Source organism: Leucopleurus acutus (assembly GCF_964270905.1).
Source record: "Leucopleurus acutus genome assembly, chromosome: 2".
NCBI classification, from domain to species: Eukaryota; Metazoa; Chordata; class Mammalia; order Artiodactyla; family Delphinidae; genus Leucopleurus; species Leucopleurus acutus.
In genome coordinates this window covers 155313821-155444815 of record NC_139143.1, presented here as the reverse complement: position 1 = coordinate 155444815, position 130995 = coordinate 155313821, and the positions used below count along the sequence as shown (strand labels likewise).

The following is a 130995-nucleotide window of genomic DNA, read 5'->3' as shown; positions in this document are numbered from 1 at the left end:
ACACATTCTTGGTCCCTCCTACCTGCCTCTGGACTGACTGTTTAAGGCTTAGCTCTCCTGTTAGTTTAGACCTTTCCAGGTTATGAGGAGGACCTGTTTAGGAGCTCAAAGAAGAAAAGGGTGAAAAGGGAGAAAGATGCAGAGAGACAAAAGAGAATGGGATGAAAATGGAGGCTTGAAGATATGATCAGAGGGAGCATACTATCCTCCAAGTGGGCTGGGGACTTGTCAGGGCTCGGGGTAAAGGCAGAGATGACAGAGCTCCTGGCAGCTGCAGAAACAGTGCCTGGGAGTATAAGGGGTGGTGCTGGCTGGGATGAGTCCACCAAGGAGATGAGACCATGTGAATGGGCAAGTGTAAGAGCCTGCATTTAGGATGGGGTGGTGAACTTGCGCACTGGACTGACTGGAAGCTCAGTGGCAGCTTAGGTGAGAAATGCTTGGATCTTGCACTGGATGCAGGCTCACTCTGTGCATGGTGCCAGGCACATACTGGATGTTCAGTGATACCTGTTGAATGAATGGAGGAATGAATGTAAACCCACGAAGAGATGTGACTTATAATTTAAAAAGTGGTTAATTAGGTAGTAATAGGTAATTTAAAGTATTATTCCATTTAATTCTTAGCAACACTGTAAACAATGCATTATTAACAGATCATAAGTGAACTATGGTAGGAACCTACGTCAGTCTGACTGCAGGGGCTTCCAGGAAGTCTTTTCTGATTCCCCACTCCCCTCTCTCACAGACCTTACGCTTCTAGGAGAACAGGTTATGCTGCCCAGCAGCAGGGCCAGTGTACATGTTTCCTATTGCTGCTGTGACAAACTTAACGGCTTAAAACAACACAAATGTGTTATCTTACAGTTCTGGAGGTCACAAGTCCGAAATCAATTTCATTGGGTTAAGTTAAAAGTTAAGGTGTTGGCAGGCCTCTTCTGGAGTCTCTTCTGGAGACTCTAGGGGGCAATCCATTTATTTGCCTTTTCTAGCTTCTGGAGGCCGTTTGCATTCCTTGGCTCATGGCCCCTTCCTCCATCTTCAAAGCTAGCAGCATAGTATTTCTCCTCTCTGACCTCTGCTTCCATTCTTACATCTTTCTCTAATTCTGTCTCCTCTTAGGAGGATTACTTTGTGATCAGATATCCTTGTGCTTACATTGGGCCCACTGGGATAATCCAGGATCATCTCCCCATCTCAAGATCCCTAATTTAACCATATCTTCCAAGTCCTTTTTGCCATATAAGGTAAAATATTCTCAGATTCTGGGGATTAGGACTTGAACATCTTTGGAGGAAGGACCACTATTCAGCCTTCCACAAGCAGAGATGGAGGGTGGGCAGGAGGATGCATCCACACCCAGAAGGAGCCTCTATGCTTTGTCTAGCCTCCTTTGGCCTGGAGTGAGAGGTGGTGCCAAGGGGAGCTAGCCAGGCCCAGGCCCCATGTCTGGAGAATGGCAAATGCCTCCTGCATCTTCACTGCCAAGGAGAGCTGAGAGTGAAGGTCAGACTTGGGAGAAGTTCTCAGTTTGGGGAACTTTTCAGGACTGAGACGTCCCTGGTGAACATGGTGGAGGGTTCTAACAGGCTCTATCTTCAACACTGCCTCCTCTCCACGACCATTCTGTGCTCCCCCTCAAGGCAGAAGATAATTACCAGCTAACTAGCCTGGGCTCTCTCTAGAAAGGGTAGATTAGTTGTCTCTCTTTTAAATTATTATCTTTTTATTCCTTAATAGTTAAACCATTCTCCTCAGAGCGGGGTGAACTCTCATCATCTGTTGATACTAAGTCTTTTTTTGTTTGATCTTTTTTTAATCCCTGATCCCTATTGTCATTCCTCTCCCTGACCCAGGCATACACGTTAATGTGTTCAGTATGTGTTTGGATATATATGTATCTTTGAAAATATAAATAATTATGTACTTATGTGTTTTAATATATATAAATAGTAAGCCAGCCTTTATAATGAATTGCCCCATATTACAGTAATTTAACACAATAAAGATTTATTTTTCACTTACACAGGAGCACAGGTTATTCTTGGTTGTACGGCTCTCCTTCACTGCCCATTTCAGGTCCCAGGCTTCTTCCATTTTCAGGTGGTGATAGCCTGATCCTGCATCATAAAGTTCCCTGTCAACTTTTCACCAAAGTGTTTTACCATCCATTAATGACCATTTTATTAATTGGTTATTTCACTAGCAATTACAAAATGATGATTTCCTAATGCTATTATTTTTTCTTTTATTAGTTCTAATTTTGTACAGAAAAACATTTTCATATCCTCCAGGACCATCTGGTTACCCTGAAATAAAGTTCAGACCAGAATGGCAAGATAAATGCTTAAATCTCTTCCCTTATTTATCCCTTTCAAAGTAGTAAGTTGATGTCCTAGCAACTTGGTGTTTAATGATTTTGTTTTGTTTCACTTTCTCTTTAAATTATTGTTGTGGGGCTTCCCTGGTGGCGCAGTGGTTGAGAGTCCGCCTGCCGATGCAGGGGACACGGGTTCGTGCCCCAGTCCAGGAAGATCCCACATGCTGCGGAGCGGCTGGGCCCGTGAGCCATGGCCGCTGAGCCTGCGCGTCCGGAGCCTGTGCTCCGCAACAGGAGAGGCCACAACGGTGAGAGGCCCGCGTACGGAAAATAAATAAATAAATAATTGTTGTGAACTTATAGCTTTTATTTATTTAATGTCTTTTAATCATTTGTAGTTATTTTTGTTTTATATTATAAAAAATCTTGAGTGTAAACAATAGTAGAGAACATAGTATAATGAATTTCCATGCATCCATCACCCAGCTTCAGTAATTATCAACTCTGGCCAATCTTGGTTTATTTATTCCCTCAGCTACTCTCCCCCTAACCAAGATTATTTTGAAGCAAAACTAGATATGATTCCAGTTCATTTGTAATGTTTTAGTTTGTACCTCTAAAAGATAAGGAATTTTATTACCATTATGGCACCTAAAATTAGTAATTCCTCAATATAATAAAATATAACTATTCAATTTTCTGATAATTTTTTTTAATTTAGTATCAGGATTATGCTGGCCTCTTAAAAGAAGTTAGAATTGTTTCCTCCTTCTTTGTCTTCTGAAAGCATCTGTGTAAGATTGGTAGCATTGTTCAGTATTTGATAGAATTCATCGGTGAAATAATACGGGCTTGGAGTTTTCCTTGTGGGGGAGGTTTTTGATAACAAATTCAATTTCTGTGATACATATAGAGCTATTCCAACTTTTAATTTCAGTTTGAGTTAGTTTTGGTAAGTTGTGTTTTTCAAAGAATTTGTTTCAATTAAGTTGTTGAATTTATTGGCATGAATTTGTTCATAATACTGCCTTACTATTCTTTTTTTTTTTTTTTTTGTACATGGATCATCAAAAAATATGGAACGCTTCACAAATTTGTGTGTCATCCTTGTGCAGGGGCCATGCTAATCTTCTCTGTATCGTTCCAATTTTAGTATATGTGCTGCCGAAGCGAGCACCTTGCTATTCTTTTAAAAAGTATTCATTGTAAAATAAAGCACAAGTGTAGAAAACACACAAAACCAATGTAAGGCTTAATGAATTATTCTAAGGCAAACACTCCTATAACCACTGCCATGTTAAGAACTAGAACCCACCCAGAAGTCCTGTCCATGTGCCCCATCCCAATTATAATCCCCTTCCTCTGCTGATAAGCAACCATTTCCTGATTACAGTATTCACTTCTTTGTATTTTATTTTATATCTTTATCATCCAAATGGACATCCTTAGATACTATAGTCTTGTCCACTTGAAAACATTTGACGTCTTTTTATTTTATTTTATTGGAGTGTAGTTGATTTACAATGTTGTGTTAGTTTCAGGTGTACAGCAAAGTGATTCACTTATACATATACATATATTTATTCTTTTTCAGATTCTCTTCTCATATAGCTGATCACAGAATACTGAGTAGAGTTCCCTGTGCTATACAGTGGGTCTTTGTTGGTCTTCTTAGACAACCAACATAGTATGTATATGTTAATCCCAAGCTCCTGATTTACCCCTCCCCCACACGTCTCCCCTTTGGTAACCGTAAGTTTGTTTTCAATATCTGTAAGTCTGTTTCTGTTTTATAAATAAGCTCACTTGTGTCATTTTTTTAAAAATTAGATTCTAAACGAGTGATATCATATGATATTTGTCTTTCTCTGTCTGACTTACTTCACTTAGTACATTTGATGTCTTTTTAAGTCTTTTAATTTAAAGTCCCCCCTTCATCCCTTTCTTAATTCCTTACAATTTATTTGTTGAACAACCTGGGCCATTTGAAGTATAGAGTTTATCACAGTCTGGATTTTGCTGATTACGTACTCATAATGCAGTTCTGAATGGTCCTGTGTTCTCAATATTTCCTGCAAATTGGCAGCTGGATCCAGAGGCTGAATCAGACTCAGATTTGATCACTTCGGCAAGACTCTAAGAAGCATATACAGTCTCTATACTTACAATTTTTTTCAGGTGTTGATGTTTATTGCCGGTGGCCATTTATTCGTTGAGGATGCCATTAATTCTACAATTTTATTTATTCATTGAAATACTTTCATAAAGAGAAACATCCTCTTACCTACTATTTGGTTTCTGAGGGTACGGTTCACATAGGAAAGGCAGAATAAATGTTTGATTCTTTTTTCACCAGTTTTGAAGATAATGAATTGAATCCCTATCATCCTCCAAAGTTGACCACTTTAAAAAATACCACTATGAAAAAAATATATATCATTATGAACCTATGGATTTATATATATTTGATGGGTTTCAATCATCAATTAGAATTGTTGTCATTATTGAACTGCCAAGTGCCCCAACTTTGGCCAGTGGAGTCTCATTATACTGGATCCTTGGTTCTTTTGACGTGACTCTAGTAATCTTTTTTTTTTTCTTTGGCTGCGTTGGGTCTTCTTTGCTGCGCGTGGGCTTTTGGGCTTTCTCTAGTTGCGGTGAGCAGGGGCTACTCCTTGTTGCGGTGCATGGGCTTCTCATTGCGGTGGCTTCTCTTGTTGCAGAGCATGGGCTCCAGGCAAGCGGGCTTCAGTAGTTGTAGCACGTGGGCTCAGTAGTTGTGGCTTGTGGGCTCTAGAGAGCAGGTTCAGTAGTTGTGGTGCACGGGCTTAGTTGCTCCACGGCATGTGGGATCTTCCTAGACCAGGGCTCGAACCTGTGTCCCCTGCATTGGCAGGCAGATTCTTAACCACTGTGCCACCAAGGAGGTCCCGACTCTAGTAATCTTTGATAGCTTTCCTTCTGTTTGGTTTGACAAAATATTCCTGGGTCATCTTCTATACTTCTTGCCCTAGACTGCAATCAACCATTTCTCTAAGAAGCCTTCAGTTTTTTAAGTAAGAAATTATATTTCAAGACCACCGCCAGGCCTTTTCAGTGGACAGAAGAACTACAGATTCAGTGGATAGACTATATATATAGTACACACACATACACACACTAAAACAATTCAGGAGTACATAGTGATACTTTCAATTCAAATTAAAGACTCAAGAACTTTTACTTAATCTCTTCTCTGGCTCCTTTCTTCCATACTGAGAATCTTAGTTTTTAAGGACACAGGAGATGATAGAATATTCCATAATTACTCATTTCTTTTATCTCATACACAAAGCACTCTCAGAATAACAATATTAATACTACCACCAATATGATTACTGAAAACATTTAAAAAGTATTTTGCAAATGCAGTTGCCATTCTCCACCTCATTAAACAACTTTGTAGTGAATCTACACTGTCAGGGCATATAGTCATGATATGCTATACTCTTTTTTCTTCTTAGCCCCTATGTAGTTTTAGTTCTACAAGTAATCTTATAATATTCACCTCCAGTCCTTAAGTCACTCTACTCATTTTGGTTATCTGAAGTTAGTTTTCTACTAGATTCCCCAGGAAAAGCCCTTGGGAACAGTATTCTCTGAGATCTTACATGTTGATAAGTTTGTGTCCTTTATACTTATTAAGTCTTTTGCTAGGTTCACACTTTACTTTCTTGAGTCTCTTAAATATGTTACTTCATTCATAAAGTATTTGAAAAGTCTAATGATAATCTAATCTTCCCTTCTAAGTCATGTGTTGTGTATTTTTTTAGATGGCCAAAGTATTTTTTTCTTTAAAGTTCAGTCATTTTATTAGAATGTCTTGGTGCTGGTCATTTAGGGACTATATTCTCAGCTTTGAAGTATGATCTTTGAATGTGTAGCTTCAAATTTTTCTTTATTTCAGGAAAATTTTCTTCAATAGTTTTTAGTGTTTGTTCTGTTCCCTTTTTTTTTTTTCTTCTTCAGGGACTCTATCTATCTCTCTATCTATCTATCTAACTGTCTATCTATCTATATTTTAGTATTCTTTGCCTATTTTCAGTATTGGTCATTGTGTTTCAAATCCTTTTTACCTTTCTTCATTTCTTTTTGATTTAAAATTTTTTATTTTCCATTTTATTTAAGGCATTATCTATTGTGTTTATTTGCTGTTGTGTACTTTCTCGTTTGGTCTTCATTTCTAAAATGATTTTTTTCTTTCATTTCTCTTTCCTGAGACCTGTCACCTCATTTCTGAGTTTTTCTTTTTTTTTATTATATGAAACATATATTGTTATTTATCAACATTTTTAAAAGGACATGACATAGGGCAAGTATTGTTTTCCAAACTTATTTGAGCACACAGTTATACTAATATATCACAAATAAATGGTTCTATAGGAGGAATAAATGAGAGCTCATGTGCAAGAACTAAGGAAACGTATTAAAGAGAGACGTATTTTCAAGAGTGTGACCATCAGTAGCTTCAACTAATCATGTCTTAAACTTGACCAGTTGATTGGAATCCCCTGGCTTAGATAATAACTGATTTTTTTCTTGAGTCCAGTATGGGGAGCCCCTGAGCAGATACCAACGTATCTTAGGAATATACAGTTTGGTGCTGAAAACAAGATACACATACATTTGAAAACAAATAAATATATCATCTGAATGGGATGGGGACTAAGTTTGGAAAGAATTTCTCAGGGAGACCTGATTTGTGCATTTGGCTAGTAACAATTGGCCAAGAGGGTAGGGACATCATAGGATATATAAAATGGCCTTGGAAGCAAGGAATGGTGGGATTAAAAAAAAGCATACTGGCTTGCTTAAAGTGGGGGCACCAAAGTAAAGACATTCTAAGATTGAAGGAAGATCAAATTTTAGATTTGATAGGAAAGGCACTAGGACCACTGTCAATTTTTTAGTATGCTGGGTGAGGCAAGAGATTCAGGTCAAAAGATTTCAACGAGGACTTTCCTGGCAGCACAGTGGTCAAGAATCCACCTGCCAATGCAGGGCACACAGACTCGAGCCCTGGCCTGGGAAGATCCCACATGCTGCGAAGCAACTAAGCCTGTGTGCTACAACTACTGAGCCTGTGCTCTAGAGCCCGCGAGCCATAACTACTGAGCCCACGTGCCACAACTACTGAAGCCCACGTGCCTAGAGCCTGTGCTCCACAACAAGAGAAGCCGCAATGAGAAGCCTGCACACCACAACTAAGACCCAATGCAGCCAATAATAAATAAATAAATTTATTTTTTTAAAAAAAGAAGATTTGAATGTTATTTGCCTGAGATAGTACTGAGTTTTTCTTTTCTTGTTTTTTTAACATCTTTTTTTTTAATTAATTAATTAATTTATTTATGGCTGAGTTGGGTCTTTGTTGCTGCGTGCAGGCTTTCTCTAGCTGCGGCAAGCGGGGGCCACTCTTCATTGCAGTGCACAGGCTTCTCATTGTGGTGGCTTCTCCTGATGTGGAGCACGGGCTCTAGGCACGCGGGCTTCAGCAGTTGTGGCACATGGGCTCAGCAGTTGTGGGTCGCAGGCTCTAGAGCACAGGCTCAGTAGTTGTGGCGCATAGGTTTAGTTGTTCTGCGGCATGTGGGATCTTCCCAGACCAGGGCTCAAACCGGTGTCCCCTGCATTGGCAGGCAGACTCCCAACCACTGCACCACCAGGAAAGCCCTTTTTTTTTTTTTTTTTTCGCGGTAGTTGTGTCCCCTGCGTTGGCAGGCGGATTCTTAACCACTGCGCCACCAGGGAAGCCCTATAATGTTTGTTTTAACATGTCATATGCATGTTAAAGAAACTAAGAGAAGAAAAAAAATTTTTTAAGCCAGACTTTTATAATAACCAACAGTATTAGTTTCCTATGGCCACTGTAACAAATTACCAAATTTAATGATGTAAAACACCACAAATTTGTTACCAAACTTAGTGGTGTAAAACAGCACAAGCTTATTACCTTACAGTTTTGGAGGTCAGAGGTCTGAAATGGGTCTCATTAGGCTAATGTCAAGGTGCCAGAAGGGTTGCATTCTTTTCTAGAGGCTCTAGGGCAGAATCTGTTTCCTTGCATTTTCCAGCTTCTAGAGGCCATCTGCTCTCTGACACTGACTCTTCTGCCTCCTTCCTCCACTTATAAGGACATCTGTGACTACATTGGGTCACATAATCCAGGATAATCTCTCCATCTCAAGGTCAGCTGATCAGCAACCTTAATTCCATCTTCAATCTTAATTCTCCTTTGTAACCTATCATATTCATAGATTCTGGAGTTTAGGTCAGGGATGTCTTTAATGGGTCATTATTCCACCTACAATACTGACATATTTATTATTTTTGGTGATCTCCCTTCCTGTGGATTATTTGGTGTCATTTTCCTTTAGTCTGAAGAACTTTCCTTAGCATTTCTTGTAGTACAGATCTGGTGGTGATGATTTTCTGTTTTTATTGATCTGAAATTGTCTTTATTTTGTTTTTTTTAATTAAAATAAACTTTATTGAGATATAACTTGCATATAAGAAAATGAACCCATTTTAAGTTACAGTTTGATGAGTCTTGAAAATGTATACACTGATGTAATCATCATTACAATCAATACATAGAACATTTTCATCACCTCAAAAATTTATCTCATGACCCTTTGCAGCCAGTCTCTACTGCCCTGGCCCCAAGCAACCATAGATCTGCTTTGTATTAATGAAGAGTAGTATTTCGTTTTAGAATTTCATGTAAGTAGGATAATACAACATGTACTTTTTTTATGTGTGGCTTTTTTTGTTCAGCATCACGTTTTTGAGGTTCATACATATTTTATGGATCAGAAGTTTGTTACTGGGACTTCCCTGGTGGCACAGTGGTTAAGACCCCACACTCTCAATGCAGGGGGCCCAAGTTCGATCCCTGGTACGGGAACTAGATCCCACATGCATGCCGCAACTAAGAGTTTGCATGCCACAACTAAGGAGCTGGCGAGCTGCAACTAAGGAGCCTGTGAGCCGCAACTAAGGAGCCCGCCTGCCGCAACTAAGACCCGACGCAGCCAAATAAATAAATAAAGATTAAAAAAAAAAACTTAAAAAAAAAGTTTGTTACTTGTAATTGCTGAGTAGTATTCCACTGTATGAATATACCACAATTTGTTAATCCATTCACTTATTGATGTACATTTGTGTTGTTTTCAGTTTGGGGCTCTTATGAATTAAGATTCTGTGAACATTCATGTACAGGCTATTTTGTAAACATTTGTTTCTCAAATAAAAGCTCTCTTGGATAAATATAGGAGAGGAATGGATGGGTCATGTGGTAAGTATAATTTTACAAGAAACTACCAACACTTTTCTGAAAATGCTTATACCATTTTACACTCCAACCAGCAATGTATATGAGTGCCAGTTGCTCTACATCCTCACCAACACTTAACATATTGTCTTTTTAATTTTAGCTATTTTAGTAGCTACGTAGTGGTATTTCGTTTGCATACATTTCCTTTATGTCTTTGAAACTTAATAACAGCTGAATTAAATTAACATCTGAGTCATCTTGGGGATTTTGTTGACTGACTTATAACATTTCCTGTTTCTTCACTTGCCCACTATTTTTGTTAGATACTGGACATTAAGAATGATATGTCCCAGGATTCTAGATTCTGTTATGTTCCTTTGAAGAATGGTTTTTGTTCTTGCAGGAAGCTAGCTTGGCTAGACTTCAACTCCAAATCCTCTCTCCAGCAGGCAAAAGCTGATATCCTCACCCAGTTCTTTCACCTTCTAGCTGTTGCTTTTTTTTGTGTGTGGTACGCAGGCCTCTCACTGCTGTGGCCTCTCCCGTTGCGAAGCACAGGCTCCAGACGCGCAGGCTCAGCGGCCATGGCTCACGGGCCCAGCCGTTCCGCGGCATGTGGGATCTTCCCGGACCGGGGCACGAACCCGCATCCCCTGCATCGGCAGGCAGACTCTCAACCACTGCGCCACCAGGGAAGCCCGCTTTTTTTTTTTTTTTTTAAACTGGGCTGCCTGGTGTTAACCCTATGCATGTGTAGGTTAGCAGTCAAACAAGGATTGGGGGGGATTATTTTATGCAAATATTGGGGATCCCCCGCCCTGCTATTCTCTGCTTTCCAGGATTTCTCCTCTAACTCTGGCTGTTCTGCCAGCCCCAAACTCTAATCTCTAACACCTCAAGGCAGTAAAGCTGTGTCTTTTCCCCACCAGAGCTGCTTGTAGGTTGGGGAATGCTCTCAACAAAATGCCACAGATTCACAAATCTCACCAGTTGCAGTTGTTTTCCAAGGTTACTTACCTCCAGTTTTGCTTACTTTTGGTCACTCTCCAGTGCCTTCAAATAATTAAAAAAATTTTTTCCCCAAATTTTGTAATTGTTATTCATGAAAGGTTAGTCTGACTGAACTTCTCTGCCATCACTGGAAACCAGAACCAGAAATACTTCATTTGGCTGTGGCAAAGCAAAAATCTACGTTTTCCAAGTGCCTGAAACCTTCTTTACCTGTTCAGGGAGCCTCTTCTCCTTTACGAACCTTTGACTCCACATTGGGCCCCCCTGGGCCCCCCTGAGCTACTACAACACCCCCTTTTTCACAAGTAGTGGCACTCCCTGTTTTTCAATGGGCACAAGGCCATCTGGAATAAAGACTATATTTCCCAGCTTCTGCATTTATATGTGGCTGAGGTAATGTAATATAGGTTTTTCAGGTCGGGTTCTTCGGAGTCAGAAGCTGAGAAGGAATCTGGGGTGCTACTCATTACAAATGAACAGCTATGAGAAGAAGGGTGCAGAAACAGGACTGGGCAGAGAAAGAAGTCAAACTGTGAAGCTGCAGGCAACTCAGTGGGGAGCTCTGTATCACTGCCTGTCAGAGTGTACCTTGTTGGGCCCAAATTGTTGGGCCTTTATAGTCCCACTCTCTCAGTCACCTGATGCAAGCTACTATGGGATAGTATGACCCCAAGTAAAGTGGGTCTGTGCAGCATGAAGGAGCCAGCTGCCAGAGGCGTTTGATAATAACCACATTCTCTACAAATGAGCACTGCATTAGGGTTCTCCAAAGAAACAGAACCAATAGAATATCTATATCTAGATATATATATATCCATATACCTATCTCTATATCTACATCTATCTCTCTATCTATATCTATCTATCACATATATATATATATATATATATATATATATAGAGAGAGAGAGAGAGAGAGAGAGAGAGAGAGAGGGAGAGAGAGAGAGAGAGATTATAAGGAATTGGCTCACACTATATGGAGGCTGACAAGTCCCAAGATCGGCAGGGTGAATTGGCAAGCTGGAGACCCAGGGGAGCCAATGATGTAGTTCCAATCTGAAGGCTGGCAGGCTCAAGATCCAGGAAGATCTGATGTTTCAGTTTAAGTCTGAAGGCAGGAAAAAACAGGTGTCCCAGTTTGAAGGCAGTCAGGCAGAATGAATTCTCTCTTAGTCAGGGGAGGGTCAGCCTTTTGGGTCTAGTCAGCCTTTCAACTGATTGGATGAGGCCCTCCCACATTAGGGAGGGCAATCTGCTTTATTCAATCAACTGATTCAAATGTTAATCACCTCCAAAACACCCTCACAGATACACTCAGAATGTTTGATCAAATATCGGGGCACCATGTGGTCTAGTCAAGTTGACACATAAAATTAGCCATCACAGACAGCAAGTCATTTCTTACATCATCCCTGTGTCTACCTTGATGGGCAACATCCAGAAAGTTTTCTTAAAGCGTGGAAAGTCCAATTCTTTGTCCTTTCCTCTTTCCCGCTGGTTTAAATGCAGGCAGAATATCTGGAAATTTAGCAGGCAATTTTGACTGTGAGGTGGAATTCACATGCTGAAGATGGGGAAGAAAAAAGAAGCTGACAACTTTGTAAAACCCACACTACCAGCCTTGAATTGCCTGTCTCTGGCCTTTTCTGCGAAGGAGAAATAAACTTAGCTTTTGTAAGGTACTGTTATTTTGGATTTTCTACAACTTACAGCCAAACCTAATTGTAATTAATATATCTCCTTTCTCCCTGAAGGACTAGAGTTTATTTATAAATTCATAAATAAGGTAGGTTATAATACTCATGAAGATAGAGACTATATCTTTTTTTTTTTTTTTTTTTTGTGTTACGCGGGCCTCTCACTGCTGTGGCCTCTCCCGTTGCGGAGCACAGGCTCCGGACGCGCGGGCCCAGCGGCCATGGCTCACGGGCCCAGCCGCCCCACGGCACGTGGGATCCTCCCGGACCGGGGCACGAACCCGTGTCCCCTGCATCGGCAGGCGGACTCTCAACCACTGCGCCACCAGGGAAGCCCGAGACTATATCTTATTCAACACTCTTTCCCCAGTGCCTCACATCAGAGTGCCTGGCACATGATAATGGTAGTAACCACATCTGGCACTTTTATATGTATCATGCATTGTCCTAAGTGTTTTATATACATAACATGTAATTTTGAGTTATAGGTATGAGGTGGCTATTATTACTCCATTACTATGTTCATTTAGGTTCAGAGAAGTTAAGGAACATAATATATGCCAAGGTTATAAAGGTAATAAGTGGACAGCTGAGATTTGAACCCAGGCAGTCAATTTTTTTTTTTTTTTTTGCGCCCACGCCATGTGGCATGTGGCATGAGAGATCTTAGTTCCCCGACCAAGGATTGAATCCACACCCCCTGCATTGGGAGCGCAGAGACTTAACCACTGGATCGGCAGGGAAGTCCCCAGGCAATCTAGTTCTTAACTACTACTCCATCCCGCTTCTCATAGATGCCTGTTTAGTGAGTAGGTATTCAATAAATACTTGTGAAATGAATGGAAATCCCCAGGCTTCCACACCTGCGGCCTGAAGGGAGCTGAAGCCGTATGTGGGCCTAAAGTGTGTGCAGGCCCAATCATTTCTAGTATCTGGGGTTGCCTAGAGGGGTCTCAGCAGCTGGGCTGCCCCTGGTCTGTGGTGGCACATGTCACTGAGTGAAAGAGGTGCACTGGTCTCTCTCTGAGCTTCAATTTCTTCAATTATAAAATAAGGATAGGGCTTCCCTGGTGGTGCAGTGGTTAAGAATCTGCCTGCCAACGCTGGGGATGCGGGTTCGAGCCCTGGTCCAGGAAGATCCCACATGCCACAGAGCAAATAAGCTTCTGTGCCACAACTACTAAGCCTGCGCTCTAGAGCCCCTGAGCCACAACTACTGAAGCCTGTGTGCCTAGAGCTGGTCCTCCGCAACAAGAGAAGCCACTGCAATGAGAAGCCCGTGCACCGCAACAAAGAGTAGCCCCCGCTCGCCCCAACTAAAGTAGCCCCCAACTAAAGACCGTGTGCAGCAACGAAGATCCAATGCAGCCAAAAATAATAAATAAATAAAATAAGGATAACAATACCTACCAACAGGGTTTTTGTAAGAATTAAATAATATGTAGGAAGTGCTTGGGAAAGTGCCAAGCATATGGTAAATGCTGACTAAAAGTCAGCTACGAGTATTATTATGATTTTAATGTAATTGTGGTTATTAGTTCATCTTTTTGTTTTTAAAAATGGCTTTATTGGGAAATAATTCATATACCATACAATTCACTTGTTTAAAGTGTACAAGTCAATGGTTTTTAGTACATTCACAGAGTTGGGCAACCATCATCACAATCAATCTCAGAGCATCTTCATCACCTGCACATGAAACCCAGTACTCATAAGCAGTCCTACTCTTCCCTGCCTCCCTCCTATCCCCAGGCAACCACTAATCTACTTTCTGTCTCTATAGATTTGCCTATTCTGATTATTTCATGTAAAGGGAAATCATAAAATGTGTGCCTTTGTGTCTGGCTTCTTTCACTTAGTGTAATGTTTTCAAGGTTCGTCCATGTTGTAATGTGCATCAGTACTTCATTTCTTTTTACTGCTGAATACTATTCCATTGTATTTTATTTATCCACTCATCAGTGGATGGACATTTGGCATAAGTTCAGCTTTTTTTTTTTGCGGTACGCGGGCCTCTCACTGTTGTGGCCTCTCCCGTTGCGGAGCACAGGCTCCGGACGCGCAGGCTCAGTGGCCATGGCTCACGGGCCCAGCCGCTCCGTGGCATGTGGGATCTTCCCAGACTTGGGCACGAACCCGTGTCCCCTGCATCGGCAGGCGGACTCTCAACCACTGCGCCACCAGGGAAGCCCATAAGTTCAGCTTTAATCCTCACAATAGTCCTGTGAAGCTGGCTGCCCAGGAATTACCATTATTTCCATCTTATAGGTGAGGAAGTTGAGGCCCAGAAAGAGAAAATGATGTGTTCAAGGTCACACACCAATTTAGAGGCAGTCTTCTGACCACTGGTCAGTTTCCAGTGGCCCACAGATGCAATGATGAAGTACAGGCTTGTGGCTTGTGTATGTATATGGATGTACCAGGCTTTTGAGAGGGGAAGAGAAATCATGGTCCAGCAGTGCTGGCCTGGCTCCAGTCCACAGCTCAGCTCAGCTGGCTCCAGTCTGCCAGCTCAGGGTCCACCAGCTCAGCTCCTGGGAGGCAGGAGCCTCCATCAGGCTTCCTTTCTGTGTCTAGGGCAGATAGGAAGCCCTTTAAGAATCCAGATTTTGGGACTTCCCTGGTAGTGCAGTGGTTAAGATTCTGCCTTTCTAATGCAGGGGGCCCAGGTTCGATCCCTGCTCTGTGAACTAGATCCCACATGCATGCTGCAACTAAGAGTTTGCATGCCACAACTAAGGAGCCCGCCTGCCACAACTAAGGAGCCCACCTCCAGCAACTAAGACCTGGTGCAACCAAATAAATAAATTAATAATAATAATAATTAAGGAAAAAAAAGAATCCAGATTTCACTTGGCTGTCTCATTGCCAGATTTTACCTCCTGGGGCCCCTACTGGAGGTCAGCCACACAAGTAAGAGAATGGGGATAGAATATGGAGGAGGCAAAGTAGGCTGAGACCCTTAGCTCAATAGGAAGGCTTTCCCCAGTGTGACCTTTCCCTACTCTTCAGTCTCCTGCTCTCACCAAGGCCATGCATCCCAGCTTTCAGTTTCATACACCTGTGCTCTAATACACACTACTCCTCTCTGAGATTCTGCTCTCTGCCAGCTGTATTAATTATTCCTCCATTTATTTTTTACAACCTAGCTCAAACGTCATTTAAAAGTAATAATAATAGGAACTTCTGCTACTGGGAATATGGGAGTAGATGTATTTTTCCCTATTCCTCCCACTAAGTACAACTAAAAATCTTGGACTTTATATATAAAACAAAAATAAGAAGACTCTGAAAGATAGAGAGAGGAGAGACTGGCTAGGAACTTTGGGATTCCCAGGAATTCCTGAGGAATGACATGGTGGTGAGTTCCCTGAGTTTTCTTAGAGCTGAAGAAACTGGCAACCAGAAATGCTAACGAGTACAGACCAAAAGAGCCCCATAAAAGCCTGTTTTCTCTAGCCAAAGGACCAAGAAAAAGAGGCAGCTCAGCAAGGAGAAAATCGTCCAGACAAGAAGTGCTCTGGCCTAGCTAAACAACACAGAAAAAAACGGTAGCCCTACCTTACCCATGTCAGCAAAGGCCACGTGTGCAGTCTAGATTTCCTGCTTTGGGGGGTACCCCAACATCCCCACTTGGGAGGTGTCAGAAAAGGTCAAGTAGGGTGCTGCACTCACATTTCTGCCCAGCAGTAAGGAGAATTCCCCGCCTCAGGTATCAATGGAAGCTGTGTAAGGAACCTGGACTTCTACGTATACCTGGCAGTAACTTGGCACTGCCCTCACTTCTCCTGCCTGAACAGTGTCCAAAAAAAAAAAAAAAAGCCAGCTAAAACAGAAGGTTTAAATAAGATCTAGAGTCTCATAACATTCAGGAAAATATCCAGGTTACAAAAAACAAAAAAGACACTTGCCATATTTTCTATTTTTTGAGAGAAAAGGAAATCCAACAGATGCCAATACCACAATAACAGAGATATTAGAATTATCTGGCCAAGATTTTAAAGCAGCCGTCATAAAAATTCTGTGAGCCATTACAAACATGCTTGAAATAAATGCAAAAGAATTGAAAGTCTCAGCATGGAAACAGAAAGTCCAGTGAAGACATCGAAGGTATAAAGAACCAGTTCTAAGTTTGGGACTAAAAATACAGTAACTTTTGATTTAAAAAACTCAATGGATGGTTTCAATGGAAGAATGGACAGAGCGGACATAGGAAAGTATCTGTGAACACAAAGATACAACAACAGAAATTCTCCAGTCTGAACAGGGAGAGAAAAAAAAGGCTCAAGGACTGGTGGGACTACAGCAAAAGATACGACATTCATGACAGAGTCCAAGAAGGACAGGAGAAAGAGGAAGGGGGTGAAAAGGTACTGGGAGAAACAATAGCTGAAAATCTCCAAAATTTGTCAAGAAACATAAACCTACAAATTCAAGAAACTGAGCAAACTCCAAACAGGACAAAACCAAAGAAATCCACATCAAGACACATCATAAACTTCTGACAATGACAAAGAAAACATCTTAAAAGCAGCCAGACCAAAAAAAGAAAAAAACAAAAAAACACAAAAAAAAACCTTACCTATAGGTGAAAAATAATTAGAATGACAACAGATTTCTCATCAGAACCATGGAGGTCGGAAGGAAGTAGCACAATATTTTTCAAGTGCTATCAATCCAGAATCCTATACCCAGTAAAAACGTCATTCAGGAATGAAGGGGACATCAAGACATTCTCAGATAATGGAAAACTAAGAAAATTTATCACCAGCAGACATACCTAAACAAATAACTAAAGGAAGTTCTCTAAGCAGAAAGAAAACAATATAAAAGAAGGAACCCTAGGACATCAGGAAAGGAGAAAGAATACAGTAAGAAAAAATATGGGTAAACACAATAGGATTTCATTCTCCTCTTAAGTTTCCTAAATTACGATAATTGAAGCAAAAATTACAACACTTTCTGATATTGTCCTAAGTGTTTGTAGAGGAAATATTTAAGGCAATTATAATAAATGGGGGAGAGTCAAAGGAGGTAAGGACAGTTAAAGATTCTATACTTGAACTAGTAAAATGATGACACCAGTAGACTGGGACAAATTATGGATAAAATGTAATACCTAGAGCAACTACTAAGAAAAAGCTATACGAAGACATACATTCAAAAGCACTATAGGACTTCCCGGGTGGCAGAGTGGTTAAGAATCCACCTGCCAATGCGGGGGACACGAATTTGATCCCCGGTCTGGGAAGATCCCACATGCTGCGGAGCAACTAAGCCCGTGCACCACAACTACTGAGCCTGCGCTCTAGAGCCCGCGTGCCACAACTACTGAAGCCCACGCACCTAGAGCCTGTGCTCCGTAACAAGAGAAGCCACCTCGATGAGAAGCCTGTGCACCGCAACAAAGAGTAGCCCCCACTTGCCACAACTAGACAAAGCCTGCATGCAGCAATGAAGACCCAACACAGCCAAAAATAAAAATAAATACATTTATACAAAAGCACTATAAATAAATCAAAATGAAATACTAAAAATGTTCCCATAGGGAGCAAGTAATACAGGCAAAAGGAAACAGAGAAATGAAAAACAGAGAACAGAGAGCAAAACAAAACAAAATGGCAGACTTAAGCATTAAGCCCTAACGTAGCCAGTTACCGTTGAAGACCTCAGTATCCTTCTCACAGCAATTAAAAGGACAACTCGACACACAACCAGCAAAAATAGAGACATCTACAATAACACCACCAGCTAACAAATCTAATGAATATTACATAACACTCCACCAAACAACAGCAGAATACACATTCTTTTTGAGTGCTCACTGAACATATACCAAGATAGAGCATATCCTCAATAATAAAACAAATCTCAACAACAACCAAAGAGAGTCATATAGAGTGTGTTCTCTAGCCACAACGGAATCACTACACATCAATAACAGAAAGATAACAAGAAAATTTCTTAATACTTGGAACTAAAGAATACACTTCTAAATAATCCATTGGTCAAAGAGGAAGTTTCAAGGGAAAAAATACATTGAACTGGATGAAAATGAAAATACAACAAAATTTGTGGGACACAGCTACAGCAGTGTGGAGAGGAAAATTTGTAGCATATGTTAAAAAAGAAGAAAAATGTCAAATCAATAATGTAATCTCCTACCTCAAGAATCTACAAAAAGAAGAGCAAAATAAACCCAAAGCAAGCAAAAGGAAGGAAAAAATGAAGACAAGAGCAGAAATCAATGAAATTGAAAACTGATTAACAGGTCTCAGTTGATCACTGACTGAATGATGATATAGAGAAGTTAATGCCACTGAAAGAAAAGTTTAATGTTACTACTCACAGTTCCCCTACAAAGGGGAGGCATAGCACACTATGCAAGACCATGGGGGAAGCACCAGTGTTGGTCAGGAGGCAGAAAGGAGTGAGGGGCACAATCTTTATTGGGGTTTCCACAGAAAAGACACAGCAGGGCAGGAAAACCGTTTAGGATTGGCTAATTTGAATAATTCTAGTGGGCTTTGGTCTGTCCCTGGTCATCTGCTACTTGGCCCTGGGTGATTTAGGGCAGGGAAAATATTGGCTTGGAGTATGAGGGTTAAATAAAGGAAGTGGTTGGCATATAGACTTGGGATTGGTTGAACAGTCTGTAATATGATTTTCACATGCCTGCAAAAGCTAGGTTGCAAGGGAGATGTAAACAACTTTAATCATTAGTTTGTCCCTGTGATTAATGGGTGCCAAATAGACAAATGTAAAATCTAAGAAAACACAGTAAGAACAAAAGCAGTAGAGAAAATCAGTGAAACAAAGAGCTGATTCTTTGAAAAGATCAATCTGATAAATCTCTCGTAAGACTGCCAAGAAAAAAGAGAGAAGACACAAAATACTAATATTATGGATGAAATAAGGAATATCACTACAGATGCTCAGACATCAAAAAAAAAAATAGTAGGGGAACACTATAAGCTCTACACACATAAATTTAACAACTGGAACAAAATGGACCAATTCCTCAAAAAAAATACAAACTACCACAACTTATCCAATATGAAATAGATAATTTGAATAGTTCTATAACTATTAAGGAAATTGAATTCCTACTTTTAAAAATCCCATAAAAGAAATCTCCAGGCATAGATGATTTCACTAGAGAATTCCACCAAACATCTAAAGAAAAATTAATACCAATTCTACACAATAGCTTCTAGAAAATAGAAGAGAAGGAAACACTTCCTAATTCATTTTATGAAGTTAGTATTACCCTGATACCAAAACCAGACAAAACAGTACAAAAAAAGAAACTATAGATTAATATCCCTCATGAATTTAGATTCAAAAATTCTTAACAAAATATTAACAGATAGAATTCAACAATCTATAAAAAGAATCATATACTATAACCACCCAGGGTTTATTTCAGGGATGCAAAGCCAGTTCAATTTTCAAAAAGCAATTAATGTAATCCACCATATTAGCAGGCTAAAGAAGCAAAGTCACATGATCTTATCAACTGATACAGAAAAAGCTTTTGACAAAATTCAACAGCTATTCATGATAAAAACTTCCCAGAAAAATAGGAATAGAGGGGAATTCCTCAATTTGTTAATGAACATCAACAAAAAACCTACTGCTAACGCTATATATAATGGTGAAAGACAATATTTTCCCCCTATGATTGGGAACAAGACAGGGTGTCTTCTTTTGTCACTCTTATTCAACATAGTGCGGGAAGTTCTAGCCAGCGCAACAAGGCAAGAAAAGTAAATAAAAGGCATACATGTGGCTTCCCTGGTGGCGCAGTGGTTGAGAGTCCGCCTGCCGATGCAGGGGACACGGGTTTGTGCCCCGGTCTAGGAAGATCCCACATGCCGCAGAGCGGCTGGGCCCGGGAGCCATGGCCGCTGAGCCTGCGCGTCCGGAGCCTGTGCCCCGCAACGGGAGAGGCCGCGGCGGTGAGAGGCCCACGTACTGCAAAAAAAAAAACACAAAAAAAACCACATGTACTATACAGGATTTGTATACTGAAAACTACCCAATGCTGGTGAATGAAATAAAACAAAATCTAAATAAATGGAGAGACATACTGTGTTCAAGGATTGGCAGATTCAACATAGTAAACATGTCAATTCTTTCCAAATTGATAAACAGGTTTAATGAAATTCCTATCAAAATCACAGCAAGAGTTTTTTGTAAACATAGATAAGATTATTCTCAAATTTATACAGAGAGGCAAAGGAACTAGAATAGCTAAAACAAATTTGAAAAAGAAAGTAAAGTGGGAGGGATCAGTCTACCCAATTTCAAGACAAATACCTACAGTTATCAAGACTGTGTAGGGGCTGGGCTTCCCTGGTGGCGCAGTGGTTAAGAATCCGCCTGCCAATGCAGGGGACACAGGTTCGAGCCCTGGTCCAGGAAGATTCCACATGCTGTGAAGCAACTAAGCCTGTGTGCCACGACTACTGAGCCTGTGCCTAGAGCCCGTGAGCCACAACTACTGAGCCCGTGTGCCATAACCACTGAAGCCCGTGTGCCTAGAGCCCGTGCTCCACAACAAGAGAAGCCACTGCAATGAGAAGCCCACGCACCACAACGAAGAGTAGTCCCCGCTCACCACAACTAGAGAAAGCCCACATGCAGCAAGGAAGACCCAACACAGCCATAAATAAATACATAAAGAAAATAAATTTATATAAAAAAAAACACTGTGTAGTACTGGTGGAGGAATAGACACATAGATCAATGAAACAGAACAGAGATCCCAGAAATGTACTCACAAATATGCCCAATTGATTTTTGACAGAGGTACAAGAGCAATTCAATGAAGGAGAGATAGCCTTTTCAACAAATGGTTGTTGAAATAAATGTCTGGGGCCAAATGAAGCCACTCCTGCTCGTGGTGATACAGAAATTTAGATAACCTTCATGTCCCCATAGATGCTCCACTTCAACAGAAACACACTATATCATCAGTCAATCCCCAAATGTCAAGCCAGCTCTGGGCTCTATACTTATTTCCTGTTCCTTCTCACCCCAAATGGGGTTGACTATGTGGCCCCAGTCAATCAGATATTTTCTATTTTTCTCTTCCTGTTCATTATTCTTTATCCTATAAGCTTCCTGTCTTTTGCTCCATTTAGCAGTTTTCTGAATGGCTATTGTCTGCTTCATGAAGTGTTAAATTAAGTTTGTATCACCTAAATTATCTTCTTTAATCGTTTTTTTACATGGTGCTAGAGCAATTGAACATCGATAGGCAAAACAATGAGTCTCTACCTAAATATAACACATTATACAAAAATTAACTCAAAATGGATCACATATTTGAATGTAAAACATAAAACAAAACTTTTATGAAAAAACATAGGAGAAAATCTTTGGGATCTAGGGTTAGGTCAAGTGTTTTTTTTTTATTTTAAACCATTTTTTTTTGGCCACGCCACGCACCTTGCAGGATCTTAGTTCCCTGACCAGGCATGGAACCCAGGTCCCTGCAGTGAGAGCACGAAGTCCTAACCACTGGACCATCAGGGAATTCCCAGGTCAAGTGTTCTTAGAGTTGACACCAAAATCATGATCCATAAAAAGGAAAAACTGGGGACTTCCCTGGTGGCACAGTGGTCAAGGATCAGCCTGCCAACACAGGGGATACAGGTTCGATCCCTGGTCCAGGAAGATGCCACAGAGCAACTAAGCCCGTGGGCCACAACTACTGAGCCTGCGCACCACAACTACTGAAGCCCGTGCACCCTAGAGCCTGTGTGCCACAACAAGAGAAGCCACCGCAATGAAAAGTCCACATACCAAAACGAAAAGGAGCTCCCACTCACCGCAACTAGAGAATGCCCACGTGCAGCAAAAAAGACACAGCGCGGCCAAAAAAAAAAAAAGTTCAATGTTATTAGCAACTAGAGGAATGTAAGTTAAAATCACAACAATATATCACTTGACACTTATTGGAACAGCTAAAGTAAAAAATAGTGACAACACCAAATTTGTGAGGATGCGGAAAAACTGGATCACTCAAACATTGCTGGTGGGAATGTAAAATGATACAGCCACTCTGGAAAACAATTTGTGAGGTTTTTTTAAAAAAAAAACTAAACATACAGGGCTTCCCTGGTGGCGCAGTGGTTGAGAGCCTGTCGATGCAGGGGACACGGGTTTGTGCCCCGGTCCGGGAAGATCCCACATGCCGCGGAACGGCTGGGCCCGTGAGCCATGGCCGCTGAGCCTGCACGTCCGGAGCCTGCGCTCTGCAACGGGAGAGGCCACACAGTGAGAGGCCAGCATATAACAAAAAAACAAACAAACAAACAAAAAAACTAAACATACAAATACTCTATAACCTAGCAATTGCACTCCTGGGCATTTATCCCAGAGAATAAAGACTTATGTTTACACAAAAATCTGCAAATGAATGCTTGTAGCAGTTCATAATAGCCAACACTGGAAACAACCTAGATGTCCTTCAACCTATGACTAGCTAAATAAACTGAAGTACATCCACACCACAGAATACCATTTAGCAACAATAAGAAACATATTGATATACATATGCTCAACAATCTAGATGAATCTCTGGAGAATCATGCTGAGTGAAAAAAGCCAATTTTAGAAAGTTACTACTATATGATTCCATTTATATAACTTTTTTTTTTTTGCGGTATGCGGGCCTCTCACTGTTGTGGCCTCTCCCGTTGCGGAGCACAGGCTCCGGACCGGATGCACGGGCTCAGCGGCCATGGCTCACCGGCCTAGCCGACCAAGGAAGCCCTAGATAACATTCATTGAAATGACAAAGCTATAGAAATGGAGAATAGATTACTAGTTACCAGGGATTAAGGAAGGGGTAGAAGTGAGAGGGGGAAGGAAATGGGTGTGGCTATGAAAGGGCAACATGAGGGATTCTCAGGAGGTGATGTAAATGTTCAGTATCTTGACTGCATTTTTGTCAATAACCTGGTCTTGATGTCATACTATAGTTCTGCAAAATGTTACCATTAGGGGAAATGGTAAAGGGTACATGGGAGCTCTCTGTATTATTTCTTATAATTGCATGTGAATCTGCAATTATCTTAAAAATCTAATAAATAATTAAAAAATCAGTAATAAATTATCCCCTGCCCCACCCCAGGCAAATAGTAACAGTTATCATCAGAGGCAGATTTACCATAAAGCTAAAGGTAAACTTCAGGGCCGACCTGCACAGAGTGTTCTAATTGGGGAGAAGCCAGATTGCAACAGGAAGACTTTCTGATAAATTGCCTAGAGGCTTCAGAAGAAAGGGACCTAAATTTCCAAGATTCCGTAATTTTAAAAATCTCATTCTAAATAAATATTAATGTGTACCTAATTTTAATGTGTACCTAATTTTAGAAGGTCTCAATAAGTACTCACAAAAGCTTCACGCCCCACAAAATTTGGCTCAGCCCCTCCTTACCATTCAGATCCTGGGTATTCTCACTAGGTGTGTGACCTTAGATTAGTGTCTCTGAGCATTTCTTCATCTGTAAAATAGGGATGATAAATGGAATATCGCCTGCCATATCAGAAAACAAAGGGTGTCACAGTCTCAGCGATTGCAGCCGTGCAGCCAGCACTGAAGGTGGTGAGCCCTGAGGGAACTCAAGAAGGAAACAAAGAATACCTGCCATCTAGCAGCCTTCAGACTGCAGCCACTCCCTAAGGTGAGCCCTGAGGAAACTCAGGATGTGAAAGCACAGGGTACTGGCCCCAGATAGCTAAGGTGCATATCAAAGGAATGATTTCATTGAGCCCAGAATCTTACATCTTCCCATACATAGCAAAGCGTTAAATTCCTTAACATGCGATTTCTGGTTTTCTTTAATTAGTAATCTTTTGATGTTCCACACTACCTGCCCTTTGTTGCAAAACTCCTATATATCCTAGCTCCCCCCTCGCCTCCTCAGAGCAGTTCTCTCAGGGTTACTTGAGGTGCTGCCTCCTGGGCTTGAAGTCCTAAAAATTCCCGCCAAATAAAACAACTCTTTGGTTGTGAATGATTTTTAGTCCACAGGGACAATAACAAACCTACCTTACCGTTGTGAGCATTAAATGAATTATTATAACTAAGAAGCTTAGAAGTGCCTGGCAGTAAATGCTACGTGTATACCCTTACTATTATTAGTGAGCACCTGGGTTGTGCCTGGCATTATACTGAGAATTTTAAGCACATTAATTTAATTCTCAGAATAGCCAAAGTACTAATATAATGTAAATTTTCGGTATGAAGTAATTGACGTTTTGAGAGACTGAGTCTACAGGTAGACTGAGTGTATAGGATTCGGACTGACTCCGAAACCGCACTACCACCAACACGGTTTTCCCTAGGAAGGGAAGGTAGCTTCCTCCAAGACACCCCAGACCTTAAGTTCACGTCCCCTGGGGGCTTTCACTGCCTTAGCCGACCACGTAGTAGGGAGTCCAGGAGGAAAAACTCCCTCCACCCCCGGCGGTGGAGGTGGGAAGGAGAGGGCCGGGCTAAGCGACATCTGACTCCAACCTCGACCTCTCCAGGTTCGGCACGCACACGCGCGCGCACACACACACACACACACACACACACACACACACACACGTGCCGCCTTTCTCAGCCTTCCGCACACGGGGTCAGGTCCTCCGCGGTGCCGTCGGAGGTAAACTGTCACTTCAGCTGCCGTCCGGGCAGCTCACCGGCCTCCCGCAAACGGCAGTGGACCGGAGCCGGAGTCCAGCCCGCGGGTGCAAAAACCCGGCGGCCGCGCTCGCCCCTCCCACTTCGCCCAACGGCTCCCGCCACTGCAGGCCCCGCCCTACCTCTTAAGTCCCTCCTCCTCGCTCGTCCGTTTAGCCTACCCAGCTCCAGAGTCCAGGCCTCTCAGCGACCACAGCACTAGGCCTGCCCCCGTCCTTGGGTCGCGAGCGCCGAAGTCATCGAACGCAGCCAATGGATGGTGCGGTGGCGGCACCGCGGGAGGTTCGATTGACCGGGCCTGGCGGGTCCCGGGAGTCCTGGCGGCTGTTAACGCGCGCTTTGGGAAGAAGAAGGTTGAGGGGGAGTGCTTGGGATTGAGCAGCCTTGCCGCTCTTTCCAGCCTCGCCTGGGATTACCCTCCCAAGGCCGGGTCTTCTACTTGTCCTGCCTGGACCCCTGCTCGGCCTCCCTCAGTCCGGCATCCGCACTCCTCTGGACTCGCCCTCCCCAGGCCTCGAATTTTCACCGCTGTAGCCACTCTCCTGGCCTGTGATTACCCTTTCCACCCCGCAGCTACCCTCTGCCTTCACGTCCACCTGGGAACATAATCTCGACTCCACTGTGCTCAGTCTGGCAGTCTACCTTGCCTCTTTGCCCCATCCCAGACCTCTACTCATTTCTGCTTGGGTATTTCCTTTTTGGCTTTCTCTTCCGCCTCGGCTGCCTCGGCTAACTGGAGACCGACACTTTCACAGATTGGGCCCAAACCTCAGCCCCTGGCTGCAATCCCTCCATCCATGCTCCCTCTTTAATTAGCCCATGCTCTCAGTAATGTAGCAGCCCGCTCTTTACCAGGCTGGTTCCGCGTTCTCAGCTGTTGGGTGCCTTTGACCTTTGGCTGATGGGTACTTGACATTTTATGTTCCTGGGCCCAGAATGGTAAATATGGGCCTAGGGGAGGCTGTGGCTAGCCCTATGGCGGTGTCTAATGGGCTCACTTAACGTCCTCTCCTTACAGAGGAGGAGCTTAGCTCCCAGTCAGCTGGCCAAGAGAAAACCGGAAGGCGGACCCTGTGATGAGGAAGACTGGCGGCCTGAAGCAGTGGTGAGTCCTCTGCCCTCAAGGGGATAGGGAAGGTGGGGGTGCAGGCTGTTGAGGCAGAAAGGAACCCTAGACCTGGTTTCTGGGGTTACATGGAGTGAACCCCGTCACCTCCAGAAGCCTCTTTCAGTAAACTTCAGTGAGTGCTTACTATGTGTCAGGCATTGAACCACATAAATAAAATCTTTGTTCTCAGGGTGCTCATTAGAAGCTAATATGCCTCAATCTTCCTGGTTAGGAAGGGGCATTCCAAAGCAAAGAGCTGATTGGGTTGGGCTTTTGGCTCCCTTGGGAAAAGAAAACGGGGGTTCCCCAACAGCAACTAGCAGCCCGCTCTTTTGCTCTTTGTCACCTGCCCAATGTCACAGAACAGTAGAGTGTACTGGGCCTGCCTTAGAGTCTGAGCTCCCTTGGGCCTAGATTGGAGGGGTAATGCCCCTCCAGTCCCTGCAAATACTCAAGGGCACTATGTTCGACTTTGGACTGGGCTCTGCCTTGGAGGCTTTCTGGGGCTGGCTGTGGGCAGGACCTGTGTAACCAAAATCAGTAGGAAGATGTAGTATGTACTTCAGAGAGCAATCCAAGAAGCAGTGTTTGGCCACAGGAACTTTGGAGGAAGAGATTAGCTAAGGAACTTCTCAAAGGCATTTTTGGGCGGGGTTAGTGAGTGAGTAAAAGCCTGTAGAGAGAGCGGAAGTGGCCTGGTGTTTCTGTTTCAGGTATGCCTTACTTCAAATACCTTGGCAACCTGGTGCAAGTGGGTTCTTGCCTGATGGCTCAGTGGGGCTTACTCTAGTTGTACTGCTGGTGTGCAGGCGGCTCCTCTACCTGTGAGGGAGACACATTGGCTGCCCCTTGCCACTTACCTGGGTCTCAGACTTGAACTTGGGGCAGTACTTGGTGCTGTCTGCTACTGGTTGCTTCAGAAAATGCGTTCAGTGCTGGTGTTCTCACTGCTGTGGTGTGGCTGGTTGAGAGTGGTCTCAGAGGCCTGGGAGTTGGGAGCAGCTGAACTCTTGCCCTCCATTGGTAAACTCAGGGAGGGAAGCAAAGGGTCACTCAGTATTCCTTGGGGCTTTTAGAGTGAAGATTTGCGGGCAGCATGACTCTGTGCTACTGATGGACTTGCCCTTCACAGGCCCACTTCATTTACCTCTTCTAGTGCCCTTCAGATTAGGCAAGTTCTTTAACCTCATTAAGCTCCAGTTTTCTCACTTGTTAAATCAGGATATAAACGTGTATTTTAGGATTACTGTGAAGATGATACACGATAATATTGTACATGTGAAGAGTTTAGCACAGTGCCTGGCACTTAAGCATTTTAAATGTTAGTTGCCATTGTGGTGAACTCTATATCTTCCAGACTTCACCTTCCCCAATTCTCTCTCCTAGACTCCTAAGAAACGGAAATCCAACAGTGAGACCCAGAGCCAGGAGTGTTTTCTGTCTCCTTTTCGGAAACCTTTGACTCGCCTAACGAATCGACCACCGTGTCTGGACAGCAGTCAACATGTAAGCCCTAACTGCAACCTGCCAATGTCTGTGTGTACCCTGTTTTGTCTAGGGAGGCTCCCTCGGTCCTCACACAGTAGCCAGCAGATGCTTTAGTGGGGGCTTTGGGCCTGCCCACAGCTTCTGGGGCCTGGAAAAGGCCTGACCTCTTTCCTTAGAGATTGTGTGCCTGACTTGGAATTCCCCTTGTTTGTATTTACTTGGGCACCAGATCTCAGGTGGCTCAGATTGCTGAGGACAAGAGGGTGCAGGAGAGTGAAGGCTATGGCAGGGTGTTGGAACCTGTCAGAGAACTGTCTCTGACTCTGCTTATGGCTTCTAAGAAGTACCAGAGTCCTACAGCTTTCACGTGTATCCTCTAGTAAAATCAAAGGTAATCATCAAGTGGCAGGTTCTGTGCATTATTTCATGTAACTCTCATTTTTTAAGATGAGGAAGCTGAGTCTCAGAGAAGTTAAGTAATTTGCTCAAAGTTACAGAGTTGTCAGATCTGCCTAGCTCCATCCAAAGCTTTTTCCTCCAAACTTTCTGAGGGACAGAGTGACACTGATCTCCAAAAACCCTTGGCTTGTGATAAGAGTGATAAAAGTGTCTTCTGTTATTCCTAACAAACCCCTTTCAGCCACACCTGAATTTGCTAATGAGATGACTTTGTAAAGCACTTAACTTTGGGGCTGGTTGCCAGGGGAACCAAACCACCAATGGCCAATGTTTAATCGGTCCTACTCTTTACAAACCCAAAAGGTATGGGAGGGTTTGGAGAACTGCCTGCTTGTTGACTTGGTGAGCTGGAAGTTGGGAAGGGGCACACCCGAAACTCCCCTGGGACAGAAGTTTCTGTGCTCACCACCCTTCCAGACCTCCCTCTGTGTGTCTCTTCATCTGGCTATTCATTCATATCTTTTAATATCCTTTGTGATAAATCAGTAATCTAGTAAGTAAACTGAGTTCTGTGAGCCACCTAGCGAATTAATCGAACCCAAGGAGGGGGTTGTGGGAACATTTGATTTATAGCTTGTGGTCAGAAGCACAGGTAACCACCTGGACTTGAGATTTGCATCTGAAGCAGTGGGGAAGGCAGTCACGTGGGACTGAACCCTTTTAGGATCTGATGCTTTCTCCTGGAAGATAGTGTTGGAATTAAGTTGTAGGGCACCTACACGGAGGCGAAGATTTGCTTCATGTATGGAAAACCCACACATCTGGTGTCAGAAGAAGTGTAGTATTGAGAGTAGAGGAGACACAGGATCGTGTTTTTCCTTTACAGGGACATTTTGAAGGAAAAATGGGAGTATGTTGATGGGAGTGTGTAGTGGAGGTTAGTTATTTGTGCATTCAGCAAACACTTAAAAACATTTTTACATAGTATTTGATGAATACAAAAACATATATGTATAATGTATATAAAATATAAAACAAACACCTGTGAACCCACCATCCGGGACTAGAACATCATCAAATTCATAATCCCTTTTCTCATTCCCAGAGGTAGCCACTATCCTGAATTATATTCATCATACCTTGCTTTTTGTGATGGTTTTACCATATGTATATAATTCACTAAGTAATATATTGTTTAATCGTTTTCTTGAGCTTTAAAAAGTGGTGTGTAGTCCTCCGGGACTGTTTTCATTCCGGATTCATTTTGTTGTCCTATAGAACTATATGACATAAGTGCGGATGTGGTGGGTGTATGCAAACAGGGGGCCTAACAGTCTGGAGGCTGGTGGAGACCCGAATCTCAGGGACATGCTGATTAGGTTGAGTTCTGAAGGATGCGAGGAGTTTGCCAGGTGAAGAGAACAGGAAGTTTTCTAGCTAGAGGGAACAGCCTGTTTGAAAGCTGTGGAGGAAGGGTCCCCAAAGACAAAAATGCTTCAGGACTACAAAAGTCAGTGCAGCTCTGGAGATGAAGACTTTAGCCTTAGACACAATCAATTTTAAGTCCTGTAGGATGTCTGGGTTTGCAGATGTGGGTGTGGTACCTAGGAGGGAGTTATGGACTGGAAATAGATTTGGGGTGATTGGCATAGAGTTTGTTTGACACCTACAAAGTGTATTGGAGTGTCCATGTGAATGTACAGTTAGAAGAGCTTAGGGCTGAGCCCTGAGGAACACTGACTTTTAAAGGGATTGGGCAGAGGAAGAAGAGTACACTAGGGCACTGAGCATGAGGTCCCAGAAAGGCAAAATACTGGGAGAGTGGTGTCATGGAAGTCAAAAGCAGAGAATCTTTGAGAGGAAGGAGTGGCCAACTTTGTCTGGTAAGATAGGGTAGAAACATATCCCTTGGAGTTAAGGTCTTGTAGGCCATTGGTGACCTTGGCCAGAATCACTTCAGAAGAGTGGAAGGGGCAGAAGATAGGAGGAGTGAGAGATAAGGAAGGGGAGACAGACTACTCTTTCTAGAAGTTTGAAGGGGAGGAGATAAGTCAAAGGACATTTTGTTTTTGAGATAGGAGAGAGTTAAGCATGTTTTTTTTTTTTTTTAACATCTTTATTGGGATTAAGCATGTTTTAAATGCTGGTGAGAAAGAGCTAGTAGAGAGGGAGAAGTTGAGACAACAGGAGAGATCAGGCAGACCTGATAGAGTGACTCTCTGTGGAAGAGGGAAGCTTTGACCTTGGGGGGGAGGAGGGATGTTCTTCTCCCTCTTCTATCATCGGAAGGAAAGGGTGGTATGAGTTTTCAGTAACTAAAGTGAGAGCATGCTTTCTCCTCTGCCTCTGTCAGAGTCTAGTGAGTACTACCAGACCAGATTCTTGGAGGCTGGCCATTGCAAGTCTTGCAGGCTCTGCGCTCAGATGTTTTTGGCCATGGGTCCTCACCTTCTTCCACAGTAGTTGCACAAGCCTGCACTTCTACCTGCAGAACTTGTGGCTCCTGGGTTTTACTGAAAGTCTTTTTAAATTTGAAGCATAAATTCTTGGCTACTTAGAGCTTCAATACTAGCCTCTTATATTGACAGTCTTGAAAATAATAGTTTCAGAATTAAAAGCAGAATTGACGCCAAGTTAGGAAAGAAATTAGAGTCCATTTCCTTCCTTTTCCTCTCCTTTGACTTAAAGGTTGCTTTTTGTTAGCATGTTCTATATATGAGTTTCTCATCATTGCTATGGTAATTAAACATAGTCAAAAGATTTTATTCAGCTGCAAAGAAATACGCAAATAAAGAATTTGGGCCTTTCTCCAACCCTGGGCTTGTCGTGTTATTTAGTGTGGTGATGAAGTTCAGTTCTCCACGTTCCTTTTCTATCTTCCAGTAGATTGCCAAATATATTCATTACATTTTTCCTATTTAAACTGCATTGAGTTTCTAGAATTTAAATAATGTGTATAGAAGTGAGTCAGAATTAAAAAGGTAAGAATTTCAGGGCAAGACAGGCTTGCTTTTTTCCCTATTAAAATACCTTATTGCTAAAAGGGAGTATTTTTCATTACTTCTTTTTGCACTAATGTATTCCATGAAGACTACCTTTAGGGTTTCTGCTCTTGTTTTCACCTTGCTCTCTTGGGTTCTAGCTCTTATTTTGTTGAGGTTTACAGTCTATCGTAATTCCCCGAGGGCTCAGGTGCATATAGATCAGAACTTTGACGGGAGTTTTCAGTTAGCTCAGGAGCTGGCACTGTTGACTCCCCTGCCTCCTCCTGCCCCAGCCCCGTAACCCAGTGCTGATTCCAGCCCGAAGTGATGGCACAGAGACTTCCTGTCACCCTTGTCCCTTGCTTTTTCTTGGTGATTGGCTTCCCCTCTCTCTCATGTCCTCTTTCTCATGTTTTTCCCTCTCTTGTGCCTTCCCATGGCAGGAAGCTGCTGACTCTGGGCTGATCCACATGGCTATACTCAAACAGGTTGGATTAGGAAGCCATATTGCCCAGTAGTTACAAGTAAGGGCCTGGAATCAGGAAAGTCCTGCAAATGTCATGGCTGTGTGACTTGGGAAACCACTCAGCCTCAATTTGCTCATCTGTAAAATGGGGATGCCAGTAATATATGGACCTCATAGGACTGTTAATGAGGATTAAATGGTAACATGAATGCGAGGGCTTAGCACCGCATCTGGCATACATTGTTAATCATCATTATTGTTGTCACTTTTGCTGTTGTTGTCAACATTATTTTACTAGTACTACCGCTCCTTTTACTCCTGCTACCACTACTCTTTGAAGGGCTGTTTAGTTCCCAAGGAGGCTGATGTGAGAGTTGATATGGGAATTGGATGCAGTAGGCAGAACTGATATGACAAAAAAGGAAATGTGCGCTATGCTTGGAAAGATGTAACCCTGTAGGACAGTGGTTGAATCCAGACATTGGAGATCTGTTAGTACTGGGATCGGGTGAGTTTGTGGTGCTTTCTTCTTAAGGCGCTGCAGCCGAGGGAATAGTTAGGTGTCCTTACTTGGCATGGTCTTTCATGAGCTAAAGGCTCTGAGCCTTGTGGTTGACCAAGGCTAGGTATTTGCTTTGGCACTCTCTTGTCCCTGGGGATTTGTGGAACCTTATGCAAAGCCTCAAAGGTAAAAGCCATTGTACAAAACCTAATCTAATATGGAGCACATCTCCTTCTGTTCTAGATGCATCTGAATGAAACATAATCAAAATACAATGCTCTGAATGTATTACGATGCTTAAACAGGCATTTTAGACTGCATTTGTAAAAATATTATCCCATAACATCTCCAATCAGTCCTGAATCCCTGTTTCTTCTCTTTTTAGGAAGCATTTATTCGAAGCATTTTGTCAAAGCCTTTCAAAATCCCCATTCCAAATTATCAAGGTAAAAATGGAGACTTTTCTATTTCTTAAATTAGTCACGTGTGAATATGCCTGAATAGATTAAAACCTCTGCTTTTGTAAGTACAGCTTACCTTGGAATTAAAGATGCCAGTCCAGTGGTGACTATGTATGGGGTGACCTTCCCAGGGCCTGCGTAAAGTCTGTGTTTGACAGCTTCGGCAAAGGCTACCAAGACTAACTGCCCCTCATCTTCTTGGTGGGGATATGTCAGTGTTCAGGAAGCTCCTGGTGGGCCAGGGTGGCTGATGGACCCAGGCTATATTCAGTCCAAGTGAATTCAGTAGCATTTCCTTTATGAGGTTGACTCTGTCAGAGGCCTAGGTTCTATAGGGTTTCCCCCTGCCTTATGTAGGGCATAGAAGTGTGCTAAAACTGGGGACTGAGAGGGAGGAGGCGAACTCTCAAGACCTCTCAGCCTTGAAAGGCCCCTTTAGGGTTTCAGACCTTTCCAGAATTGATTTGATCTAAGATGAACGAGACCTGGCCCCCAGAAGTTTGTAGTTGAATGGGAGAAGTCATATGGAGAAAACTCTGATCTGAGGCAGACTGGGGTAATGGTCAGGCATAGGTGCCCAAACTGCTTTTGGAGAGGTTTTTGGGAGAGGGGGTCATATGGAAGCTTAGGAAAGTTTATGTGAAGGATAGGCATTTGAGCTGGGCCTGCTGGGGCTCCTCAACTTAGAGGCTTAGGTGACAAATTGTTGGTTTCTAGGTCCTCTGGGCTTTCGGGCATTGGGCCTCAAAAGGGCTGGGGTCCGCCGGGCCCTCCATGACCCTCTGGAAGAAGGTGCCTTGGTTCTGTACGAGCCTCCCTTGCTGAGCGCCCACGACCAGCTGAAGCTTGACAAGTATGTGTACTGGTATTTCTTGAGCACTTCTGGTCCTATAAGTGCACAAACCTGGAGGGCAGAGAGCATTTTGGTGTGATTTCACCTTGGGACCTGCATATGTTTTCAGAGTGCTGTCATGACTACTGTACCATCCAGAGTGAGTAGGTGGGGAAGGAGAGTGCCTGGGGAAGAACACGTGGACATGTCCATTTGGTGGGGTTTCCTCATCCATTCCTACTGGGATCACTCAGGGGCACAGGGAAGGTTAAGGTGATGACATAGGGAACCCATCTCCATCTCCTAACTTTCTCACCCTGGAGAGGAATTTGCTATGGTTTGGTTGCACCAGGCCAAGGACGTCCTCTCTTAGGCAGCTGCCTCTGAATCAACAGGACACAACTTTCTGAGGGTGTGGCCTTGCCCGTGGCTGAGCTCCGTGTTTTCTTTGTTGTGTTTTCTCAGGGAAAAACTCCCTGTCCATGTGGTTGTTGATCCTATTCTCAGTAAGGTCTTGAGGCCTCATCAGAGAGAGGTAAATGGGGGGTGGGGGGGTGAGTTTGGGCTAGGGTAGGGGCTGCACCTGAGGGGCTGTCATCCCTGGGGCAGCAGCAGTGTGGATGCCAAAGTGGGCTGAGTGCTGTTATTCCCCAGGGAGTGAAGTTCCTGTGGGAGTGTGTCACCAGTCGGCGCATCCCTGGTAGCCATGGCTGCATCATGGCTGATGAGATGGGCCTGGGCAAGACGCTGCAATGCATCACATTGATGTGGACGCTTTTGCGCCAGAGTCCAGAGTGCAAGCCAGAAATTGACAAGGCAGTGGTGGTGTCGCCCTCCAGCCTAGTGAAGAACTGGTACAATGAAGTTGGGAAATGGCTTGGAGGGAGGATCCAACCTCTAGCCATCGACGGAGGCTCTAAGGACGAGATAGACCAAAAGCTGGGTAGGAGCCTTAACAAACATGGCCGCACTCCTCCATACAACCTGCTCCTGTCTTAAGTGTATCCTCACTGATGGCCAGGTTTGAGGGCAGGGAGGAGGGGTGACAGAAAGTAGAATTCCTGTGGAAAGAGTTGAAATAGTTATTTCCAGGCTAAATTAAAGAATCGTCAAACTGGCTTTTTCTTTATGATATTCTCAGATTTGTTCCCTTGACACCTTTTTTGTTGTAGAAGGATTTATGAACCAGCGTGGAGCCAGAGTGCCTTCTCCCATCCTCATCATTTCCTATGAGACTTTCCGCCTTCATGTCGGAGTCCTCCGGAGAGGGAGTGTTGGACTGGTCATATGTGATGAGGTACTTGACGCTCAGCTGTCTGGGTGGTAGGAGAAAGTCTGTCGATGTCTTCTCACTGAGAACTGCCATCCAAGGGCTGTGCCAGTTACTGGGGGATGCAGAGGACAGAACATACTGCCTTGGAGGAGGCAAATGGGAGGGAGAGCCCATGGTACCAATTTGCCGAAAGAGGGGTTAAGCAGAGCTTGGAATGCCAAGGAGAGTGAGGTGCTGTGGGCTGATTGGTTTTGTTGCCTCTAGACAGTTTTCCTAGACCAAAGGACTTTGAGGGGTGGGAGGGATTTGGATGGGTGGAGAGACATGGTACAGTGTTTAGGGGAATAGGTTCTAGGGTTAGAGAGATCTTTGTTCAAATCCTGGCTCTGCCACTTATCAGAGTAAGTGGTAAGTTACTTAACCACCCAAGCCTCTTTTTCTGTGTCAATAAAATGGGTGATAATATCTGCCTTATGGGATTATTGTGAGCATTAAATGAAGGAAAGCTTTTATCACAGTGCGTGGTATGTCATAAGACCTTGGTGTATGTCAGCTCTGGGTGTTTTTTTGTTTTTGTTTTTTGTTGTTGCTGTTTTGTTTTTTTTTTAATAATTCACCTTTAAAAATAATTATTTTAAATTCTGTTTTGTTTTTTGGGTGTGCCACATGGCATATGGGATCTAGTTCCCTGACCAGGGATCGAACCCATGCCCACTGTAGTGGAAGCGCAGAGTCTTAACCACTGGACCGCCAGGGAAGTCTCTTATCTGTCTATCTATCTCATGCAGGGCCTTTTATTTATTTATTTATATCATTCATTCATTCATTCATTTATGGCTGCGTAGGATCTGCGTTGCTGTGCGTGGGCTTTCTCTAGCTGTGGTGAGTGGGGGCTACTCTTTGTTGCTGTGTGCAGGCTTCTACTTGCGGTGGCTTCTCTTGTTGAGCACAGGCTCTAGGCGTGCGGGCTTCAGTAGTTGCAGCACACGGGCTCAGTAGTTGTGGCTCGCGGGCTCTAGAGCACAGGCTCAGTAGTTGTGGCTCATGGGCTTAGTTGCTCCGTGACACGTGGGATCTTCCCGGACCAGGGCTCGAACCTGTGTCCCCTGCATCGGCAGGCAGATTCTTAACCACTGTGCCACCAGGGAAGTCCCTTAATTTTTTTTTTTTATGTACGTATGTACTTATTTATTTAATTAATTTATTTTTGGGGGCTGCGTCGGGTCTTGGTTGCAGCACGCAGAATCTTCATTGAGGCATGTGGGATCTTTCGTTGTGGCATGTGGGCTTCTCTCTAATTGTGGCCTGCAGGTTTTCTCTCCTCTAGTTGTGGCATGAAGGTTCCAGAGTGCGTGGGCTATGTAGTTTGCGGCACGCAGGCTCTCTAGTTGAGGTGCGTGAGCTCAGTAGTAGTGGTGTGCGGGCCTATCTGCCCTGCGGCTTTTGGGAACCTAGTTCCCCGACCAAGAATCCAACGCACGTCCCCTGCATTGGAAGGCGGATTCTTTGCCACTGGACCACCAAGGCAGTCCCCTCAGCTTTGGTTTTTATTCTAGGCTGAGAGGACTCGTGAACAGAAGCACGGAGATAGGAAAGTCCAGTGTGGATAGTCCATACACCTTGTGAGTCTGTGTTGACTCTCTGGGACTAAGGAAAATACGTCAGTTGTTACTCTCTGGCCTTTTCCAGCACTGTACATGAAGGGTGGTAGGGATGCAACTACTTGGAAAGGAGTGAGGGTGGCTGGGAGCTTCCCAGTATAAAGAATTTCCCACGTCTTTAGGGGACTTGGCTACCCTGAGCCTGCTGCCATTGTTTACATCTTGGGGAAAGTAAGGTCACTTTGCACACCCCTGGGGCTTTAGTGGAGAGGTGGCTGAAAGACTTGGCCCCATCTGTCAACTGATTGGCAGGCTTGACTGTGCTCTGGGGACTATATAGATTACCCTGTATCTGAGGGTTTGGGGAGAGGACAGAGAAGAAAAGCTTACTTTGGGGTACCATGCTTGCTAGTAGTGAGCTGTTTCCCAGTTGAGCTTTTGTCCTTAAGAAGAGTCTGGCATGTCTGCCAACTTCCAATACCCTGATGGGCCATTCCTTGGTAGGAGTAAGAGATTTGGCAGATTGAGGTGGGGTATGCACGTGGCCACTGTCCAGGACCCTGGCATTTGCTTCATCACCATGGAGGGGGACGGTGCCAGGAGCCTGGTCTAGAGGCCAGGGCATTGGGGAAGGGAAGGGAAGGCAGGCTGTTGAGCCCTTGAGGACTGGGCGGCATCTAGATTTTCTTCTGCTCTATAGTATTTCGTTTCTTCCTCATTCTGTCCTGTTTTCTGAGCTGACTGGCATGAGGGACCAGGCTGCCTCTTGCCACACTGCAGGGTCCTGGCCCTCCCTTCTGCTCTTCTACCTTTTATTTATTTATGTTTTTTTTCTTTTTTTTCTACCTTTTATTTGTCAGCAGTGTGTTAATTGTCAGAGACCTGAGGAAGCCAAAGTCCTGAAAGATAGTCAGCCTACTCTAGAAGTTTGTCCTGTTTGGATCTGGGAAAGAGAAGGTTCTGCCCCAGGCTTTCATGTTCCCAGCTTCCTCCCAGCTGATGCTTTTCTCTGGAACACAGAAATAATAACATAATAATAGCATAATAACTGTACAGAATCTTGATCCACATTGTAATCTGAGTTAGACAGGGCAAGTCAGAACACTTGGGATCAGCGTTGGCTTTGCCACTTGTAAGCATGACAGCAGATGAGACTGCTCTGAGACTATAGAGTAGATAGCACATGGTCTACCTGAAAGGGACATGATACAGATCAAGAAAGAGGATATAGGGAAGCATTTTGTAAGGTGTATGAACAGGGGAGGGATTGACGTCATCATCATCGTCATCATCTCAGTTTTGGAGATGAGGAGACTGAAGCTCAGAGAAGTGCTGGGACTTGAATCCAGGTCTGAGATTTCAAGTCCTGGCTCTTTCTTCTCTCTTAATGCCTTGGTTGTAACCAAAGCTTGGTGTAGGGAGAAGCTTGGCTTGGTTATGGAAGGACTCATCCCTGTATGCCTTATCTGGACCCATGTATGTTCCTTTACAAGTGCTAGAACACAAAGCAAGTCAGACGCTGGGAAATGCAGTAAAAACAAGAATCTACTCATGGGGCTCATGTTTCAGAGAGACAAGTGGTGGTATTTAATCTTGGTGTCATTTTTTGCTTTTAAAAGGATAAGCTGAGAATTCTGCCAGAAGTTTAGCAGCAGCTTATAAATAAGAACTCTGACAACTTTTCATCTGGCCAAACATTTGATTTGCTGAGATGCCAGCATTTGGGTTTTAAATCTGTGGCCGATGGTGGCAGGAGCCGGGTCTGGAGCCAGGAAGGTCCCATGGGAGCTGGGGTTGGCTTTCCCTTTCACAGAGACCCACAGGGGTAGTGCATCAGTTCAGTTCATTAATTGAGTTATTAAGTACCTGTTTTGTGTCAGGCCCTGGGGATCTCATGATTGCCAGCCATCAGGGAGCTTCAGTTTAGAGGGATCCAATTGTTTAGAGGGATCCAATGCATGCCCATTTCCCCAGGGCCTTTTGGGTAATTTCTTCACAAGTTTCAGGTCTTATTTTCCTCTTCAGCTCAGAAGTATCAGCCTCTTGTTTCAGGGCTGTTGCTTGGATCCTCCAGTCACTTTTAAGTTTCTTTGTTTAGGATGTCTTTAAAATTTTTTTTTAAAACAGATATAATTGACATACAATGTTTTCATTTTAGGTATACAACATCCAGTCATTTTTTTTTTTAATTAAAATTCTATGGGTGTCTGTCTAATTCTTCAATAGCAATGTTGCTTATTCATTCATTCTTCAGCAGGCATTCACTGAGCAGTGTTCTGTGTGGGGCTCTGTCCCGTGCACTGTTACAAAGGCAAATCTGACATGGTCTCTGCCTTTAAAAGTTCCTGCCTTGGTGAGGAGATAAAGTACAATCGAATGTGATTAGTGTATATAGCAGTAGATGAGAGGCAGAGTAGTTTAGTGCCCGGACTTCAGAATCTCACACACCTGAGTTCAAATATCAGTTCTGCTACTTGATACCAGCATGATTTTGAATAACTGTGCACCTCTCTGAACCTCATTTTCTCTAAAAGGGTATTGTAATTTCCTCTCATCTGATCGTTATCTGGATTATAGAAGAGAATATAGGTAAAGTGCTTAGTATAGTGCCTGGCACATTAAAAGGATTCAGTGCACAGCTGTTATGTACAGACTGCCATAAGAGCCAGAGGTGAGAGACCCCAACAGCCTGGGGTCATTGAGGAAGGCTTTGCATAGGAGGTGACATTTGAGGAATTTGCCTGTGGAAGAGAATTGTGGGCAGAGGAATGGCATGGGCAAAGAGACCTAAGGAAATCCAGCATTAGGAGTGGTGAGTTATAGTTTCCTGGACTGTGACAAGCTGTGGAGAGTGTCACAGAAGTCAGCTGGGTCCTTTTTGAGAAGTACTAAGCTAACGAGCTTGGGCTTGATCCCACAGATGGGAGAGTCAGTGGAGGGTCTGTGTTTAATTGCACTGTGAAAGGCTGGCTTATTTGTTCATTCTTTCACTGGTGGTTGTGTTTTGCGTGCCCTGCCCAGTGTGGGGCTGAAAGGGACTGGGGGTAGAAAAGGCGCAGGCCTGACCTTGCTCGTGTGATTCTTTGGGAGAGAGGAAAGTTGATAGGGTCCTTTACCATTTTGTTGAAAAAGGCTTAAAAGAGAAGTAACAGGTGTGTATTGGGGTGGGTGATATAGGGATAGGGGAAGAGATGCAAAGAGAGGCAGAGAGAGGCTCTTTCTTTAGATATCTGAGCTGGCTGGATTCTGTGGAAAGAGGAGAGGAGGAGCCTGGACCAAGTCCCCTTAGCATTGATAGCTTGGAGACTGATACAGAAGGCATCTGGCTCAGGAGGTTATAGGATGGTTGGGCTAGTGCAGGGGGAGGATTCCCTGAAAGCACGGGTCTCTAACATGTCTGAATGATCTCTGAAGAGGATAGGCAGGCTGCTATGGCTCTGGAGGTTGGGGCAGGGAAGAAATAGAGAATCCATGCTTTATGGATATAGCATTGGCCTAGAAGCTGAAGGTCTGTCTTGAGCCTGGCATTTCTCCCCAAGAGAGTGGGTAAACTCTCGCTTTTGCTGCCCCCTGCCCCGTTCCCAAGGCCTCAGGACCTGTAATGCTCTTGATTCCTCTTTGCCTGTCTATACAAGATTTTGCTACTATCAGGGAGGCCACATTATGCCCCTGCCTAAGTGAGAATTAATTTCCTTTCAGGGACACAGGCTCAAGAACTCTGAGAATCAGACTTACCAGGCCCTGGACAGCTTGAACACCAGCCGACGGGTCCTCATCTCCGGGACTCCCATCCAGAATGATCTCCTTGAGTATTTCAGCTTGGTACATTTTGTTAATTCGGGAATCCTGGGTAAGAATCTTGGCCTTGTCTGCTATACTGGAGAGGAGCCTTGCCTTAGCCTTGGGATTGTAACGCTAGCTGAGGAGAGAGAGGAGAGACCACTAGTTATATGTGGGTCACTAGGCACTCTTCTAGGAAGACTTCTCATGTCAAGGAGTAGCAAAGCCATTGGGAGACCTTGGCTCTGCTGAGCTACTCATCAAGGCCCACTCTGGTCTTTTTTTTTTTCACTGCAGAGGTCGCAGGGGCTACACAGGGCATTGTCTCTATGAGCTGGGGATGGAACTACTATCCCCAGGCATTTTTGCTCATCACATCCTAGCAGCCTCACAAGAGCTTTCGCCTCAGAGCAGACTCTGTATTGGGCAGTTTTGTTTTTAACCATTTTTTAGTGTGCAACTTAGTGTCATTAAGTACGTTCACATTGTTGTGCAACCATCACCACCAACCATCTCCAGAACTTTTTTCATCTTGCAAAAGTGAAACTCTACCCATTAAGCAGCAGCTCCTCATTTCCCACTCCCCCCAGCCCCTGGCAACCATAGCTTGGGCAGTTCTTGCACATAGATATCTGTGGAAGGGTTTATTAGTGCCCAGTTTTGAACTTTAAAGAATCGTATAGCATATTTTCCTTTGCATCTGGATTCTTTTGTTCGATATTATGTGTATGAGATTCACCCATGTTGTTGCCTATAGCAGTAGTTTTTCACTTTAGTATACTATTCCATTTTATGAATATACCAGAATTTATTAGTTCTACTGTTGACAGAGAATTGAATTGTTTCCAGTTTTTTATTATTTTGAATAATGATCCTGTGAACATTCTTGTACATTTTTTTTTTTTTTTTGCGGTACGCGGGCCTCTCACTGTTGTGGCCTCTCCCGCTGCGGAGCACAGGCTCCGGACGCGCAGGCTCAGCGGCCATGGCTCACGGGCCTAGCTGCTCTGCGGCATGTGGGATCTTCCCAGACCGGGGCATGAACCCGCGTCCCCTGCATCGGCAGGCAGACTCTCAACCACTGCGCCACCAGGGAAGCCCTTGTATGTTTTTTTTACCTGAGCATAGTATGCGTTCCTCTGTCGTAAGAGTGGAATTGCTGGGTCATATGTTATGCGTGTGTTTAACCCTAGTAGATACTCCAGTTTTCCAGAGTGATTGTACCGGCAGTATATGAAAATTCCAGTATCTCTACATCAGGGGCCAGCAAATTTTTTCTTAAAAGGGTAGATAGCCAAAAAAAAAGGCTAGATAGTTATTTTAGGCTCGTAGGCCATACTGTCTCTGTCACAGCTACTCAGCTCTGCTATTGCAGTATGAAAGCAGCCATAAAATGTAAATGAATGAGCATGGATGTGTTCTAATAAAACTATTTATAGAAACAGGTGGCTGGCCCATGGCTATAGTATGCTGGCCTCTGTTTTATAGCATCACCAATATTTATCTTTAGAACACATTTTTAAAAAAATTTAGTCATTCTGGGTGGGTGTTTAGTGATATTTCATTGCATTTATTTAATGTTGAATAAAACTCAAAACACCTTTGGGCCTTCCCTGGTGGTCCAGTGTTTAAGACTCTGCGCTCCTAGTGAGTGCAGGGGACCTGGGTTCGATCCCTGGTCAGGGCACTAGATCCCACACGTGTGCAGCAGCAAAGAGTCCACGTGCCGCAACTAAAGATCCTGCACGTGGCAACGAAGATCCTGCATGTCACAGCTAAGATCCGGCGCAGCCAAATAAATAAATAATATTTTTTTAAAAAAAAGATTGTTTAAAAAAAAAAGTTGAACACCTTTTAATATGTTCATTGGCCATTTGGAGATCCTCTTTTGTGAGGTACCTGACCTTTTAAATTCCTGGCCAAAACAAAACCCTATACTCATTAAATAGTTACTCCCTATCCTCACTTACCCCCAACCCCTATCAACTACCAGTCTGCTTTCTGTCTTTGTGGACTTGCCTATTGTGAATATTTTCTATAAATGGAATCATATAATATGGGACCTTTTGTGTTTGGCTTCTTATACTTAGCATAATGTTTTGAAGGTTCATCCATATTGTAGCAAGTATCAGTACAGATCTTCCTCAACTTATGATGGGGTTCTATGCCGCTAAACCCATTGTAAGTTGAAAATATTTTAAGTCAAAAATGCATTTAAGGGACTTCCCTCGTGTTCCAGTGGTTAAGACTCCACGCTTCTACTGCAGGGGTGCAGGTTTGACCCCTTGTCGGGGAACTAAGATCCTGCATGCCATGTGGCAGGGCATCCCAACCAAAAAAAAAATCATAAAATATAAAGTGGTATGCGGCATATAAAATAATTATACACCTTGAAGGAAAAAAAGCATTTAATGTCAAACATCATAACTTAGCCTAGCCTAACTGAAATGTGCTCAGAACACTTAAATTAGCCTACAGTGGGTAAAAGCATTTCACACAAATCCTATTTTATAATAAAGTGCTGAATATCTCATGTAATTTATTGCATACTGTACTGTACTGTAAGTGAAAAACAGAATAATTGTATGGGCATAGAATGGTTATAAGTATATCGGTTGTTAACCCTCATGATCACGTGGCTGACTGGGAGCTGTGGCTCACTGTTGCTGCCCAATATCAAGAGAGAGTATGGTATTTCATATTGCTAGCCTGGGAAAAGATCAAAATTAAAAATTTGAAGTATAGTTTCTACTGAATGCATATTGCTTCCACACAATCATAAAGTCGAAAATTCATAAGTCAAACCATCATAATAAGTTGAGGACTGTTTTTTGTTTGTTTTTTTTGTTGTTGTTTTGGCCACGCTGCATGGCATGTGGGATTTTAGTTCCCCAACCTGTGCCCTCTGCAGTGGAAGCGTGGAGTCTTAACCACTGGACCACCAGGGAAGTCCCAGTTGAGGACTGTCTTGTACTTCATTGTACATGCTACTTCATCTCTTATAAGCAGTATATAGGTGGGCTATTAAAAAAAATATATCCAGTTTGACAATTGGATTATTTGGTCCATTTACATTTAATGTAATTAGTTATATATTTGGGTTTTGATCTACTTGCTATCTTATTATTTGGCCTTTCAAGTCCTTGCTGCTTTGGTAGCTCTCTGATCCATTCAAACAGAAATTGCCTATAATTTGTTCAGCTTTGTTGTTCTCAATAAAAGGTTGGTCTGTGACAAAGTAGTCTGCTGTTACTAGCAGTGGGAAAGTCATTACTTTTCTATATTCCTTAATGCCTTTTCTCCTGTGCTTAGGAACTGCCCAGGAGTTCAAGAAGCATTTTGAATTGCCAATTTTGAAGGGTCGAGATGCAGCTGCCAGTGAGGAAGATAGGCATCTAGGAGAGGAGCGACTGCGGGAGCTCATCAGCATTGTGAATAGGTAATGGGGTGTGGGCTAGACAGTAGTACCTCCCTTTGGGTCCCCCCACATTAGGTCATCAGAATTGCCTCCTTAGCCATCCAAAGCCAATCCTTTGTGGCCTTGGCCTTGAGGTCTGGGATTCTCCTAAGAGAGTGGGATTGTGCCCTGACAGTAGTCACTGAATAAATGAAGGGGTCTTGCAGGCTGATTCCCTGCTTTCTCCCTGACCTTGGGCCCTGTGGTCTGGTTTGGTGCCGCTTAGCATCCTGCTGTGGAAGCTTTTTTCTGTTGCTAGACTTCCTGAGCAAAATACCCCTTGGAGCATTGTTAGTACTTCAGAAGTTTCCTCTCAGTCAGTCTCACCCCTAAAGCACCAGGCGTCCCTTCCCACGTCCCATAGCTTTCTGTGACAGGTAGTAGATCTGAAGGATGGGTATGGCTCCCAGGCTGACAAGGCTCTCTCCAGGGGGGCCACATAGCTCAAGGGGCAGGTACATTCTGGAGTCCTCTGTTGTAGTTATGTGTACTTGATGATTTGCTTCCTGAAGAGTCTTGCTTTTGCCAACAGGCACCTCCCTCTCAGGTTAAGATGGCAGGAAGGAGAGTCAGTGTGCTCTTTGGAGCTGCTGCTTAGGTGCCTGATCCTGTCCTTCCTGGTCTGCCAGGTAGTATGGGCATACTTTCATTGAACCTTGGGCCGTGTGGCAGCAGGCATTTGAGCAAATGCAAGCAGAAACTCCCATTAGGGCTCAGTGGTTTACAGCTTACTTCCCCTGTCAGAGGACCAGGTTAGTAGACCTCTGCCTTCTCTTGAAAGGCAGCTGACCTTTTGAAGGCAAAGAGAGAGTTGTCCGTCTGAGCTAGACTGTTTGAAAGGGTCTCTGTTCCCGTGACTGAGACCCTGGTATAGATATCTTTGCCATAGGGCTGATGGGTTTCTGACATTTGATACTACAAAAGAAAATCAGTCTTGGTCCTTTGGGTGGTAGCTTTTATTCTGGTATTAGCGTGGCAGTTTTATCAGCCCCTTGTCTTTTTATCTTGTTCTCCCAGGTGCCTGATACGGAGGACATCTGATATCCTTTCTAAATATCTGCCTGTGAAGATCGAGCAGGTGGTTTGTTGTAGGTACTAAACTCAACTGAGGGGTGTGGAGTGAGTGGGTGAAAGCTCAGTCCCTGAGGTATGGCTGGGCTCTCAGTGTGTCCTTAGAGGGCAGAAGTGTGGTCCAGCATTTCCTGCTGACCCAGCTCCTTTTTTTTTTCTTTTTCAGGCTGACACCCCTTCAGACTGAATTATACAAGAGGTTTTTGAGACAGGCCAAGCCAGCAGAAGAGTTGTGTGAGGGCAAGATGAGTGTGTCTTCCCTTTCTTCCATCACTTCACTAAAGAAACTATGTAATCGTGAGTTGGATCCGTGCGCCAGGGTCCTCTGTGAGAGTGAGCAAGGAAGGTAGTTCAACCACCTTCACTAAAACTTGTCCATAGTTCTCATAGAGGCCACATGTAATTCTGTGCCTCCACAAGGCATGAGCTCATGTATTGTGTACTCTAAACCAGACCTTTTGCTTTGGAAAATTTAGCTTATCCTTTGCCTGACCCATGCTTGATGCTTGGAATATATAGGACTGTGCGTGAGAGTGTGTGCACACACACACATGCATATAAAATATTGGACAGGGGGAAAAATAACAAACTTTTCCCTGTCTGGTATAGCTCGCCTCTTGTTGGGAGAACACAGAACACACAAGTGAGCAAAATTGTCCACTCATGATCCCAGGTGGCACTGACTGCACACTGGGATTTGGAAACAAGCAAATCTGGTGCTGAGGAAGGTCTGGGTAGGCTTCTAGAGGGTGTTCTAATGAGCATTGAAGTGGAAACTTTTGAAAGCAATGTAGCTGGCATTTTGGAGTTTTTTTCAGATCCAGCTCTAATCTATGACAAGTGTGTGGAGGAAGAGGATGGCTTTGAAGGTACCTTGGACATATTTCCCCCTGGGTATAGCTCCAAGGCTCTAGAGCCTCAGCTGTCAGGTGAGTCCTTTCCTACCAGTCTTTGGGCTCCTCTGGGAAGAGGGGTGGGAGGTTGTCTCTTTGTGCTAGATCTATTCTGTCTCACGGCAGGATGTCAAGAGTAAGAATCCTGGGCCATTGGGATGGCCCATTGGGTGCTGATGGTTGTTGATCTCCCCAGGTAAGATGCTGGTCCTTGATTACATTCTGGCGGTGACCAGAAGTCGCAGCAGTGACAAAGTAGTGCTGGTGTCCAATTACACTCAGACATTGGACCTCTTTGAGAAACTCTGCCGGGCCCGAAGGTAGGGAAGAGCTGTCAAAGGGGTACCTCTCCTACTGTACCCCTAGGAAAAGTAGGTGTTCTGATTGGTGGATATGGACCAAGATGTGGATGCAGGAGGGACTTTGCAGAAGATGTCTGTTCCCTTATTGCTGCAATGGCCATAACTCCATCTCCAAGCAGAATAGTCCTTTGTCCTTCACATACTCCACAGGACAGTCCTAGCCCTTAGCTCTCTGCCACTCCCTTTGGGAGTTTAGGGTTTCAGGCTGTATATGAACAGCCTTCAAGCATGGTTAGTTCAGTCCCTTCAGTAGCTCTGGCTCCAAGGGGGCTCTGCTTCCTTCATGATTTGATCTTTGGATTCCCCTTCAGGTACTTATATGTTCGCCTGGATGGCACAATGTCCATTAAGAAGCGAGCCAAGGTTGTGGAGCGCTTCAACAATCCGTCCGTAAGTGCACAGCTCCTGTCCCCACACCACTAATGCAATAACATCAGAACTAAGGGTTGACAGAGAATCTACAAAGGGGCTCTGCTTTAGGTCTCTCTTGACTTTTTTTTTCTGGTGGGTGTGGTAGGGTTAGGCTGATTGGTTGGTGATGGCTGTACTGGGAACTGACCTTGTGGGCTGGTAAACTGGCTGGTAGGTAGGCAAACTGGTGGTCCTCACAATTGGTCTGCACATGAGAGAACAGTTGGCTGGGCTGAGCAAGATTCTTAGTTTGGGCTGTAAGTGGTTCTTTTTCTCCTTCTTCTCTTTCCAGAGTCCTGACTTTGTCTTCATGCTGAGCAGCAAAGCTGGGGGCTGTGGCCTCAATCTCATTGGGGCTAACCGACTGGTCATGTTTGACCCTGACTGGAACCCAGCCAATGATGAACAAGCCATGGCCCGGGTCTGGCGTGATGGTCAAAAGAAGACCTGCTATATCTATCGCCTGCTCTCTGTAAGGATGGTGATAATGGTCAGCGTAGGTGTGGGTCGTGGAATAAGACTTTCAGGACCACCTTGGGTTGTTTCTTATTGCCTCTCTTTGGCCCCTCTGCCCGTAACAGTGGCCAGGCTATGGGCTTAGCCTGGAGCTCTTTATTCTTCTTTTCTCTCCCTCTCTCACCACCCTGTTCCTCAGATCCTTCTTACTATGCCCTCTGGATGCCTGTGCAGTAGTTAACAAACTCCCCTGTGGCCTCATCCTTTTCACAGGACACTTGCTTTCTCTTACACCTGATTTCTTCCGTACCGCTTGCCTTGTAGTCTTTTCACACCCAGTGTCCCACGGGGCTAAGAAGTGGTATTGGCATTCTCCAAGTTCTCAGTGATCAGTCAGACCATCCATCCTATAGTACCTCTTTTGAAGCTCATGTTGTCTTGACTACCCTCTTTTCCTTGCTACAGTCATCTACCTTCTGCTGTTCACCTAATTCATCAATAACTTTGGATACCAGTTCAGTCTTCATTTCTTCCCCAAATCCAGCTATCATCCTGGCTGACTTCAAGGACCATGCAATTTTCCAGCACTCTGGCCTTCACGTTTCCTTGACTTCATCTCTAATGACCTCTTTAACTCCCCCTCATTTTTTTTTTTAACTTTATTTTTTATTTATTTATTTTTGGCTGCCTTGGGTCTTTGTTGCTGCATGCGGGCTTTCTCTAGTTGTGGTGAGTGGGGGCTACTCTTCATTGTGTTGAGCGGGCTTATTGCAGTGGCTTCTCTTGTTGCGGAGCACAAGCTCTAGGCGCGTGGGCTTCAGTAGTTGTGGCACGCGGGCTCAGTAGTGGCTCCCGGGCTCTAGAGCGCAGGCTCAGTAATTGTGGTGCACGGGCTTAGTTGCTCTGCAGCATGTGGGATCTTCCCGGACCAAGGCTCGAACCTGTGTCCCCTGCATTGGCAGGCAGATTCCCAACCACTGCACCACCAGGGAAGTCCCTTTTAAATAAATAAAAAATAAAAAAATAATTTATTTTTGGCTGCATTGGGTCTTCGTTGTTGGGTCTTCATTGCTGCTTGCGGGCTTTCTGTAGTTGCTGTGAGTGGGGCCTGCTCTTTGTTGTGGTGCACAGGCTTATTGCGGTGGCTTCTCTTGTTTCAGAGCTTAGCTCTAGGCATGCGGACTCAGTAGTTGTGGCTCGTGAGCTCTAGAGCGCAGGCTCAGTAGCTGTGGAGCACGGGCTTAGTTGGTTCGTGGCATGTGGGATCTTCCCGGACCAGGGCTCAAACCCATGTCCCCTGCATTGGCAGGCGGATTCTTAACCACTGTGCCACCAGGGAAGTCCTCCCCCTCATTTTTTTACTCTCATTATTCCAAAGGCCACAGTATGGAACTTGTAACAGTACCCAAACTACACAGTACCCAGAACTTTAATTAATACCTATCATTCTACTCTCATTTCCTGTCCTTCCAGCTTTCTCATACCTCCTATATCTGTTTCAACCTCATGTCCCTAGTTACCCCCACCCCAGCTCCTCCCAGTCTGGCTTCCCTTTCTATTCAGCCTGATCCTCATCGTGCATCCTTTCAGCCACTCTTCCCCTAATACCTACTCCATGTGGATCCTTATAGCTGTTCTCAGCTTCAGCTTCTGCGCCAGATACAGCTTGCGTTTACAGATTGGCGCTACCACAGATTAATTGTCCATTTTGAGCGGGGCCATATCTCATTTCCTTCACCAGCTACTTCAAGCCTTCACCATTTTCCTCAAGCTTCCTACCTGGCCCTGTCTTTCCTTCTTTCTGGAGAGACTTTGTCTTCTACTTCACAGAGAAAATGTAGGCTACCAAGCTTAAATTCTCTTGCCTAACTTCCTCTCTCTGTCAGTCTTTACACCTGCTCTTCCCTTCCATTCTCAAAGGAAAATCATTTCCTTCCTCTCTGTTCGAGGCTTATCATTCCAGCTCTGCTCTAGACCCTTTTCCTATCCTTTCCTTTCTTAGTTGATCAGTTTATCCTTTATTTCCCTGAAGTCTGTAAACATTGTCAGGTAGCTCTCACCTTAAAAACAAGTTTCTCAACCCTCTGTCCTATTGCAGTGACTACCTTGGGTTACTTTTCATTCACTGTCAGATTTTTCCAAAGCCTACAGATTTACTTCATCTCATCTCCTATTCACTTATCTCACCAGTTATGCCACTGAACCTGCTTTCGATGTATTGGCTTCCTAATTGCTAAAACAAGAGACTCTTGATTTTTCTTCTTTGTATATCTGACACTGTTGGCTACAAATCTTAAAATTCTTTTCTCTTTGGAAACTCCACTCTGGTTTTCCTACCGCTGTGATTATATGCACTCATTATATTGACAAGTCTCTAATTAACTTTTTAGCCCAGATCTCTTACCTGAGTTCTAGACCCATATTTCCATCACCTACTGTATATTTCTACTTAAATGTCTTACGAGTATCCCCTTCTGAATTTTGTCATTTAATGGCTCTGTTATCCACCCAACCCAAATCTGGATATCATCCTACTGGACCATTCTGTTTCCTAACCAGATTCTAATTATACCATTGATTTTACCTTCTCAAAATTTCCTTCATCTAACCTTCCTCTCCATTCCATACTAAAATCATAGTCATCTGACTCCCTAATTCTTTACCTTTGGTCTTATCATAACGCATTCTTCACAACTACTTCTGGAATGAGCTTTCCAAAAATTCTAACTTTGCTTTTCACTTCCAAGACAAGGCCAAGCTCTTTAGCCTGGCATCCAAGTTTCTCCAGTATGGGGCTTTCTCAGTCCCAGCTCTTACATACTGTACTCCTACCATCCTCTAGACAGGCCAGACTCCTCACAGTCCTCTAATAGGCCAGGCTTATTGATTTTGTTCTTATACGTGGAATGCCTTCTCTCTTTCCTTGTAAACCATCTATTCATTTTTCAAGATTCAGCTCAAGGATAATCCTTACTTTCAAGATTTTCAACATTATTCCATTCCACCATCCCTCTTGTGGGTCCCTGGGTATCCTATACAGATTTCTATCATTATACCAATTATATGTCTCTCTCTCCCGCAGTAGTCTATGAGTTTAAGAATAAGGATCATATTGGATTCTTCTTTGTATCCTGGCATTAGCACAGGGCCTGGCATAGATACTCAAAGGACATTTACTTGAGTGAGTGAGATTTGGACTTGGTGTGGCGATCTGCTGCTGCAGACAAACCTCAGCCCACCCTGAAGAAATTTAGCCGAGGCCCTGGAATATCCTCCATTGGCACAGAAAATATACTGGGTGGGCAGACATGCACAAGTCATACTCCCAAAAGATAGACTGGGAAAATGGGCTTAGATCAGGGGTCCCCAACCCTTGGGCCGGGGACTGGAACTGGTCCACGGCCTGTTAGGAACTGGGCCGCACAGCAGGAGGTGAGCAGCAAGTGAGCAAAGCTTCATCTGGGGCTCCCCATTGCTCGTGTTAACCACCTGAGCCACTCCCCAACCCCCCATCCACCCGTCACCAGTCTGTATGAAAATTGTCTTCCACGAAACCACCAGTCCCTAGTGCCAAAAAAGTTGCGGACCGCTGGCTTAGATGAACAGAGTTATTGCTGCAAGACTCTTCTCATTCATCTCCCCTTCTCTTGGGTGGCTATAGTTTCAACCCCTGGGTTTTCCTGCCCCCTATGTTTGGAGGTGACTTAGCCCTGGCTTCCACCCCTACCCACCACCCCCAGGCAGGAACCATTGAGGAGAAGATCTTTCAGCGTCAGAGCCACAAGAAGGCACTGAGCAGCTGTGTGGTGGACGAGGAGCAGGATGTGGAGCGGCACTTCTCTCTAGGCGAGTTGAAGGAGCTGTTTACCCTGGATGAGGCTAGCCCCAGTGACACACATGACAGGTGGGTGGAGTGCCCTGCTGGCCATTACCTCTGAACACCCTACACAGCATGGAGATGGGATCTACAGTAACCACAGCTCTGTCCTCTGTCCGCAGGTTGCGCTGCCACCGCTGTGTCAACAACCACCAAGTCTGGCCACCCCCTGATGGTTCTGACTGCACCTCAGACCTGGCTCAGTGGAACCATAGCACTGATAAGCGGGGGCTCAAGGATGAGGTACTCCAGGCTGCCTGGGATGCTGCTTCCACTGCCATCACCTTCGTCTTCCACCAGCATTCCCATGAGGAGCAGCAGGGCCTCCACTGATAACCAGCTGGTCTGGTGTGTAGCTGTTAGAGGAAGAAGTTGGGGAAAGGGGGCTCCCTGCCCCATAGGGCACTGTTGAATTTTGTTCTCTGAGAGAAAAATCATCAAGAAGGGCTGCATGATGTTTGCCCAAAATTTATTTTATAAGAAAAACTTTTTTGGTTAAAAAAAAGAAAGGAATAAAGGTATGAAAGGGACTGAGGCCTGGGAGCAGCATGGTGAGCCCAGTAGAGGAGAGGCCTGGTAGTGGGCACTCCTACACTTCACTAAAGCCTGGGTAACTGCTTGAGGAGGGAAAGCAGGAACCCTGGGGCAGGGAAGGGGGTGGGGGCTGTCCTCAGTGATTAATGACCACTGTGACCTCCTGGCCCAGGGTACTGAGTAAGGAGCCCAAAGGCTCTAAACCCAGTTGTGGGAATGCCTTTGCTGGGCCCCATCAAGGCGTCCAAGACCTCAGTGCAAGGGCAAAAGGAAGAAAGAGAAAAAAGGTGACAGAAAGAGAAAGATAGAATTGGTGGTTGGGAGTTCTGGGCAGCCCATGCCTCAGCCCCTGCAAGCTGATGGTACTGAGTATGGGCCTGTGAGGCATGGGCCCATCACATGGTGCTGACATAATCTGCGAAGGCTTGGGATGAGTCCCACGAGTCGCTAACCACATGGCAGGTGGCGCGGAGCCGTCGGATGGCTTCCCTGGCTGTGACTGCATCCTGGTCCAGCCAGTTCTGGAAGAGGCGCAGGTGACCAAAGGCCCCACGGCCCCAGCGCTCCAGCCGCTTGGCAAACTCCAGAAGCCCATCTGGCTTGATGCAGTTGGAACTGGTAGGGGTGAGAAGGATTAGACACCCAGGAGTCAACTAATCCCTGGTCTGTGTCCCTGCAGCTCCATCCCTTGTCGTTGCCCTCCCTTCACCTTCCCCACACCCACATGTACCTGATATCCAGCTGACACAGAGAGGAGGATGAATCCTCTGAGAATACATCTGCCAGGGCCAGTAGGCCAGCATTCCCTGGGGAGAAGGGGAGAAATACTCATCACCTCTACCCAAGAACAGGGAACAAGGGTATCCCAACCCAGTTCTGGCTGGGGAGAAGCCCAGACTCCTAAAGCCCCAGCACAACTATATCCCAACCCCCGTCTTCCCAGTGGAGAGGTGTATGCCTTCACCCACTGAATTTCTAGGTCAAAGGACTGGCTCCTTCCCCCTCTCCCTCCTCAGGGCCCTGCCCCCACCCAGGCGGTTCCCCGGCAGCCGGAGGCCCTTCAGTGTGGAGTTGCCCTTCATAGCAGCAACCATCTCAGGCAGAAATTGGGCCGGGCGCTTCTCAAACAGACGGCAGAAGGAGAAGGTAATCTCTGTCAAGAGAAAGTGGAATAAGTTCTGATGGCAGCATGAGAACTGGTGCTGCCCCTCCGGCCCCAGGGCCTTAGCAAGGGGTATATGAGCATTTTACAGAGTCCCAGAAGGAGAAAAAAATTTGTCCAAAACCCCAAGCAAGGCTGCAACTAAGTCAGTATTCAAACCAGAGATTGAGCCTACAGGGGAGGCTCTCTGCACAGACCTCCATACACTTCCTTCTATGCAGGGGTGGGCATTAGCTACAAGTCTATGAGGGGGCTCCTGGCAGCACATTTATCCCTTCCCACCACCATCATTTGTCAGCCACTGGAAAGTAAGAAAAACTTTTAGGTGAAGCACTCTCCAAGTGAGTAATTTCCCATGTTTAGTATAGGAAGAGTTGAGTAGGGGACCCTTTAGAAGGAAGGTGATGCAGGTTCTGTGATCATTTTATAGTTGACATAAGGCCAAGAAAAGAACAGTGGCTTGCTCCTTCAGTGAGACCGTGGCAGATCTGCAGTGAGGACCCACGAATGCCCCAGGCTCTGGATGAACTTACCTTGAAGAGTCAGATTCTGGAGCAAAAACAGCACCTCACTCTGACAGTCAGCCAGATTCATGTCGTGGAAGCTCAGCCTTTTCAGAGCTAGGTTGTACTCTGCATCGGGAAAGTTTATGGACCTTAGTGTTCTCAAAGAACAATGCAAAGTCCCCTTCTATTTTCCCTTTACCATTCTAACTGGGTCCTACCTTTGAGTGTCTGCAACACAAGCCCAAAATCTTGGGGAGAGGCAAAGGTGGCACTATCCAGGGACAGCTGCTGCAGAGAACCTGAGGCCTTCAGTACAGAGCAGAGCAGTGGGGCTGGCTGGGCTCCCCGTGGAAATCCCATCTCCAGCTGTTCCAGGCAGTTTTCTGGATATGGTAGGGAGAGAAGATTACAGCTGGCCATTGCTACTTCTCTCCCATTGCAGGTCCCATCCTGTCCTTAAAGGATTCACTGAAAAATCATTTATTCGTCTACTTGTCCTTGAGTGCCTACTATATGCGAGGCAGTATGCTAATATACGATTTAGTCCTTGTCTTTAACGGTGCTTTTAATCCAAGAACACAACTAATCAGACACAAGTAGAGTATGCAGCATGGTGGCATATGAGACATGCAGGAACTAAGGGGACATACAGCATGGGGACCCAGTCTAGTCTAATGGTCAGGTCTGTTCTTGGTTCAGACCCCTTTCTGGAGACAGATCTGCCATAGTCACTCCCTACGGGGCTAGTGTTGGTCTGGGATCTATCCAACCCATGGTTATCTTTAAGAACGGGCTCTAAAGGCAACAAATTACAGATAAGCCAGGAATGTGTGGTGACTGGCCTGGATTAGAGATCTTTTGCCTTCCCCACACAAATAGACCTGCACACGTCTGTGGAGGTAGACACACGCGCATAGTACTTCACCTGGTATCTCCTCATCCCCAATTATGTGGCTAGGGGGCCCTGCATTCCCTGGTACTGCAGGGTTGTCCCTCTGGCTAGGGTGGTCGACACGAATAGAGAGGACCCGCAACAGGGGCAGGGCTCGCACAATGGCACGTGTCAGCTCCAGGATGGGCAGTGGTGAGAACAGGTCACTGAGATGCAGGGCACGGAGGCGGCATCCAGCCTGGCTTGACAGGGCCCGCAGGCTATCTAGCAGGCGGAAGATATTAGAGCCCAGGCCTATGGCAGGAAAGAGATTGGGTCAGTCATGTGGGAGTATCAGTAGGGGTAATACTCAGATACAACTCCAAATATTTCTGTTGATAACTACCAAATCTGAGCTTTGGCTCAGATTATTTTAAATCATTCTCAGCTATTCATCCATTGTCTTGCTTTTTCCTCAGGTAACCAGCTTACTGATGCCGCCTCTACTGGGCCATGCCCTCAAACATCAGTCAGGGCAGAGTCACAAAACAGAAGATAGGATGTGGTGGGACAGCATGTGGCTGCTAGCTGATTGATGGGCCCAGACAGCAGCAGAGATCTCTGGACTTTTCCTATAGGTCATGGGGAACATCTGAAAACTAAGCAGGAGAGTGACAGTGATCCAATAGGGAATACTTTTAAATTCATTGGGTGGGAATAGGGCCGAAAACGATAACCACATCCCACAGAAGGGAGCAGGATCTAGAAAGGTTAGGGCAGTTGCTTAATGCCACAGAGCAAATAATTCCTTGGAAGCCACACCTTTATCTCTCCTTGGACTGACTCCTTTTAATTCATTCATTAAACTAAACCTTACCCATGGTAAGCACCTGGTAAGCATGTTTTTCTGCTAGGTAGTCATGAGCAGCAGATCTTGTTCCTGCCTATACAGCCTGATAACAAAAGCAGATGATGGGAACTGGGGAAGTAGAGTGCTGTGGAAGTAAAAGGATGGGTACTTAACACCCAATTTAGCTTTTGTCAGTAAAGACTCTCTGGCTGAGTCCTAAAGAACATAAAAGAGAGGCTAAAAGGAGGAGAAGTGACTGGCAGAGTGAACTTGGCATATATCAAGACCTGAAGGAGAAAGAGTGGCAGGTTCCAAGAACTGAGAAATACTCAGTGTGGCTGGTGTGTAAAGTATGAGGGAGGGACGATTCAACTATAGAGGTAAGCAGGGTAAGAACATGAATGGCCCTCTAAGTAAAAACATACAGTGACAAGAAGCCATTGAATTTTTAGATGATTGACAGATTTGCAGTTTTGAAAATGCTTGGGTTGCGGTGTAAAAAATGAGTTGTATGGTGTGTATGGAGTCAGAAGGAACTGCTGGAATGATGAATCCAGATGAGAGGTAATGGTAGTCTGAATTAAGAATGTGGAGATAAATGAATCTGAGAGATTGTACCACCTGGTAGCCAAATATATGTGGCGTAAGAGAATCCAGGCTTCTTTTGAGCAACTGAATCTGTGATGTCACTGAGAACAGAAGGAAGGTCTGTTTAGAAGGAAGAAGATGCATTCAGGTTGGGGAGTGTGGTTTATGAATCCTGTGATATCTAGTTGTCAGATGGATAAACAGGTCTGGAGTTTAGGAGGAGGATCTGGGCTAATGTCATAAAATGGGGGTGTCTTCAGCATAGTTGGTCCTTGAAACGAAGTGCAGGAAGCATGTGTAAACTGGGAGAGTTTTGAGGATCTCTGAACATTAAGAGAGAAGTAATGTCCAGAAAGGGAGGAGAAAAAAACTCAGAAAATTTTGAGGTAGTAGAAATGAGACTATTTCACGAAGAAGACAATACTTAATAGCAGATGATGCTGAGAATTAATTTAAGATGACTGAAAGGTATATATTGGACTTAGCAACAAGGATGACGTTGGTCACCTCGAGGTCCTTGATGCAGTAGACAGGGTGGAAGCAAGGCTGGAGTGGCTGTGAGAGAAGAGGGCACAGATGACTCTTAAGGTTGTCTCTGAAGGGCATGGAAGAATAGGACAGTTAATAAATGGAATAGATGGAGGTGGTGGTGGTAGTTTTTGGTGGATACCTGATTGAGAGAAGAGAGGCAGCATTAAGTGGTTTATAAGCATGAGTTCTGGAGCCAGGTTACCTGGGTTTGAATTCTAGCTCTACAATTTACTAACTTATCCTGGGCAAGTCACTTGACCTCAGAATTGTAAGGATTAAATTAGTTAAAGAATATTTAAAGGGGCTTCCCCAGTGGCGCAGTGGTTAAGAATCCGCCTGCCAATGCAGGGCACACGGGTTCAAGCCCTGGTCTGGGAAGATCCCACATGCCGCGGAGCAACTAAGCCCGTGTGCCGCAACTACTGAGCCTGCGCTCTAGAGCCCTCGAGCCACAACTACTGAAGCCTGCGCGCCTAGAGCCCATGCTCCGCAACAAGAGAAGCCACTGCAATGAGAAGCCCTCACACCGCAACAAAGAGTAGCCCCCACTCGCCGCAACAGAGAAAGCCCGCGTGCAGCAATGAAGACCCAACGCAGCCAAAAATAATAAATAAATAAAATAATTTTTAAAAAAAGAATATTTAAAATATGCCAGATGCATAGTAGGCAGTATATAAAAGTTAGCTCTTATTGAGGTATTTGAAAAATGTGCTTTCCTAAGGAGTTAAGAGGTTATGTATCCAGAGCACAGGCAGAAGAGTTAGCCTTAGATAGGGCAGCCATTTCTCCCATTGTGATGAAGGAAGAAAGGAAGAGTGCAGGTGTAGGAGCTTCTAGGTTGGTTAACATGTTGAAGGAGTTCATGTGTGATGGCTTCTATTTTCTGTGAAGTAGGTGGTCATCTGCTGAGGAAAAGAAGGGTTTGAAGTGGTAGGGTAGGAATGGAACTGATGTTGCAGACAGGGTTCATATGAGGATGATGACCATGGATGTATATAGTAGCACCAATCTGCAGTTGTGTGACTTTCTCTAGCAGTGTTCAGCAACCTAGGCAGATTGCTGGATTTAGCCAGAACTGAAATTTGGCTAGCTGGGCACAACCAGATGGGAAAGAACTGAGGGCTGTTTTGCAGGTTGCTGGTCTGATTTTTTTTTAAAAAAAGGTATCCCACACCTTTTTATATAGCTGCTTTGGTATGACTAGTGAGATCCAACCTCAGTCCTGGTTGGCCCTGTATACACTATATTCTCCCACCTGTCCTTGGTTTGCCTACCATATCTAAGGTAGACTCATTCTTCAGATTCTCATTGTCCCTCAGGAACCCCTGCTTCCAACTAAATCAAGCCTGTAGACCTTGAGTTCATCTTCTCTAGCACCGACAGTCTGCCACTATATCATGTGTGTGCCTTCTGCCTCCCTGTGAGGAGGCAGCTTCCTGATCATACCCCCTATTCCCCTCCACAGGGTTGGGCACACAGCTGGTGCTGCTGGGAGACCCAACCCCTGCCCCTCCAGGGCACTCACCATTATAGGAGAGTGTGAGGCTCTCCAGAGACACCCAGGAGCTCAGCAGGTGGCACAGTGTCAGAGCCGCCTCTGTGGAGAGTGGAACCGTGAAGAGCTCCAAGGTGGAAATGCTGCGGAATCTTTGGGAGGCCTCCAGTGCTGGAAGCCCCAGGCAACTGGGATCTGATCCATCCAGTGCTCCACAAGCCACTTCCCCGATCTCCATCTCTTCCCCATCCTCTTTCTCACCCGCCACAATGAAAACAAAGTCATATAGGTCTTCAGATTCAGCACCAGACCCCTGACGGGTGCGAGCACCCTTCTTCCCTGCAGCTCGCTTAAAACGCTTTAGGGGCTTAGGCTGTGGGGCTGAGCTAGCTGGAGCCCGTTTAGATGAGGATGTGGAAGAAGAAGCAGAGGCAGAGGAGGTGGTGGCTGGAGCAGAGGGTGGGCGTTTGGTGCCAGGAGCCTCATGGGAAGTGGCTGGAGGGAGCGGCTCCCTCTTAGGGTCTGTCCCGCCTGCTGTCAGGCTCTCCTGTGTGCTCCGGCGTGTTACCCGAGCGGCAGGTGCGCCTCTGGCCGTCTGCTTGGCTTCACTTTTCCGCCGGGAGGCCATCAGGGCTGCAGCACATCGCTCAGCAGCATCCCGGCGAGGCCGGCGTGAGCCCAGCAGGAGGGACCCTTCATCTCGGGATGGGGCCCGGCCTCGGGCGGCCTCTCCACAGAGGCGGCAGGGTGGGCCACCGGGGCCTGGCTGCCAGAAGCCAGCACTCATGGTGAGGATAAGAATGAAAAGGGCTGACTCAGGTACAGGCCAGGAGTACAGCGACACCTGGCTGACGGCCCCATGGTGAATAAGCTGATGCAACAGCTGCCGAAGTGACTGCTGAGCAGCCACATCAGAGAAAAGCAGGTGGCGGAACTTGAGGGTGTGCAGGGAACTGGCCAGGGTCTCCAGAACCCTGCGATTGGGCTCAGCCACCAGCTCAGTCGCACCCTGCAGCATGTTGCAGATGGTGAGCTGCCGGACATGGCGGGAGCTATGCAGGAGAGGTGAGAAGCGCTGGTCACAAAGACGCCTGTCAGAAGACACATCAATGGTCCCACGTAGAACATGGGAAAAAAAGGCCTCCATAAACTTGGCTCGCCAACAGGTCACGCTCTGAAAGCAGAGAACATTCCAGACAGCTGTGATACTAAGTGCTACCCATGGAACCCAGTTTCCTTCCTTCCAATAGCTAGCTGTTTACTGAGCCAGGTAACATTCTAAATAATGTATGCAAGTTCATTTAATCCTCACATCTTTGAGGTATATATTACTATTAGATCCATTTTACAGGTAAGAAAACCAAGGCACAAATGTTATTGCCTGTGGTTACACAGTTAAGGGGCAGGATTAGGATCTGAACCCAGGAGGGAATTCCCTGGTGATTCAGTGGTTAGGACTCTGAGCTCTCACTTCTGAGGGCCCAGGTTCAATCCCTGGTCGGGGAACCAAGATCCCACAAGCCACACGGCATAGCCAAAAAAGGATTGGAACCCAGGAAATTTGGTTCCAGAGACTATTACTATAGTGCCTCCTAAGTGAAACATTCAACCCTGTAAGTTCTTCCACACTTGTTTTTAGAACCTGATCCTAACTTTCCATTCTTAACGCTACCACCTTTGTTCAGACCCTTATCACCTAACACCTGGCTAATTCATTAGCTTCCTGATTCCTCTGCTTGTTCCCCTTCCCAAACTTCTGCACAAGTCCACTGGGTTCATCTTTGTATTAAAAAACAAAACTCTGATTACATTATTCTCCTTTAAAGCCCCTAATGTCTCCCCACTGCTTAGGGGATCAGTGCTGCAACACATTTGAAGTTCCTCAGACTGGCAGGGAAAGCTGTCCACAATATAGCCTCTGCCTACCTGAGAAGCTTTATCTGCCACACCTTGTTCATGAATGCTTTGCTCTGGCGAAACTGGTCACCTCACTGACCCAAACGTGCCTTCTTTTTCCTTTCCTACCTCTGCCAGAAATGCTCTCCATTGCCAGATCAAATAGACTTCATGAAGACCTACCAACATTTTGCTCTTTGAGGCTGTTCGTCTCATTGAGTGTCTGCCCCACTTTCTACCCCTCCCCCCTACCTCTCATGTTGGTACTCTGATACTGACTACTCAGGTCGTAGATGTTGGTACATATGTCTCATGGTGTTGAGTCTCTTCCTGTATACACATCTCATCCCAACCAGATTAGAAATTCCTGGAGAGGAGGCAGCAACTAGAAAACTAGTGCCTTAGTTTTCTCCAAGGCAATACTTTGCTTTGATGGGTATGAGATTTCATCAGGCTCTTCTGATACATTTAGAAGAACTGAACACAAGTGATTTTTTTTTTTCCACAAGTAATTTTTAAGCTTTGATATACATCAGAATTTACTGTGGAGCTTTTTCCCAAAATTCATATGCCATGTACCCAGACTTGGTGATTATATTATGTTACATCTGAGGTAAGGTCCATGCATCTTTATTTTTTAAACCTTCCCCAGATGATTCTGATGTATATATCAGAGATTAGGAATTACTGCTACCTACCCCCAAAGGACACATTGAGACAAATATTGATATTTCTCTAAGTATTTCTCTAAGTCCCCATTCTCTCCTAAGGTGCATAGAAAGTCTGATGACTTTCATAAAAGTGCCAGCTCTGCCACTATACTCTGGACCTCTTTAAACCTCTTTCTTCATCTGTAAAATGTGGATAATATCACCTGCTTCACAGGTTTGTTGTGAAGATCAAATGAGACAGTGCAAGTTTAAAGCACCTTGTAAACTGTAAAATACAAAATGTAACTTCTGTTAATGATAATAATTACCCCACATGGGAAATGTGAAATGGACTGGATGGAGGCAGAGCCTGTTAAGCAGGGTGCTTATTCAACCTGAAGGTAGTGGGGCCTGAGGTTCCCAAAGGCTAAAAATAAGATACTTCCTTTGGTATCTACCCTGCCTCTGTGCATTCCCTCATACCAGACTGACCCTCAGTTTATATGAGGTTCTTGGCAGGCAGGAGGTGGGCCCCTATTCTCAGGCAAAAGTGTCATTCCTTTTGCCCTAGCTATTCCCCAAGACCCTGCTGTGGTAATAATTAGGAACGACTTCATGTTTAAGCTAACTGCATGGCAGCAACAAGGGAGAAAGGCCCCTCCAGCAGCAGTGTGGGGGCCTGAGGGCAGCAGAAAAAAATACCTGGCAACCAAATCTCTACTCAGCCTTAAGTGGAAGCTAAGAGGGTATTCCTGAATCCTTTAATCCTGCCTCATTCTAGCACTTTTTTCACACATTTGCTGGCCCACACAGCCTTGAAAAATACTTGCAGGTATCCCTAGCAAGGCTTCAACTTCACAAGTGAAATAGATGGTTACCATGAGATCTGGGCCTAAAATATGGACAAATATGTGAACATGAACCAAGATATTGTGGCTGTTTCCGACTATAAGGCATGTGGAATATGAACTTTAGATAACTAAATACTTGGGTTTTTCAGACATTTTATTGGTTTACAAAGACAATAGGAGAGAATATTTGAAATTGGAACACCCCAGACCTGTGATAACCACAGTGAAAGCAGCATGACATAGTGATTAAGAGCATGCACTCCAGAGCCAGACTGCCTCAATTTGAATGTCCGGTCAGCCATTCATGAACTGTCACCTTAGGTAAGTCACTTTTCCTCTTTCTGCCTCAGTTTCATCATCTGTAAACTGAGGAAGAAAACTATACCTACATGACAGAGTTGTTGTGAAAATTAAATGAGTATGTAAAATTAGTTGACTATTGCAATGGCTTCTTTCTCATGAATTAATGCATAAGCAGATAGCAATTCACTGCATTTTATTCCATCACCACCTTGTAGAAGATTCTATGCTAAAACTTCAAAGCTGAAAAATACCTGAGAGATCTAGTCCAAACCACTCATTTTGTGGACCTGTACACTATAGTTCATACACTATAGTTCAGACAATGCAAAGTGATTTAAATACTTTCTTTTGGGGGAGAGTAGGGGAAATAAGGCACCACCAAAGAGGTGACATGACATTTGCTTACCAACACAATCAGTCCTTGGCCCATCCACAACGGGCTGGCAGCTTAGGTACTGGTAGGGAAGGAAGAAGTGTGTACAAACTAGGGAGAGCTGAATATTTTCTTGTACTAAACTGTTAGAGCCTGCAAATGCTCATAAACTATATATCGTCCACTGTTTTTCTGATAACAGAAATATTGTTTGTGGAACTATAAGGAAGCAAATCAAAAATCATGTGTAAACCAACTTTTTGGAGTGTATATGTATATGTGATGAGCTATAGGTATTTGTGTTTATAACACTGAGACAATTCTGAACAGTTTCAAATGCTGGGCTTTTTTTTTAAACATTACATATCACCACATCATTAAACATTTTTACCACCACGTATTTAAATATTTTTAGAATGACTTTATTAATATTTTGAAAATATGGATGTACTATATTTAATAATTTCTATATTATTGAATACTTAAATTGTTTCTAGCTTTTTATATTAAATTTTGCTGTAATGAACATCTAGAAATAAATCTTCACGAGTATCTCAATTTTATATACCATAAGATATATACTTCTTAAAATTTCTAGTTGAAGAATTTGAATATTTTAAAGACTCTTGACAATTATCACCAGATTGCCCACCAAGAAAGTTGTAACATTTCTGCTCCCACCACCAGCATATTAAAATGCAAGCCCAAAAAAAAAAAAAAAAAAATGCAAGCCCTACCCACCCCTGGAATTATCTTTTAAAACAAAACCAAATTAAAACAATACTTCACTAATTTAAGAGGTATAATTTTACTTTCCCATTTTTTTATTATTAATGAGATTGAACATTTTTTACTTTACTGGAGATTTTTGTATATTTTGAAACTTGTCCAAATCTGTATTCATTTTATTCTACTGTTCGCCTGTCTTATCTTCTGTATCCTTTTATATTGCAAATATTGTTGCAAACATTCTTTTACGTGCCTTTTAAATTGTATTTATAGTGTTGGCATTTTATGTGGCCAGATGTGTCCATATTTTCTTTTTTGGTTCTGCCTATTTACTAGCACTCTGAGATTAGATAACCAGTCACCTTTATTCTTTTTTAAAACTGTTTTGTGCTTTTACTTTTTACAATGTAATCTGTAATCTGTATAGAAATTGAGTATATTGTAAAGTGAGGCTCTAACTTTATTTTTTCCAAATGGTTAACCAGTTACTAGAGAACCACTGATTGAATAATCCTTCATTTCCCCATTGCTTTGTCTCCAGAATATCTATTTTATTCTGCAGATCTCTTAATACACATATACACTAGTACTACACAGTCTGAAATACTATTGCTCCATAAGCAACCAGGTACTCTATCTTGCTCACCACTATATACCTAGAACCTAGCATAGTGCCTGGAACTGAAGAGTCACTCACTAACTGTCTGAATTATGAATGAAGTGAAGGTTACTGTTATGCAAAAGTGGGAAGTGGAAGCAGACACCCTCTGGAATGGATATGATGCTCCAAGTCAGGACTTCTGTGTAGGTGACTATTAGGCCACCAGGCCTGGGGCTTCCTATATATTCTGAAATACTCTGAGACAAGGAAACAGATAACAAATAGACATTCCTTCCCAGGAAGCTTGAGATAATGGTGGAAAAAGCTTTCTCAAAGAGAAAGATATTACAGTCTCCATCACCTGTTAGTCAACCATACTACTTGGGAGACACTGTGACAAAGTGAATCTCATGTTTCTTTAAAGGTTGCAGGAAGCTGTTGCCGTTTCTTAACATTCTTGTGTCCACTTCCCTTCCTCATAAGGCCTAACTCCTATACATAATGCCTGATAATTTCATTGGGCCTCAATGTCATTATGCTGAACTCCAGGGGCTGCATCTACATCTAGAAGTGGAAAAGCTGAAGGATATGGAGCTGAATGTTATTACTGAACCTAGTGTATCCCCACAAAATAAATCTCCAATTTCTGATAAGAGCTTGTTCTCTTGTCATTTGGCCTCATTCACTATATAAAGCCCAGTTCAAATACTACTTCCTAGGAAAGACTTTCTTACTCCCTTTTCCTTCAACCTTCTCGCTACACTCGATCATACCACTTGGCCTACCATACATGATGTATTTGTTTGCAGATTTCCCCACTAAACTGACAGTTCCTCAAGATTAGGGATTGTGTCTGCACCTCTAATATTCAGCATAAGATGTGGTATGTGGTAAGTTTGAGTAAATGTTTATTGAACTCAATCTGTCCTGTCACCGAATTATGGAGCAGTAAAAGGAATTCTGTTTAAATGAGAGCTCCAGTGAGTTATATTTGAACCAAAGAATAATAGAATCTTATTATTCTAAGGGCTAAGAGGACCCCTAAAAGTATCTTGTCCAATATCTCCAACAATGCCAAACTTCTTCTATTCATACAGTACCCTTGTGTCAGGTGGGGTTATCCAGACTCTATTAAACACTTAGTGATGGGAAGCTTATTACCTCTGGAATTAGCTTGTTTCATCACCAATAACCTCAGAGTTTAAAAATTCTACAGTTTAGCAAAAATTTATCCTCCTTTAGCTTCCACCCAGAACAAGTCTGTTAATCCCTCTTTCAAATATTTCAAGACAGTTCATGTTCCCCAAGTCTTCTCTTTTTCAGGAAAAACATCTCCAGTCTTCCAAATGTGACTCACATGATGTGGCTTTGACTTCTTTCTCCATACTCCAGGGATAGCCTGACCACTGCAGAGTCAAGCAGGTCTATCACCCGCCTTGTCTTTCAGTCTACATTATAGTTACATTAGTTCACACAGCTCAGGATATAGTCATTATATGAGTGGCTTTAGCACAATGTAGACTAAACCCTCTTAATCTTTTTTATTCTAGCTGCTGCTGAGCCAGACCCCTCCACCCACTACCCTGAGGTCATGCAATTAGAATTTTTTAGACTCAAGTGGAGAGTTGGTTTATTCTGCTAACTTTCATCTTGTTAGGTTTGACCATTGCTCCAGCCCTGTCAAGATCTGAATCCAGGTTCTGCCATCCATTGTGATCACTACCTTTCCCTGTTTTGTGTCACCTGCAAACATGGTGAACAAGCAAGTCAGTGACAAATGTCAAATGAAAAGAACTTCGTGACAAGCCATCAGAGACCTCTTCCCAAATTCATTCCATGCCTGCCCCTGCACTTTACCAGTACCCAGCTTGTGTTTGTGTGCTATTCCTGCTTTCACTGTGCAAAGTCAGGCCAGAGTTCTACCTGGTGCCTTAACTTACTTCCAAACTGGAAGGCCTTGTCTTCATCAGCTCATCCCATAGTCGGCGCCAAATGGCCTGAGTGGAGAGGCCTGTAGAGAGAAATATCACATTTACTTGGCTGCTCCTTGGTCTCCATGAGTGAAGTACATCAGCCTTTTAATGTCCTTTTCTAGGTTCACAGGAGCAACATGGCAGAGTGGTAAAGAGCACTGGCTCTAACGACAGACTGCCTGGCTTCAAATATCAGCAAACCATAGTCTAGCAGTGTAACCTTGGGCAAGATACTTAATTTTTCTGTACCTCAGTTTCCTTATCTATAAAATGTAGTTGTTAATAGCAATTTCACAGAGTTGTTGAAAATATTAAATGAGTTTCCCCAGGTAAAGTGCCTAAGACAGTGCTTGGAACAGGGTTAGTTAGATGAATGTTAGCTGTTAACAGATGTGTCCAATGAGGGGTTTGGGAGGCAGCTTGATAAATTAGAAAAACTAATTCAAAAGATTCAAAAGGGGCTTCCCTGGTGGCGCAGTACTTGGGCGTCCGCCTGCCGATGCGGGGGACACGGGTTCATGCCCCGGTCTGGGAAGATCCCACGTGCCGCGGAGCGGCTGGGCCCGGGAAGCATGGCCACTGAGCCTGTGTGTCCAGAGCCTGTGCTCCGCAATGGGAGAGGCCGCGGCGGTGAGAGGCCCGCGTACCACAAAAAAAAAAAAAAAAAAAAAAAAAAAGATTCAAAAGATCTGGGTTCGGGACTTCCCTGGTGCTCCAGTGGTAAAGAATCCTCCTTACAATGCAATGGACACGGGTTCGATCCCTGGTCAGAGAACTAAGGTCCCGCATGCTGTGGGGCAACTAAGCCCGCGTGCTACAACTACTGAGCTCGCACGCCTCAACTAGAGGGCCCATGCCACAAACTACAGAGCCCACGCGCTCTGGAACCTGCACGCCACCAACTCTGGAGCTCACATGCCCTGGAGCCTGCATGCCACAACTAAAGAAGAGAAAACCCACACGCCACAACTAGAGAGAAGCCCGGGCGCCGCAGTGAAAGATTCTGCATGCCTCAATGAAGATCCCGCGTGCTGCAACTAAGACTCAATGCAGCCAAAAATAAATAAATAATGAATTTTAAAAAATACATTGTCGTAACTGAAGTTTATTAAAAAAAAAAAAAAGATCTGGGGCTTCCCTGGTGGCGCAGTGGTTAAAAATCCACCTGCCAATGCAGGGGACACAGGGTTCGAGCTCTGGTCCAGGAAGATCCCACATGGTGCAGAGCAATTAAGTCCGTGTGCCACAACTACTGAGTCTATGATCTAGAGCCCACAAGGCACAACTACTGAGCCCGTGAGCTACAACTACTGAAGCCCATGTGCCTAGAGCCCGTGCTCTGTAACAAGAGAAGCCACTGCAATGAGAAGCCCGTGCACTGCAACTATAGAAAGCCCGTGTGCAGCAACGAAGACCCAATGCAGCCAAAAATAAATAAATTAATTTAAAAAAATAACTTAAAAAAAAAAAGATCTGTGTTCAGGAATTCCCTGGCTGTCCAGTGGTTAGGATTTGCTGCTTTCACTGCCGGAGCCTGGGTTCAATCCCTGGTCGGGGAACTAAGATCCTGCAAAAGGTCTGGGTTCTATTTGGCTTTGCTATTAATTGTTGTGTGCCTGTGGTTTCTTTTTTATTAGTATAATAGGGATCACATACTTGTTTTGTGTTTCACAGGACATTGAGAAATCAGATAAGAAAATAGGTGTGAGGGTACTTTTGAAAAGCATGAAGTTCTATGCAGGTATCAGGTGTAATATTTACCTGAAGAACATCATGGTGCCTTGCTTACAATCAGTGACTGAAAAAAAGACAGAAAAACACTCACCTTTCTTGAGGGCAGTTTCCTCAATCCTCTCCAAGTAATATATATTGAGCAGAGGTAAGATGCTTTGAAGTATTGGGCCTGGGAGGGCTACAAAAACCAAACATAAAATTTACTTTTTTCTCCCAGAGTTGCAAGCATTATTTATCCTACTGGAAAGGAAAACAGAAGGGCAGACTTCTCACTTGACGAGTGGAACTTATAGAAGCTAACCTAAGTTTAATTCAAACTCTGGTCCACTTATCTTCAGCCACTTAGTTGGCAGCTGGAATTTCAGGGGCATGCATGTCTTCAAGGGTGAGATAATCCCACAAAGCAAGCTGATAGGCTCATTTAGGAGCTGGCAGTTCACTTCTGCCCAAGCCTAATGGACCATTCCTCATTTAAAAGGTCCTTTTGTGTATGTGTGATTTAAAAAAAAAGTCCTTCATAATCTGGGCCCTACTAACTTCTCCAGCTCCCTGCTTTGCCTCCTACACTTCAGCCATAATAAACTACTTTTTTCAGTTACCTAACTCCCTGCTTTCTGCCTGTGCCTTTGTCATGCTGTTCTCTCCACTGGGAATGTTCTTGCCATTTTCAGCATATCAATTACTCATCTTTCACGTATCACATGCCCTTTATTAAGCCTTTCCTGAAATCCCTTCCCACTCTTCCAAACTGGCCACTTCCATCCTTTGGGCTCCCACTATACCCTGAACTAGCACTTTCCTATGAAGAATAGAAATAATTAGGCTCTATACTCTTAATTCAATATATCTTAAAAACAAAACTTGCTCTTGCTAACTTCCCTAGATCGGAGAGGCATTACAGTATTGTGGCTAAATGGTTTAATCTCTAGATTGGACAAAACTGGGTGAAATCCTGATTGTACCACTTAATTATGAATTCATGGACAAATTAATGTCTTTGAGCCTCAGTTTCCTCAATTTTAAAATTGAGATAATAATAACTACCTCTTAAGATTGTTGTGAAAATTAAAGGAGACCATGCTCATAATCTTTTGAAGACTATGCCTGTCCATAATCTTACTAAATTTTAGCTATTATTATTCTTATCCTGTCAAAAGCATCTCTGTCCTGCCAAGAACAAGTCTTAAGATCATGATACTTGAGAAAATTCTTTCAAAACTTACATTCCAGGATCTCCTTTTATCTTTACTTATGCAATAACTGAGTCTAGATATCCAAGAGCCTAGTACAATTCTTTCTACATAGTAGGTACTCAATGTACCTGCTGAAGAAAAGCATTAATTCCCTATGCTATTATATTAATGTAGTCACTCTACTGCATTCAAAATAAAGTCCAAGTTCCACATCCTGGCATTCAAGGTATAACATACCTATTTTATTCCTCATTATATCCTTTCCTGCTGCCTTTACTCATTTTCCCCTCTTCTCTCTCTACACAAAGAAAAGCTAGTGCACTACTTCCAGGAAGGCTTTCCTGGCTGTTAGCCCACACTGAGACCTTCCTCCAAAATAGCATTGCTTAGCAGGCCTCTTACTTGGCCCTTCTAAGAGACCTAGCTTGATTCTGTGTGACTGTCCACCTGGGCTAGGCCCATAGGAGCTCTTCCTCCTCTGTCCATAATGCTCCCCTGTTTAGCCATCCCCTCTCACAGCCACAGGGATTCTCATCCCGTTATTCACAAACTCCTCTGTACCTTTCTCCATTCTTCTTAAGCCAGGCTCTTCCTTGCTTCTTTCCAGCCCACATCGTCAATGCTTCCCCTTCCCAACTTTGGGCCTCCACCCCCAGTCCTCTGCCCTGGTAGCCAGGTTTAGCATTCTGGAAGGTCCAGGCTGACACTGCCAGATCCACTGTACCTTCTACCACATTCCCCAGGATTTTTCTGAGCCTCCTGCACAGATCCACTGAGACTCTTCTCCCATTGCCCATGAGTCAGCCTGACTCTACTCTTTAAGCTGTTGGTCCAGGGCCTCCACAATCCCCTCCCCCTCACTAGGCCTGAGGACTTCTAACAGTCTTCCCCCAGCAGACAAGGCACTTGGGCCTCTTCAGGATCCGTCCCCACCACCACCACCACCACGGGCCTTCCTCCATCCCTGGACCTCCTTAACCACTCCACAGCTTTGGGGCTCATTCCTGGAGGCCCAACCCCCCAAACGCCAGGGCCTTTTCTCCACATCGGCCTCCTCACGCGTGTAACCCAAACCCCCATCCCAGGACATCAAGCCCCGACTCCTGACCTTACACGGGCCTTCCTCCTCGCAAAAGCACCACCACCACCATTCCTGAGGCCTACTCTAGACACCCCAAGGCCCAGGGCCTCCTCTCCTGCCACCCCCTCCCCCTCCCCGGGCCCTCGGCCTGGCCTGCCATCTCCTCACCCAACTTCAGCCCTGGCCTCCGGGCCCCACCCCCTCACACCAGCAGTCAGTCAGGCCCAAGGCCTCCCTCCGTCCCGTGCGGGCAGGCCTACCCCCAAACCTCTCACTTTCCTCTCTTTCACTCTCACCGTCGGTGCCCAGGTCGCCCACCCGCGCTTTCCTCCTCAGCTGCCAGACTGCGACCAGCGGTACCCACCCCACGGCCCGGCCTCCTCGTGCCCATCCGCCCGCAGGCCTCCCTCCTCCGTTACCCGGCCCACCCCGCCGCCGTATTCCCAGGCCCCCCGGCCGGGCTAGTCGGCTCACCCTCCCAGGCCCTCATCCCAGCGCCCTAGGCCGCCCGCCTGTGCTTCTCAGCCTGGGCGCCCTCAACCCAGGCCGGGCCTGGCGGTCTCGGCCGCTCTCAGGCCCGGGCCTCCTTTCACTCCACTCGGACCCAGGCCTCCTAGCGGCGCCGCGCCCCCTCCCAGTTCGGGATCCCCGGGCCGTCGCCCCGCCTGGGGCCTCCGTGGCCCTTCCCGCCTGTCCGTCATTCGCGCCTCCGTCGATTGCTGATCCTCTCCCGGCCTCCCTTCACCCGCTCTCTGGCCCTTCCTCGCCGCTCCGGCCAATCCGAGCGGCCTCCGGCGCTCCGTGCCCTGCCCGTCAGTCCGTCGCTCAGTCAGTTTGGCATCCGAGGCCCTGGCCGTCTGTTCGCTCCCTACAGCCCCGGGCCGTCAGACAGGCCTCGGCGCCCCGAGCCTTTCGGCCTCTCTGGCAGCCCCATCCCCTCGCTCTCCAGTCCACTGGCTGCCCTCGCTCAGCGGCTTGGCCTCCGGAGTCTCGGCCCCCGCGGTCTGTCAGGCAGACGCCGGAGGCCCCGCGCCATCAGTCTGCTTAGGTGGCCCCGGGCCGGGCCTCCGGGCCTCCTGGCCTCCGTCCGGGCCTCGCAACCTCGGCCCCCGCCCCCAAGCAGAAGGGCCATCCCTGACCGTCCGTTAGACATCCGAGACTCCTCAGCCCGGCCCAGCCTGAGTGTCACTTCGGAGCCCACAGCCCGGCTAGTCAGTCCTGCCTCTGTCGCCCGGCCCGCTTCGCCCCAGACCGGGCCTCCTGGCCTCGCCCCCCGCGCCCCCCGGCCAGGCCGCGGTGCGGGTCCACCTGCCGGTTTGGTCTCCGCCTTTACTGTGCCCAGTCCTGTCAGTCACGGAATTCATGCTCCGACCCAAAGGTCTGGCTTCCAGTGCCCCGGGCTGGGCCTTGCTCCAGGCCTCCCGGCCTCGCCCCCCGCGCCCCCCGGCCGCTGGGCCGTCTCCGCTCGTTGCCAGAGGTAGCCCCTCACCCCGCGACTTACCCCACACCCCGCTTTCCAGAACCCCCATATGGGCGCTCACCGCCCGCCCGCACAGCTCGAACAGGGCGGGGGGAGCGCTGGGGCCCGAGGCCGAGCTCTTCGCTGGCGCCGCCTCCCGGGACGTGGCCTCCATGGTCGTTGCCGCCGCTACCTCACAGAACCAGCAACTCTGGGCGCGCCAGGCCTCGGGCGCCGCCATCTTGGGGAGGTGCGCGAGCCCGAGAGTAGCATTCGCGGGCCGCCATCTTGAAAAGGTCAGCAGTTAGGACGGTTCCATCAGCGATGTGGGGAAGACTGGGAATTGCGCTAAAGGAACATCGAATACTTCTGCATACTTTCCAAGTCTCTTAGAAGCCAATATTTCAAGTAAATTCCAAGGGTCAATATGTTTTGGTCTGGCATGACTAAGGGGATAATTCCTTAGCAAATCCTCCTCTGGTGCAAATACCAGCTACCCCCATTCCCTGCCTCTGAGCAGTAGTACATGCCAATCGGAGCATGTGTTCGCGACCACGACTAGTCTGCCGCACTTCCGGCCAGATCGCCGGATATCCGCTGAGTGACCCTTACAAGTCCTTCTTGATCCTGAAGTGGAATAGGTGCCGCTGTTGCTGCTCGTGTTCAATCCACAACCGCAGTCGGACATGGTGCTGGAGGAAGAGCAAGGGATGCTGACCGGGTCCGGAGATCCCAATGAGGTAAGACCGGGCGAGCGACTCGACCCTCTTCGTAGCCCTGAGGCTCAGGACCTAGCCCGCCAAAACACGCTTCCCCCGTAGGGTTTGCAGGGTCGGGAGAGCTGGTTCCCCCAACCCTTCCCAGGAGTTCGTCGAGTGACCTTGGGCAAGTAGATGACTAGGTTTTCTCTGGGCCTTGGCTTCCCCATTCTATGAATGTGGTGAAGGTTTAACGAGAACGAAAATGCTGTGTGGACTAAACTTTTGTAAAAGCAGTGCCTGTGTTTTTAGTCAGGTGTTCAGAGCCCCTAGTTTGTCGGGTTTGGGAGCAAGCGGACCAACCCAGCCCTCGCCTCAGCTCGGGTCGGGAATCCTTCCATATCTTCTGTGGAGGTTCCGGGCAGCTGGCCTTAACGCTAGTTTCTGTGAAAACGTGTTTTCTTTTTCTTTGGGTGGAGGGAGGGGGAGGTGTCTTTGGGGACAGTGTGGGGATGTGCGGTATAATTCTGTGATAAAAGAGGGAGCTCTTTCCCTGACTGAGAATGCCAATGTAGTAATAATGTATTGGCTGCTTAACGATTCCAAGTGCTTTGTATGTACTAAATCATTTAAGCCACACAATAGTCCTGTGAGGTAAGAATTAGGTACTCTTAATGTTGCCATTTTACAGATGAGGAAACAAGCATAGAGAGGTTAAATATCTTGTCTGAGGACACGCAGCTAGTAAATATTGGAGCCAGGAATTGAACCCAAGCAGCATGGTTCCAGAGCCAAGACTTAGCCACAGTGTTACACAGTTTTACAGAAGCCAGCTAGTTTTTTGTTTCCCATCATATTTCCTGTCTTTTCTTTGTTTTCTGGTCACTTCCCGACAGCTGTGGGTTCAGAATAGTTGGAAACTAGTTTATCCCATAATTTTTTCTAGTCTTATTATGAGAAAGAGGACCAGAAAGAAGTGGAGCCAGCCTCAAGAAGTTCAGCTGGAAGTATACCAGAAAGTTAAGTAGGGCTCACCACAGCAGTAGATGAGGGAAAAGAAAGCAAGCAAGTAGTCAATTTTAAAATAAGAAAACTGAAGTTTGTTATGAAGAACCTGTTCCTCTTGGAGATTGAATCTTTTTATGTAGTGTGACCTTGGTTTTTCTCATTGACATGAAGTTTTACATGAAGTAGTCTATATTCAGACTTGTATTTGGATTTGTTTTCCCAAAACATGCCATGATACTTTTGTCACAAAATTATCAAAGACATAAAATGATCAGTGTAGTAGCATTGCTAATAGGGAAAGGATATAAAGGTCTTGCTTCTAGGATGCTAATTTCCGGTTTCTAACTCACGCAGAATGTGGTTTCAGTTTTCTGGAAAAACTTCATTCAGGATGAATTTTTTTAAAGAGTAAGGTTAAGAAACCTTGTTTAATGGAAAACTAGAATTTTACCTCCTAAGTAACATCTTCATGTTTAGAGGACACCTTTGCTAATTGTAAGAATAAATAGCCTGGGTTACAGTTGAACCTGCCCTACCCCTCACTCCCAGCTTTCATGAGCTTTGGTCCCTTCACTGAAGGTCATGGTAGAGAATGGGGCAGATTGTATTGGAATTTTGTAAACACAGTGAAGGATCTCTGAGCTAGTTCTTTTTTTCTGTATGTATGCCTTTTCTTTCCCTTCCCCCAAATGTGGACACATGCATGCACAGTCAGGCAAATGCCTTACTTTTTGGCAGGTTGAGTTACTGATCAGACTATGCTAAGCCACAGATTCAGGCCTATGCTGTTGCTCCCAAGGGGAATTTTTTTTACACTGCTCCTCTTGGAAGGTTGTGCATCTGAATCAGGAGTAACGCGTAGGGCCTGATGTTTTCAAGCTTGTGAATGGAGTTGTGTAGACCTTTGGTGCACTTATGTTGTTAATCTACTTAGTGTCCTGGGAGCTCAGCAAGCCAAAAAGCAGTGACTGAAACTACCTTTAGTTAAGCTCTGGCTAAAGTAGACTTTAGGTCTGGCTATTTTCATGTTCCCAATTCAAGTTCAGAGCCTAGGAAAAAAAAAAATGTTAGCTTTCTTCCTAACTTGGTTTGGGGTGTGAGGATTAAATTTAGCTATTTCTGGTAATACTGGGACCTACCAGAATTTAGAATAAAATACTTAAGTTATGCAGATTCCATATGAACATCTGACAGCCTGAATCTTTTTTTTTTCCAGAAAAAATTAAAACATTTAATGAGCATAAATATATTACATATACACTACAGATACAGTTAGGTATTACATATAGCATAGTATTTGTAAAATCTATACATTAAAATTGATATGGCAGTTTTAATATGACAGCTTGAATCTATATCAGAAAATGTTTAATTAGTGTTTGTTTTTCCTAAACTGGGAGCCCCTTAAGGGACTGTTGTGATTAATCAAATCATTACAGATATGAAAGTGCTTATAAATGTTAGAATGTTGTGCGCATTTAAGTTTGTTGCTGATGAATGTGAAATTGTGTGTCCTTGTTGAAATATACCCAGGACTTGTTTTAATCAGGTAGGGTAAGGTTACAAGCATGGAGACAACTTTTTTTTTTTAATTTAAACTACTTTATAATTTATTAAAAAATAATTTAAATTGTATAATTGGTAAAGAGTTGAAGTGGCCCTGTCTAGAATATTTATCACCCTTCTTCAAAGCATAACTAAGATGAGACAACTGTTTTTGAAAGAAGAGTTTATTACTTATAGTTCCCAAGAGAAGCGGGTAGGCCATACCACCCAGGGCCACATGGGGAAGTGCTTGGATCAATCAGGAGCAGAAGGAAAAAGGAATGAGTGAGGCAGGTTAGGTGTGCTCTAGCAAGTTTAAGAGTGGATAATTTCGTGGTGGGCTTTGGGCTGGTCCCTGTTTGTTTGACACTTAGCCCTGATGTGATTAGTGCAGGTGCAATAATTGGTTTAGTGTAGGAGAGTTAGAGAAAGGTGGTTGTTGAGAAGGGTTTTGGATTGGTTGGTTTGCGTAGGAAATGCGTGCCCCCAGGCAAGTTGTTTGCTAACTCTAGAAATTAGCCAGTCCTGGGAGGGGCTGTCTCCAGGATTAGCACGTCTCCTAAAACATCAAATCATCATAAAATACGAAAATATAAAAAGATTAATAATGTCTGTCCTCAGTGATTACAACATCAATATGATTGGGAATATATGTATTATAAAATTGCTGCTGACATTAATTTTGTTTTCGTTTTGTAGGAAGAAGAGGAGGAGGAGGAATTAGTGGTAAGAGCTGTCTCAGGTTTGGAACCTTCTCAGTAAAAGAAAGTTTGAGTTTCATGAAACTCTAAGGGCAATTTAAGGAGTCTTGACACCTTAGAGAGAATGGGAGTGGAAAAATCCTTTAATACCTCCTGTACAGTGTTTGGGGGGCGTGTGGGCCTGGGAAGCTGAGTCTTCTCTGGGTTTGAGGCTTCTCCAGTCATGGTGTCAGGGAGCAGAGTAGCATCTTGAAGACCTGGTACTCAATCATATGCTATCTGTGGTTTAATAAAAATTCTAGAAGGAACCTTTCTTAGATTGTCCTTCTCCATGTAACATTACCCTTCTAGCTGGGCAGCTGGGGTGCATAGGCCTGGTTGTCAGACGAAGGGAATTGAAATTCACAGACATTACGTATCCCAAAATGCCGTGTTAACAAGTAAGGCCTCCTATAGATCTACTTCAAGTTTGGCCAGGTTTCCTTTACCACCTTGTTTTTCAGATAGGACTGAGGCTTTCAGTGCATACTGGCAACCCTGGAAGGCAGGAATGTGAAACTTTCCCCTACTACTTAGCATCAGAATTGAATGGGAGACCCCATTCTGCCATTTCTGGCGGCAGTGTGGCTCTGCCAGCTGGCCTTCTGCACGGTAATTCAGAGGCAGCACCTTGGTTTGGTGGTTGTATTAATCAAAGCTTATGGTTTGTGGGTTTCCTAAAACCCCCATTTTGGTTTTCTGTGTGTGTGTATGTTTCTCATTCAGGATCCCCTAACAACAGTGAGAGAGCAATGCGAGCAGCTGGAGAAATGTGTAAAGGCTCGGGAGCAGCTAGAGCTCTGTGATGAGCGTGTATCCTCCAGGTCACAGACAGAGGATTGCACAGAGGAGCTCTTAGACTTCTTGCATGCAAGGGACCACTGTGTAAGTCAGCCTAAGGTCAGGAAGGGGAAAGCTTACAGTGGCCAGGGAAGACTTGGTGCTGACCACCTTTTCATCCTAGAGGCAGGACAGTGCTGAAACTGAGGCTCAGAGGAGAGAAGTGATAGAGTTCTAATTTACACTGCTAAACAGTGGGGAAACTGGATTTTGTATTTTTAAGTACAAAAGTCTACTCTTTAAAATAATTTATATCCTCCAGTGTGTCTTGTACATAATAGTTGGTACAAAAGTTGTTTGTTTTGTTTTGCTCTTTTAAGTAAACTTGTGTTTGACTCCCTTACATATAACAGTCAGGTATTTTCATAAATTACAGGGTAGGCAAAGTTCAATATGATTGTTTATGTTAAAACTGATTGGGTGGCTAATAAGCATATGAAAAGATGCTTAACGCTCTTAGGGAAATGCAAATCAAAACCACAATGAGATACCACTTCATACCTCAAGGATGGCTATAATCAAAAAGATAGGGAGAAATGGGTGAAGGGGGTCAATAAATCAATAAACTCCCCACTAGTTATAGTTTAATAGTTTAAATAACTAGTAAAATAGTTAATGATCTCCACTCAGGCAACTTCCATAATTTATGCTTCAGCAATCCCAATTTAGGTATTTTGTTTTAATTCTATAATATACAATGCAAACACACAAATGTACATGTACACATACTCATACACAGGCTCATATTAAACACATTGTGATAGTTAAGGAAAAAATTATTTTTGTTTGGTTTTTTTTCTGGCTGCACCACGTGGCTTACAGAATCTTAGTTCTCCAACCAGGGATTGAACCTGTGACCCCTGCAGTGGAAGCACGGAGTCCTAACCACTGGACTACCAGGGAATTCCCTGGAAATTTCTTTTTATAAAGACAAAAATCCAACTGAAATCATACTGTCTAGAGATTACCACGTTTTCTGGTATATACTATCAGATTTTTAAACAAAAATGAAATCATAATAAACACATGTACATGTAAAATATTATGAAGAGGCATTATATTCTTTTCCATTGATATATATTCATATTTTATCCATCCTCTGGTTTATATATAATTATTCATACAACTGTTTTTTTTCAACATGATTTTAGTGGAAAGAGGGAACATTTATATACAATTCTCCATATCATGAAGAAAAATGTGTTGGTGATGTGGAAAAACTGGAAACCTCCTATACACTGCTTATGGGAATGTAAATTGGTACAGCCCTATGGAAGAGTCTGGCAGTTCTTCAGAAGGTTAAACGTAGAGTTAACATATGACCCGGCAATTCAACTTGTAGTTACATACCCAAGAGAAATGAAAACATCTCTACACAAACTTATATACAGATAGTCATAGAAGCATTATTCGTAATAGCCACAATTGGAAACAAAACAACTGATAAATGGATATATAAAATGTGATTTATCCATATAAAGGAATATTATTTGGCAATAAAAAGAAATAAGTACTTTACTCAAAAAATTAAACATAGTACCATATGATCCAGCAATTCCGCTTCTTGGTTTACACCCAAAAGAATTGAGACTCTGTTCAGGGACTTGAATAGATATTTGTGCATACATGTTCATATTCATAGCATTCACAATAGCCAAAAGGTGGGTGCAACCCAAGTGTCCATTGGTGGGATGGATAAACAAAATGTGGTATACACATATAATGGAATATTATTGAGCCTTAAAATGGAAGGAAACGACACATGCTATAACATGGGTGAACCTTGAAAACATGCTAAGTGAAATAAACCAAACACAAAAGAACAAATATCATTCCATTTATGTGAGGCATCTAGAGTAGTCAGATTGATTGAGACAGAAAATTGAATAGTAGTTGCCAGGGGTTGGAGGGAGGGGGAAATGGGAATTATTATTTAATGGGTACGGAGTTTCAGTTGGGAAAAATGAAAAAGTTCTGGAAGTTGATGGTTGCAGAACAATGTGAATTACTTAATGCCACAGAAATGGATAGTTTAAAATGGCTAAAATGGTAAATGTTATATTATTATAATACTTTTATGAGGCAACACTAGGTTAAGATCTGGGAATGAGACAAGCATAGTCCCATTCTACACTGAGTTATAAGCCAGCAGAGACAGAAGTAGAACGGTTAGTAAACTGGTAAATCTCTTGGGTGTAACCTCAGGATGGCCTTTACTGACCCTTCTATTTAAAGCTGCTATTCCCTCCCCCTGCTCCTATTTTATTTTCCTCATAGCATTTATCACTATCAAAGTATATATATATTATATTTCTCATTGTTCTCTAAGTTCCACAGGAGACAGAGATATTGTCTTGTTTACCGTTGTGATTCACTCAGCACCTAGAACAGTATCTGGCATATAGTAGATGTTTTATAAATATTTGTTGAATTAATAAGCGCTGTGATATGGGAGGCATAAGTTTCTGTGGGGAAGACAGGAGGGACAGGAGCTTGTTAAGAGACAGCTTGCAGGAAATAACATGTAAGTTTAGATTTTGAAGGAAAATTAAAAGATGAAAAAGTGAGAAAGAGAGTTCTGGTTAGAAGGGAGCTAGGAGTCAGGTAATTGAAGGGAGTTCACTAGGGCTCACGAAGGGTGTGGGGGTGTCAGAAGGCAAGTGGTGGGAGGAGAGGCAGTACTGTTCGAGGTTATGAAGGCCCTTGTAACTCATGACATTAGAGATACGAGTTGATGACATCCTTTTCTTTCCGTCCAGGTGGCCCACAAACTCTTTAACAGCTTGAAGTAAATGTGCAGATTCGTTCACCCCAGCCTTCATCACCCGGGCTTCGGGATATTCCCTTATGGTTTTGAACATGCCATTTGTTTCTTATTTGTGTAACTAAGTTCATGTGAACCTCAAGGATTTTTGGCTTAGGCAGGTAGCTTCTGTGTAATTATCAATGATTCCATCTTAATAAAGTCCAGTGATCAGCAATCTTGCCTTCTGTCCTTTTTTTTTTTTTTTTTTTTTGCGGTACGCGGGCCTCTCACTGTTGTGGCCTCTCCCATTGTGGAGCGCAGGCTCCGGACGCGCAGGCTCAGCGGCCATGGCTTACAGGCCCAGCCGCTCCGCGGCATGTGGGATCTTCCCGGACCGGGGCACGAACCCATGTCCCCTGCATCGGCAGGCGGACTCTCAACCACTGCGCCACCAGGGAAGCCCCCTGTCCTTTTTTTTTAATTTAAAATTTTCAAGCATAAGAATAGACAGAATAATAATTAACCCCCATGTACCCATTACCTAGCAAGTATATCTCTCTTAATGATAAGGACTTATAAAAATTTAACCTTGATGCCATTATCACACTTTAACAGTAATTGCTTAATATCATTAAATACTCAGTTCATATGAATGTTTCTTTTATCTCAGAAGTGTCTTTTGACAGTTTTTGGTCTCAGTGTCCAACAAGATTGCTTTTCTTCCTTCTTTCTCCCCTCCCCTCCGCTCCCATCTCCCCTCCCATCTCCCCTCCCCTCCCCTCCCCTCCCCCTTTTTCTTTTTTATTATTTGAAATCTGTAGATGGTTCATTTCATTTCATTTTTTGGCTGCACCATGAGGCATGTGGGATCTTTGGTCCCATACCAGGGATTGAACCTGTGCCCCCTGCATTGGGAGCACAGAGTCTTAACCACTGGACCACCAGGGAAATCCCCAAGATTGCTTTTCTTTAAAAATATTTTTTTGGGGGGCTTCCCTGGTAGCACAGTGGTTAAGAATCCACCTGCCAATGCAGGGGACACAGGTTCGAGCCCTGGTCCGGGAAGATCCCACGTGCCGTGGAGCAACTAAGCCCGTGCGCCACAACTACTGAGCCTGTGCTCTAGGGCCTGTGTGCCACAGCTACTGAAGCCCGTGTGCCTAGAGCCTGTGCTCCGCAACAAGAGAAGCCACGGCAATGAGAAGCCCACACACCGCAACGAAGAGTAGCCCCCGCTTGCCACAACTAGAGAAAGCCTGCGCACAGCAATGAAGACTGAACGCAGCCAAAATAAATACCCTACCTTGACCCACAAAGGGCTTCATTCTCCAGTAAAAGGAACCAGGGCTTGTTGGAGAAATGGGTGGTTCCAGGGCTGGGATGGGGAAAGTATAAGATGAGCCTGAACATTCGTTCCAGAAAGAAGGAAGTGCTCAAAGAATGATAGGGACATATCAAGAGTATAGCCAAATCTGGGACGATTTGAGCATCAAAATATATAATGAAAGTACTGGATTATAACTCACTGAATAAAACAAATCCATGAGCCATACTAATAAATGAATCAACTGAAAGTTTGGTGAGAAGGGGATACATATTAATTACAAAAGAAGAAAGTACACTGTAGAAGACACGCAGACAGCTTAGATGAAAGCTGGCATCACCAATAATGGGACAAATAATATAGGAAGAACACAGTATCACTGGGATTTCTGCGAGAAATAGATTAGATGAATCCAACCAGATAAATCAAATTGAGGGACATTCTATAAAATTGTTCACTGTACAAAATAATCCTTAACTTGTGTCAAGGGTGTGACAGTCAAGGAAAGACTGCAGAACCATTTCAGATAGGAGACAAGACATGCAACATGTGATTCTAAACTGGATCCTTTTGTTGTTAAGGATTATTGAGACAATTGGTTAAAACTTAAATGGAGTCTGAAAGATGTCAATGCTGTATCAATGTTAAAGTTTGAAATTATTAAAAATAAACCACAATAAGTTCCAAACGTGTAGAACAGAGGCCAGTTTCAGACTTAAAGCAACAGCTAGTGCTGTGAGCCATCCATAAGCTTATGTCTAGTGTTAGGACATGGCATATTTCCCCATAAAAACAGTAAATAGGATGAGGCTCCGAAGTATTACTAATAAGGTATGTTGCCCAAGGGATAGGAAAAATGTTGCCTGTTCCAACTGGGGAGACAGGCTAGGTCAGCACTCTCCAATAGAACAGTGTGCAATGATGGCAAAGTTGTATTCTGTATTGTCCAATATGCTAATGTGGCTAATGAGACTGAGGTACTGAGTTTTAAATTTTATTTAATTATAATTAAATTTGAATTAATTTATATTCAGTAGTCTTGTGTGGCTAGTGGTTATCATATTAGACAGCTGAGGACTAGGAGTTGCAAACAACTACCTGAGTGATAACTGAGGGAAGCAGTCCCAGCAGACATCGGAAAATTGCCTTTTCACTGCAGTCAACTGTTGCTATGTGGAAATGCACAGCCACTGTTGCCAGATCAATTGTTTAATGTGAAATCTCCCAATTTTTAAATGTGGACAACCAACTTTTTGAAAGCATTATGCCAAATAAAACACATCTATGGGCTGGCTTTGGCTCACTAGTTTGCAATCTCTGGTTGCACATGAGAAAGACCTATATGTAAACAGTCATACACAGAAAGTGAGCCATGCCAGAAGTGAGTGCCTTGTGCTTCAGACCTATTGTCCTAACTACAGGGATGGCCAGCATTTTCCAGCCATTTCTGACTTAGAACCCATTTCATGGTGATGTATAATCCTCACAAATGCCTATATACATGGTGCTATTATATTTGTTGTATGTAATCTGATCATTTTCAAACATCTATTAAATTTTCAAACATACAGCAAAGCTGAAATTTTACAGTGAACAGCCCTAAACGCATTACTCAGATTTTAGCAAATATTTAGCAGAGTGTTGCTAGTTTTATCATAAAGAGGAGGGAATTACCAGAGAAAGCTCTGAATTCTCCTTAGAGGATGCTTAAGTCTGTTGCTGAATACTAAGCTGCAAATGAATAGAATGAAACTCCATGTAGCCAGGCAAAGGACTACTGGGTAGCTGTAAACTGAATAATTCCCAAAGCTGTAAGCAGAGGGTTAGGAGATGTTTGAGGTGTTTTTTTTGGTTTTTTCTTTTTTTGTAATTCTATTTATTTTTGGCTGCGTTGCGTTTTCCTTGCTGCACGCGGGCTTTCTCTAGTTGTGGGGAGCAGGGGCTACTCTTTGTTGTGGTGGGCGGGCTTCTCATTGTGGTGGCTTATCTTGTTCCGGACCACGGGCTCTAGGCGCGCGGGCTTCAGTAGTTGTGGCTGGCGGGCTCAGCAGTTGTGGTTTGTGGGCTTAGTTGCTCTGCGGCATGTGGGATCCTTCCAGACCAGGGATCGAACCTGTGACCCCTGCATTGGCAGACAGACTCCTAACCACTGTGCCACAGGGAAGTCCCCGAGATGTTTGAGTTTCACCAGCTAGAATTCCTGTTGAACTTGCACCTCAGCAGTAGGGCTAAAACTAGCCATAGAGAGAGGCTACTCAAGGTAGGCTATAACTAATCTTAAAAAAAGGAACCTTAAAAGGATCAAGCTGATTCACAAACAAACAAACAAACAAAACCCTGACTGCCTGTCAGAACAAACTCCAAGACATTTTAAAGAAGACAACAAAATCCAGCCTTTAACAATGTTAATTTCACAATACCAAGCACTCAGTAAAAAAAACTGCTTGACATGCAAAGAAGCAGGTAAATGTGACCAGGAAAAAAATAGTCAATAAACAGACTCCTGGGCATATAGCTGGAGAAAACTATAATTCATTTATATTTTATTTCTGGCTGCGTTGGGTCTTTGTTGCTGCATGCAGGCTTTCTCTAGTTGTGGCGAGCAGGGCTTCTCTTGTGGAGCACGGGCTCTAGGTGCATGGGCTTCAGTAGTTGTGGCACGTGGGCTCAGTAGTTGTGGCGCATGGGCTTAGTTGCTCCGCGGCACGTGGGATCTTCCCAGACCAGGGCTAGAACCTGTGTGCCCTGCATTGGCAGGCGGATTCTTAACCACTGTGCCACCAGGGAAGTCCCAGAAACTATAATTCAAAAAGATACATGCACCTCAGTGTTCACTGCAGCAATATTTACAATAGCCAAGACATGGAACTAACCTAAATGTCCATGGACAAGTGAATGGATAAAGAAAATGTGGTATATATATATACAATAGAATATTACTCAGCCACAAAAAAGAATGAAATAATGCCATTTGCAGCAACATGGATAGACCTAGAGATTATCATACTAAATGAAGTAAGACAGACAAAGACAAATATCATGTGATATCGCTTATATGTGAAATCTAAAAAAAAAAAAAGAGAGATACAAATGAACTTATTTACGAAACAGAAATAGACCCACAAACATAGAAAACAAACTTATGGTTACCAAAGAGGAGCGGTTACCAAAGAGGGGGAGGGATAAATTAGGAGTTTGGGATTAACATGTACACACCACTATATATAAAATAGATAACCAACAAGGAATGTTGTGTTAGTTTCAGGTGTATAGCACTATGAGTCAGATATATATATATATATATATATATACACACACACACAAATATATATATATTCTTTTTCAGATTCTTTTCCCTTATAGGTTATTACAAAATACTAAGTAAGCACAGGGAACTTACTTAGTATTTTGTAATAACCTATAAGGGAAAAGAATCTGAAAAAGAATATATATATATTTGTGTGTGTGTGTGTGTGTGTGTATATATATATATATATATATATATATATATATATCTGACTCATAGTGCTATACACCTGAAACTAACACAACATTGTAAATCAATTATACTTCAATGAAAAATAAAAAAAGTTAAGTAAACAGACCCAGAACGACAGAGATGATAAAATAGTAGACGAGGACATTGAAATTGCTATGACAAATATGCTCAAGGATTTAATGGCAATCAACATAATGAGAAGTAGAAAATACAAAAATGAATCAAATAGAATTTCTAAAGCTTAAAAATACAGTATCTGAAATAAAAAATTCATTGGGCAAGATTAACAAAAGATTAGTCACTGATAAAGAAGAAAAAATTAGTGTACTGGAATGTTCTTGAAGACAGAACAGAAACTATAAAACAGAACAGAAACTATAAAAACTGAAGAACAGGAGAAAAAAACATTAAAAATAAATGAACAGGGATTTCCCTGGTAGCGCAGTGGTTAAGAATCCGCCTGCCAATGCAAGGGACACAGGTTCGAGCCCTGGCCCAGGAAGATCCCACATGCCGTGGAGCAATTAAGCCCATGCGCCACAAGTACTGAGCCTGCGCTCTAGAGCCCTCGAGCCACAACTACTGAGCCCACATGCCACAACTACTGAAGGCCACGCACCTAGAGCCCGTGCTCCGCAACAAGAGAAGTCACCGCAATGAGAAGCCTGCACACCGCAACGAAGAGTAGCCCCTGCTTGCTCTCCGCAACTAGAGAAAGCCTGTGTGCAGAAACAAAGACCCAATGCAGCCAAAAATTAAAAAAAAAAAAAAAAAGATCCTGCAGGATCCTGCACATCCTGCTGCATGTGCTAAGACCTGGCACAGCCAAATAAATATTAAAACAAACAAATAGAAACCACTACAGCTAACATCATATATAATGGTGAAATACTGAATGTGTTCCCCCTAAGAATGGAAGCAAGGTAAGATGTCTTGTCTACTACTCCTACTTGTGTTCAACAGTGTACTGTAAGTCGTAACCAGTGGAGTAAGACAAAGGAAAAAAAAGGTATACAGATTTGAAAAAAGAAGTAAAAGTGACCTCATAAAAGACACGACTTTGTGCACAGAAAATCTGAAAAGGTTTCAAAGAAAGTTACCAAAACAAAATTGCATTTAACAAGGTTTCAAGATACAAGATCTGTTGACAAAAATCAATTGTATTTTAATATGCTAGCATTTTCCTGAAAAGTTAACAAAGTAAGCCTGCCACTTCGAGGAAAACAATTGACAGTATTTGTTGCCAAAGATAAAATCTGCGTTTTCAATGAAATATTAGGATTTTGAAAAACTTGTATGCGCCCCTGTGAGTTTAAAAGCTGCCTAACGTTTAAAGACTTTTCTGATGAGATCAGTAGTGATATTAACAAATGTGATTTTTAAAAAACATATATTGTATAATGAATGTGAAAACATTTGGAAGATCCTGGACTTCCCTTGTGGCGCAGTGATTGAGAATCCGCCCGCCAATACAGGGGACATGGGTTCGATCCCTGGTCTGGGAAGATCCCACTTGCTGCTGAACAACAAAGCTTGTGCACCATAACTACTGAAACCTGCTCGCCTAGAGCTGGTGCTCTGCAACAAGAGAAGCCACCGCAATGAGAAGCCACAACGAAGAGTAGCCCCTGCTCGCTGCAACTAGAGAAAGCCCACATGCAGCAACGAAGACCCAACGCAGCCAGAAAAAACAAAAAAAGGAAGATCTGCATAACTCAGTGAACCAAGAATTTCCAAATAACCACTGTAAGATCTGACAAAATTATGCATGATAGACCAACAGATCTTAATGTAACAGACTATGAAAAGTTCTTTGATATGGTTTCAGATTCTACACTGCCACTAACCTTGAAGGAAACTATCACTTGTCAAATTTTGATGTAGTATCAAAGAATACTCACAGTTACCTATAAAGGCTATAAAAATACCCCTCTCTTTTCTAACTACATATCTGTGTGAGGCTGGATTTTCTACATATACTTCAACTAGAACAACATATTACAACACATTGAAGAAGAATATCTGAGAATCTAGTTTTATTAAGCCAGACATGAATTTGCAAGAGATTTGTAAAACAATGCCACTCTTCTGACTAAATTTCTTTTAGGAAAATATAATTATTTTTCATAAAGATATTTATGTTAGCATGTAATGGGCTTATTATTTTTTTAATGAATATTTTTTAAAATTTCTGTTTTAATTTCTAAGCTGGTAAATACTGATAGACAAAATAAACATCTCAATAATTCTCAATAATTTTTAAGATTTTAAAGAGGTCCCAAGACCAAAACATTTGAGAATCACTGATGTAGTCCAACCCTCTCTCCCTTGTTCCTCCAATTTCTAGATGGGTAAACTGAGGTTTGGAGTGGGAAGGGCCCCTTCCCAGGGAGATTGTGGCTGTGGTTCTGACACTCCATATTTGGTGTAAGCCTTTGAAAACAGGTGTGTCTGGGATACCTCCTCTCTAGTATATTGAATCTTTCTTCATTGGATCCTTATCTGGATTTAAATGTCTTTTTTTTTTTTTTTTTTTTTTTTGCGGTACGCAGGCCTCTCACTGTTGTGGCCTCTCCCATTGTGGAGCACAGGCTCCGGACGCGCAGGCTCAATGGCCATGGCTCACGGTCCCAGCCACTCCGCGGCATGTGGGATCTTCCCGGACCGGGGCACGAATCCGTTCCGTGTCCCCTGCATTGGCAGGCGGACTCTCAACCACTGCGCCACCAGGGAAGCCCTAAATGGCTTTTTTTTTAATTCAATTTTTATTTTATATTAGAGTTGATTTACAATGTTGTGTTAGTTTCAGGTGTACGGCAAAGTGATTTAGTTATACATATATCCATTCTTTTTCAGATTCTTTTCCCATATAGGTTATTACTATGAGCTTTTTATTTTTGTTTTTTTATAGATTTATTTCATTTATTTATTTTTGGCTGCGTTGGGTCTTTGTTGCTGTGCGCGGGCTTTAGTTGTGGTGAGCAGGGGCTACTCTTTGTTGCAGTGCGCAGGCTTCTTATTGTGGTGGCTTCTCTTGTTGCGGAGCACGGGCTCTAGGCAAGTGGATTGAGTAGCTGTGGTGCGCGGGCTTCAGTAGTTGTGGCGCACGGGCTTAGTTGCTCCGTGGCATGTGGGATCTTCCCCGACCAGGGCTCGAACCCCTGTCCCCTGCATTGGCAGGTGGATTCTTAACCATTGTGCCAACCAGGGAAACGCTGAGCTTTTTTTAAAAAAAGGCCTTTCTCTATACATGTACCTCCCTCCACCTTACAACTGCTAGGTCCCTGTAACAAACTTCTCAAAGAAATTTACATTCACATCCCTACTTTCTCATTTTTCACTCCCTCATGAAATAAATATTTATTGAGAGCCAACAATGTATAATATACAGTTCTAGGTGATGATAATTCAACAATGAATCAAACAAAATCCTTGCTCTTTAAATATTACATGCTAGTGAGGGGAGACAAATCCAGAAAAATTGTCCAGAACTTGTAAATGGACAGAAGAGGATTACTGGGTGATCTTTTATTGTAGTGCTGGGGTATACCTTTGATTGACTTTAAATTGACTAGGCTATCTTACAACTTTATAGGGGTAGAGGTTAACTTGTAGAAAACTGATGGCAATGCAAACCTTGTCTGAGAGCAATGCAAATAATTCCTATCCATAGAAATGCAAATGAATTTTTGTCCAGTAGAGATGGAATTTAATTCTCTCTGGTAAAAGATAATCCCCAACATTATAGTTTATTGCTTGATAGGATATTAATGTTTTTGCAACTATTAGCAAATTCATTTCAGCATTCCATTGGCTGATAATCTAAATCTCTGAAACTCAAATTCTCATTTGAACAAGTCTTACCATCTCACTGGTTCCCTCATTATTTAGGATAATAATGGATAAGCAGTTTATTATGATGAATAAAATCTTTGGCATGTGTTCATTTTATATTTTTATAAGTTATGTTTTTAACCTTTTGAAAATTATTATTTAGCACACTATAAGAAAATAAATACATATCAGGTGATAATAAGTCAGAAGAATAAAAGCAGAGTAAGAGGACAGCTATTGACTGGTGGTGTAGTATATACTAGTGTAGATAGGGTCAGTCAGTCAACAAGTCCTGTACTTCTTTCTCTGAACTATAAGGGGAATCCATCTTCTTCTCTCCATCTTCACTGCCACCACACTAATCCAGACCATGGTCTTCTCTCACCTGATCTCCCTGCCCTACTCCCACCTACTCCGATCGCTGGCTATCAGATGTTCATTTTTAAAAACAATTATCTGATAATGACCCTCCTTTCCACTGGCTCCTGTGGTGGAGTCAAGTTCTGTGGAAGCTTAAAAAATTTGGGAGACCCTCTTTAAGAAAAATAATACAAAAATTAGGTACGAGCCTTGAAAAGGGCAGTGCAAATGACAGGTCCTGAAACTTAAGCTTAATTAGCTTCACTATGAAACCGCCTCTGCCTAGAAGTCTAGCCTCGTTTTTCTCTACCTCAGGATCTCTCTCTGTACTTCTGCCTAAAAGGCTCTTCTCGCTCCATTTTGCCTACCTAACTCCTTCAGTACTCAACTGTCAGCTACCAGTCCTCCCTGATCCCCTAACTGGGTTACGGGACTTTACAGAGTCTGTACAAGCATCCAAAGGGAGCCACCACTCTCTGCGAAAAATTCTTCTTTTCCAGACCCTCAAAAGATCCCTACGCTGGGCTGGGTTTGCATCTGCGACGTATCGGTGGGCAGAGCCCCAGGAAAGAGCCGTTAACTCTCTCCCCTTCTCGTCCGCACTGGGGCGCACCAACTCTCCGGAACCTGCGCGTCTCCCTTTGCGGTTCCGGTCGGAACTACCCGGCGGCGCACGCAGACATGGCTGCGCTGGTAGGGAGAGGTGTGCGGGACATGCTGAAGCGTGCGGACTTCATGACAGTCCCGCGGAGACAACGACATAAGAAGAAATGGGTAAGGTCCCGTGACAGCAGTGTCTCGCCACCATCCCTCGGGAAACGTCTCCAGCCCTCCCACTTCCCGCGCCCTCAGTTAGGCTCGCTACTCCAGCGCCTCTGGAACGCCTTGGGCCTCCTTTCCCCCGCCCCTCAGGGGGCGTGACTAGGCCCCTCCCTCTCACATCGGTAACGTCATCGCCTCTGTCCGCCCTTTTATTTCGTCACAAGTCTTCGGCTTTTCCTCTTAAGTCTGCAGACTCCAGACTCCGCCCCTCTATGTTACGCCATCACCTCCGTCCTCATTCTTTCAGTTCTGTCTCGCCTCTTGTTTCCCGGCTCTTGGTTACCTTCCCTTGGGCCCCCACTAACCCTTCCACTTCCCTTCCTCCCTCCCCCTCCCCCTTTCTCCTCCTCCCTCCCCCTCCCTCTTTCTCCTCCTCCCTCTCCCCTCCCCCCCCGCCCCCACCGCATGACCTCTTATACTCCTTTCCTCCTAAACCTTCCAGCCCAGCCTCTCTCACCCCAGGAAGGTGACATAGCGACTTCCCCTTCTCTCCTTCCGCTGCCCTCCGGGAAAGGATTCAACCCCTTTCTCAGCCTCGAGCCGCCTCTGGCGCCCAGGAAGTTACAGTAGCCACCCTCCCGGCCTTTCCCCCAAGCCCAGGCAAAAGGTGCAGCGACTCCTCTCATCCCATGGGCTCTCCCCACTTATCCAGAGATCCTTTCTCTGGCCTCACTTGTAGCCCTGGAATTTCTTCCATAACTGGCCAGCCCCCCGCCCTACCCCAAGCGATTCCTTCCCCACCCCCACCTCCCCTCTCCCCACCCCCACAGACTCCCCTGCGCCCAGGAAGATGTTCTTTTGAACCCTGTTCTCCACTCCTAGGAAGGCCCTACCGCCGGGAGCCTATCCTCTCGGGTTCGTCCCCCCCAAGTCCTTGTGTTGACCGGTTCCGCCTTGTGGGGTCACCCCTTGCTCGTCTGTGGAGCCCTTATTGCAGCTGGATCAGTCCCCTGAGAACACCATGTCCCTGTCCCCAAGGCCCTTACTTTGACCAACACACTTATCGCTGTTACTGTGGTGGATACCCTTCAGCCCCAGTGACCAACCCGGTGTCCTCCCCTCCCCTCACTCATGTGCCTTTGGAAACTGGCCCCATGATTTCACCTTCCATCACTGCTGGGACCCAGGGAACTTGCCCCATAATTTCACCTCCTCTTACTCATAGGCCCCTGGGAACTGGCCTCATAATTTCACCTCCTCATGCTCACTGGCCCATGGAAACTAGACCTATAATTTCCCCACCCCTTTCTCACAGGGTTTTGGAAACTGGGCCCATGACCTCTACTCTGCTCTCTTCCTGGTCCTCAGGGAGGAGTTATAATTATCCTCCTCTTTCCCCAACATCTTCCCCACCCACTGGCAGCTTTTACCATGGCCACGTTAAGCATCCAGACGCTTGTGAACCTAAACCACAGCTTGACCCCCCTCCTGGGAAAAATTACTGTGGCTCCCCACTTTCTTCTCAGGCAGGCACATCTTGTCCCAGCTCACCTCAGGAGGGCTCTTATCACTATTCCCATCTTCCCCCAGATGCCAGCATACCTGCCGCTGGGAGCCCTTACTGTGCCATCCGCCTACCCCCTGGGAGTACTGGCTCTCCTTGCTCGCCCCAGTCCCAGGTTTCCAGGAAGCCTTGCTTTGAGTCCATTTACTCTTGGGAGACTGGTGGGAGCTCTTATGTCTGCATAACCTCAGGCACTACAATTTCTGGTCCACCCTGTCCCCAGGAACCACCTCTTCCTCTGTCCTCCCACTGTCCTTGTTCTGCCTTCTTTCCTTCATCTCCAGGCAACCAGTTTATGTCTCCACTCCAGGCACCCCACTGCAGAGGCTATAAGGAACCCCCTCTCCCTATCCCAGTTTGCCCCCAAGCTAAGTCTCCCAAATCCTCAGAGTTAAAACAGCCATGTGCTCCTCACAGATGTCACTTCCTGGTCACCCAGCACACTCCTCCTGACCGGCCCATGTCACCTAAGGCCAGCACCTCTCCTCCACCTCCCTCCTGCCCTTCTGGTCTCTCTGGTCCTTCTTGTATGGTGACATCCATCACAACTTGCTCAAATTCCTGCCCCAAAGAACTTCCCCAAGGGACTACCACACCTACTGTGGTCCCTAGAACCCTCAAAACAGTTATCCCCACTTCCCTTCCCCTTCGCCTTCCTTGTGATCCTGTCTTACCCAATAGTTATGCTCAGACCAGCCCCCGAGGACCCCCCATTGGACCCCTCTGCAGTACCCATGTGTATTCTGTGGTTTCCCCCACCTGCCGCAATCCCTGCCTACTCTTTGGTTCCCTCAATCAATCCACAGGTCCCCTTCAGTGTCATAACCAGCCCGTGGTGCCCCGCTGTGGCACCTATAGCACTCCCAGGGGCCCACCCCAACCTCATCGCCAGCCTGTGGTGCCTCCTTGTTCTATGCATATCTATTCTTTTATCCCTTTGAGAACACCCTTTGACCCCCCAAATTTACCGATTGCCCCCCGAGCCTGGGGCCATCTTGATACTATGCCCTGTGGCCTCCATGTCTACTCTGTGGTTTCTCGAGACTGCCGCAAGGAGTCTCCCCAGATCCCCTACAGCTGTCCTTTGTCTTCATCCAAGAATTCCAGCTGTAGCACTAATGCCAACTGTAGTTCGACTGTTGTTGTTAGTGAATGCCAGAGTAGTGACAGCCAGAGCACCCTCCAAAGCACAAGTTGGAGCCAGAGTGAGAGTACCCATAGCCCTAGCACAAATTGGAGTCAAAGAAAGAGTTTCCATCTTAGTAGAAGTCTGAATGGGAGCCATGGTACCCATCAAAGCATACATCAGGAGCAGAGTGGGAGTCCTCAACTTTTTGAAAGTCAGGGCCAGAGCAAAAGTACCCAACATAGCAAAAGTCAGGGCCCGATCAAGAGTGCCCTCCGTAACAGAAGTCGGAGCCGAAGCAAGAGTCCCCACCGTAGCAAAAGTCAAGGTCGGAGCAAGAGTCCCCACCGTAACAAGAAATGAGAGCAGAGAAAGAGTTCTGACCAAAAATCCAAAAATCCAGGCTAAAGCAAAATTCATAGACAGTAACAGGGCTGCCAGCCATAGCAAGCATCCCAGCTGTGGCAACCAGGACCAACTTGTGGACTCCTCAGCTGAGGCCTTTTTTCCCTTTCAGTCTACTTCTGTGCTCTTCAAGCCTGACTCATGCCCCTCTCTGCTACCCTCATAGCAGTCATCCTGTAAGTCCCCACTTTTGTTCACGCCTCAAGGTTTCTGTGAGCTCTCCTCATCCCACCTTCCTGGAGTCTGGGGACTTTCCCAAAATGACCCCCAGCCCTGTGATTCTGAGCATTGTGGTGTCAGTCACTGCATGACCTTAGGTAAGTTACCCTCATCTCTCCATCAAATGTAGAAGGTTGATATTTTTTGTATCCCACTGCGCCATCTCTTGTGGTGCTCACCTAAACTAGGAGACATGAACGTGCTTTAGAAAATGGAAGGACTGTTGAGAAAGAAAACATCTTCTATTTTTAAGCTTGATGCTTCACCCAGGGCCTACATAGTTTCTACCAACCTGCTGTAGACTCTTCTCAAGAGTCCCCTCCAAGGCCTCAAAGGAGTATCCTCTTTATTGGTGACCCCCACATGCTATTGTGAGAGCTATAGCTTACTTTCACAACGCTGAGATAGAAAGGCTGGTTCCCCACTGCTTGTCTCTCACACACTTCTTTGGCAGGCAGAGGCAGGATGCAAAGACAGGGTGCAAAGAGGAGTGGGCACTAGCTGGATCCACGTTTGCCCCAGCGCTCTGAGGTACTGGTGGGGTCAGGCAGTAAGGGGATAGAGGCAAGACTGGAAGACCAATAGGCCTGTTCTCATTCTTTTAGGCTGCCACAGAGCCCAAATTTCCTGCCACTCGACTGGCTCTGCAGAATTTTGACATGACCTACAGTGTGCAATTTGGGGATCTTTGGCCATCGATCCGGGTCAGTCTCCTCTCAGAGCAGAAGTATGGTGCACTGGTCAATAACTTTGCTGCCTGGGATCGTGTGAGTGCTGAGCTGGAGCAGCTGAGTGCAAGGGACTTCGTGAATGAAGCTATCTTCCACGGGGAACCAGAACCTGAGAATGGCCAAACTGCAGCTCCACCCCCTGCCTCCTGGGCCTGCAGTCCAAACCTTCGATGCTTCACTTTCGCCAGAGGGGATGTCAGCCGTTTCCCTCCTGCCAGGTAGGATCTGGAGCTGTGGCTAGGGCTGTTCTGAGTGTCTGTTGGAAGTAGACAGGAAGAGGCACCGCTCCTGTCCTGTTTAATAGGGATCTTAATATTGCTAATATTTACTGAGTACTTATACATGCTGGGCATTATCTCCTTTTGTTCTGTCAACAGCCCTCTGAGGTGGGTAATATTATTGTTTTTCTTTACATTTGAGGAAACTGAGGTGCAGAGAAGTTAAGGTACTTACTTGCTTTAGGTCCCTTAGATAGTAAGTGGTGAAGCTAGTATTTAGACCTAGGCAGTCTGACCTCAGAACCTGCACTTTGAACCTGCTTAAGTGCCCCACTTCTACCGCCTAAGTAAGAAAAAAAACAAAAAACCTTTTTACATGAGCACCCTCTCCAGTTAAAATGTGTGTTATTTACAACTGCTTTCTCACTTGTCTCCATCATAGTGAGTAGGACAAGTAACCTCATGATACCAAATAAGAGGTGGGACTTGCCTAGGAAATAGGGCTTGCTTAGGGACACAAAGTTAGTACCAGACCAGACTGGGGTAAAAAAAAAGGAGTCCTTCCAGTCATCTTATCCAATGCTCAGATGTATATGAAGTTGAATGAAAAAAGACTGTAATAAAATGCTAAATTGAGAAAAGGAGAGCTCAGTGTTAGCTGTAGGATGTGGGAATTGATCTTTGAAGGACTGATTCATTCATTCAACAAATATTTATTGTCTGCCAAATGCTAGGCACTCTTAAGTGCACAAGTCCTCATGGAGCTTGCGGCCTAGTGAGGGAGATAACTTTTAAAAAACTATTTATGGTTGTGATAAGTGCTACAGAAAAAAGTACAAGATGCTATGAAGTCTTACAGTTAGGAGATCTAATGCTGAGGAAGTGAAATTTAAGCTAAGACCTGAAAGCCGAGTAGGAATTAAAGCTGGTGGCTTGGAAGTGGGGATGGGAGAGTGATGTGAGGCTACAGAAGAGGGCTAGAGACAGATTTTGAAGGTTTTACAGGCCTTATGGGATCATGGACTTTTTCTCTAAAAGGAAGAGGGAGCCATGAAAGTTTGGTTGGTTTGTTTTGTTGTTGGTGGTTTTTTGTTTGTTTTTGGCCACACCGTGTGGCATGCAGGATCTTAGTTTCCTGACCAGGGGTCGAATCTGTGCTCCCTGCAGTGGAAGCTCAGAGTCTTAATCACTGGGCATCCAGGGAAACCCCAGCCATGAAAGGTTTTAAGCTGGGGAATAACATGATCAGATCTGAATTTTTAAAATATCATTCTGGCTGCTGTGTGGAAAATAGATTGGAGAGGGGCAAGAAATGGAGTTGTAAATTAGGAGGCTTTTGCAATTGTCTTAGCTGCTGGTTTGAGGGAAGACTGCATGCTTAAGAGAAGTAAGAGATGAGGTTGGAAAAGTACATGGGGGCCATGTGTGGGAATCTTGAATGTCACGAGCTTTCAGGTTGGGGGAAGGGGATTTTCCTGGTGGTCCAGGGTTGCTTATAAATGGCTGGAATTACCAGGGCTGGGCAGCTTCAGACATGTGCCTTTTAATTCATATTGCTGTAATTGCAATACGTTCATCTGTTCTAGAGAACCACTGAAGACGGTTTCTGAATAGAGGAAAGGTAATAATGTACAGTGGTTAAGAAAACCTAGGTTTGGATCCTGTCTTCACCACTTATTAGACGTGTGGCATTGGATAACTGAGCCTTGGTTTCCTTATCAGGAAAATAATCTGGAAAGTAATGGTAGTAATAGCTGACAGTATAGCTCACTGTGCCAGCTACTGTTCTAAGTACTTGTCTTCTATTACTTCCTTTAATTCTTACACTAATCCTATCTGATAGGTACTCTTATTACAGATGAGGAAACTGAGGCACAGGAAGTTGAGTAATTTGCAGAAGGTCACACAACTGATGAGCAACCGGGCTGGATTTGAGATCCAGGCAGTCAGGCTCTAGAATCTGGGTTCTCCTGCCTCACAGCGTTGTGGTGAGGATTAAAGGAAATGATGCATATTAAACACCTAGTATAATCGATGTTATTCCTATCAAGGTTGTGCTTCAGGAAGATCATTTTAGTCACTGTGAGGAGGGCATAGATGGGAGCAGGATTAGAGACCAATTTGGAGGCACTGGCTTTAGGCAGATCAATGGAGTAAGACCCATGTGGTTTCCTAAGTTGCCTGAGGACATCCGGAGAGTAGTGGGGGAAGCAGCCCTCTATGTTTGAGTTTTTTTTCCTTCTTGTCTTGATGGGCTCCCTGTAAATCAAGGGGATCTTAATCTCTTGGGAGTTCAAGGATGTATTTAGGGAGTCCAGGAACCTCCTGAAATTGAGAAATTGTTGTGCTGCTTTTTTTTTTTTTTAAAGTTTATTTATTTTTTATTTATTTATTTTTGGCTGTGTTGGGCCTTTGTTGCTGCGTGCAGGCTTTCTCTAGTTGCGGCGAGCAGGGGCTACTCTTCTTTGTGGTGCGCAGGCTTATTGCGGTGGCTTCTCTTGTCGCAGAGCACAGGCTCTAGGTGCGCAGGCTTCAGTAGTTGTGGTGTGCAGGCTCAGTAGTTGCGGCACAAAGTGTGATTTGACTTTGAAAATATCCTATCATGGCCTGAGCCCATTTGTGAACGCCAGAGGTGTTATGACCTCGAGACTGGGGACTGTAGGTCTTATAGCTGATTCTCAGTGGTGCTCTGTCTTATATCTTGTCACATCTTTCTTACAGAGCCTTCCTGTCAGGTCAGCAAGGACCAAGTTTCTGCCTCCTTGAGGCTGTCGCCAAAGGCTGTCCGCGCTGAACCGTGTCTCAGGCTGAATGGCTGCACCACAGTTGCCCTTATGACAAGTGGGTTGGGAGTGAGAAGGCCTTCTGTGACAACAACCTGTCTGTTGTCCCTCTCTCTACCCACATGGGTGCTGCCTCTCTCCATGCCTTATTAGCTCTCATTTGGACTCTTGTAACAGCTTTCCCACTGGTGTCTCTGTTTCTAATTTGTTCTTTGTAGCCCACCTAGCTTTCTAAAACTCTAACTAGCCAATCATGTCATTTTCTTTTTCTTTTTTTTTTTTTGGCGGTACGCGGGCCTCTCACTGTTGTGGCCTCTCCCGTTGCAGAGCACAGGCTCTGGACGCGCAGGCTCAGCGGCCATGGCTCACGGGCCCAGCCGTTCCGCGGCATGTGGGATCTTCCCGGACCGGGGCACAAACCCGTGTCCCCTGCATCGGCAGGCGGACTCTCAACCACTGCGCCACCAGGGAAGCCCCCATGTCATTTTCTTTAAAAAACTTTTGGTAACTGCCTACAGGTTATAGTCCAAACTCCTTAGCATAGGGTTTAAGACCTTTTACCACCTTGGCCTCTATGTGCTTTCCAACTTCAATCTAATGTACCTTGTATTTCTAACACACCGGATTTCTCACTGTGTCTGAAAGAAGTTATGAGTTTGCATGCATCTGTGCCTTTGCTTTTTCTTTTTTCTTCTGCTTGGAATGCTCCTCTTCCCTTTTTTTTTTTTAACCGAATGAAGGCCCATTCCTTCATCAGATCTAACTCAGGTAACTCTGACTCTGACAGGCACAGTGGATGGCACTCTTTCCTGAACCCACAAAGCACTTTGTATCTCAATATGTAACCTAATAAAACTGAGTTCCTACTACATGCCATTCACTGTTTCAGGTGTTGGGGATGTTATAATGAACAAAGCAAGACAAAGTCCCTACCTTCATTCTAATAGGGAGAGAGAGAAGGGGTAAAATACACACAAACCTATACATATAAAGTGAATAATAAATACTTTAAAGAAAAAGAATGCAAGATAGATAGATGGGAGTAGGGGGCTGCTATTTTTAGTTGGAGTAGTCAGGGTATGCCAGTGCCTCTTTGATGAGGTAACTTTTGAGGAGGACCTGAAAGAAGTGAGGAAGCAAATGAGGGTTATTTGGAGGAAGAGTGTTGTAGGCAAAAAGCACAACAACTACAAAAGCCTGAGACAGGAGTATGCGTGGCTTAATTAAGGAATAGCAAGATGGCTGGTGTGGCTGAAATAGAGTGAGTTGATCTGTGTTTTAAAAGGCTGCTCTGGCTGCTATGTAGATGAATGAGTGAGTAAGTACACAACTGAGTGTGGGTCTGAGAAATTAGTTTTTGCTGAGTAGAGCTCAGTAGCCCCTGAGGGCATGGTCTTGTGACCTTGACTTCCAGTGGGTCTCCTGACTTGGAATTTGACTCTAAGGTGGTCTCCTCTCTTCTAGGCTTGGCAGCCTGGGTGTCATGGATTACTACCTGATGGATGCTGCCTCCTTGCTGCCTGTCCTGGCCCTCGGCCTGCAGCCTGGTGACACTGTGCTTGACCTGTGTGCCGCCCCTGGGGGAAAGACACTAGCATTGCTTCAGACTGGCTGTTGCCGTAAGTCAGAGGGCTGGTGTCTTGGCAGGGAGGGCTCCCGACCTCACCCAGTCAAGGCCACACTAAATATGATGGGCTTTCTGGTCTGGGTCACAGGTAGAATAGTGCTTGCTTGATAAGCTGGTGTGTTTTTTCTGTTTGCAATGATTTTCTCTCTTTCTCTGTTAGTTGGCCAGGAAAGACTGGTGATCAGAGCAAGGTCTCTGAAGGCAGATTAAAACAGAGCCCTGATTAATCTACCACATGACACTTTCATCCCTCTGCATCTGTTTACTTTGTGTCTAAGATTAAGTTCCATTTCCTTAGCCTGCCAGCTAAAGTGATAAGATCTGGCTGCAGCAGCCTATTATAGCTTTATTTTCATTTTTTAATAAATTTATTTATTTTTGGCTGCGTTGAGTCTTCGTTGCTGCACACGGGCTTTCTCTAGTTGCGGTGAGTGGGCTTCTCACTGCAGTGGCTTCTCTTGTTGTGGAGCACAGGCTCTAGGCACGCGGGCTTCAGTAGTTGTGGCTCACAGGCTCTAGAGCGCAGGCTCAGTAGTTGTGATGCACAGGCTTAGTTGCTCCAGGCATGTGGGATCTTCCTGGACCAGGGCTCGAACCCATGTCCCCTACATTGGCAGGTGGATTCTTAACCACTGCACCACCAGGGAAGTCCCCCGTTATAGCTTTACTGTGTCATTCTGCCCCAGGCTTTATGTGCTTCTGCCAAAACCTGCTATTCTTTGTTGCCTGAATAAGCCTCCAACTTTGCCAGGTTATGGATTCTCTCTGGAATACCCCCACCTTATCACAGCTGGCCTGTCAATGCCCTTTAAGCTTTCCAGCCTCAGCTCAAGTGTACCACCTCCTGGAAGTCTTCCCTCATGATCCCTGCTGGCCAGTTGAGAAGTGCTGCCTCTGTCTCCTGTGCTCCCACACCATGGGCATCACCTTTGCAACTGTTAGCACATTAGCCTTGCATCAGAGCTTTACTGGGTATGCATCTTCTTCCTCCTCAAGATTATAAATTCCTTGAGGACAGGCCCAAGTCTTACTCAATAGTATAGCCCAGGCTGGGCCTTGTACATTGTAAGTATTCACTTCAACCATCCGTTGGCCAACATCCTGCCTTAAATAGGCAGTATTTTTATCTTGAGAAATATCCACAAGGGGGCTGTATTTTTCACACTGATCCTGGAGCTCAGCCAGGCTTAACTTGCCATATGCCCTAGCCTTTTTGTTGGGCCTGGATCCTTCTTTTCCAGTTCTCATTAGCCAACTTGCACAGTTTGAGTCAGCTTCCAGCCTCAAGGTAGGTCCTACAGGTGATTCAGAGAGGTACCACATTTGATCACCAGCTCTGGAAGTCCAGAGAGAATGGAGAAGAAATGTTGATATGGTTTAATGGGTCCAATTCAAGGGAGCCCAGCCTGTGTACTGGGCTGTGTTAATCTGACTGAGTGCTGTGAGAATCCATCAGAAGGGGGAATGGATAAGGTAGGGTTACTTGGATGAGGAGGGACTGGAACTCAGAAGAGGAAGAAGGGCCAAGGAGAAGTAACTGAGAGTTGCTTTTCTAAGGTATGCTGAATTACCAACACCTCACCCTTATCCCAGTTCCTCACTCAAATGACTCTGTGATCCCAAGGAGATAGGAATTACAGGGTAAGAAGGGACCAGCCCTCATATTTTATGGAGGGGGAAATTGAGCTCTAGAGAGATTAAATAATTTGAATCTTTTTTTTTTTTTTTTTTTTTGTGGTACGTGGGCCTCTCACTGTTGTGGCCTCTCCTGTTGCAGAGCACAGGCTCTGGATGTGCAGGCTCAGTGGCCATGGTTCACGGGCCCAGCCGCTCGCGGCATGTGGGATCTTCCTGAACTGGGGCACGAACCCGTGTCCCCTGCGCAGGTGGACTCTCAACCACTGCGCCACCAGGGAAGCCCAATAACTTGAATCTTTTACATGAGTTGGAGGTAGAGCCAGAACTGGAGCCCAGCTTTTCTTTTCTCAGTTGATATCCTGCTGCAAATTCCTCTTGAGCAGAGAATCCAATTTTGACTTCTTTGAGTGCCCTCAAAAATTGGGACATATTTCTTTGTGGGAAGACTAAGCTGGTTCACCATTGGATAAGGTATGTATTCTCTAGTTCTTCACCACAGTGCCACAGTGCCCACTGCTCCCTTTCATTCCTTGACTCTGAGGCCACGTATCAGTTGCCATTTATCATTAAGCTTGCAGTAATATTATTTCTTATAGTAGAGCCAAGAGCAAAGTGAGATATTTCTTGAACTCGTGTCTATCACAAAAGGGAAAATGAAAGAAAGATGATGAATCATTTAGGATTAGATTTGGTCATATACAATAGAAAACTCAACTAACTGGCTTAAAGAAGAAATGTTTATTTCTCTCTTACAGAGAGCTGGGATATAGGCAGTCCAGGGCTGATATGGAGACTCCACAATTATTAGGGGACTTGGACTTCTTCTTTCTTTTTGCAACCTATTTTATTGCTGGCTTCCATCCCCAGGATTGCCTCGTGGTCCTCATGACTGCTGGAACTTCAGTCATCACATTCAAATTCCAGGCAGGAAGAAAAGACTGAACAAAAGGGGCACATCTCCTGATTGTATCAGCTCCTTTTAAACATTTTCCCAGAAGTCCCACACAATAATTCTGCCTACAACTCATTGACCAAAACTTAGTCATATAGTCTTACTTGGTTGTCAAAAGAGGCTGGGAAATGTAGTGTTTTGGGGAATATTGCTTCCCCCTCCCTCAAATAAAATTGGAGTTCTATTACTAAGGAATAAGAGGAGAGTAAATTTTGGGTAAATAATGTGTAGTATCTACCAAAGATGAAGAGAGACACATATTTCAAGAAAAGTGGGAGAGAACGTATTTCTTTAGAAATAAATGTTTTAACCTGGTCTGCTTTATTTATTTACATAACCTTTCTGGCCTATGTCGGTGTTTGCCTTTGCAACCTCCGACTCCGGAGTGTCTAGTACTGTGCTATGCATGTAATAAACGTTTCTCCTCCACCTGCCCCTGCCCCTGGGGTCTGCATTGATTGGCTATGCCTGAGAATTGGTCTGACTCTCCATTAGCACCATTGCTGGTGGGTTGTTTTCTTTTGCTGTGGCCTCTGAAGTTGCTTTATTCCTGCGGGCATAAGATGTTCATACTACCCAAAACGTCTGTAGATTCAGTGCAATCCCTGTCAAGATTCCAATGGCATTTTTTACAGAAGTAGAAAAAACAATCCTAAAATTTATGCTCCCACAGGCAATCTCGCTGCCAATGATCTCTCCACTTCACGAGCAGGCAGACTACAGAAGGTCCTTCACAGCTATGTGCCTCAAGATGTCAGGGATAGGAATCGAGTTCGAGTCACATCATGGGATGGAAGGAAGTGGGGAGAACTGGAGGGGGACATCTATGACCGGGTGAGTGATTCCTGACCTGGGACATCCAGCTAGCCAAATCTGGCATCCCCATCCTGGCTCTAGGCCCTGAGGGGGTAAGATCTAGCCATATATATTTGAGGATGTACGGCTGACTGTGGACCTGGCCAACTCCCCATGGGTGATTTGGTGAAAACAGCCATCTGTAGAATTGTTAGCTCAGTTTAGATAACTGGCTACTATCTTCATTAGAGGCAATTAGCAAAAAGAGTTTTAACCTGTCTGACTGGAAAAAAAATTATTAGGCTTATTTTATTTTGCAACTCACTTGGTTGCACAGTAACCCTCATTAAATTAATATGAATAAGCTCATTTTATTTATTTTTGAATATTAATACAGTACATGGTACAAAATGTAGAAGGCACAGCATGGTATCCAGGGAAAAGTATGTTTCCCTCTTACTCCTGTCTCACAGCCATCTACTTCCTCTCCCTCCAGATGACTATTGTCTGTATTTTCTACTGTATCCTCTTAAAATATTTTCTTTGTGTATATACAAATATAAATGTGTATTTTAAATCTACAAACAATAAATGCTGGAGAGGGTGTGGAGAAAAGGGAACCCTCCCACACTGTTGGTGGGACTGTAAATTGGTGCAGCCACTATGGAGAACAGTACGGAGGTTCCTTAAAAAACTAAAAGTAAAAAAAAAAAAAAAAAAAAAACTAAAAGTAGAACTACCATACGACGCAGCAATCCCACTGCTGGGCATATACCCTGAGAAAACCATAATTCAGAAAGAGTCATGTACCACAATGTTAATTGCAGCACTATTTACAATAGCCAGGACATGGAAGCAACCTAAGTGTCCATCGACAGGTGAATGGATAAAGAAGATGTGGCACATATATACAATGGAATATTACTCAGTCATAAAAAAACGAAATTGAGTTATTTGTAGTGAGGTGGATGGACCTAGAGTCTGTCATACAGTGTGAAGTAAGTCAGAAAGCGAAAAACAAATACCTTTTGCTAGAGAAAAACAAATACCGTATGCTAACTCATATATATGAAATCTGAAAATTAAAAAATGGTCCTGATGAACCTAGGGGCAAGACAGGAATAAAGATGCAGACATAGAGGATGGACTTGAGGACACGGGGAGGGGCAAGGGTAAGCTGAGACGAAGTGAGAGAGTAGCATTGGCATATATACACCACCAAATGTAAAATAGATAGCTAGTGGGAAGCAGTTGCATCGCACAGGGAGATCAGCTCCGTGCTTTGTGACCACATGGAGGGGTGGGAGGGAGACACAAGAGGGAGGGGATATGGGGATATATGTATACATATAGCTGATTCACTTTGTTATACAGCAGAAACTAACACAACATTGTAAAGTAATTATACTCCAATAAAGATGTTTAAAAAAAAAAAAGGAATGGTAGTATATTATGTTTACTATTCTGAACTTTGTATTTATTTAAATTTAATAATGTGCCTTGAAGTTCAAGCTTTTGTTTTTGTTTTTGGAGTATAATTGCTGGATAACAGTTTATATGTACTTAGGATATTGACAGAGGTTACTAAATCACTCCCTATGGAGGCCAAATCGGTTTCATTTCTACTGGTAATGAATAAGAGTACTGTTTCCTCATATCCTGCCACCATTGATGTTGTCCAACTTTTTGTTTTTTGCCAAACTGAAGCATCTAATTTGCATTTTGTTATGAATGAAGTTGAAAGTCATTTCATATAGATTTTTTAATTTTAAAAATTTATTTATTTTATTTTATTTATTTTTGGCTGCATTTGTTGCTGTGTGCAGGTTTTTTCTCTAGTTGCGGAGATCCAAGCAGTATGGATCCTGGCGGAGTCCTGGCTCTATCACTTATCAGCCAGAGAAGTTTGGGCAAGTTAACCTTTCAGTTTAAGCTTTAGTTTCTTCATCTGTAAAATAAGGATAATAGTAGTGCCTATCACATAGGTGAAGATTAAATAAGAATGCATTTAGCATAGCTTCTGGTATATAGAAAGCATTTAATAATATTGTCATCATCACAATCCTTATTATATTATTTCCATTCATCGGTCCTAGCTATGCCTTTTAGAACAGTGAGCTGCCTCCCATTTCACATCAAAATACTTCAGACATTTGAAAACAGCTTTAATGTCCTGAAGATGTCTTTGTTAATTTATTTGTTGAACAAATAGTTGTGCACACTATAACATAGTAACACATACTACGTGTTAGGCAAGGGTGAAGCACTTTAAATGCAAAGAAGAATACTATCTCAGGGCTCCATACACTCTTGGTAACTCTATCTCTCTCCCAACTCTACCTGGCCATCAGCTGGAGTGCCAGAGCTCTGCATTTTCATGGCAAGATACCTACCTGCCTCCCCACTCACAGCTTTCTTTTTATAGGTGTTGCAGTTATACCTTTACCCATCTCTTTATATTTAGCCTTGTTAAATCACTTCCTTTTAGATATGTCTCTTATATATTGCATAGAGTTGGGTTTTGCTTTGTGAACGAATCTGTAAATTTTATTCTTTTAAAACAATTGTCACGATATATTTGGTTTTGGCTCTGTCAAATTATTTACTGTGTTTGTTTTACTTTATTTAGGAAGGTTTATATATATATATATATATATATAATTATTTAATTAATTATTTTTGGCTGCATTGGGTCTTCGTTGCTGTGCACAAGCTTTCTCTAGTTGGTGCGAGTGGGGGCTACTCTTGGTTGCGGTGCGCAGACCTCTCATTGCGGTGGCTTCTCTTGTTGCGGAGCACGGGCTCTAGGCACATGGGCTTCAGTAGTTGTGGCTCACGAGCTCTAGAGCGCAGGCTCAGTAGCTGTGGCGCATGGGCTTAGTTGCTCTGTGGCATGTAGGATCTTCCCAGATTAGGGTTCGAACCCATGTCCCTTGCATTGGCAGGTGGATTCTTAACCACTGTGCCACCAGGGAAGTCCCAGGAAGGTTTATATTTTAATTCTACATTAGATAATTTCAATATGAAAACTCTTTGGGGGTTTAATTCTACTGGTGGTTGTTTCTGCTAACACTTGCTCAAGGAAGCTTGTTTCCCTTTAAAATTTTTTTTTTGTTTTTTGTGGTATGCGGGCCTCTCACTGTTGTGGCCTCTCCCATTGCGTTGCAGAGCACAGGCTCCGGATGCGCAGGCTCAGCGACCATGGCTCACAGGCCCAGCCGCTCTGCGGCATGTGGGATCTTCCCAGACCGGGGCACGAACCCGTGTCCCCTGCATTGGCAGGCGGACTCTCAACCACTGCGCCACCAGGGAAGCCCTCCCTTTAAATTTTGTGGTCATTTTTATCACCTTTCATAATTTTCTAACAATTTTTCTGTTGGAGTATAACAGAAGTGATCAAATCATCAATATACTGCTTAAAGAATGATCTTATAGTGAAATATATTATTACTACCCTTTCAAGAAGTATGATACTACCAGCATCCCAGAAACTCTCTTATGCCCCTTTCTGTCTTCCTAGAGGTGATCACTATTCTGACTTCTAAAACCATGGATGTACTTCATATAAATGTAATCATATACTATGTACTCTTGTCTGACTTTTTTCTCTCATTATGTTTGTGAGATTCATCCATGTTGTTGCCTCTGGCAGTGGTTTATTCATTGTTGTTGCTGTATTATATATTATGGTGTATATACAGAATTTATAGTCTATTCTATTCGTAAGAGACATTTGAGTCACTTCCAGTTTGGGGCTATTACAAACAACACTGCTGTGATCATTCCTGTAAATGTGTTTTGTTGCACTATGTACACATTCCTGTTGAATTTCTGAGTCATAGAGTATGTATATGTTCAGTTTTAGTCATTACTGTCAAAGTTTTCCAAGTGATTGTGCGAGTTTACATTCCTACCTACAGTGCATGAAAATTCCTGGTGTTCCACAACCTTATCAACATATACTATTTTGGGACTTCCCTGGTGGTCCAGTGGTTAAGACTCTGTGCTTCCACTGCAGGGGGCATGGGTTTGATCTCTGGTCGGGAAACTAATATCCTGTGTCCCGCATGCTGTGTGATGTGGCCAAAAAATATGTGTGTGTGTGTGTGTGTGTGTGTGTGTGTGTGTGTACACTATTTTTTCCTCACTTTAGCCATTTTGATTGGCGTATAATGGTATTTGCATTGTGATGTTAATTTTTGTTTCACTGATGACTAATGAGTTTGGACACCTTTTCATGTGTTGATTGGCTATTTTTTTTTGAAGTGAGAATTCAAGTCTTTTGCCTGTTTTTCCTATTATCTGTCTCTTTTTAATGTGTCTGTCTATTTTTATTTATTTACTTCTAAATTTTATTTACTTTTTATTTTATTTATTTATTTGGCCGCACCATGGGGCTTGTGGAATCTTAGTTCCCTGACCAGGGTTTGAACCCATTCCCTCACATTCCCTCAGCAGTGAAAGTGTGGAGTCCTAACCACCGGACCACCAGGGAATTCCCTGTCTGTCTTTAAGGATTTACTTCTTATTTATTTATTTATTTTTGGTTGCGTCGGGTCTCAGTTGCGGCACGCGGGATCTTTCATTGTGGCACATGGGCTCTTCGTTGAGGCATGCGGGCTTCTCTCTAGTTGTTGCACGTGGGCTCCAGAGCTCGCGGGCTCAGTAGTTGTGGCGTGAGCTCCAGAGCGTGTGGTCCCTGTAGTTGCAGCACACGGGCTCTAGTTGTGGTGCACGGGCTTAGTTGCTCCATGGCATGTGGGATCTTAGTTCCCTGACCAGGGATTGAACCTGTGTTGCCTGCATTGGAAGGTGGACTCTTAACCACTGGACTACCAGGGAAGTCCCCTTGTTTGTCTCTTTTTAATGTGTGAGTGTTCCTTTATGTATTCTGGATATGAGTCCTTTATATATATGTATTATAAATATCTTCTTCCGCTCTGTAACTTATCTTTCACCCTCTTAGGATGAAACAGAAGTTCTTAATGTAGTCTAATTTGTCACAATGGTTAATGCTTTTGGGTCTTATTTTTTTTAATTTATTTTATTGAAGTATAGTTGATTTACAGTGTTGTGTTAATTTCTGCTGTACAGCACAGTGATTCAGTTATACAAATATATATACAGTCTTTTTCACATTCTTTTCCATTATAGCTTATCACAGGATATTGAATATAGTTTCCTGGGTTATTTCTATATATAATAGTTTGCGCCTGCTAATCCCAAACTCCCAATCCATCCCTCCCCCAACCCCTCTCCCCTTTGGCAACCACAAGTCTGTTCTCTATGTCTGTGAATCTGTTTCTATTTTGTATATAAGTTCATTTGTGTCATATTTTAGATTCCACATATAAGTGATATCATATGGTATTTGTCTTTCTTTTTCTGACTTACTTCACTTAGTATGATAATCTTTAGGTCCATCCATGTTGCTGCAAATGGCATTATTTCATTCTTTTTTGTGGCTGAATAGTATACTATTATATATGTGTACCACATCTTCTTTATCCATTCATGTGTCAGTGGACATTTAAGTTGTTTCCTTGTCTTGGCTATTGTGAATAGTGCTGCTAGGAACATAGGGGTGCATGTATCTCTTTGAATTATAGTTTTGTCTGGATATATGCCCAGGAGTGGGATAGCTGGATCATACGGCAACTCTATTTTAGTTTTTTGAGGAACCTCTGTACTGTTTTCTGTAATGGCTGTACCAATTTACATTCCCACCAACAGTGTAGGAGGGTTCCCTTTTCTTCACATTAGGTCTTATTTAAGATACCTTTGCCTACCCTAAGGTAATAAAGATATTCTAGTACTACCTTCTAGAAACATTTTTTTTTTTTTTTTTTGTGGTACACGGACCTCTCACTGTTGTGGCCTCTCCCGTTGCGGAGCACAGGCTCCGGACGTGCAGGCTCAGCGGCCATGGCTCACGGGCCCAGCTGCTCCACGGCATGTGGGATCTTCCTGGACCGGGGCACGAACCCATGTTCCCTGCATTGGCAGGCGGACTCTCAACCACTGTGCCACCAGGGAAGCCCTAGAAACATTTTTGTTTTACCTTTGTAACTTAGATTTACAGTCCAGTTGGAACTGATTTTTATGTGTAGTGAACAAAGTTAGGATACTAAAAATGGTATTTAGTTGACCCAGTATCAATTATTGAAGAGATTATTCATTTTCCACAGCTCTGCCTTGTCACCTTTGTCATAAATCAAGTATCCATATATATGTGGGTTTGTTTCTGGACTCTGTTCTGTTCTATTGGCCTATTTATCTTTCTTTTCAAGAAACTATACTGTCTTCATTGCTGTGGCTTTATAATAAGTCTTTAATATCTGGTATACTAAATCCTCTAACTTTATCTTTGAATTTCTCTTGGCTCTTCTTGGTTCTTTTGTGTTTTCATAAATTTTGTCAATTTACACAACAAGACTTTCAGGGCTTTTGCCAGGAATTACATTGAGTCTAAAAACCATATTTGAAAGATAATTTCACTGGACATAGAATTCTATATTGGTAATTGTTTCCTTTTAGCATTTTGAAGGTCTTGTTTTTTTTATTTTTTTAAATATTTATTTATTTATTTGGCTGCACTGGGTCTTAATTGAGGCACGTGGGATATTTGTTGTGGTGTGCGGGATCTTTAGTTGCAGCATATGGGATCTAGTTCCCTGACCAGGGATTGAACCTGGGCCCCCTGCATTGGGAGCATGGAGTCTTAGCCACTGGACCACCAGGGAAGTCCCTGAAGATCTTATTTATTTTGCTATTCATTGTTTCTGTTGAGAAGTCAACTATAAGTCTTATTAAAACTTCTCGAGGGGAATTTCCTGGCAGTCCAGTGTTTAGAACTCAGTGCTTTCACTGCCGGGGCCTGGGTTCAGTCCTTGGTCAGAGAAATAAAATCCCACAAGCCATGAGGCATGCCCCCCCCTCAAAAAAAAAAAAAACTCCTTTAAAGATGGTGTGTATATCTCCTGCCTGGGGTTCATAGTGCTTCCTGAATCTGTGGTTTGATTTTCTCATCAGTTTTAGAAAATTCTCAGTCATTATCTCTTCATATAATTTTCTGTTTCATTTTTTTCTCATAATTTTGGGACTTTAATTACATGTATGTTAGGCTTTTTCATCATGTCCCATATAAGTTTTATATTCTTTCCTGTATTTCTCTTTTTTCCATCATGATTCAATCTGGATGTCGTGTTTGACCTGATTCACCAGTCCTTTCTTACCTGTGTCTAATAAGCTGTTAAATACATCTGTTGAGGTTTTTTTAAAAATTGAGAAATAATTGACATACATGTTAATATTGTATTAGTTTTAGGTGTACAACATAATGATTTGATATACGTATATATTGTGAGATGATTATCACAATAAGTTTAGTTAATTAACATTTATCACCACACATAGTTAACAAATTTTTTTCTTTTTTTTTGGCTGCCATGTGGCCTGTGGGATCTTAGTTCCCTGACCAGGGATTGAACCTGTGCCCCCTGCAATGGAAGCGTGCAGTCTTAACCACTGGACCACCAGGGAAGTCCCACAAATTTTTTTCTTATCATGAGAACCTTTTTTTTTGGCTGCACCATGCAGCTTGTGGGATCTCAGTTCCCTGAGCAGGGACTGAACCTGGGCTATAGCGTGAGAAAGCTCGGAATCCTAACCAATAGGCCACCAGGGAACTTCTGAGAACTTTTAAAATCTACTCTCTTAGCAACTTTCAAATATATAATACAGTATTGCTAACTATAGTGATCATGTTGTACATTATATCCCCAGGACTTATTTGTTTTATAACTGGAAGTTTGTACCTTTTAATCACCTTCACCCATTGTGCCCACCTTCCACTCCCTGCCTCAGGTAACCACTACTCTGTTCTCTGTATCTACTAGCTCTTTCTTTCTTTCTTTTTTTTTTTTTTTTACATTTTGCATATAAGTGAGATCATGCAGTATTTGTCTTTCTCTGTCTGACTTATTTCACTTAGCATAATGCCCTCAAGGTCCATCCATATTGTCTCAAATGGAAGAATTTCCTTCTCTTTTATGGCTCAGTAATATTCCGTTGTATATATATTCCACATTTTCTTTATTTATTCATCTGTTGATGGGCACTTAGGTTGTTTCCATGTCTTGGCTATTGTAAATAATGGTGCAGTGATCGTGGGGGTGCAGATATCTTTTCAAAGTAAAGTTTTTGTTATCTTCAGGTAAATACCTAGAAGTAGAATTTCTGGATGATATGATAGTTCTATTTTTAATTTTTTGAGGAACCACCATACTGTTGTCCATAGTGGCTGCAGTAACTTATATTCTCACTGCATCTATTGAGTTCTTGATTTCAGTTATTATATTTTCCAGTTTTAGAATTTCCAGCTGATTATTTAAAAAAATTCTAGTTCTGTAGAAATTAGAAATGATAAAATTTTATGTCTTTTCATCTAACTTCTTGAACATACGCATGATTTTTTCAAATACTATGATAATTCTAGTATTTGGATCTCATGGGTCAGCTTCTATGATCTGTTTTTTCTCTTGGTTTTTGGTCATTTGGTTTTATCTCCTGGTATTAGTGATTTTTTTGTTAGAATGCCAGACATTTTTTGTGAAGAATTGCAGGGATAATCTGAGGCTCTAGATATCTTCCTCTGGAAAGGATTTGATTTTCCTAAGGCTGACAGTTAACATCAGAGCAGATCATCTTAATTCAGCCAGAAATTAGGCTGATTCAAAGCTGGAGTTTGTGAGGGCTGTTCTTTTTCCAGTTTACCTTTATACGTAGGGTATTTAATTTCAGCGCTCTAGCTCAAGGCATGAGGTGTTTCTTTACTAGGACCCTCTACTCCTTGGTGTAGACTCTGAACTCCAGTTTTTGTCCCCACAGTTCTATAAGACTGCTGAAAGTTCTGTTCATCTTCTCAACCCCTTATTTGTCACAGTAGAGCTGAATGCTTCTGGCTTACCTACCTGTACTTTATCCTCTCTAGGATCTTAGCCCCTCAGTTCTTGGTTCTTTAGTAGATCTCTAATGATTTCAGATAGATATTTTAAATATTTTGTCAAGCATTTCTAATTGTTCCACCAGGAGCATTGGTTTACAAGCTATTCTGCTTTTACTAGAAGTGTAAAGCCTGATTTTGTTTATTGTCAGCTTATGATCATTGCTAGTTAATTAAAAGAGCCCTGGTGGGCTTCCCTGGTTGCGCAGTGGTTGAGAGTCCGCCTGCCGATGCAGGGGACACGGGTTCGTGCCCCGGTCCGGGAAGATCCCACATGCCACGGAGCGGCTGGGCCCGTGAGCCATGGCCGCTGAGCCTGCGCATCCGGAGCCTGTGCTCCGCAACGGGAGAGGCCACAGCAGTGAGAGGCCCGCGTACCGCAAAAAAAAAAAAAAGATAGGTGTTTGGGGGATTGCTCAATCCAGGACCATTTATTGCTCTACAGGGAATTTTCTGGATCATGCAGGCATCATGAGTTTGAACCTCCTATCTGAGTGGTTACAAATTCTCAGGGAGACTTTTTTTTCTTTTTGCCTGGAGTTAAAGCCAAAACAGACAAGTTCTCTTGTCTTCCATTGTGTCTGATTTTTCTTTTTTTGGCTGTGCCACATGGCATGTGGGATCTTAGTTCCCCATCCAGGGATTGAACCTGTGCCCCCTGCATTGGACGCACAGAGTCTTAACCACTGGACTGCCAGGGAAGTCCCATTGTGGCTGATTTTTTCCCCCCTAGTTCATACTTTGATTGAGCATGTAGCCCTTTAAGAATTTTGACTTTTCTGTGGATTTCCATTCCAATTCTGTACCTCAAGTGCCCAGTTTTCTGCCCTCCAAGGGTTTGGGTTACTAGGGATTGATAAAAGATAGAAGGCACCTCCAATGGGCACATGAAAAGATGATCAACATTGCTAATTATTGGAGAAATGCAAATGAAAACTACAACGTGGGGACTTCCCTGGTGGCACAGTGGTTAAGAATCTGCCTGCTGGGACTTCCCTGGTGGTGCAGTGGTTAAGAATCCACCTGCCAATGCAGGGGACACGGGTTCAAGCCCCGGTCCAGGAAGATCCCACATGCCGCAGAGCAACTAAGCCCGTGTACCACAACTACTGAGCCTGTTCTCTAGAGCCCGCGAGCCACAACTACTGAGGCTGTGTGCCGCAACTACTGAAACCCGTGTGCCTAGAGCCCGTGCTCTGCAACAAGAGAAGCCACGGCAGTGAGGCAGTGAGAAGCCCACACACCTCAATGAAGAGCAGCCCCCACTCACTGCAACTAGAGAAAGCCTGCGTGCATCAATGAAGACCCAACGCAGCCAAAGATAGATAGATAGATAAATAAGTAAATAGAAAGAATCCGCCTGCCAATGCAGGGGACATGGGTTCAATCCCTGGTCCAGGAAGATCCCACATGCCATGGAGCAGCTAAGCCTGTGTGCCACAACTACTGAGCCTGCGCTCTAGAGCCTGCGAGTCACAACTACTGAGCCTGTGTGCCACAACTACTGAAGCCTGCACGCCTAGCACCTGTGCTCTGCAACAAAGAAGCCACCACAATGAGAAGCCCGTGCGGCGCAATGAAGAGCAGCCCCCACTTGCTGCAGCTAGAGAAAGCCCACGCACAGCAGTGAAGACCCAATGCAGCCAAAAATAAAAAATAAAAAAAAATACTACAATGTGGTATCACCTCACATCAGTCAGAATGGCATTCATCAAAAAGTCTATAAATAATAAACACTGGAGAGGGTGTGGAGAAAAGAGAACCCTCCTACACGGTTGGTGGGAATGTAAATTGGTGCAGCCACTATGGAAAATGGTATGGAGGTTTCTCAGAAAACTAAAAATAGAGTTGCCATATGATGCAGCTATCCCACTCCTTGACATATGTCCAGACAAAACTATAATTCAAAGAGATACATGCACCCCCATGTTCATAGCAGTATTATTTACAAGGGCCAAGACTTGGAAGCAATCTAAATGTCTATTGACAGATGAATGGATAAAGAAGATGCAGTACATATATACAGTGGAATACTACTCAGCCACAAAAAAGAATGAAATAATGCCTTTTGCAGCAACATGGATGGACCTAGAGATTATCATACTAAATAAAGTAAGTCAGACAGAGACAGACAAATATCACAGATCACTTACATGTGGAACCTAAAAAAAAGATACGAATGAACTTACTTACAAAACAGAAACAGACTCACAGACATAGAAGACAAACTTATGGTTACCAGAGGGGAAGGGGGAGGGTTAAATTAGGAGTTTTAGGATTAGCAGGTACAAACTACTGTATATAAAACAGATAAACAACAAGGTCCTGGGAGTTCCCTGGTGGCCTAGTGGGAAGTGTGCTATAGGGAATATAGCTCCCTATAGCACAGGGAACTGTATTCAGTATCTTGTAATAAAGTACAAAGAAAAGAATCTGAAAAATAATATATATAATATATACGTGTAAATATATATATTTACTGAATCACTTCACTATATACCGGAAACTAATACAACATTGTAAGTGAACTATACTTCAATTAAAAAAGATAAAAAAAATAGAAGGCATCGACTTCAGCTCTGGAATCCCTCCCTGGATTTGTGCTCCTGGTTTTTCTTTGGCTTCTGAGGATTTCTCTAATTTTCTATGAGCTATGCATTTAAAAGTATTAAAAAAATATATATATATATATATTTTTTTTTTTTTTTTTTTTTCTGGTACGTGGGCCTCTCACTGTTGTGGCCTCTCCCGTTGCGGAGCACAGGCTCCGGACACGCAGGCTCAGCGGCCATGGCTCACGGGCCCAGCCGCTCCGTGGCATGCGGGATCTTCCCGGACTGGGGCACGAACCCGTGTCCCCTGCATCGGCAGGCGGACTCTCAACCACTGTGCCACCAGGGAAGCCCTTAAAAATATATTTTATGTTTAGATATTTTGTATCACAAGGGTTTCAAGATATCTAGTTTACTACGTTCCTGGAAACAGAAGGTATTAATTTCTTCTATCGTATGGTTTCTAAACATCCCAGTGGCCCTTCTCTGAGCATTCCTATGCCCTTCTCTGAGCATTCCTATTTAGTTAATGTCAATTTTTCCTGTGGATGCTAGCCGCATCACATTTCTTGAGATACGACCTGACCAGAATGCAAGGTAGTCATTATTTCTCTTACTCTGTATACACTGTATCAATTCATTCAGCCTCGGAATACAGCAGGATATTGAACACTGGGTCATTACTAATTTACTCGGAATTTCTGCTTGACTGAAAATTTATAGATCTTTTCCACAGATGATTTTACTTCTTCTTTTAAATAAATTTAATTTATTTTTTAGCTGCACTGGGTCTTCATTGCTGCACGCGGGCTTTCTCTAGTTGTGGCAAGTGGGGGCTACTCTTCATTGCGATGCACATGCTTCTTATTGCGGTGTCTTCTCTTATTGTAGAACACGTGCTCTAGGCATGCGGGCTTCAGTAGTTGTGGCTCACAGGCTCTAGAGCGCAGGCTCAGTAGTTGTGGCGCACAGGCTTAGTTGCTCTGCGGCATGTGGGATCTTCCCAGACCAGGGCTGGAACGTATGTCCCCTGCACTGGCAGGTGGATTCTTATCTACTGCACCACTAGGGAAGTCCTGATTTTACTTTTTGAAATGTAAATACAGGACTGTTTTTTTGGGGGGATGGGTAGGTTTTTTGTTTTTGTTTTTTGGTCTTTAGTGCCCATCGCAGAGTGGGTTCTTAGTAAATAAATGAATAACTTTATTTATTTATTTATTTTTGGCCACATTGCGCAGCTTGTGGGATCTTTGTTCCCTGATCAGACATTGAACCCAGGCCCTCAGCAGTGAAAGCGTGGAGTCCTAACCACTGGACCACTGAGGAATTCCTCAATGAATGAATGACTTTCCATCTCTCACTTTAAAACTTTTCCATATTGGATATGACATTGTTTTAGCATAAGATAATTTTGAATCCTGATCCTGTTATTCAATATATTAGCTACCCTTTGGGTATTATATCATCTGTAAATTGGATGTTTTCATTCAAATAGCTAGGGACAGAGTCAAGGACAGAGCCCTGAAGCACTGAAGATTTCTTTCTAGATTGATATCAATTACTTAATTCAGTTTTTTGTATGTTGGTTTTGGTTTTTTGCCCAGCCATGAGTATACTTAGATGTACTATTTTCCCACTGATTATTTCACAATTGTCCACCAGGTTAAAGTGAGAAGCTTTGTCAGATGCTCTGCAGTGGGGGGATGGGCTAGGGGAGCACTCTGCAGAACCCTCCAGGTTAGGGGCCTAAAACACCCCTGGCCTGAGGAAGAGGAGCCTGTAAGGAGCCCTAATACTTTACGCTTTAACACTCCTGGGCAGGTGCTGGTGGATGTGCCCTGTACAACAGACCGCCACTCCCTTCATGAGGAGGAGAACAACATCTTTAAGCGTTCAAGGAAGAAGGAGCGGCAGATGTTGCCTATGTTGCAGGTGCAGCTTCTTGCGTGAGTAATAGATTTACAGAAACTCAGGACTTTGGGCCACAGTGCTGTGGTGGGGTCTGGTCACCTGGGGGGCTTGGGGGCTAGAAGCTGTTACCAAGACCATTACCCGTAGAAGGGTCTTCTGGCTGGGAATCTGCCTGGAGGAGACAATCATCATTGGATGGTCTTTCTCTGGGACATAAAGACTCTATGTGGAGATTGGTTCAAGATGGCGTAGAAGGATGTGCGCTCACTCCCTCTTGTGAGAGCACTGGAATCACAGCTAACTGATGAACAGTCATCAACAGGAAGACACTGGAACTCAACAAAAGAGATATCCCACATCCAAAGAAGCCACAATGAGATGGTAGGTGGGGCGCAATCACAATAACATCAAATCCCATAACCGCTGGGTGAGTGACTCACAAACTGGAGTGAAGGTTCTGAGCCCTACGTCAGGCTTCCAAACCTGCGGATCTGGCAGTGGGAGGAGGAATTCCCAGAGAATCAGACTTTGAAGGCTAGTGGGATTTGATTGCAGGACTTTGACAGGACCGGGGGAAACAGACTCCACTCTTGGAGGACACACACAAAGTATTGTGCGTATCAGGACCCAGGGAGAAGGAGCAGTGACCCCATAGGAGACTGAACCAGACCTACCTGCTAGTGTTGGAGGGTCTCCTGCAGAAGCGGCAGGGACAAGGACACTGGCAGCAGAGGTTCTGGGATGTACTCCTTGGCATGAGCCCTCCCGGAGCCCACCATTAGCCCCACCAAAGAGCCTCTAGGCTCCAGTGCTGATCACCTCAGGCCAAACAACAAACAGGGAGGGAGCTCAGCCCCACCCATCAGCAGGCAAGCCGATTAAAATTTTACTGAGCTCTGCCCACCAGAGCAACACCCAGCTCTACCCACCACCAATCCTTCCCATCAGAAAGCTTGCACAAGCCTCTTAGATAGCCTCATCTGCCAGAGGGCAGACAGCAGAAGCAAGAAGAACTACAGTCCTGCAGCCTGTGGAATGAAAACCACATTCACAGAAACATAGACAAAATGAAAAGGTAGAGGACTATGTACCAGATGAAGGAACAAGATAAAATCCCAGAAAAACAACTAAATGAAGTAGAGATAAACAACCTTCCAGAAAAAGAATTCAGAATAATGATAGTGAAGATAATCCAGGACCTCAGAAAAAGAATGGAGGCAAAGATTGAGAAGATGCAAGAAATGTTTAATAAAGACCTAGAAGAATTAAAGAACAAACAAACAGAGGTGAACAATACAATAACTGAAATGAAAAATACACTAGAAGAAATCAATAGCAGAATAACTGAGGCAGAAGAACAGATAAGTGATCTGGAAGACAGAATGGTGGAATTCACTACCACAGAACATGATAAAGAAAAAAGAATGATAAGAAACGAAGACAGCCTAAGAGACCTCTGGGACAACATTAAACGCACCAACATTCACATTATAGGGGTCCCAGAAGGAGTAGAGAGAGACAAAGGACCTGAGAAAATATTTGAAGAGATTATAGTTGAAAAATTCCCTAACATGGGAAAGGAAATAGCCACCCAAGTGCAGGTAGAGCAGAGAGTCCCAGGCAGGATAAACCCAAGGGGAAACATGCTGAGATACATAGTAATCAAATTGACAAAAATTAAAGACAAAGAAAAATTATTGAAAGCAACAAGGGAAAAATGACAAATAACATACAAGGGAACTCCCATAAGGTTAACAGCTAATTTCTAAGGAGAAACTCTACAAGCCTGAAGGGAGTGGCATGATATATTTAAAGTGATGAAAGGGAAGAACCTACAACCAAGATTACTCTACCTGGCAAGGATCTCATTCAGATTCGATGGAGAAATCAAACGCTTTCCAGACAAGCAAAAGCTAAGAGAATTCAGCACCACCAAACCAGCTCTACAACAAATGCTAAAGAAACTTCTCTAAGTGGGAGATACAGGAGAAGAAAAGGACCTACAAGAACAAACCCAGAATAATAAAGAAAATGGTAATAGGAACATACATATCGATAATTACCTTAAATGTGAATGGATTAAATGCTCCAACCAAAAGACACAGGCTCACTGAATGGATACAAAGACAAGACCCACATATATGCTGTCTACAAGAGACCCACTTCAGACCTAGGGACACATACAGATTGAAAGTGAGGGGATGGAAAAAGATATTCCATGCAAATGGAAATCAAAAGGAAGCTGGAGTAGCAATACTCATATGAGATAAAATAGACTTTAAAATAAAGAATGTTATAAGAGACAAGGGATGACACTACATAATGATCAAGGGATCAATCCAAGAAGATGATATAACAATTATAAATATATATGCACCCAACCTAGGAGCACCTCTATACATAAGGCAAGTGCTAACAGCTATAAAAGATGAAATCAACAGTAACACAATAATAGTGAGGGACTTTAACACCTCACTTACACCAATGGACAGATCATCCAGACAGAAAATTAATAAGGAAACACAAGCTTTAAATGACACAGTAGACCAGATAGATTTAATTGATATTTATAGGACACTCCATCCATAAACAGCAGATTACACTTTCTTCTCAAGTGCACACGGAACATTCTCCATGATAGATGACATCTTGGGTCACAAATCAAGCCTTGGTAAATTTAAGACAATTGAATCAAGCATCTTTTCCAACCACAGCGCTATGAGATTAGAAATAAATTACAGGGAAAAAAACCATAAAAAACACAAACACATGGAGGCTAAACAATATGTTACTAAATAACCAAGAGATAACTGAAGAGATCAAAGAGGAAATAAAAAAATACCTAGAGACAAATGACAATAAAAACATGACGATCCAAACCTGTGGGATGCAGCAAAAGCAGTTCTAAGAAGGAAGTTTGTAGCAGCACAATCCTACCTCAAGAAACAAGAAAAGTCTCAAATAAACAATCTAACCTTACACCTAAAGGAACTAGAGAAAGAAGAACAAACAAAACCCAAGGTTAGTAGAAGGAAGTAAATCATGAAGATCAGAGCAGAAATAAATGAAATAGAAACAAAACAATAGCAAAGATCAATAAAACTAAAGCTGGTTTTTTGAGAAGATAAACAAAATTGATAAACCATTAGCCAGACTCATCAAGAAAAAGAGGGAGAGGACTCAAATCAATAAAATTAGAAATGAAAAAGGAGAAGTTACAACAGACACTGCAGAAATACAAAGCATCCTAAGAGACTACTACAAGCAACTCTATGCCAATAAAATGGACAACCTGGAAGAAATGGACAAATTCTTAGGAAGGTATAACCTTCCAAGACTGAACCAGGAAGGAATAGAAAAACATGAACAGACCAATCACAAGTAATGAAATTGAAACTGTGATTAAAAATCCTCCAACAGGGACTTCCCTGGTGGTGCAGTGGTTAAGAATCTGCCTGCCAATGCAGGGGACATGAGTTTGAGCCCTGGTCTGGGAAGATCCCACATGCTGTGGAGCAACTAAGCCCGTGCACCGTAACTACTGAGCCTGCACTCTAGAGCCCACGAGCCACAGCTACTGAGCCTGTGTGCCACAACTACTGAAGCCTGCGTGCCTAAAGCCTGTGCTCTCCAACAAGAGAAGCCACCATAATGAGAAGCCTGTGAACCGCAATGAAGAGTAGCCCCCACTTGCCGCAACTAGAGAAAGCCCATGCGCAGCAACGAAGACCCAATGCAGCCAAAAAAATTAATTGAATAAAATAAATAAATTAAAAAAACAAACAAACAAAAGTCCAGGACCAGATGGCTTCACAGGTGAATTCTATCAAACATTTAGAGAAGAGCTAACAGCTATCCTTCTCAAAGTCTTCCAAAAAATTGCAGAGGAAGGAACACTCCCAAACTCATTCTACAAGGCCACAATTACCCTGATACCAAAACCAGACAAAGATACTACAAAAAAAGAAAATTACAGACCAATATCACTGATGAATATAGATGCAAAAATCCTCAACAAAATACTAGCAAACAGAATCCAACAACACATTAAAAGGATCATACACCATGATCAAGTGGGATTTATCCCAGGGATACAAGGATTCTTCAATATATGCAAATCGATCAATGTGATACACCATATTAACAAATTGAAGAAGAAAAACCATATGATCATCTCCATAGATGCAGATAAAGCTTTTGACAAAATTCAACACCCATTTATGATAAAAACTGTCCAGAAAGTGGGCATAGAGGGAACCTTCTTCAACATAATAAAGGCCATGTACCACAAACCCACAGCAAACATCATTCTCAATGGTGAAAAACTGAAAGCCTTTCCACTAAGATCAGGAACAAGACAAGGATGTCCACTCTCACCATTATTATTCAACATAGTTTTGGAAGTCGTAGACACAGCAATCAGAGAAGAAAAAGAAATACAAATTGGAAAAGAAGAAGTAAAACTGTCACTGTTTGCAGATAACATGATACTATACATAGATCATCCTAAAGATGTCACCAGAAAACTACTAGAGCTAATCAATGAATTTGGTAAAGTTGCAGGATACAAAATTAATGCACAGAAATCTCTTGCATTCCTATACACTAACAACGAAAGATCAGAAGGAGAAATTAAGGATACAATCCCATTCACCATTGCAACAAAAAGAATAAAATACCTAGGAATAAACCTACCTAAGGGGTTAAAAGACCTATACTCAGAAAACTATAAGACACTGAGGAAAGAAACCAAAGATGACACAGGGAGAGATACACCATGTTCTTGGATTGGAAGAGTCAATATTGTGAAAATGACTATACTACCGAAAGCAATCTACAGATTCAATGCAATCCCTATCAAATTACCAATGGCATTTTTTACAGAACTAGAACAAAAAAATCTTAAAATTTGTATGGAGACACAAAAGACCCTGAATAGCCAAAGCAGTCTTTTTTCTTGAGGGAAAAAAGCAGAGCTGGAGGAACCAGACTCCCTGACTCCAGACTATACTACAAAGCTACAGTAATCAAGAGAATATGGTACTGGCATAAAAGCAGAAATATAGATCAATGGAATAGTATAGAAAGCCCAGAGATAAACCCACGCACCTGTGGTCAACTAATCTATGACAAAGGAGGCAAGGATATACAATGGAGAAAAGACAGTGTCTTCAATAAGTGGTGCTGGGAAAACTGGACAGCTACATGTAAAAGAATGAAATTAGAACACTCCCTAATACCACACACAAAAATAAACTCAAAATCAATTAAAGACTTAAGTGTAAGGCCAGACACTATAAAACTCTTAGAGGGAAACATAGGAAGAACACTCTTTGACATAAATCACAGCAAGATCTTTTTTGACCCACCTCCTAGAGTAATGAAAATAAAACCAAAAATAAACAAATGGGACCTAATGAAACTTAAAAGCTTTTGCAGAGCAAAGGAAACTATAAACAAAACGAAAAGACAGCCCTCAGAATGGGAGAAAATATTTGCAAATGAATAAACAAAGGATTAATCTCCAGAATATATAAACAGCTCATGCGGTTCAATGTTAAAAAAACAACCTAATCAAAAAATGGGCAGAAGACCTAAATAGAAATTTCTTCAAATAAGACATACAGATGGCCAAGAGACACATGAAAAGCTGCTCCACATCACTAATTATTAGAGAAATGCAAATCAAAACTACAGTGAGGTATCACCTCACACCGGTTAGAATGGGCATCGTTAGAAAATCTACAGACAGCAAATGCTGGAGAGGATGTGGAGAAAAGGGAACCCTCTTGCACTGTTGGTGGGAATGTAAACTGATACAGCCACTATGGAGAACAGTATGGACGTTCATTAAAAAACTAAAAATAGAATTACCGTATGACCCAGCAATCCCACTTCTGGGCATATACCCAGAGAAAACCATAATTCAAAAAGACACATGCACCCCAGTGTTCATTGCAGCACTATTTACAATAGCCAGGTCATGGAAGCAACCTAAATGCTGACAGATGAATGGATAAAGAAGATGTGATACATATATATACAATGGAGTATTAGCCATAAAAAGGATCGAAATTGGGTCATTTGTAGAGACATAGATGGACCTAGAGACTGTCATACAGAGTGAAGTAAGTCAGAAAGAGAAAAACAATATATGCGTATATTAACTCATATGTGTGGAATCTAGAAAAATGGCACAGGTGAACTGGTTTGCAAGGCAGAAATAGAGACACAGATGTAGAGAACAAACGTATGGACACCAAGTGGGGAAAGCGACGGGGAGGGTGGTGGTAGTGATGGGATGAATTGGGAGACTGGGATTGACATATATACGCTAATATGTATAAAATAGATAACTAATAAGAACCTTCTGTATAAAAAAATAAATAAATAAAATTCAAAAAAAAAGAAAAGACTGTGTGGTAGGACATGCATAGCAGGATGGGCTGCACAGATTCACTTTTACCTCTATGCTAGTCCCCATGTCAGTGAGTAGCACAATTTTGAAAAATAATTACTGAGGTTAAGGCTCTGTAGAGCTGGGGTAGGGACTCAGTCCATGGGCAGCATCAGGGTTTGGTTTACAACCAGAGTCAAAGATCAGGGGACCATTTCAAAAGGACTTTTGGAGGAGAGCCCATGGAGTAAGGTTGGGTTGCTCTCAGCTTTGAGAACAACTTTCAGGTGGTGTCAGTGTGGAAGGCACTTCAGAGGCTAACACAGCTACCCATCCCACAATACACTCCCCTATCCTTCCAGCTTCTTCTGATGCGCTTCTACTTCTGGGAAGCTCACTAGTCACTGGTACTTTCTCTTTCTGGTTACAGGGCTGGACTCCTTGCCACCAAACCAGGAGGCCACGTTGTCTATTCCACCTGCTCACTCTCACACTTACAGAATGAGTATGTGGTGCAAGGCACCATCGAGCTCCTGGCCAATCAATACGACATCAAGGTTCACGTGGAAGACCTGACTCACTTCCGAAAGCTTTTCATGGACACATTTTCTTTCTTCCCATCCTGCCAGGTTGGGGAGCTGGTAATCCCAAACCTCATGGCCAATTTTGGGCCTATGTACTTTTGCAAAATGTGTAGAATGACGTAGCATCACCCTGTTCCTGAAGTCCTGTTGTAAGAAGACAAAGGGTGTACTCTTGTGGAGACGAGTGCCAGAGATGCACTCTGGCCTATCTCCATCCCATTCATGCCTTTCTGTAGACAGTTTTCAGCAGTAGGAAGTAAGAGTTTTTCTGTCCTGCTGTCCAATTGTGGAGTATCAGCACATTTCTAACTCACTTACACCCCACTTCCAACCCCTACTCCCCATCTCTGAGCCTGTGCTAAAGGTTCCTGCCCCATTAGGGGCTTAGGAGGAGGAACCAGTGAGCAGGGCCACTCTTTAAGCTGTAAACTTGGGAAGAAGCATTTAGCCAATAAAATTGTTGAAGCTACATGGAGCTGGGACTGTAGTTGGGGGGCCTCATGTCAGTCCAAGTAGTGTTAGTTCCTTTTGTACCCAGGTACCCAAAGCACAGGACCTCAGCCTGGTTACAGACCTCTGGTTACAGAGCCCGTCTCACACTTGAGGTGAGTTCTGCATGATAAGTCTTGAGCAGCTGAAGGGCTTAAACAAGCCTACCAAGTTTCTCCATATGTCCCATGATCTAATTTAAGGAACAAGTAACTAAAATGTTAAGCCAGTGCATAATAATCTGCTTACTTACTTTGAGAAAGCTCTCTTGAGCTGAATAATTCCAGCCATTCCTCCTGCTGTCAACAGCACTGTTTCCCAAATGTGGCTGGGAAGAGGTCTAGTGGCTCCTGTGGCTCCTGTGCTCTAGAGCCTGTGAGCCACAGCTACTGAGCCTACGTGCTACAACTACTGAAGCCCACGTGCCTAGAGCCCATGCTCCGCAACAAGAGAAGGCACCGCAATGAGAAGCCCGGGCACTGCAATGAAGAGTGGCCCCCACTTGCTGCAACTAGAGAAAGCCTGTGCGCAGCAGCAAAGACCCAACACAGCCAAAAATAAATAAATTTTTAAAAAATTAAAAATTAAAAAAAAGAATGTTCATAGTAACCCTGGTCACAAAAGCAAACCCAAATGCCCATGAGAGTGGACAAATAAAATGGAATATTCACACAGTGGAACACTATACAGGTGTCAAAACAAATGAGCTACAATAACACATAACAATATGAATGATTCTTAGCAAAAATATATTAAATGAAAAGTTTAGTCCCAAAGATTAGATGTAGCATGATGCCCTTTAAAAATAAAACTTTATTCTTTTTTGTTGTTATTTACATATGATATAATTTATCATTTTAAATGTACCATTTAAATGAATTTTGATAATTCATTATAGTAGTATAGCCATCATCACCATCAAAATATAGAAAATAATTCCATCTTCTAAAAAGTTTCCTTGTGCTCCTTTGCACTTAATCCCCTTCTCCCACTCCTGGTCCCAGGTAATCACTAATCTGCTTTCTGTCACTACAGTTTTGCCTATTCTAGAATTTCACATTATGGAAGAGAGAGTTGATTTACAGCTGGATTGCAAAGGCTGTGTCTTTATCTGGATGTCTGTTTTTTCACTCTTGGCCGAGGTAAGGGCATTGGTATTTCTAATGTGCTATTTAACTCTGAAGCTCCCCTGACTCCCAAGGTCACTTTCTTTGCTGACGGTTTACAGCTGGCCTAACTAATTACATGTGTGTGGCTTGACTACATGGCCAGAGTAGCATAAAAAAGATCTGAGCTCTCCCACAGCCAAGATTCCCCACACAGATCATGGAGATTCAATCCAAAGATAGAGTACTTTGCTTCACATCCTTGCTAATACTTGGTATTATAAATTTTAAACTTCACATCCTGTCCCAATGCATTATAGCTTTGCTACTTCCTTCACCAAGACACAGTGTCTCTTTCCTCACCCCTTGAATCTGGGCTGACTGTATGATTTGCTTTGACCAGTTAAATTTGGTGGAATGAATGTGAGTAAATTCTAAGCTTAGGCCTCAAGAGGCCTTGCAGCTTTCAGTCTCACCTTGGAACTTTTCTACTGCCATGTGAAGAAGCATGTGATGGACACCAAGCTAAGACCTTCTAACCTCAATTAAGTGGTTAAATGACCCAAACTGCATGAGTGACTCCAGTCAAGACTAGCTTAGCTTGCTGATTCCCAGAATCATGAGTAATTAAAATGGTTGTTTTTAAACCGCTGAGTTTTGGGGGTGGTTTGTTACACAGCAACAAATAATTGACACGTGTGGAAAACCCAAATCTGACTGTCATTTACCTGCTTACAATCCTTTGTTCTCTCTGCATTGCCTGCAGGAACAAGTCCAAACTCTGCCCTGGCCCCTGGTTGTTGATTCTATCTCTGCTATCCCCCAATGCTCCCTTCTCTCACAAGTTCTTTGTGTATCCCAAGCATAACCTGTCCCCTGGTGCCTCTGTATCATGACACATTGTCTTCTCTGTCTAAATGCCCTTTTCTCTCTGTTCGTGCTAGCCCAGATTTCCACCCCCTCCAGGAAGCTTTCTCTGATTTTCTAAAGCAGACTGTGTTGTTCCCTTTTCTGTGCTTCCCCAGCCCTCTGTATATATTATGAATATAACACTTCCCTTGTGTGCTTTCTCTCCTCACCCCATCCCCAAACTGAGAATTATTCGGGGCAGGAAGCTAGTATCTTGCATCTCTAACCCCCCAGCACCAGTGTGTTTGGTACATAAAAGGCATGAGTAGAGACTGAGTATCTCATATGTGCTAGGCCTCATCCAAGATACTAGAGAGAGGGGTGATCAGAATGGACAAGGTCTTTGTTCTCAAGGGATGTACAATCTAGTGGGCAAGAAAGATAAGAAATTACAGATGAATTACAACTAAATGACAAGTGAGCAAAGTACTGAGAGAAGTGTACAGTGCGTATACCTGGGAGACCTAACGTAGCCTGGAGGAAAACATGTTCAAACAGACCTGGGGATGAGGAGGCGGTAGATTAGTGAGGCAGAGGAGGAGGTTGTGTGTGTGTGAGGGCTGTCCTCCAGCAGAGATAACAGGCTGTGTGACTGAAGCTCCTGAGGCTGGAGAGATAGACTCCGGGACCTGAAAGAGGTCTAGTATGTTGCAATACAGAGAGAAGGGGATGCTTGTGAAATATGAGGTCAGAGAACAGGCAGAAGTCAACGGCACCAGGGATGGCAGGCTCTGAAGGAGTGAGTACTTGGAGTAATTGGAAGCCAATGCAGGAGTTTTAAGCTGGAAAGTGACCTGATCAGATTTCCATGGGCCTCCCGCTGGGAGTATGGTTATCAATAGTATTTGCTGAATGAGGAAGTTAAATAACTGATTCAACAGAAAATGCTTCTGAAGGTCAGTCCAATACTTAAGCTTCCTCAGCCCTCCCCTGTCTGAGTAAAGGGAGCTGTTGAATTCCCTGCTGTTCAGACTGAAGTTTGAGGTGACTCACTAGGAGGCACACTGACAAAGTCAGGTGTACCTGGGAGGGTGACCAGGATGGAGAGGAAACTGAAAGTTCCATCCTGGGAAGAAGAACTGGGAGCATTAAGCCAGGAGACAGCTGTTCTCTTGCTCTCTATGCATTCCCTGCTCAACCAGTGCCTGCTTCACCTGCACCCTACTCATCTGACTGACCTTCCTACATGCTTGCCCCAGGCCCTAGCTAATGATTGTTCTAACTTTAGCCACCGTGATAGCTTATCATAGGGGTAGTGAGAGGTGTGCCCTTCTGCTGGTTTCCCTGGTAACCAATAAGCCAACCTAACATCAATTCCCCCTATAACTGGTAACCTACACCTACCCCTGGGAGTGAAGACTGCCACCAAGTCTGGCCCCGCCAAGTCCAGCCCTGCTGCAGAGGGGTTTCACTCCAGGACCTTGCACAGACATGTAAGCTCCCTCTATCCATTAAACCGCTGACGTCTCTGTTGCTGAAAGAGAGAGAGAGAGAGAGAGAATGAGAGAGAATAGAGAGAGAGAGAATGAGAGATGCCTGTATCTAAACAGGACTGTTCTGAGGCAGGGGGTGCAGGTGTGTTTTGAGTGTCTCCAGAGTCAGTAGAGCTGGGGTCAGTAGAAGAAAGTTGTAGTGAGCCAGATTGCAGATCAATAGAAAACCTTTAAACTAGTGCTTTCTGGACTGTGGTTCACAACCATAATTCATTCGTGGTCATGGAATCAGTTTTGTGCGTATGGTAGGCATTAGGATTTTTCAGAGATAGCTAGTTAGTTATTCCTCTTCCTGAAGGAAAGGTTACTCCTCTTCCTCAGGAGAGTTGCCTTCCCCACTGCCTCTGTAGTTGGGCATGGCTATGTGACTTGCTTTATGAAATATTAGTAGAAGTGGTGTCTTTCTTCCACATTTCTGGATGGAAGCGTTGAGAGTGAACATCAGGTTTGCCGTGTCATTCCCACTACAGTGACCATGGAAACATACGTTGAGATGGAACTTACATCAGCCTGAGTGCCTAAGTGACTTTGTTGAGCAGAACCCCCTGTGCACCTGCATTAGACATGGGGCGAGAGTGAAAAATAACTGCCATGTTCAGCCTCTGAGAGTTTGTGTTGTTACTGAAGTATAACTTGGTCTCTCTCTCTTTTCTCCTTTTTTTTTTTGGCTGCGAGGCTTGCGGGAACTTAGTTCCCCCACCAGGGATTGAACCCAGGCCCTCAGCAGTGAAAGCATGGAGTCCTAACTACTGGACCACCAGGGAAGCCCCTACCTTGGTCTCTTTTGACCTATCCAGCAGGCATGGATCAGCTCCTTATTTTTTTTCTTATTGATTTTTTTTAAAATCAAAGTATAGTTGATTTACGATCTTGTGTTAGTTTCATGTATACAGCTAAGTGATTCAGATATATATATATACACACATATATGTACATAATACTTTTTTGATTATTTTTCATTATAGGTTATTACAAGATATTGAATATAGTTTCCTGTACTATACAGTAAATCTTTGTTGCTTATCTATTTTATGTATATTTTTAACAAAAGAGAATAGAATAGAAAATATCAGATGCAAACCAATCTATAGTGACAGCAGATCAGTGGTTGCCTAGGGAAGGCTAGATTACACAGGACCATGAGGAAACTTTTGGGGATGATAGATGTCTTGATGGTGGTAATGATTTTACATGTATATACATATGTAAAAAACTCATGGTACTGTATACTTTAAATATGTGCAGTTTATTGTGCACCAGTTATATCTCAAAGCTATAAGATATATGCATAGAAAACAACACATTTTAAAAGATCATATACAAACAAAAAGATAGGCATTAAACAAATTATGAGTTGCTTATGGGTGGAGGGAGGATAAGATTGGGGAGCAAAGATAAAAAATAAACAGGGCTTCCCTGGTGGTCCAGTGGTTGAGAGTCCGCCTGCCGATGCAGGGGACACGGGTTCATGCCCCGGTCCGGGAAGATCCCACATACCGTGGAGCGGCTGGGCCCGTGAGCCATGGCCGCTGAGCCTGCGCGTCCGGAGCCTGTGCTCCGCAACGGGAGAGGCCACAACAGTGAGAGGCCCGCGTACCGCAAAACAAAAACAAAAACAAACAAAAAAACCCCAGATAATATATGAGAGGGGCTTGGATGGATTAATGATGATAATGTCCTGTGAACTGAGGGGTATGATGAATTCAATCCCTCTGCACCTGATGGGATAAATGGATGAACGAACAAACTATTAGTCAAGAAAGGTGGCTGGTGGTATGCCTTCTTGAGTTGTGTTGGTCTTACCTCCCAGGAGGCTTTTCCCCTGACTTAAGAGTGTTGACTGGTCAGGAGATGGAATGTGACCAAGAAGTGGGCAGGTAGGCTGGGACTCCTACAATGTCACTGTCCCTTTCTCTTTTTTCCCTTCCTTGTCTGTTCTAGGGGACCAGAGTCATACAGTTCCTCTTTGTTCTGTTCCTCGCAAGCCCTGATTCCCTTAGTGGTTGCCCTTCCCAAACTGGGACACTTCATTTAGAGAATATTTCATCAGACTAGAAACTGGACTGTTATTTTATTTATTGAAGGTGGCAGGGAACAGCCCCAAAGTCACAGCAGTTCCAAAACAGTACTCTGTATATTCCCAAGACTGTCCTCACTGCCTATTCCTGCTTGGACCTTCCCCAGGTCTTTCTTGGGGAAGACCCTGGCTCCCTCTGGTGTCTTAGACTGCTTCTCCTTTTCCTTCAATTTGATATCACCTGCTTTCTATCTTCTAAGAATCTTACTCTTTTGGGGGTTGGTTTGTTTACCAATAATGCCTCTGTTATTCTTTTTGTTGTTGTTATTCTTTTAAAAATATGTTCTTCTGTTATTTTAATGAAGAAGGTAAATGCTTTATCTGCAAAATACATGTGCGTCATCTGCCATCTGGAACCTGAGGCCTCTGAATTGGGTCTTGAAGGATCAATAGAAGTTTACCAGGCAGTGTGTGTTGCAGGGTTGGGGTGAAGATTTTGGAGGAACATCGGACATTAGAGGCCAAGGGAAGTGTGTTCAAAGGCACAGAATAATACTGGGACCTAAAGTGTTTGAGGAAGGCTGAGAAATGAGTTAGGACCTTCCTTTGTACATGTGCTCATTCTGACAGTCTGCCAGAGTCGTTAGATACTGAGTTTGAACCCTACCCGTGTGTTCACCCAACTTACAGAACCAGATGAGGGCATCCGCTAGAACTGTGGGCTCTGTCTCTCTTAGATGCCCCTGTTTGTGAAGGAAGTTGTAAGCAGGTTGTCGCCAGCTTGAGCAGAAGCCAGAGAGCTTGGTAGCTGAATATCTAGACTGTCAGCATAGTGACATCAGAGTCACTGAGGACAATGGCCCCACACCTTCTGGTTTCAAAGGGATTCACCTTGGTAGAGTCAGGAATTGCAAAAATTCCAGTCCTAGAGAGCCAAGGGCAAGAGGCCTCTTTGATATGTATCAGGATTCAGTAGCAGGCAGCCCAAGAGAGAAGAACCAGAGTCACCTGAGGGAACCTTGGGAGGGTAGATTTGTTTTAGACACAAAGAAGTTCTGTCTACCTCTAGTCAAAATTCTGAATGTCCCTCAAAGGTATACTGATTTTACAAAAGCCATCCTCACTTTGCAGAATGGTTCCCCAGATGAGTTCTTTAAATAAGATAGATTTATGTTAAGATTTGATTTATACACAACCTACCAAGAATATACCCTCTGTGAAGTACGAGGTAAATATATAATGATGTCCTACTGATGCTTCTTGAGAAGGGGGGCATGTGATTTTCTGCATGTCTGGTTTTCAAAAACTGGTTTGCCACCCACGAGATGTTTTCTTCCTCACCGTCTTGGATGCAAAGGTTATGGCATACAAGCTGACTCAATACTCATATTGATGTCACCAGAGCCAAGTGAAAAATATGTAGCGCTCAGGATCAAAATAAAAATGTTTCCCTAATAAAATTGCTATTGCTATGGCTCATTTTTAGTCACATTATTTTATTTTATTATATAGCCCTTGCTATATGTCAGGCACTGTTCTAAATACTTTACTAAAATTAACTCATTTAATTCTCAATAACCAGTGAGGTAGTACAATACCTCCATTTAACAGATGAGGAAACTCAGGGGCAGAATGGTGAAGAAACTTACCCCACAGTTTCAAATAAAACATTTTGTGTATATCCAAAGGATGACATGGGTTAAAACAGGTTGAGGAAAACAGATTAAGGGTGAGATGTGGTTGGTGTGCTTCCAGGCTAACGACTAGGAACTTTCTTTTTTTTAATACAAGAAATTTTTTTCTTTTTTTAATTTGTTTTTAAAAATTTTTGGCTGTGTTGGGTCTTCGTTGCTGCGCCCAGGCTTTCTCTAGTTGCAGCGAGTGGGGGCTACTCTTCGTTGCGGTGTGCGGGCTTCTCATTGTCGTGGCTTCTCTTGCTGCGGAGCACGGGCTCTAGGCGCACAGGCTTCACTAGTTGTGGCACGTGGGTTCAGTAGTTGTGGCGCTCGGGCTTAGTTGCTCCACGGCATGCAGAATCTTCCCAGGCTAGGGCTCGAACCCATGTCCCCTGCATTGGCAGGCGGATTCTTAACCACTGCGCCACTAGGGAAGCCCAGGAACTTTTAATAACAGTTCTAAAGTCTAGGTGTGTGTATCCCTGTTACAGAGGTAGCAGTGAGTCTCAAAGATCCAGGTCTGACTCACAGTGGGCCCCCACTCACTATGGAGTATTAGGCAAGTCCCTGGTTGTCTGGGGGCCTCAGTTATTCATCTGGGCCATGGGGATTGGGAGGTATGTCAATTAGCTATTGCTTTGTAATAAACCAACCCCAAAATTAGTGATTTAAACAACCATTTATTATTCTGAGTCTGTTGGTTGGCTAGGTTCACTCATGTATCTGCATTCAAGTGGCTCTGCTCATCTTGGCTGGGCTCTCACCTGTGTAAGGGCCTGAGCAGGGACAACTGGCTGAGGTTCTACTCCACATGGCCTCATCCTCAGGAAGGCTAGCTTGGACTTCTTCTCATGGCAGTGGCAGGGTTCCAGGAGAGAGAAAGAAAACAATTCTCTTGCAGCTTAGGCTCAGAACTAACACAACATCCCATGCACTGCATTCTGATCGTTAAAGCAAGTCAAAGTTCAGCCCAGATTTACAGGGGGTGGGGAAATAGCTCCCTTCTGAAGGGAGGAGCTCTTTGCAAAGAGCGGAGACATAGAAAGCTGTGGTATTGGAATCGTTTGCCATAGGAGACAAACTCTCCCCTCCCTCTGGGGAGAGTGTAAGAGTAGGGGGCCTCTGAGGTGGTTGGGGAGCTCAGTCAGCTGAGGTCAAAGACCTGTCAGTGCTTTGAAATTATAAAATGCCCCACAGGTCATGCTTCTGAGTGTGGTATCCTATGTCACTTGTGGAACTGTGAGTTCCTTGGAGCCAGGCTGTGCCCTGCTCCTGCCCTCCCCTTCTGTATTGAGGAAAGGCTCACAGAAGTGAAAGAAAACAAAGCAGGGCAGTTACTGAGAACAGGGGCACACTCCCTCTTCTCACCCCCAGAACAAAGACAGGGTTCAAACCCTCTGGAATCTGAGAAGCTTCCTCCCCTTCTGCAAGCTCTACCCCTCATCCCTTCTGCCCTGCCCCCACCTCCAACTGAACTTGGCAAGGTATTTACCTGTCTTCCCACTTGACAGCTGAGGATACTTAAGGATGACTTGCTCAAGGTCACCAGCTAGTGGGGGAGAGCCCTGATACTGCTCAGGAAACCCACCAGGGCCTGCTAGAGCGACTGCCCATACAAGTAACTCTAGTTTACACACACCACCTGAGGGCAGGCAAGTGCTGTTTTGTCTCGAGGAATGGTGTGGTGTTGAATTACAGATGCTTTTCTGGTAACACAGGTGGAGGCCTGGAAACCCCAGCCCCACTGGATCCCCACATCCGCCTGCTCTTCCATTCCACGGTCTCTGCCTCCAGCTTTCCTCTCCCCGTCCTCCTCCACATTGCCTTTCCAAAACATTTGTGTCACATCTCTGTTTAAAATAATGAGTCAATGTTTATTGAGCTCTTACAATGGACCAGGTGCTGTTCTAACCTCATTTAATTAGCTGAATTGACTCTTTCGAATTAACTTCCCTTGAATTAACTCATTTAATCTTCACAATTATATGAAGCAGTCACTATGATTATCTCCTATTTTGCAGATAAGGAAACTGAGGCACAAGAGGTTAAAGTGATTTACTGAAGGTTACACAGTAAATGGCAAAGTTAGGATTTGAACTCAGGGAGTCTGGTTCCTGAGCTTGGGCTTCTCAGGTCAGAAAACCCCTCTCTGTAGGTCTCTAATAATAACAACAACAATAATATACTGATTAACATGCATGGATTGCTTTCTATAGGCTAGTCCCAGTTCTGGCTGCATTTCATGTGTTAGCTCATTTGGTTCTTACAATAGTACTAGAGAATTGGCCCGGGGGCGGGGGTACTATTATCCTCATTTTACAGGTAAGGAAACTGGGGCACAGTCACACAACAAGGATGGGTTACCAGACACTCCAGCTCCAGAGGCAAACTTTAAACCACTGTGCTATCTGGCTTTCCCAAGGGCTATTCAGCGTAAGGGCCCAGCATCCAAGGCTTTTTGGATTCATGCCACATGATCTCTGCATTTCCACCAAAGCATGTCTTTTGTTTCTTGGTCTATGCATGTTTTTTCCTTCTCAACCAGACCTTGAGCTCCATAAGGCCTGATTGAAGATCTGGTACCTCCTTCAGTTTCCCCAGCTCACAGCAAGGATCTCACAGACTCCTCCTAACAATCTTGCGAGGTAGGCATTCATCCTTTTACAGGAAAAGGCACGGATTCAAAGAGGTAAAGACAGAACTGGATGGACAGCAGTGTTTCAGCAGACAGAGTTTTCCAGCCACAGAGCACTTTCCCACATCCCATCCCACAAAGCCTCACTTCCAGGGGCAGTAATGGTAGTACTGCTTGATGGTTAAGAGCAATGGTTTAGGATCGGACCTGAGTCTGAATCCCCACTCAGCCACCTCTGTGACCCACAGAAGTTATTTAACCCCTCTTGTCCTCAGTTACCTCATCTGTAAATGAGGATAATAAAAATGCTTTCCTCATAGGTCTGTTGGGAGGACAAATGAAATAAAGCACATAAAGTCCTGTGAGAAAGGCCTAGATGGGAGAAATATTATGTGTATATATAATCCACCCACCCCACTAATGAAGAGTGTCAGGTCCCCAGACAGAAGCAGTTCTTTCTGCTTCCTGAGTGTGAAATCCAGGAGGGCCCAGGACTGGAAATGAGTGACCCTGGGAAGGTCAGTCTGTGGGAGGTGGCTGAGCAAAAGGACAAGTGACGGGTATTCTGGCCATGAAGGAGAGTCCAGGGAGGGAGACACCGGGTCCCACGGTGGGGGAGGAGAGGGGGCAGCAGGTGGGCTCCCCGAGAGGAACATCCTGTGCCCATCTCTGCCTGGCACCCCAAAGCCCCACGCAGAGGAGAGGTGGGTGCCCTGTGATGCACCGCCCAACCCAAGGTTCTCCAAGGAAGATGCTGCTAAACTGTTTGCGGGGATTAAACAGGTCCGGGAGCTCAGCCTATCGCTGCTCTCCGTCCTATTACCCGCAGGGGCTCCGGCTGGACTGCATCTTCCGGGAGTTGTGGCTCTCGGGTGCGCAGGGCAGAGGTCGGGCCGGACAGGGGCGCCGAACCGCTGCTACGCTCGAGCTTCCGAGGGCGACCAAGGGAATCGGGTGC

At 44.0% G+C, this 130995-nt stretch overlaps 5 protein-coding genes across 5 annotated transcripts; 4 read left to right on the top strand and 1 right to left on the bottom strand.

Annotated features, from left to right (window-relative positions):
* Positions 1-25301: 25301 nt before the first annotated feature.
* RAD54L (RAD54 like) lies at positions 25302-50803 on the top strand (the record flags this gene model as incomplete). Its single annotated transcript, XM_082862096.1, has 18 exons — positions 25302-25331; positions 26068-26154; positions 27544-27663; positions 32382-32442; positions 33175-33310; positions 33755-33824; positions 33944-34232; positions 34462-34586; positions 39863-40013; positions 43256-43382; positions 44418-44492; positions 44638-44768; positions 45290-45400; positions 45561-45684; positions 46038-46116; positions 46430-46609; positions 50334-50497; positions 50593-50803. 18 exons carry the CDS (start codon positions 25302-25304, stop codon positions 50801-50803), a joined length of 2271 nt encoding a protein of 756 aa, XP_082718222.1.
* Positions 50804-50922: 119 nt separating this feature from the next.
* LRRC41 (leucine rich repeat containing 41) lies at positions 50923-70091 on the bottom strand (the record flags this gene model as incomplete). Its single annotated transcript, XM_082834376.1, has 10 exons — positions 50923-51619; positions 51735-51810; positions 52035-52157; positions 52700-52798; positions 52891-53055; positions 53598-53858; positions 57038-58181; positions 64351-64421; positions 66209-66295; positions 69893-70091. The coding sequence occupies 10 exons, from the start codon at positions 70089-70091 to the stop codon at positions 51400-51402; spliced, it is 2445 nt and encodes an 814-aa protein (XP_082690502.1). The 3' UTR covers positions 50923-51399.
* A 359-nt stretch (positions 70092-70450) lies between these two features.
* UQCRH (ubiquinol-cytochrome c reductase hinge protein) lies at positions 70451-77683 on the top strand. Its single transcript, XM_082832507.1, has 4 exons — positions 70451-70590; positions 73801-73827; positions 74568-74726; positions 77441-77683. Exons 1-4 carry the CDS (start codon positions 70537-70539, stop codon positions 77471-77473), a joined length of 273 nt encoding a protein of 90 aa, XP_082688633.1. The 5' UTR covers positions 70451-70536; the 3' UTR covers positions 77474-77683.
* A 9441-nt stretch (positions 77684-87124) lies between these two features.
* Positions 87125-121884, top strand: NSUN4 (NOP2/Sun RNA methyltransferase 4). Its single transcript, XM_082832977.1, has 6 exons — positions 87125-87218; positions 91126-91469; positions 95717-95871; positions 99143-99303; positions 112642-112766; positions 119559-121884. Exons 1-6 carry the CDS (start codon positions 87126-87128, stop codon positions 119833-119835), a joined length of 1155 nt encoding a protein of 384 aa, XP_082689103.1. The 5' UTR covers position 87125; the 3' UTR covers positions 119836-121884.
* Positions 88638-90439, top strand: LOC309958203 (sperm head and tail associated protein-like; the record flags this gene model as incomplete). Its single annotated transcript, XM_082833891.1, has 3 exons — positions 88638-88680; positions 88797-89975; positions 90414-90439. The coding sequence occupies 3 exons, from the start codon at positions 88638-88640 to the stop codon at positions 90437-90439; spliced, it is 1248 nt and encodes a 415-aa protein (XP_082690017.1).
* Positions 121885-130995: the final 9111 nt, after the last annotated feature.

Bases quoted from the DNA above. Each gene is read 5' to 3' on its own strand.
- UQCRH (XM_082832507.1), top strand. From the start codon at position 70,537: ATGGTGCTGGAGGAAGAGCAAGGGATGCTGACCGGGTCCGGAGATCCC. The intron at 70,591-73,800 runs GTAAGACCGGGC...TTCGTTTTGTAG, and splicing joins GGTCCGGAGATCCCAATGAG to GAAGAAGAGGAGGAGGAGGA. The intron at 74,727-77,440 runs GTAAGTCAGCCT...CTTTCCGTCCAG, and splicing joins TGCATGCAAGGGACCACTGT to GTGGCCCACAAACTCTTTAA.
- NSUN4 (XM_082832977.1), top strand. From the start codon at position 87,126: ATGGCTGCGCTGGTAGGGAGAGGTGTGCGGGACATGCTGAAGCGTGCG. The intron at 87,219-91,125 runs GTAAGGTCCCGT...TCATTCTTTTAG, and splicing joins AACGACATAAGAAGAAATGG to GCTGCCACAGAGCCCAAATT. The intron at 91,470-95,716 runs GTAGGATCTGGA...CCTCTCTTCTAG, and splicing joins AGCCGTTTCCCTCCTGCCAG to GCTTGGCAGCCTGGGTGTCA.